Raw genomic sequence first — 142,245 nt, 5'->3', positions numbered from 1 at the left:
TTTGGTGTGGTGAAGAGCTTGTGATCTCAGAGAGAGTGTTTCAGGGTGCCAGGCACTCTTGCGTTCTGCTTCATACAGAAGGAAAAGACTTCAGGGTGTTTGCTTAGTTTTGCACTGAGGTGGAGCAGAGAAAATTCACAGCATAGACGTGACAGACGCTGGTAGGTGAGCTGTTGGGCGGTCCCTTGGGATGAAGATGTTGAGGGTTAAAACCTTTCTTTCGACCAGCCCAGATTGCTGCACAAGCATCTGCTGGGAAAAGAAGGCCCAAAATATTGCTGGTCGGCTCAGTATTTAATTAACTGCCATACCCAGGCCAAGGGAAGTTTAACTTTGAGTGCAGAACGCAGCACAAACCTCACTTTAAAAACCAGTGCTCTCTGCCTGGGATATGTGCAGAAAGGGTTAAGCTGTAAAACAACCTGCCTTTTTCTATATAAATTAAAAAAAACTGTTAACATGGTAATATTTTTATTTCCGTAGAAAAAGTGTTTATTTTGGTAGCGTGTACAAAGTTTCAGCTATTCTAAAACACTGAGATTTCACAGCCGAGCTTTCATGTTCCCAGCAGAGAAGGAGGTGAGATACTCAAAGAATCTCTGTTCTTATTTCAGTGCTGCGCTCACCAGCCAAATTTTCAAAAGAGCCCAGTTTGCTGACATAAATGGGGTTGCTGATGTGCCGAAAGGGAAGTAGTGCTGGAGAACATATTCCTTGCTGGGTCCAAGTCTCTCCCATTTTATCTTTCTCTTCCATATGTTTTCTCTGTAATGAGAGGAATTATTTATCATTAAAGTGATATATAATTTAAAAATTAAAGTTAAAACTAATGAATGCTTAAATTAATTTACTGACAAAAATAAATGTCTGTCCTTCAGATCCTATAATTTTAATCGGAGTGGTCTACAGCTTAATTAACATGTATTGATTGTAGTCCTGTGTGCATCCATAGGTGGGTGGACTGTGTGGCAGCATTGGGAGAAATCTTCCTTGCAGATGAAGGTGTGTTAAGATTTGCTGATAACGTTCTGAATAATTGTCTTGTGAAGAGACAGAAAAGTCTTTGGTCTCAAGCTGTTTTCTCTCCAGAAAGCTTAAACAAAATATGTTGTTTAAAATTAGGGCTAAGAATTGGCACAGCCGCTATATATATGGGAAGAGAATTCTGCTCCAAAAATATTAATGATCTGAATCATTAATTAGATGCATGAAGAATACAGAAAATTGGAAGGAAGTTGGAGCAAATAAAGAAGCTGACGCAACTGGAAATTTTTTGGGAAAAAAGGTAGGCTTCAATTTGGTCTTGGCTCCCTACGCTCTTTGCCCTGGGCAGGTGTCCCCTCTTTCCCGGTGGGTGACGGTGGGGTGAGGAGGAGTGTGACAGCACGGGGTGTTGTTTTAAGGGAGGTGTTGGCAGGTTGGCTTGCGGAGGACTCCCAGCCGTGGGCCAGTGGGAGGAGATGACATCCCGAGGCCCCTCCAGCCCAAGATGTTCTTCGAGCCCGTGAAGCCTCCGGGCAAGTGCCGTGCAAAGCCCCGGCGGGCGAAGAGAGAGAAGACAGTCCTTGCTCCCTTGCACAAAACCCCTGTGCCTGAGGCTGAAGGCTTTTTGCCTGCCCTATTCTGCACGGCAAAGGACCCGCTCCCAACCTTTGCGAATCAATTTCTTTAAAGAGAACTCTGTATTCTCTGGCATTAATATTTTATGTTTTGTCAATACTGTGAATTAACAGAATGAAAGATGCGCTGCATCTCACCTTGCAGCTGCAGCCTGCGAGCTGACTGGCCTCCTCTGAAGGATTCAGGGCGTTCTTCCCCGGGCACCCTCCGTTATGTGCAGCGTGAGGGGTACCCACAGGAGCCTCTTGGCCCTTTGGGGCAGGTTTTGGTGTGCAAGGGCCGTCCTGTTAGGGGAAGGGTTTGGGTAGCATGGGCCCCCTAGCAACTGGGGAAAGGCTCTGGCAGTGCTTCTCACTCCTAACCCTACAGATGCAGGGATACCTGGAAGAAGGGGGCTGCCTCTGGGAGGTCTATGGATCCTGGGATCGTAGGGGACCGTAAACCTGCTGCAACGGGCAAGAGGATGTGCCGGGCAGCGAACGGAGGATCCCTGTGTTGAGCTGGCAGGGCTGTTTGCTGCCTTGGCCTCCCCAGTTGAAGGCAGAGGAGATGGAGCGGGGGGTGTGGGAGGGGTGCAGGACGCTTTTGATCCCCCTCGCTCAGCCCCTGACTCTGCTTGGACCTTTAGGGTTTGCTGAACGCCGGCGATGCCCTGGGACTTCTCACTGTGGCAGGACCCAGTGGCACGCTTGCAGCCCCCCCTTCCCTGCTTCCCAGCCTCGGGTTCTGTGTCTGCACTGGGCACCGAGGGCAGCCCACGGTGGCATGAACTGGAGATTAGCTGAAATCAGCCCTCGGTGGGACCATTCCTAGGGCGGTGAGCCAACATAGCTCAGGGCCGACTGCCGGCGGTTGACTCTTGGATGCGTGTCTTCGGCACTGTGCTGTCTGCAAAGGAGAGAAGCGGGTAAGCATATGTGTTGTCTTCTCTTAGCCTTGGCTTTGAGCAGTTTTTCTTTCCATAGCACAAGCTCCTCTTTCTCCAGACAGTTTTTTTTTTTTTTTTTTTCTTTCTTTTTTAATTGAATCATATAGGTGCAAAGAAAAAAAAAAAAAATCCCTCTAGACTTGACTCACAGCAAAATGTTTATAAACTCAGATTTAAGCTGTAGAGGCAAAGCATAAAATAAAGGAAGAAAGAGGCTTTTTTAAGGGCTCATGAAGCCCCATCTCCCCTGAGCTGGAAGAGCCTTGCAGGCTTCTTCTGTCACTGCTTTCCGTACAGGGGATGGGGAAGAAGCAAGCGGCGATGCTTTGGGGAGCCTCCCACCCCCTCTCCTGCACCTAAATCCAACTTACAGCTCAATGTGCAGTTTCTTACCTTGCAGTGGAGCGAAAGTATTAAAAAAGCAGCCACAAACCTACTAGCTAATTAGGTAGTGACATCTGATATCATGTATGAGCCACCGGTGTCTGGGAAGTCCCTTTGCTGCTGAATTGCCGGGGCACCGGTCCTTTCCGCAGCCGCGTATCCTCTGACCTACACCACCCCATATAGCCTCTGTAGGTGACCCCATAAGCCATTACCCACTGCTCCCAGATGCAGGGCTACGCAGGCTGCTATATTTACCATGCACAACAGGAGATGGGCTAGCCCTCGGGCTTCTTGGGTTCCTGAGCGTTTTCAGGCAGGCATAATATTTTATCCACGTGTCTCATATTTCACGCAGCATGATCTGTTGCTGCATGGCATAAGGATGTCCTTGCTCCTTCTGAATTTTGCTAATTAAAGTTTTCCCTTTGGCCTACATGCCCTTCAAGAGGGGTATTTTGGTAAATGGAGGTTCCTCTTCCAACTTGTCAAGCCCATCCCTTGCATTGTCCCTTTTTATTAATGCAGTGCACGAGCAATGCCTTCCTGGAGACTTTTTTTTTTTTTTCTCCAATATATTGAATAAATGCTACATCAGGAAGGAAAGTAACTTGCAATAATGAACCATCAGTGGGTATTTAAGATTGCTTTAATGGGTCACATTGATGTAATCTACACTTTTTCCTGGGAAGATCATATCGGGCCATAACCTTAATTCATATTTATGTCAGAAAAAAATATACAGTGGAGATGGCTCAGAAAGAGCATTTCCCTGCTAAGCAGCCAGATATAAATGTACAGATCTAGAAATATGCCAGGGTTTGGAGAGGGGGGCGATGAAATATCAGGTACTTAGGACATTTCTCTCTTGCATGGAAAAGTTCCTCAAAAACTGGTTTCTCACCCCTGCCTGTAACCCAAGAAAGTATGTGCTCATGGGCCCAGAAGTGTGCAACGTTGAGCATCTTTAAGATCACCTTTAAGATCATCTTTATCATATTCATCTTTTTTCAGTGCTCTGCTTTGCATGTGTCTTAGAGATGTGTGGGCAGAAGAGATTCCTGTAGGTATATACAAATAAAAAGCAACAGAGGTAAATATAACCCATAAGGTTTGACCTTCCCATCATGTCCTTATACCCGTTATTCCTTGCTAGTCAGACCCCTCTGAAGGCTAAGATCCAGCTTGGAGTGGGGTATTAGCAGCATTTAGGTTGTTTGCAAGAGAAAAGGATTAAAATTGTGTTTAAACCCATTCCTCTTGGCCAGGACAAGCAGTTCTGTCTTGATCCACTGGTGCAGGAAGATGAGATAAAGTTGCAAGTTCACTTGGTCAAGATAGATGAGGGTACAGGGGAAGGCAATGAAAATAATACAAATTACTGGAGCTGTCTCTGTGAGGCTGGGAGGAAGGGACAAACATGACTAATGCCGTGTGAATTATTTGCAGAAAATGATTTCTTCGACAAACCCTGCCTTTATAGAGGTAAACTGTCAAAGGCCACAATGCAAGTTTTCTGATGTGTTCATGAGTCAGAATTATTTAATGAGGAAATGAAGCAGCCGTTCCCCAGGCCTTTGAGCTGGGTTACCCAGGGGACTAATGCTCCTCTCGGCAAGAAACTCAAACACCGGCTCCAAGCGAAGAGTGCGTGTTCTTGAGGTTGCTCCAAGCTCTTCTAGATAAAATTAGGCTCCTTAATTTGAGGCTTTTGGGTTACAGGGAGTATGTATGCAATGCCACGAGATGTGAAACCTAAATGCAGAAAGGGTGTTGGCAGCGCAGGCATTCAGGTGTGGATGCTGGTTTCTATAAGTATTTCTAGTGATTTGTATCTATGGATTTGTATCAATGCACACTTTATATTTTTCCTTTCTGATACACTCTCTTATTTTTTTGTTCTTTCTGTCAGCCCTTTTGATGCACCTGTGAGAAGAATAATTTATTCTGCCATTTGTTCAGTGTGATTATCTCTAGCAAAAAGCCAACAACTAAAAATTAGTGGTTTTGCACAAATACAGGCTAAAGAACGAGACTTTCTTTCTTTTCTTTTTTTTTTTTTTTTTTTTTTTTTTTTTTAGTGTACCTAAATGCATTTGCTGAAAAATCAGGTTTCAGGTCAGCTGAAATTATTTGTGTTGAACTCAACAAAAAGTTACAACAGAAAGTAGCAATTTTGAAAAAATCAAACTGCTTCTTTGTGCGTTTTTGAAATGACATGCTTCGATTTCTACTTTTTGAAACCATGTTTAGAGCCAAAATGAAGCTAATGCTAACTTAAAAAAAAAAGGGAAAAAAAGTTTGGCGCTTCCCCAGTGAATCTTTTCTTCCCATTTTCTCCTTGCTTTAAATTTTGTTTGGGAAGAAATAAGCAAAACTTTGTCTTGAACTGCCTCGGAATGACCCCACCTCCCCGACCAAAAAAAAAAAAAAAAAAAATCTCCATTAATTATATGGTTATTAACTGGGTGAAGCCTCCATGAACAAAAAAAACAAGGGAAAAGGGAAAGCCGCCAAGCGTTTGACATGTTCATTCCAGCAAATATTTGCTTTTTTCATTTGGTTACCCGAGCTCTGATTCCGGAAAACGTTACTTGTGTGCCTAGTGCTGAGTATGTACTTAAATCCCTTTGGCTTCGCTCTGTTCAGGTGGGTCGGGGCATCTCCTCCCCCCGACCTGGGGATGCACGAAGGCTCCTTCATGGAAACTGCTTAAACCTGCGATCTGCCGGCGTACCTGCAGAAACGGGAAAGATAGTGACATCTGAGCAGTCCCTAGGCTGTCCTAGTCCAGAAGAGGACTGCCACAAATAACTCCTGCCGGTGTGACAGAGCCTGGAGGTATCTTGGATCCCTTTTTGCATGGCAAGGGACACCAAAAAACTGGGTGCCGCAGGGGCTGCTGGAGGAAGAGCATCTGGAGGGGAGGTGACACGTGGCCTGAGCTGCAGGATGGGTACCAGAGACCTGGGCTTTGCTGTAGCCCTGCTGCGAGAAGGCTCTGAAGCCTCCTCCCTCCTCACCCCGCAGGCACAGCTCCCGTCAGCATGTCCTGGGAGCAGCAAAACGGCTCGTGCTTGCGTGGAAATTGCTGGTTTGAAGGATTAAGTGGAAGGGGACTGCATTTTTCCTCGCTTTCCCAACCAGGAGATTCATGAGGCGGCTGGGTGAGTTTAAGGGAACCTGCAGTCTTTTCATCATATTGATGGGTGGATGGATTTTGTTTCTTGTACTATGTTTAAGACTTCAATTAAATCAGGAGTACACACTCTGCAACGGTTCCCTGCTGCTTATCAGCCTTTTAAGGCCTTGTGTGGTGGGGTGACCTTGCCTGGACACCAGATTTCACCAAAGATGTTCTGTCACTGCCCTCCTCATCTGAACAGGGGCGAGAAAATATAATGAAAGCCTCGTGGGTTGAGAAAAGGACAGGGAGATCACTCGGCAATTATGGCCATGGGCAAAATGGACTCGAGTCAGGGAAATTAGTTTAATTTATTACCAGTCAAATTCTTAAAAACACCTTCTCCCAACCTCTCCCTTCTTCCCGGGCTCAGCTTTGCTCCCGATTTCTCTCCCTCCTGCCCCCCAGCAGCACAGGGGATGGGGGTTGTGGTCAATTCATCACCTCTTGTTTCTACTGCTCCTTCCTCCTCAGGGGGAGGGCTCCTCACACTCCTCCCCTGCTCCAGCGTGGGGTCCCTCCCACGGGAGACAGTCCTCCACAGACTTCTCCAACCTGAGTCCTTCCCACGGGCTGCAGTTCTTCACGAACCGCTCCAGCGTGGGTCCCCCTGTGGGGTCACAAGTCCTGCCAGCAAACCTGCTCCAGCGTGGGCTTCTCTTTCCACGGGGCCACGGGTCCTGCCAGGAGCCTGCTCCAGCGTGGGCTTCCCACGGGGTCACAGCCTCCTTGGGGCACACCCCTGCTCCAGTGTGGGGTCCTCCACGGGTTGCAGGTGGGCATCTGCTCCACCGTGGACCTCCATGGGTGCAGGGCACAGCCTGCCTCACCATGGTCTTCACCACGGGCTGTGGGGGAATCTCTGCTCCGGCGCCTGGAGCACCTCCTCCTCCTCCTTCTTCACTGACCTTGGGGGCTTCAGAGTTCTGTCTCACATATTCTCACTTCTCCCTCTGGCTGAAGTTTTTTGTTGTGTGTTTTTTTTTTTTTTTTTTCCCGCCCTTTTTAAATGCCTTATCCCAGAGGTGCTGCCACCGTCGCTGCTGGGCTCGGCCCTGGCCAGCGGTGGGTCCGTTTTGGAGCCGGCTGGCGTTGGCTCTGTTGGACATGGGGGAAGCTTCTAACAGCTTCTCACAGAACCCACCCCCCTAGCCCCCTTGCTACCAAAACCTGGTTGCGCAAACCCAGTGCACCTTCATTCATTACTCAGTATTATTTTTTCAGCCTAAAACAGGCTTTAAAGACCTGTTACTGGAGAGATTAAAGTTATAACATAAACTCATATGCATGTTGTTTTTGCACGGAAGATGCTTTTAGTATCATATTTAATGTTCCAAACAAAACCATTTCTTATAGCGAGCTTTGCAGCCTGGATGCCTTTGAAAGAGTAGGTACGGACCCTGTTTGATCTTGCGCTATTTGGGGCTTTTTATTTGCATTTTGTGGTTCTTATCTTGTAAACAAAGACTCCTTTATACATCTGTAGATCAGGATGTCACCCACAGAGCTTTGTGGAAATGGGAGATGGCTCTGGAGGGTGCAAGACACAGGTTCAGGGCAAATAGAAATCAGGGATGCAAGAGCCCTTTCGCTTTGAGGTTTGGCTCATTGCAGCAGAGACTGGAGGTAACTGTTTTGTTTTCCCCACCTGCCATTTGATTTTTTTGAAGAGGTTCCAGACTGCAGCCAGGAGACTGAGAGGGGGTGAAGCCACTGCCGAAAATGGTTGTTGCTGGTGAATTTTCTGGAATTTTACAATGTCTTGCCCAAAATGCAGAATGGTACAATAGCTGCCCCTGGGTGTAGTCCCAGTGTTGGGGGCTGGGGAAATAAATACCATGCACAGAGCTAACTTCAGCTGCGCATCAGAAGGCAGGGAGAAGAGAAAGAGGTCAGTGCAGAAGAGAGCTTGTTCATTTGTTTGCTCCAGGGATGCATCATGCTTGGAGCTGCCAGTCACACAGGGGTGGTTGTTAAGGGAGGACTCTCAGTTTTCTTGCAGGATTGCAGGCTCACTCTTGGCATGGAATGACCTGAGCCATTGGAAAGCCTGTGGCTGAGAGCTGCTTAGGAGGCTTTATGCTGGTGGCCAATGCCTGCTGGAGAGGAGAGCCCAACGGGAGCACTGGGGAGGCTCCGAGGGTCCTGCTGCACAAGCCACTTTGTCTTGTGCCCCTGTGCAATGCCCTGCACTTCCCTGGGGCATGGGGCAACCCTGGGTGTCCTCCAGTCCTTGAGTGCCACAGCCCAGTGGGATGGGAGACAGGTATCCCTGCTCCTCTGAAAGGCAAGCCCACTAAAAAGCCACCCTCCAAGCCCTGCTGCCTCCAAAGCCACCCCTACATGGTGGCAGTGCTGTTTTGCGAGGCTCTCACAGTGGCAACCGGAGCATCAGCTCTTGTGGCACATGTGCACAAATGGGAGGGTGCAGGAATGAATCAGACAGTCGCTTCTGTTGTGTGCGAGCCAGTTTTTCTAATGTAGTTATCTCTCGTTTCTCTAAAGGTTATAAAAGTAAATAATCCTGCTATAACACAGTGTCCTCGCAGTTCCTCCATAGCTCCATGGATAACTCTTCCTGAGGCTGACTTGTGGTGATTAATACGCAACAGAGGGAAATTATTTTTTTAAAGGGAGCAAAGCACTAAAGCTAAGAACGTGCCTTGAAGAAACTTGTTCCCTTCACATCCCCTGTGCTCGAGGCTGATTAGCTTTTGTTTCTTCTTCCAGCGTTAACTGGGGGAATTGCTGTGGTTTTTTCCCTCCTCCCCTGTAACGCTGATCCCCAGCACTGTGAGGATTAGCGAATGGCCAAATGCATCGGGAGGTGACCTTGTTCTGCTGTAAGATCCCTCCTTGCAGGCCTGGTCTGCTGACCTGCCATGGGGAAGCAGGAGGCATCTCCATGGACCAGGTAAGCAACATCAAGCCTCTTTCTGTGCCCCACGTAATGCCTGAGGAGTTTGGAGAGGGACTGGGACCAGAGCGGGGGTGTGAGTGGGGATGAAGCAAAGAGCTGGGCAGGAGAGATGCTGGCCCTGTGCAGGAAGGACTGAAGTGTCTCACTCCCTCCCTTCCTGACAGTTGTGCTGTGCTGAATTAATATTTATGCCGGTCTTGTCTCTGTAATGAGTCTTTTAGCGCTCTTTCAAAGAGCTGTACTGGGCAGCACCTTGGGCTGTAGCCAAGAAACAGATGACCACTGGGAACTAGGTTGGTGCTGGCCAATGTTTTTCTGAACAGCGTGGCAGGGTACCAAGTACAGGTAATACAGCTGCCAGGTATCTTCCGTCCTGGGTGCAGAGCGAAATGCACCTCTGTAATGTTCAAATGCAGCTAGCTGGTTACCTCCACCGTAGTCTGCTGCTGAAAGCACAGAGTGAGGCATACACAAGGTTTTTCAAAAATAGAGTAATGAAAACTGTCCCCTTTTCTTGAAAATTCTCAATATTGCACCCTTCTCCCTCCATCCCATATGCGTAAAATACCTTGCATGGGATTTTAAGTTCTCCAGTTTTGCATTCTCTAATTTACCAGAAATGCTTTGTTTTTGTGGACCACCCTGAGCCATCCAGCTCTGTTTGCTCCCCATAGGTGCGGCTTCTCCGAAGCTCTCCAGTTAGTGGTCAGATCTCTCTTGACCTCTGAAAGCTTTGGCTTGGGAGGGAAAATCTTGCATCCCAGGGTGGACGCTGCTCCCTGCACAGGGATGCTGCAAAATAAATTCCAGTGTGAGGAACAGAGAAGCATCTAATTTTCCTGCTCCCTAGATTTAGCTGCGCCATTAGCTGGACCCTGCACATAAAACTAATTTTATAATTTGTAAACGTAGCTGAGTGGGTTTTATAGAGGAATGTCAGGAAGTGATTAAATACCTTCAATAGACTTATAAAGAAGTTTAATGCATAAAACTCTCTCCTGTCTCCCACCCCCTCCTTCTCTCTTGGAGTTGCATACAACAGAAAACATGTCCACGGTAAGGGCTTTGTGGCCAGTACTCAAGCCTTTAATTTTGCTTTTACAAGACAGTTTTATAACGTCAAGAAGAATGGAAGAGCTGCAAGGCATGCACGCTCAAGACACCGTGCTCCTGGAAAGCTTTGGAGAGGCTCCAGGCAGTTTGGTGGCAAAGAAAGATGAAGGTCTTGGAAAAGAAGAAAAAAAAAAAAAAAATGCAGCCAAACCCTCATCCCGCAATATTCCTGTTCCTGTGAGCTGGGAATGTCACTGGAGCATGGGAAGGACAGAAAAAATGTGTTCCTGCGATGTCATGTGTCTGAGGATGAGTTTTGATTGCATCAAGAATAGCTTCTTCTGTTCCACCCTATTGCCTTTTCCTTATGTAATGAAAATAAGCCATCCCAGGATCTGCAAGACTGAAAAAAAACGTTTTTTTTTGCTTGTGATTGGGCTCATCATGGAGTTCCCATGTGGTTTCTCTGGAGTTTAACAGGGGATAAATTCCCAGTTGCTGGCTATTCTTCTGAATCAGGAAAGTGTCTCCTCTGGCTGTTTTCACCAGAGAGGATGACATTTGTGGTATTCAGTGACTTTTTTTTTTTTTTTTTTTTTTTTGAGGGGATCTCTTCCATTCTTTTTGGATGTAGTTAAAATGGACCGACAGGTTTGGAAATGATTAGCGAAGGGATGGACAGACGGATGTTGTGACCGTGTGTGCCTCATTTCCTTAGGAAATAGGGCTAGCAAGCATGCCTGGATGCATCACAAAACACCCATAACACGAGTGCCTGCCTCAAACAGCCCTGGCCCTGTACAAGAGCTTTATGGGGTCAGGCAAAGGGTGATGGACTTAGATCTGGATTAGCACGCCGGGGCCAGGCTGATAATCAGCATTCATAGAGCAGCCTTATCATAACTGGCAGCAGCCCTCTGCTCCCCCCTCTTTATTGCCCAAGGACTGAGCAAATGCGTTGGCCAACTTTCCTACTTAGCTGGGGATTATCAGAAGATCTTGCCTGGTGTGGAGAAGGCTCCTCCCGGGCCAGCTTGCCCATCTCTGGCTCAGCAGCTTGCCGATTAATCTCTGCGTTAAGACCTTACATACCTGAAAAGCATTGGAGGGTGGCTCAGAGATGTAAGGATTGCCTGAGAGTATTTTTCCACTCCATCTCTCTGTTTTTTATGTTCTTAGTTGTGTTTTCTTTTAACGATTCCCAGCTTGGACTCCTCCCTGTTTTTTCTTCTTATTTTTCCTTTTTTTTTTTTTTGTTACTGTCTTTCTATTGAAGACTGATGGAAGAAGAGAGTGCTTTCCTCCTGCCTACTTAAATCTTTGGCTGACTTGCATGGAAAAACAGTCACACTTACTGTAGCTCCCAAAGCCTTCAAATCATCAGGGGAGAGGGGAGGAGGGAGATGCAGGGGGAAGGAAATCATTTGTATAGGCGTAGTGTGAAGAATCACCTTCCTTTAAACTCGTGATCTGTCTATGTTCATACAGATTGCCATCTCTGATCTTTTTTTTTTTTTTTTTTTTTTTTTTTTCATCTGCCCAATATCTCTTTTCTATTATCTTTCTTCTGTTTTTGCCGTCAGATCTGTGGTGTGTCCCTTTTTGCTGGGACATCTTGCTCTCAGGAGGGTTTGAATAAGGACACTGGGACCTGAAGATCCAGGTTATTGACAAAAAATGATTACTAAAACCTTTTAATGCATCTTCTGTAATTGATACAGCAATGGGGGAAGGGCAGTTTTTCCTGTAGATGCAGGGTTTTCCTTTCCCCCCCGCAATGTCTTTAAAAGCACTGAGCGTGGAGTCCTCCAGCGACTGACTGATGGGTTAAATGTATTGGTGCCAGATGCTTTGGGGTCTGTAAATATGACCCTGCTTGCTAGTCACAGATGAACACACTTGCAGGGAAGCAGGAGGAGCCCAAAATAGCGAGCAGCAGAAAATCCCAAGGGGCAGAGAGCCCACTCCCAGCTAAGCACCATCCTATGCATAATATTGGGGTCCCCCTTTTAGCTACCAAGCTGCTTGGTTGCCCATTCATGGGTACGGCCCGAATTGTGGCCCTGTTGCCCTGAGTTCAACTGGGTGGATCCTACAGGGGAAAGTATGAGAGAGGTGCTCCGAGTGGGGCTGAAAACACCCAAAACCTCTTACCCGGGCCGTTGGAGACAAAAAGTAGCCTGGCTGGGTGAGGGCAGTGGTGTTGGTGCCTGTAAGGGGTCCATCAGGGTGAGGCTTGGCAAAGCCCCCGTTTCCTCAACCAAGACAATCTTCTGACCATCTCACTTGGCTTTTTGCTGGCATCTGTTGCTAGGAGATAAAAAGCACGGTCCCTTCTGAAGCATCTTCAGCTCTCCTTTCCCTTCCTGGAGAGCTTCAGCTTTGCGCAGTCTCCCCGCTCCTTTCCTCTGCTCAGGCTCATCCCTTTCACCTTTCTCCCCTTGCCTCTGCACACCGGTCAGGAAGGACTTGTCGTGTCCTCCCGCTGCAACGTGGCACCATGCTTGCTGTAGGGTGCTTGCTCCAAGCAGTGCTGCGAGCCTGCTCCCCAAATCCCCTTCTTTTATTTATTTTTATTAGCATGGGATTCAGCAGCAGACGCCCATCTGTGAACTTAGCTCCTCTGCCAGATGCTCGTGTTCTTCCCCAAGGATGGAGGAGCCAGGACTAAGAAAAAGCAGCTCCTTGGGCATGTGTGTGAATCCTTCTGCACTCAGATATGGGCTACGCAGGGAACCCCCACCACCTCCTTGGTCAGGACTTTGCCTTCAGGATGTGCAACAGCTTCTCAGCACTTGGCAAGCATTTCTCTGCTCGGTGGGCTTTGCTTGGGCATCAGCCCCACTTCAAATAAAAGCTTTATGGTGCTGCTGTTAGGAAGCTGGGTATCAGACAGGGTTTCCCTTGCGGGGTTAAAATAAAAAGGGAGGTGAAGGATACTGCGGAGGCACAGGTGAGAATAGGAATGAACATGTGGATAGGGATGTTTGCTCCAGTTTTGGGCTCTAAATCACTCTGTGTGCCTTTAAAACTAAAATTAAAAAAAAAAAAAAAAAATCAAGCAAACTGGATTAAAAAAAAAAAAAAAAAAGAAAGAAAGAAACCTGTTCTCAGTCTGACAGACACGTGCTTGCAGCCTGCTCCCACAGCCGCAGAGCTGCGTATGCAGAGCAGGTGGTCACTTAGGGCAGCAAAACGTTTAGTGATTGCCTAGCGAGTAAGTGACATTTTCCATCTTGCCGAAGGATGCAAGAAAAATGCAGACGTGTCTCCCAGACCCACAAGCTGGTGCTGACCTATATACATGCACAAGTATATGCACATGCAAATGCCCCTGTCCCCACCTCAGAGCAAGGGGCCGAGCCCAACGTGGCCGGATGCCAGGACAAAAAGTAGCTGGAGTTTTTCCTGAGAAACCCCCTGGGTCCAGGGATGTCAGCAGAGGGCAAGGGCTCGGCAGGAGCTCAGCGGGGTTGGACTGATGCGTTTAGCTGAGCTCCTGTTTATTTGCCTTTGGAGTGAGGGATGCAGCCGCTTTGGAGGGAGCAATGCAAAATCAAGCCAGTCTCTTCCTCCCGCATCCATTAATGCCCGCTGAGCGAGGGGCTCCCCGCTACAGCCAGCGACCTGCCTCGAAGGCAACGGGGCTGGTACCCCTCGGTGCTCTGTCCTCCCCCTGTCCATGCTGATTTACCATTTCCCATATTTCATTTCCATCATGGCCCGCGGCAGCCGCGCTTAGTGATTGCTTCGCACATTCATCATGCTGCGGGTATCACAGCATGATGGCTGGTGCCTTTGTTTGATTTCCAGAAAACCTCCCCGTAAACCTTCAAACCCCAACACAAACCAGTTTTAACCTACCTTTAAAGCTGAGATTGCAGGAGAATTTTCCATGGGAAGGGGAGAAGTTTTTAATGATTTCTTACTCTTCTCCTTTGCAGCCTCACACTAAGATTTGGGTTCAACGTTATGGGCATTGAGTTCTCAGGGAATGCTTTATTTTGGACTGATAGCAATATGGAAATGAAAAATGAGGATCGGTCTCAAGAGCTAAACTGAGCTGTGTAAGTTAGAAAGAAACTTTTCTGGGAACTTCTTCCTTTGGGCCAGGCTGTGTAAGTATTTACTCGGGGTGGTTGGGGTCAACGCAGAGACATGTCTGTCTTCGTCACCAAAAAGTCCTTTTGCTCTACCACACCTGGCCAGCACCAGCTGTCTGAGCCTTAATTCCATCTGTGCTTCATACATGGAAAAGGGAAAGCTCACTGTAGAAGGAACAACAAAAAAAACCCCCCGATTTATTCTATGAGGAAGGACTCATCCTACCTGGCTCCCCAGCCGTGGTGCAACACCTAACCATTGCCATGAATGTGTTCTTCTCCGTGCTAGAAGCAGCAAGGGCTTTCTGCTTCTCTCCACCCCCTCCTGCCCGCCGTCACGCTTGGGAACATATTGCTCGTGTCGAACTTGAGCGAGACAAACTGCTCTCCCCCCACCCCATCCCTGGGCCGCCGTCAGCTGCGGGGCCACCCTTCTGTCCCACTTAACTGCTCGGGCTAACGAGGGAAATCAATCATGCCGCCCCCGGGGCTGGCCATCCATCCCTGCCAGCGCTGGAGGGGCCGGGGGAAGCCCGGCCACCCCTCTGTGTCACGGTGGACAGCCTGAGCTTGGGTTCCCCGTGAGCACCTTGCAGGAGAAGGGGTGCAGGTTGTAGGGAATTGCAACCCTGCAATTAAAAGCTAATATTTCGGCAGCGCTGGATGCTTTATAGTTGCTCTCTTGGCATTAATAATCTTCCTTTAGCTAGGAAGTGTTTGTGCTAGATCTGGCTTGGTTTTAGCTGAAGTAAAACCCGTTGCGAGGTCATCCCGAGTCCTCTGTAGTGGGCACGTCTCTGTTTTAGCAGAAATTGTTGACTCAGGAAATTCTGAGCAATGCAAAAGTGTAAAATCACACGTGAATTGAGTTGTGTTGGAGGATGCTGTCCATTTGCTTTATTTTTGACACCTAATTTCTGCAAATCTCCTGTGGAGGTGCTTGAAAAGGGTATATTTCCTCTTCTTTTTTTTCCTGCAAGTTTTGTCATTCTGACAAATGGTTGATGTGTTGGTTGTGTTTCTAATGCTGCTGGAAATGGTCATGGCTTTTGTGTCTTTGAGCTGGCCCCAAATGAGATTTTCCACAAAGAAATGAGAGTGAGTGGCTGGAGATAACTGTTACTCTGGCCCTATCTCACCCCACTACGATTTGCTTCCCTGTGAATAACACCTGCCTATTTTACATCTTGACAACAGCTTTCCTTATTTATTGAAAGGCTAGGGATTCTTTGAGGATGTTTCCATTTTTCTCTGCTATTTCTGGCGGTTGCGCTACAGCAAATTGGTCTCCAGCTGCACCTTTTCTCCTCCGTTTTGGCTGGAGGGAGCCTGTCTTGCTTTCTGGGTGATCAAAAATCATCCCACGAAACAGTACCCAATCCTGTGACAAGTCACTGGGGGATACAGTATTAAAACAGTGCCTTACTCAGCAGCAGTGTGGTGCTGGGGGGGGGGCAATATCATGTTCCTCTGCACTTCCTTGTAGAGCACAGGCCTCCCCCCGGGTTTAATGGCCACCGAAATGGAGCCATGTACCCCTTCATCTCTGCTTTTGGTGACACAACAGACGGCTTGCACTGGTTGCTGTTGAGAGAAGACTGAGATGGAGCATAAGTTTGTTATTCTGCATGGAGTGCAATCAAGCTGCTGTTGAGCTGGAGAGCTGGTCTAGGTCACCGATGAGAAGGGGAGAAAAGCATGCTTACACAAGGCAAAAAACAGTTTTTGCTGGACTAACAAACATTTTTGGATAGGTTGACAAGCAGAGTTGTTCTTCGACAGAGTCTTTTTTTTTTTTTATATGTCAGCCTGATGCCAGCTGCAAAGACACTGAGCTTCTATGCCTCTGCTTTTCTTAAGATGTCATCTCCAGGAGCTAACCACCTCCCAGAAATAGGGTGGCGATTGCCTGGCAGCCGGGTTTGAGCAGTACCCTTGGCGAGTCCTCAGGCAGCTGGCTGGTTTTATTGATCTGTCCCTTTTTCACTCGTATTAAAGGAAGAAGGCCTTGCTAAGTACCAGCCTCTAGTTAGAAGATGAGAAATACTAGTGGCATGAAAGATCTAACACTATTAACATTGTTAATCAAATATTTAAACAAAATAGCATAAAGTCGAGTTTCATAAAAGCTCTGTGGATTTGCTCACCATACCCTCTGTATGTATATTGATGTGATGTTAGCTTATCTTGCTCTTGTAGTCCCCACACTTTGCCACTTTTGCATAATCTTCAGTTGTTACGAAGTCCATGGGTTTGACTTCTTCCCGAAATGCTAAGTGATACAGCAATATTTACGTCCCATGCAGTCTAGTTCTCTCTTTTCATGAGAAGAGCAGGAATGAAACCTCTTATTGTCCCCCACTCCGCTGGACATCACTTTCTCCCTTTGCAATATGAGCTTCTGTCTAACACCAGATAGGTTAATATTTAATCTGGCAGACATCATATGGTTTCACAAAGCGGCGTAGCGTAGAGGAAGAACAACGATTCAGGATTACAGTGAGGCAACTTAGCCAAAATGTAAACTGAATACATTACAAAGCACTACAGGATCGGCTTGTGCTCCAGAACACTGTTTGTGATCTTTAACTCATCCAAAATAGCTGACAGGATAAAAGACGAGCCTGTCTCTGTTAGTTTGCAACTAGGCACTTGGCTCACAAGCATCTGTCTTCTAAAAGAGGTCACTGCTGGAGACTGGAGGGCTAGTGTTTTCCTCGAAGGGACACCGGAGCTGGACCGGAGAACGGGGTCTGGGAAAGGGCTGCTGACATGATAAAAGAAACGAAGCTCATGTGGTCGGAGGGAAGGCGAGGAAAGCCTGACTTAATTAAATTAGTGAAATGGAAGCTGAGGAAGATAGCTGCCTATAAATACATTGGCAGAAGATGGGGAGGGGAGAGCACCGGTGAATGAGAACTATTTATGCCTGAGGACAGTGTTGGCACAAGAACAAATGTACGTAAACTGGCCCAGAATAAATTCAGCCTGGAAACTGGAAGATCATTTCTGACAATTAGAGAGCAATCAGACTCTGGACCTGCCTCCCCCTGGGAACAGAGGGGATAAAACCCTTCCTGCTTTTAGCAGGAGCTTGCAGGAGGGGCTGGATCTGATATACCAGGGATGCCATGTAGCCCAATGCTCCTTCTCCTTTCCTTATTTTCCTATGATTTCTGCCTCAGCCTCACGTTTATACCAATTCTCATCACGTCCCACTCTCCTCCCTGTCCCCTGATACGTATCTCGGTTGCTGGCTTCGCTCCCTTCTGATGCAGGTGGCTTTCTTCTAACTATAATAACTTTCCCGCGTGGTCAGGAGCCTGCAGTATTCTTGGTGCTTTTTAATTTTTTATCTCTGTGCCCAATCCCTCTTCGTCCACTTGTCCTTCTTGCATGGAGGAGGCCAGACAGGGGACGGATGGTGTTCTCCAGCCAAGGTGGCTCTGCCAAACCCCACGCAGGTAAGAGACTCCCTGGAGGGGACTGCTGTTTCCTGCTTGGTTTAAATAGGCACAGAATGGTGATTGGAGCCTATTTCCAGCCCTTGTGCAATACGGCCCTGAAAATGACTTGTCCCACTGATGGAGAAGGGCTCTTTGGCAATCTGAAATGCTCCCACTTGCACGCCCGGGAGCCACGGATGCTGAGCAGCCTTGGGAGGCTGATGGCAGTAGTTTGCAACCTGAGCTCTGGGAGATACCTGGTTTGCGCAGCTCTTTCTAGGACTGGGAAGCCAGAGATGCTTTGTAATACCTTAACTGGCTTTTCACGTGCCTTTGCTCGCGTTTCCCTCAAACTCTTGTGAAGGGGATGGTGGGCAGTGAGGTCACTGAGCTCACCTTGTCTACAGGGATATTTCCAGCATGGTGGCAGTGATGCTCTTGGCACGTGAGATTGGGTGGTTTTGTTTGTTTTTAGGTGCAGTAATGAAGCTTATACATTTAAGTTACCTTTTGCTAAAAATATGGATGTCGGGTGGATGTGAGGAAGAAAAGGGATTTCTTTGCCTGCAGGTTGTAACCATTACACTAGGCTGGAGCCTTTCTTCATTTATTACCATAATAACTAGGAAATGCACTCTGAAACTTCCCAAAAGGCTGGAGGCCTTGTGAGGAGAAGCATAAGACCAATTTCTTCCTGCAACTGAATCATAATGTTGAATCCCAAGTGTCCCTTTAAAAAAAAAAAAAAAAAAAAAAAAAAAATCTTTGTAGGGTATTATGTAAGCTTTCTGGATTATCTAAAGAAATCTTTTCAGCAAGGTAGTTGAAATACTGGTTTTTCAGGGGAATTAAATGTCTGCTTGTGTGTGTTTTGGGCACCTAATTCCTCTAAGGCCTTTAAAAATGCCTGCCTTCATTCATATTCCCTGAGTGTCAGCATTTAACTAGCCTTAGCCACACGCGTGCTACATCAGATATTCAAACAATTCCTCTTGATGAGGGAGCAAATCTCTGCGCTAATGCTTCTATTCTGCATGCACACAGCTCTTGTAAAGGACTAGCAAGTGCATCTGTTTGAACTTTACACTGCCTTCATTTCATTTCAATTATATATTTAGTTATCGTTATCAATCTTATCGCATGCGGAAGTTGGGGAGGGGGGGATGTGGAAGTTCTCAGGCAGCCAAAATAAAACCCCTTCGTGGCGATGCTTCACCTCATTTCCTAACCTACTGTCTCACATCTCAAAAGCATGCATTTCTAACCCCGTTAATGCCCATCTTTTGTAAAACATTATTCCCCTTCCCTGTCGTTATTGCAGGTTTTAGATTCGTTCTTATCACTTATTTTTTTCATAAAGCAAAATAGAAAAGATATCTGATCAGAATGCATTAAAAAAATAATCCTAAACAATACAGCCAACCAAACTAATTTAGCAAAGCAACAGTTTGCACACATCAAGGTTTTTTATTCCCTTAATGCTTCAACATATAATTGGGCTGCAGGTATGGTTGAATGAATCATTTATGGAAGGACAAAACCGTGGACTTTCTCAGCAGAGTGGGAAGCTTCTGCGCACCAGGCTTTGCTGGGCTTCCCTCTGTGCTGAGGGGCAACCGAGTGCCCAAACCTGGTGGTTGGGTCACTGAGGAGGGGCCGTGGGGCCACGTGAACCGCTTTGCCCCAGCTGAGAAGAGCCAGCCTTGCAGAAGGCTCGGTTTGGGTCCCGGCTTCCCTGGCAGCATCAAGGCGGGATTGGGGCTGTGAGCTCCTGAACTGTGGGGTGCAACCGGGACAAACCCCAGGAGTGGGGTGAGTGATACCGTGGGGACAGCACTGGGCTGGGAGTGGTCCAACTTCTCTTTGATGGCGGTAAAATATAATTTGCAAAACTTCTGCCTGTTCCTTCAAAATCCTCCCCACCCCGTTATTTTTTGGTACAATGTCGTGGTTTGGGCCTGGTCGGCAACCAACCCCCGCAGCTGGTCACCCTCCCGTCCCCCTCCCCACCTGGGAATGGGGGAGGGAATTGGAGGGGTGAAGGGAGACTCGCAGGCTGAGATAGGAACAGTTTAATAACGGCAATAAAACGAGAACAATGATGATAATAGGGAAAAAAAAAGGAAATATATATAAACAGTCAATGCACAACGTAATTGCTCACCACCTGCTGACCAATGCCCAGCCCGTTCCTGGCTGGCGACCCTGAAATACCAAGATCCCACAATCGCAATCCCAGAAGCGAGAGAGAGAGAGCTCCTTCCCAACCACCCCTCCTCTCTATAGTGAGCATGATGTTCCATGATATGGAATATTTCACTGGCCAGTTTGGGTCAGGTGCTGTGGCCGTGCTCCCTCCCTGCTCCCTGTGCCCTTGCGCACGGGCAGGACGGGGAGTCGGAGAGTCCTTGAAGTCTCGGTAGCAGCTGAAAACATCAGTGTGCTATCAGCATTCTTCTCATACCAAACCCAAAGCTAAATCCAAAACACAGCACTCATCTAGTCCCTGAAAAGGAACATTAACTCTATTTCAGCCCAAACCAGGACATCCAGACACATAGGATATGGCCCCAATGCCGCTTTTTGGTTGTCAGCACTGTATGTATTCTGATCCCAACTGGGTCAAACCATATACAGCAAGTACGAGGCAGTTTGGCCACGTCTTATGCTTCCCCCTGTCTCAGATTAAGCCCCTTGCCTTGTGCATCTGTAGAATGACTTCAGAGTACTTCATATCCTGTTTTTTTCTCAATTCCTGCCTTTGTTGGTTTGGCTCCTAAAGTAGCAAAAAGAATATTGAAATTCTCACGTCTTCTCTTTATTTATTTAGTGTTACCTTGGCTCTGCTCAGTCAGGGTGCCTCAACGTTAAGATTTTACCAGCCAAGACCTGCTGTGCAATGCATGGGAGCGCTTCTGCTTGCAGCCTCCTGAGTGCAGGTGGAGACTAAATTGATAATTCTTCAGTAACTCAAACCCAAAGGCAGTGCTGTGCTCGACTCCAGCTGCTCTCCTATGCGTGGCTGGTCCGATTCCTGTCTCCTTCTTCCACTGCCTTTGCCCTAATGCATTGCTTCTGGGATGCTGATCTAAAGACTGGGTTTTTTTTTTTGGGGGGGGGTGGGGTGGGGAGGGAATATGTTAGATGAGGTAGAAACCCAGTCTGAATTCCTTGCTGGAGCTCTCAGCTGAGGTGCCTTCATGGTCCTCTGGAGCATCTATCTGGTAGCATAAAGGAAAATGTCATTCATTCTCAGCCTAATCCCTACTGAAGGGTTGAGATCCTTCTCCTGATGGCCAGCAGCAGTCTAGGAGATGCCAAGATGACTTAGGTGTCAGCCAGGGCTTTGGGAAGCGGTCATCCAAGCTGGTGGGTGTGATTCACTTGCAGGTTCTGCAATGCAGCTGCCAGTGCCCCTTGGGACCAGACCTACGAGGATTTTTTGTTGTTGCCTTTATCCCCTTTCAGGCTCAATGCCTTGTCCCCCTCTCCAGTAATAATTACTGACCCTCATCCACGGTCTTGAGATGAACTGGTCTCTCTGTGCCGGCGCTGCCAGCCCTGTTCCCCAGGGAGCTCCGGGGCTGGTGGTGGCTGCTGCTCTGCAGGTTAATGGGGGGAAAGAGAAGAGGATGGAGGAAGAGTGGCTGGAGCTCGTGCTCGGTATGCTCCTGTGTTTCTCGGTGACCCCTTCAAACCCAGGCTGGCATCTATTGCTGCCAGTGAGGTCCCGGAAAAGAGGCCACACTCCTGTCCCTTCTGCAGTCATCCCTGTGACCTGCCACTATGGCATGCTTCCAGGAGAGTCATCAGGTACTAAAAATAACTGGGGAATAGCTGATGGTGTATCTTCTTTCCACGCGTTAGTGGAATTAGGCAGGAGGCTGACCTGGCTGGGATCACTGCTGCCTGCTCTCCGGTCCTGCCGGGCAAGGACGGGAGTCTGCTGGTCTCCTGGACGGGTCTTGGAGGTCACAGCACCTCGACGTTGCTCCACGGCCTCACTGCCACGCTTGCTAGGTGGTTGTCCTCTGACGTTATGAAGCCAAGCGTTGACAGGCAAGTCAGCTCTTCCAGCAGTGGTTGTGTTTATTGCCTTTTGCAGGCACGTTGTCAGATCTTTGGAACAGCTTTGTTTGTGTCTCTGGATGAGCAGAGGCTGTGGATGTAACGTCACATCAGAGGGATTGAAATCTTCTGGCTTGGTTGCTCCCCTTGCCCTCGAGTGGGAGCGAGGAGCCGGTGTCCGGAATATCTGTAGTTTAAAGCGCTCCTTACCTGTGAACCGATGATGGGTGCAAACACCCTTAACTTTCTCCTACAAGACAAGAATTTCTGGAGTGCCTCACAGGAGAGGAAAAACCAAGAGCTTGTTGTATGTGCTGCAACGATCTTCTGTTATTTGCGTGCCCAACGAACTGGGCTTGCAAATTGCTCTCCCGCTTCTTCCCCTCTCCACGTCTTTATTTGTTGGTTGTTATCATTCTGGACGTTGTTCTCTTCCCTGGCCTTTCCTGCTGGATGACGCAAAGCCAAGCGGTGCAGGGTTCCAAGGAGGATGGGGGCGATGATGTGGACCTCGCTGATTCAGCTTGGGCCTCTTTGGTGATGAGGTCTGGAGGTGACAGCTGCGGGCTTGCTGTCGTGGGTCATAACCACCTAATAAAAAGCCCTGGGTGCTCAGGGTGCCCTGTGGCAGGCGGGGGAGGCGGTCTGGACACCTTTCTGTGTTAAATAGCTGTTTTAATTCTGGCCTCTGTCTGAAGGGACCTGTGCTCCGTGACCTTGTGTGCTGGATGGCAAACAGCAAGATGCCTTACCTTAGCAAAGCGCGTTCGGTTCTTTAATCAGCGATAGCGGCGCCCGTAACCTTGCTTGTAACAGCTTTCTGAAATGAGTGCGCTTTATCATCCATGCTAAACATACTCAGCCCTGGAAACTAATGATGAGGGGAGGCATCTCCATCTGTGTTCATGGGAAAGGGGCTCTTTCTATGTCTCACTGGCGTGGGGGGCCGCATGCTTGGGGTTACTTTGTCAGCTCAGCCCTTGTCATCTGCTTGGGCACGTGAAGTCCTCTGGCTGGAAACGCCGAGCGCCGTGGCAATGCAAACCAGGTTCAAGGGCTGGTCAAACGCTGCAGCTGGGGATGTGGATTTGATGGTGCTCAAGCTCTGCTTTTCCGCTCTGGACTTATCTGTGCTTTTTAATTCAGCTGTTGTATTTCTGACTCTTGCCCTCTAATTATAGGTGATATGTTTCTCAGCTTTCCTTTCTGGGAAACTTGTCTGTATGTGTGATTAGGGCTGCGCCTCCTCTGTGCCCGCCTTCGTTAGGAAGCGGGATGTGATTCTCTTTGCCTTTTCCCTCCTCTCACAGCTGCAGCTTTCCTGGCTGCAGCCCTGATGAAGTGTGGAGTTCACAGAGGGGACAGCAACCAGGATTTGAGGGGAGATGGGTGTCTACTGTCCTCTCTAACTGCAGTTGCCTCTTTCTTATTTATAAGTGCAAACAAACAGGTGCTAAAATCTTCCCTCCCCCCTGCCCCGTCCTCCTTGCGTTGCACAGTCAGACTCTCTCCTGAGATGTCTCCTTGTAATCTGCTCCCTCCCCCCAAACTGCTTCTGCATTTCTTGGGATTTCTGCAAGGATTTGATTTATGTATTTATTTTCCCATCTCCCCTTCTTGATTATAACAGGGTCTTTGGGCTCAGGAGGAGGATCAGGTGGAGCCATCCCTGAGTTCTCTGCAGGTGACGTGGGGATTGGAGATCCCCTACTCAAGTCAGATATTGCTTTTTTTTCAGCAGGGTGCTATCTGGCATCCCTGTTCAGAATCACGTTTTGGGCTTGTGAAGGATTATGCTTTAACAAATTTAGGATCTGTGAATCTCTGCTTTGGTGGTCTTAGTTTGCTTGTTCAACCAGTTGCGTGAGTGGATCCTATGGGTATGGATTTGCCCTCAGAAGGGCACTGCTTTGGAAATGGGTTGGCATATGTCTTCCACATAGTGTGGTTCCTTAACCTTTCTGCTCCAGGATCACCCAGAAAGCCTCATAAATTCTTTCAGATGCTAATTCTGACTGTTCATGGTGCTTTTTTAAGCAGGTGGCTTCTAGATGCGCTCTCTTGAAATGTCTACTTTGTAGGAAAGCAAAACCCCATCACTGATGCTGTCACTGGAGAAAAATGTTTTCATTATTATTATTATTATTAATTATTATTATTACGATTATTATTATTATTATTATTATTATTATTATTATTATTATTATTATTATTATTATTATTATTATTATTAAAGATGCAATCTCACCTCATGCATAAAATTAGTTTAATGAAACAGCAGGAATGGGAGGGAATATTGCCTTTCCTGTGCTTGTTTGTGGAGTGAACAATTTCTTTGCTCCTTCTCAGGCCTTGGATGAATGATATGTCATTGAAACTGCATTTTTAGCTGAGGTGTGTCCATGAAGACAGCAGGGAACCAAAAATTATGTTTAAAAAAAAAAAAAACAAACCAAAAACAAAAACCAAAAACACAGGAATTTGTGAGCTTCTAAACATAGTCCTCAAGCAGCCAGTAAGGCTGAGACCTGAGAAGAACTTCAGGAGAGAGAAAAGAGTGGGGCAGTGGGGCAGCAAATGGATTTATGTTCTGTCTTGTAAATCCTCAAGTGAAGGGGATGCATTTCATCTAGGGTGGACAAGTGACACCATGTCAGTAGGGTTGGTGGCCCAGACCTTGGTGTGTCCAGTGGTCTTGCCTGAGCTAAGGTTGCACTGTGCTTCTCTTGAGGTTATCACTGCTGCTTTTAGCTGCAACAGTGACTGTGGGCAACAGGCAGTGTGCTGGTAGCACTGTTAAAGTGCAGTTGTGCTTGCCTGCCTCTCTAAAAACTTCTTTTTTCACTTGACTCTCGGGGACTTGGAAAGGAAAGATGAGGATCAAAGTGATAATGTCAGCTCAGGACATCCAAACGGCGGTCATGGCAGCCTGCTGCTTCCAGCAGTCCCACGTGGCTTTGTCCTTTGGCTTATTTCCCATCGGGACTCTGGGTTATCTTGGGGATTTTTTTTTTTTCACTGAAAAATTAACTTTAATTAGTACCTCCCTCTCCTGTGGAAGCAGTGACTTCGTAAAAATTTCAAACCAGAAACTGTTCCTTCTTCAGCGGCTAGAGGATCTTCCCGCTGTGTTTGGAGGGACATCTTGATCAAAAAGCTGAGCTGGGTGCTGGCAACCAGGCTTATCGCAGCTTCTTGCCCTGGGATTTAGGTAGAACCAAGCCAAGATCTTCATTCAAGAAGATGGGAAAAGGAGGGATGACTTTCCTTGAGAGAGGCAGGAGGAAGAAAGCAAGCTGCGCTGTGGGGGCAGCAGGAGTAGCGAGGGGGGAAGAACATAAATAAAAACCCTGATTTTCTCCATACCTTTGCCTTTCTTGTACCACACTCCTCTGGTCTGTCTGACCATGTCCAGCGCCTCTAGATACCCTTTGCACAACACCACAGCTTTGCTGATGTCCTTGTCTGGGTCTGCACTAGTCTGATGTCTTTGTTGGTGTAGACGAAGATTTCCATGAAAGCTGGTAGGAGCTGTGTACCCTGGGGAGCCCCGCTGCCTTCCAAGGCTTTGGTGGAATAGGTCAGCTAGAATTAGGGGCTCTGAGTGAGAGAGACTAAAGGATGGGTTGGATAAAAGTGTGGGAAGGAGGCATTTACAGGCAAGCTCATTTTATTTCCATCAATAGATGTGAGTCAATCCTGGGGTTCTGCGTGTCTCCCGATTCCTTCCTTCCCTTGCAGTTTGTGTGGGGTGTTTACACTTTTCCCCCCTCTTCTTTGGCTGTAGGAGATAGATGCTTTTTAAAATGCAAGGTGAGGTGTGTTGGTTTTTTTTTTTTTTTTTGTTTTTTTTTTTTTTTTTGTTGTTTTTTTTCAGCTCATCAAATCCTCTTTGGTGATGCCAGGGCTCTGAGAAACCCTAAAAGACTTTGAGGCTGGCTGTGCGCAGTCTCATTTCACTCAGATGCCAACCCCTGACACTCCCTCCTCCAACAACCTTACTTTGTTGTGATGGCTTTCCAACACCTCCTCACCCTCAGGCTCCTGCAGCTCCCTCAGCACTGCTTGCTGCTACTTCAATCCCTTTCCTTTCCTCCAAGTTGCGTTTGGCCCATCTCCTGGGTTTTCTCTATGACTGTTCTTCAACTCACGTCTTCACCTTGCTGCTCTTCAAACATCTCCTTTCCATTCCCCACACCAGGTACCTCCACGCTGCTGTTTGGCCCAAGCAGTCAGTTCCCCACTGCCCAGCCCCTTTCCAGAGGAAGCAGTCAGCATTTTCTTATAGCAGTAAATCCCATGCACCACAGAAATGAGCTTGAATGAATGTCACACTGTTGAATACCGTTGGCCTCGCTGACCAACATCTTCCGTTTACATTATGTTGCAGTGGCAGGGGACAAAATCTCCCTGAAGCCTGGAAGCAAGTGAAAACACCATCGTGAATGAGCTTCCTGTGCTCTGGGTCTGGAAGCAGCTCCACTGGTACATGAAAAGGGGTCCAAAACTTTTTTTTTTTTTTTTTTTTTTAATTTTTTATTTAACCTGCTTTTCTTCCTTCTCCCCTTTGCCATTGCTTGGTCTTCACTGCGAGCGCACGTTTGTGGCTGCTGGCGTGCCCCGTGGTGCCAAGATGATGGAAGCATCGATCCAGCTCGCTGCGTGCCCCTGCTCAGCACAGCAGTGATCTCTAGAGCTCCCCTAAGCCAGGAGCACAGGCCACATTGAATTGGAGGAAAACCTTACAGCTTTTTCCAGAGCTCCTGCTCCCCGGGGCGGAGGGGGATAGGGATTCCCAGAGCATACAGGCACTTGTTAGTGACACGCGAACTTGAGTAGGGCAGGCTTTGCTGGGAGATTTTATCTATTTTTATAGCTAGTGCAGGTGGATTTTTCTGCGATAAAAGCTGTAAACATTGAAGAAGCCAGAATGCTCCTTCCTGGCTCGTAATAATCACCTTCTAGCTCTGAATCACCCCAAAGTAACAGGACTTGCTGCAAATATGGCAGATGTTAAGCTCTGTTTGTCGGAGATAAGAAAGTCTAGCCTTGAACCAGTTTTTTTCAGAGGTGAGGAGAGGGAGCTGGGCAAAGAGGAGGTGCTGTTGGTGTCCCCCTTGGGGGAGCAATTTGGAGCGACCCAGCCCCTTTAGTACCCATCAGAGAATCCACCCACGCCAGTCCCTGATTTGTTGGAGACAGTTTTCCTTGCTCTTGTGAAGAAGGTGGACATAATACCTTTTGATGTTAGCTGCCTGGTGCTGTTTTACTTGGCAGTAGCACAAGTCTTCTTTGCTCTCTCTCCTTTAAACTGGCTTTGAGCAGGAAAATGGATCCGCCAAAGGTTACCTAAAAAGTTCTCGTCAAAATAGTGACAACCATGGCACTGTGGGGTTTGTGCATCAATCCCGTAAGGCAAACAAACAGACGCAGCTCTAATCCTGCACCAACTATAAACCTTACGCTTTTTAATCGGGAAATTGATTTTAAATCCAAACTTCTTTAAAAATCTAATTAATTTCCTTTAAAAAAAAAAAAATAGGAAGAGTCTTTCTGTCATGCTCCACCAGGCGAAAGAAAGGGAAGAGGAAATAATTCTTGGCTGCATCTCTGCAGGGCTCCCTGTTGATAACCTGGATAATAAAATCTGATTTTGGCCTTGAGTCTGTTCCCTTGGATTATCGCATTTCTTCAAGGACCAAAAGCTGCGCTGGTGATTCAGACCTGGAGGAGAATGTCTTTTTTAGTGGTAAGCTTTCAGTTTGTGGTTTGGTTTTTTTTTTTTTTTTTTTTATTTCCCTCCAGGTATCAAAGGCCGTAGAGGAGACTTTTATCACGTTACCAGTGGCTGCTTTACAGAAAACAAGCTGTGGGCATGCCAACATGAGCTCAGGTCTCCTTCCTTCCTAGTGAAGACCCTGCTTGTTGGGTTAAAAGAGAGAGAGAGGCGGAGGGGTGGAAAGGTGAAAGAAAAGGCTATCCTTTGAGAGGTGTTTTGGAGAGAGCGTGCACACGTGTGTGCCGCCTGCCCTGAAAAGAAAGTTAGATGAATTTGGAGAGGAGAGTGCATGTATGTGTAAAATCTAAGGCATGCTGCACTTCAGTGTTTTGGCAGCCATTTTCCACACATATTTAAGTAGGGAGCTGTTTGCTTTTAGCTGGCGGGTGGGATCTGCTTTGTCCATCAGATGCTTATAGGTCAAGGGCTGAAATCCTAGCGCTCACGTGCTAATGTCTTTTTTTTTTTTTTTTTTTTTTTTTTTTAATATCTTTATGATCTATATTTTCTAGCACTCCCTGCAAGACCGGCTTCATGAGTCTTCACTCGAGAGGCGAAGCACCCTGAGTTTTTCCCCATGCTTTGGCATAGCTGCAGCTGGTGTTGCTCCTGGGAAGGACAGGAGGTTAGGTTGCCTTGCCTCTGCAGCTGCCTAAGGACGCAAGCGTGTACATCCTGCATCCCTTTCTTTGCAGAGGGGTTTGTTGCCCTCCCTGGTCCAGGCGAGGTGTTTCTCCTGGAAGCCTGGGTGCTGCGGGATGCCGAAGCAGAGGGATGCCAGCTGGCCCGCTTCCAGCCGTCTCCCTCCCTCCCTTGCTGCCTGACATGCACCCGCAGCCACCTTGGAGCCAGGTTTGTTTATAGAAACACTGTCAAGCAAAAAGTCTTTCCACCGGCTCAGAGGAGAGGGATGTTTTCAGCTACTCAGTCACCCTCAAACTGTGAAGATGCGACGTATCAGCTGCATAAAATTAATTTATTTAGTTAAGGGAGGTGTTAATTAAGAGATCTCATTTATTGTGTCTCTGCAGACAGCTCTCGAGGGCCTTTTGAATTGTCAGCTCTGGTGACAGCAAAAGCTAATGGTGTCACGAATTAATAGCGGTATGATTCATGCCGAGGGATGAAGTGGGAGATAGTGGAAGGGATTGAGAAAGGAGCGGAGGGGACGTGGCGGCGGAGGCTCGGGCGCACCTCGCTGGAAGCTGGCAAGTCAGGACAAGGTGCTTTGCCCTTCCAAAATCCCGGCAGGAGGAAAGGCTGTGCCTAAAAGCGGCTGCCCGGGCTGCAGGAAAGCGCCCGGGGTTTGCAGGGAGCCGCTGGCGGAGCGGCTTTTGCAAGCTCGTGGATGCCAGGGCACGTGCAGCCAAAAACGTACTTCTGTGGGTTGACCGTCTATGATCTGAACTGGGAAAGAATCTTTGATTTATATTAAATAATCAAATTTTTCTGCACTCTGAGAGGTTAATATTCTGGTTAATAACCTGATAACCGAGTGTAGGCCTAACACCAAATTTACGGGTTTAAATTTAAAGTCTTTGAGAAAATAACATATACCCGTCATCTGAAAGAATTACATGCTCCAGTACAGCTGTTTATGGCATCTCCTTCAGCAAAAGCTGTGCCAACACTTTTTCCCCCACTTTTTTTTCTTCTCATGATCTGTATCAAGTTGCTTTTGGAGGGAAATCGAAATTCTCTTGATGCAGAAAATAGGCCAAAAGGAAAAAAAAAAAAAAAAAATAGTCAGGAGAAATGCTAGACTCCCTGAGTAGGTGGTGCTGCCTTCTCCTCAAAGATGTTTTGTGTTGTCAGCTACCCAGTTTGTTAAACAAAGGCTGTATTGCTTGTGCTTAGTAAATCAGCCCCATCTCTTCTGGGCTTTCCTTCTTGTGTGTCCTCAGAGCTTACAAACTAAGCTCTGTTGCAAAGCCAAACTTCCAATTTCTTTCTCAAAACAAGTGTGAGAGGCGGAGGTCGACAGGATGCCACAGCCATTTGCCAGCTGCTTTCTCAGCCACGAAGGAACCACCTCCTGGACTGCAGCGAGACGATTAAACAAGTTAGTATTCAGGGAGAATATGGGGCACCTATAGAAAAGTATATGGCTGCCAGAAGATTATTTTAAACAGCTCTTGTTGCACGTACTGAACTGGTGATTTTCTCCAGGTCGCTGATTTTATTTTCTTTAACCCTCTACTATCAAACGTGTATTACTTCTTCCTTTTTTTAATTGACTTTCACTGATTTAAACCAGGGTAAGCATCATACAGGCTACCGTTGCTTTAATCTTGATTCATATTTTTTTAAAATTAGTTTTAAGCGTCTGTCGGATGGCAGCTGCCATGCAGCTCGGATGAGCCCCTGGTCGTGCCCCTCACTGGGTGAGCTCTGCGCCCCTGCCAAGAGGGATTGAGCTTTCAGGGTAGTTTTCTGCTGTTGTGAGCTCAGGGTTGGTTTTTATTGCACTCAACCGCTTGGGAGTGATTTGAAAAAGAGGAAAGGCATTTTCCCAAGCAGGACCTGTGGGGATTTCTGTCCAAAAGTATAGCTGGGAGCCACCCTGGTGCCAAGCCTCTGCCTCCCTGGAGGCGTGCTGCATTTTTCTGTCCAGCTCTTGGAGGGGAAGGAAACCTCAGCTTGCCCTTGGCTCCCATCACAGCTGTGGGGTCCATTCCCCTCTGAGTTCCTCTTCCCTCGTGATCCTCCAACGGAGACGGGCAGGGAGGGAAAATGTGGTGTGAGACAGAGTTTTAAATTTTTGATTTAACCCCAAAAGATGGCAGGGCTTTCCTGTGACGGGAGCTGTAGGGTGAGGAGTTTTTCCCTTTGTGAGCTGCATGCCCAAGAGATTTTAGTCTTGGGACCACCCCCTCTGAAGCCATGCAGGACCCGACCAAGGCTTTCCCCGCAGCCGCATGGTGTGGATTCTCCACTGCCTACTACTGTGGTTGCATCCCCAGGGCTGCCTTGGCCTGCCCAGCTCAAAACCAGACGGCTGCTGGACAGCACGACCCCCCCCCCCCCCCCCCCCATTTATGCGAGAGGAGCAGCAAAGCAGTGGCCCTGCTAGCATAAATGATGGCAGATTGTCAGGCTGGGAGGCAGAGGGGAGCGTGGATACGTCTCCCGACCTGCCTGGGAAGGATTGCTGCTCCGCACGGAATGGGTGCGCTGGAACCCAGACGAAGGGGTGCTGCGGGAGGGGGAATGAGCAGAAGGCAAGATCGTCGGGGATTCATTTAAACCGCAGTGTCAGATCCTATAAATCTGAGGGCTTTTGCATATTTCCATATTTATATATGAAAATTCCACGAAGTGGCTTAAAGGCAATTGAAATAAAAACAGGGCTGTCAGAGCTTGGAAAGTCCTGGCAAATCTCTAACAGACCATTTAATACAAACTTATGGGCTTGAAAAAAGCTCCAAGCGGACAGAGGATTTCTGCGTGCCAATGCCTGGCCGGCCCCGTGTCGGTCCCCGTGTGCTGCGTGTGTGCGTCGGGTCACTGCGGCTCCGCTGGCCCGGGAGGGTGCAGGACGAAGGGGCCTTTCAGCCCGGCTTACATCCCGCCAGGAGGACGCTGGAAGGGACTTGGGGCTGCTGTTGTTTTCCTTGGGTGCTTGCTGACCGCCTCGTCTGTGCCGCGATGGTTTGAGGGGGGCGGGGGGGATGTTGATCTTCGTGGCTCCTCGCTTGCAGGGCCCCAAAGCTACAAGCTGGGGTGGGCTGCAGGACTGAGCATCACTGCGAGGGGTGCCGATGGCAGCGCTGGGGCGGTGGTTGGTGAAAGCATTTTACATCCCACAGAGGCTGTGGTTGCTTGCAGACTGTTTCCCTTGCTGGTGGAGACCATCTCCTCCCTCTCCTGTGAGTGTGTGCCCTTTTCCTTTCCGATCTTCAGTTATCGGTCAAAGCGAGAATTCTCCAAACCACTGGTCTGGATCACCCTCGCTGACCTTCTGCTGTTTAGCAAGTCTCTTCCCATGGATTAATTTGAAGAAGAGATTTAGGCTTCATACTCTGCATGGGGCCCAAGGGGGTAGACTGGCCTTCCAGGTTTGAAAATATACTCCTTAGATTACCCCTCATTGTGCTGTTTTTTTTGGGTGCCTCCAGATGTTATCCTCCTTGGCCCAGCCTGGGTACCTGTTCAGTGCTCCTTGCTGTAGAACCTCAACCCTTTCTGGTCTCCCTCACTCAGCCCCAAATCTCAATGCAACATACTGTAGCTCTCAGGTCTGGTCTCTAGTTTTCATATGCACCAAATGCCTCTAAAGAGAAGCTTCTGCTTTCTTGATGCAAGAATCAATAGCAAGCCTCCCCCTTCTCTGAGTCCTCTGTCATTCAGGGCTTTTTTCACCCCCCCCCCCCCCCCCCCCCCTGCTCCTTCAGCCCCCAGGCGGGTAGCCGGAGGCCACTGCCGCATCTTTTCTTCTGAAGTCTCCAAATCAAAAGGAAATAATTAGCAGAGGACGAGAAAGCTTGGATGAAAACAAGCTGTCAACAAGAAGAAGGTGCTAATGTGTCTGTCATCCCTCCTCCCTCCTGGTCGGTCCCCAGAGGTGGAAGGCTGGGCACTCCGTCTCTGATGGAGGAGAGGATGACCCTGCTCATCGTCGCTCGCCCATCAGCCGCGGCTGTCTCCACACATCAGTTCTCATCTCGTGAAGACGCGTCTTGCTCTCGGGCCGGTTCTTTCTGCTGTCCCCTGCCTTGTGGTTGGGAGGGATCTGCCCCCTGGACAGCTTGGACGTCGATGGCTGCAACTTCTCCGGCACAAGTGCTTTCAGCTCAGGTTTTATCCGCTAACGCAGATGCCTAAAATCGATTTGTATCCTAAAAGTGCCTATTTCTCTTCATTACAGAGAGACAGGCGTGCAGAATGAGTAGCTCAGATGTAGGTGTCTGCAGTTATTAACTTAAGCAAGACGAATCCCGGTGTCAGCATCTCCCTTGGCTTTGCTTGGGGGTTTGCTCCTTCTCCTGTAGGATTCCTCGTGGTGACTTTGGCGCAGGGTGATGTTCTTGTGAGTCCTGAGAGTTGCTGGATATTTTCTGCCTGAGATGCGACATCGCTTCCCTGGGGGAGGCAGACCCTTAGACTGTATTTCTGAAGCAGACCCACACTGTGGCTTCTTTCTGTATAGCTCTTTGCCACGGGATATATTTTTTAAACATTGATTCAAAAAGCATGTAGGGTATTGGCATTTCGGGGTGTTGCCTGTCCTGAGTCTCTGAGAGTGTGACGAACAAAACCTTGACTGGATGACCATTTTCAGTGGCAAAACACACCTCAGTTATTTAATTTCTTACTGATTTTGGTGCTGAGGAGCAAACTCTCACTGCTTGCAGGTGTTTCTTGCTGTGTCCTTCCTTTGCCTTGATGAGCAAACAGCATCACACGTAATTGCATCTCTAAGGGATCTTCAACTAGATGTTTCTACCTGATTTATCTTTAATATTGCTGTCAGCTGAGGCGCTTTGGGGTGATTCTGCTTTGTCAGGCTGGAAGATTAGACTTTGTGGAGGTCTTCTCTCTCTTTCCCCTCCCATCCCTCATCCCTGCTATGGTGATGTTGCTACAATGGTGCACGTGGGGCCACTTAACCCCATAGAAGGAGGGCAGCCCCCCTTCCTTTGTCACCCATGTCCTCTGTGGTTCCAGCCTCTGGCTACCAGCAAAGGTGAGGAGATGGTTTCCATCAGTGCAGAAGATGAGGGCGTGGTTTGGGGGAAGGACCCGGGTGCCGGGGTGCAAGGGGCAGTGCCCCTGCAGAGGATGGCCAGCTCAGTTCATTGCTACCACCTATTGCTGGGCAAGGGGAAGAAGTGGGGGTTGGCTGCAAAAATCCAGAGGTGCAAACACCTGGGGAGCTTTGGTCAAAGTTCACACAAACGTTGGGTATTTATCTCGCCAAAGCTGTGACCTCAAGGCTGGGGCTGTCGATCTCCTTTGCCCTGCTCCATCGGGGACTTTCTCCTGCCTGGTCCCAAAAGTGATGGGCGTTACAGGAGGCAGGTTTTAAGGCTGGTGGTGAATTTTTAGGGGGTTTATGGATGACAGGGCTTGACAACTCTTAAACAAACTCTTACGTACTTCAGCCTCGGTGGTCTTGCTGGTGGTAAACCTTGGCTACGCAGAGGAGAGCTTGCCCGGCCGAGGCAAGCGCAAGCACAGGTGAAGCTTCCAACAGCTGGGGTGGAACCTTCAGCAAGACTTTTGTCCACCGCTTTTCTGCAGGGCTGATGGTTTCTAAGGGAAAAAAAGGAGGATCCCTGCCAGTGAACGGTGGCCTGAAATACCCCACAAGGGTGTGCTGGTTTCTGCAGAGAGGCAATTCATTCCTTGGGCTTTTCTTGGGCTCCGGCGGGTTTACAGCAGCCTCTCTCACCTCCCTGTGGGGATTGCTCCCAATTCCCCTTGCCTTACTCCCCGCCGTGTTCTCCAGCACGCACCCCTTTTCCCTCTACCTGGCATTAGAGGGCAGTCAAAGGAAACCCTTCCCTCTCCTCGGGCTCCCCAGGCTCTGCCGGCTGCCAGCCAGCTCCTGCACCCACCCCGGGAGCAGAGGGCTGACCCCCAAGCAGCACCCAGCCTTTCCCTCGCCCTCGCTGCCTTGCTTTGGTTTTCTTCGCCGGTCAAAGCCGGCAGCGGTTCTGTGCCTGACATTTGGGATGCAGCCTCTGCAGCGCGGATAAATCCGGTGCGCTGTCTCTCCCTTGCCTCACCCTCCGTCTCCTCCTAATTGACATCTTTGAATCTTGTCCCCGTTTGACAAATCAGGCTACTTATAATACGTGATGACGTGTATAAATATCGCAGGCATTCGCTTGACGTCTGGATACCCTGATAATAAAAGCTATCAGAATCTCTTCCCCCACCCTTGCATAGCAATTACTACCGAAGGGTTTTCTCCTCCATCACCGGAGCGGGATGTGGAGAGCGAATTGTGTCTGTGACAGCAAGATTTCCTTCTTGCATCAGGGGAACGTGGTTTTGGGCAGTAAACCGGCTTTTTTTTTTTTTTTTAGACTAATGCAGCGGCAGCACGGTGAAACCGTGCAAGGTGTGTGTGCAGAGCCGGGGGATCTTGCAGGAGCCCTTTTGCTTGCAAAATTCTGGGTTGGGTGGGCCTTGGTGGCCACGGTGGGTGGTGTCACTGGTGGCGGGTGCGGTTTTGAGTCGTGGGTGCTGCCCCTGTGCCTTACTCGAGCCCTCTCGGTGCTGCGGGAGCCCGGAGCCAGCACCCGGCCGGGCTCTGCTCCTGCATCCTCACAAACATGCTGGTGGCTCTCCTGGGCTGAGGCTGTCAAATTGCAGGGTATTATTTTTAGCCTGGTTTCCCGAGGAAAAGAAGCTTATGCGATTGTACTGTCTGTCAGTGCTTTTCCTCCCACCAGCCTCCTCTTAACAAGTTTTGAACCCCTTGTCAAATTTACCAGGGGGGATAGAGAGCTCTGAGACGTGAAGTTTCTGCACGTTTCCCCTGAAAATTAGCAGCCAGGGCCACCTTCCCAAAGGAGGGGATGGGGCTGGGTCGCAGCACCCCTGCCAGGGGCAGGAGGAGATGCTGGGGAAGGTGTGAGACGAGAGTCTGGGAACGGCTTCTTCCATTGAAGGCTTAATATCTCGAATACAGATATTAAGCTCTCATGCCTTAATTAAAGGTTAATTTCTGGGAGAGGCATTTTATTACAAAAGATTTCTCCAGCTCAGGCGTGTCCACACCATCTGCTTGGAGCTGGTGGTGGCAAAGCCCTCGACCCTGCTGGCAGTGGGGACGGGCTGTGAGAATCGGCTGCTCTCGGGAGAAGGACAAGCTCAACAGAAAAGCCTCTTTCCTGTTCCCCTGCCTCTTAGTCCAGGTTATTATTGGCAGTAATTTATTAATTTTTTTACAACCCAAGTGCTGCTGCTGACAGGGTAAGGCGCAGAGCTTAATCTCCTATGACTTTCCTCGGCGTGGGTTCTCTGATGGCTAATAGTGAGGTTGAGCAGGCTGTCCTTCATGGGGCTATCGCTGTCTCCTTTGTCCAGCTGTTTATTTTCATTAAGGTTTCAGGAACATAATAGTATGTGATTTCTGCCCTATGTCAAAACTGGATGAAAGTTATTAAACGGTGACTTGACTGAGATGGATGTGTGTGCACACCCATGTAGGAGCTCCCATTTCTTCGGAAACTAGTCTTAATGAGAGACAGCTCTTATTAATGCTTTCTTACTTTTTTGGTTGAGGTGTTTGCCAGGAATGGAATTTTTATGGGAAATCTTAAGCCAACAATGATGCTAATAAGCTGTAATCAAAAACAGGGAGGGAAGGGACCTGCTTCTTTCTCATCCCACAACCCTTCCTGAGATTTCAAAAGAATTGCTTTTTCTATATCGAGATAAAACCAAGATACTTTTTAAAATTATTTTTTTTTTTCTAACCAGAAGATGAGAGTGAAACTCCCAGGATTGATTTATGGCTGGGGCCTCGCTGGGAATGTTGGAGACAGAGAGGTACAAATCCCTGCTTTGAAGGGCTTGAATCTGAGCCATCTGCATCCCTGGCCAGTACCCAACATACCAGGGTATTCGTGCTTTGTGAAGCTCTTTTTGTCTTATTTTCTTCTTTCTTCCTTTGTTTCTTTTTTTTTTTTGTTTGTTTGTTTTTTGATTTTTAGTTTTTTTAACTGCTGACAACCCCACGGTGACACTGAAAAATCTCTGGCCCGGGTAAATAAATTTGTCATTTGGAATGGCCTTTCTTCCCCATCTGTGTGAGATCTTGGTTTTGGCAAGTTGACATTCTCTGACTAAAAACCATTTTGTCTCGGTTTCTGACCATCTTACTCAGAGTGAGTGGGTTTTGCCCATAAACACAGAAGTTGCTGGGTAAACCTGAGTAATTATCCTTTTAGAGGCCTTTGCTCCTGCCTTCCCCCTCGAGTAGCCACCTGAATTTTGAGGCTTATTGTCACGTATTTTGATGTAAAACCTGAACCTGGCTCCCTATTTACTCGGAAGAGATCCAAATGTACTCAGAATGAGTCCAGGATTCCTTGTGAAATGTTCACTTGCTTAAAGAAGGCTTTAAAAAAGCCTCCTTTATTAACAATAAAAAAAAAAAAAAAGAAGGAAAAGCCCTTTCTAGCACTTAATGCAGCAATGGATTTTTTTTGTGTGCAAACTTTAGATAAAAGGGGCAGAACTTCTAATTACATTACCTAGGGAGGCTTAATAATGTTTGCCCAAAGTATCTTGTCGTGAAAATTCACCAGAGTAAATTCAGTTTAATTTCTGCCAAAATGACTTTGCTTCATCCCTTACTGCTTTCCAAAGACCTTGTAGGACTGCCTGATGAAAGGGAAACGGTGGTTTTGGGCTCCTCCAAAGATGATCGTTGTGTTTGGAGAGGGCTGGCGAAGACGTGGGCTTGGAGATGCTGTGTTGTGTGACCTCCCGTGCTGGCAGGACATGAAACCAGCTCATATTGCATCTGTTTCTCAGCATTTTGGTCTTTGAGATAGCTATTGATATCTGTATTCTTGTAAAGTCTTCCTAGAGTGAGTGAGAGGTACTTAACTCCAGATTAAATTTGTCTGGCTCAGCTGCAGTAAGGACCAGCATTCCTCGAACGAGAAAGCTTTAAATTAATCTGTTTTGGACCTGGGAAAAACCCAAGGTGGGGTTATTTCTGAGCATCTGTAAAAAGCAAAGCCCAGAAGCCCTTAAGTGACGTTTGTGGAAAGCACGTCGAGCTCTCAGAGAAGCCCTGCCGTGGGATGAGAAGTGCCTCTTCAAGCTGTGAGGGGACTCACCCACTTCTGGTGAAGTGGGCGATGAGGTGCCCACGAACCAGGCATGCCAGAAACTAATTAGAAGCTTGATCGTGCCAGTGCCTCTCCGTGTCCCCTTGTCACGGCGCAGGGATCTGGTGAGTGTGCAGGCAGTCATGGGCATGGGGCCAGCTCAGGAGTATCGTTGCTCCCCTGATAATTACTGGTGTAAGAGGGACGTGGGGCTGGAGGGATCTCACGGCTCACTGTCTCCAGTCACTCGCTATTACAAGCAAACACTCATCATACCCCTTTTTATAAACTTTACCAAGAGCTGTCTCAATGGCAGGCGGGTTTTTACTCTTGCTGTTCCCATGGAGGCTGTCTTGGGTCCTGGCTCGCATGATAATGAACAGTAATTAGCCAACCTAAATGTGCTGATGAGTGGTTTATATCTATTCTCTCCAACCTCACTACACTACTCAGGATATGATCTCTTGGAGATGTTCTTCATTAGCAGTTAATTGGTTTTTCTCTCTCTCTCCTGGAAATACTTGGAGTTATAGATGCCTTATTATAATCACATTGTGTCAGGGGCCCCCAATCTGTTGTAGGACAGCTAAACCACACTGGTGGGTCTCCTTGTTTGTCCTCTCCACCAAGTTTCCATCCTTGACACTGATCTTTTAAACCTGGCCTTGGATCTTGTACCATTGAATGTCATTCCACATCCATCAGTCTGGTTCCTAAAGTCATTGTTTCCTTCCAAATGATGCCAAAACTCATTGTGTTGGGTTGTTTCGCCTCCTAAGCAGTGAGTATGATGAGTGTTGGTCTCCTGTTGTTACGGAAGTGTTGAATGTGAGTGGTGACTGAACAGTCTGCTCAGCAAAATCCCTCCAGACTGCCTCCTTTTTTGGATTATCTATTATAATCTTATTTTTTGTAGGCAAAGCTTTTCTTCGATTCATAATTCTTAATGTAATGTTCCCCTCCTACAGTTTAACTAATCATTTGCCCATGTGGCACAATATCAAATGTTTTTCTGAAGTCCAGATGGTCAAGCTCTCTCACAAAAGACAAAGATTGGCTTTTGTCTAAAAAAAGCCGTTATCTCCCAGAAAAATATATTTACCAGGCTTGCCTGGCAGAATCCATCTGTGTGAAATCCAGTTTGCATTTTACCCATTTTCTTAATGTTTTGCCTTTGAGTTGTTTCTGGAGCAGAGACGCTGCTCAGACCAGCCTGAGCAACCTGTAGCTGCCTGAATCGCGTCCTCCCACCCCACTCTTAAATATTCTCTCTTTAATCTTGTATCCTCCTTCCCTCCTGCTCCCCCTTGTTAGATTAGTTTAAAATAATCTGCGGAGAAAGAAGTCTCTGGGAAGCAAGGCAACGCCACTGAAGTGATTATTTCCACTACAGTAAAGGTTGAAAACTGGTTACAATTATCACTCCTAGTTTTACATGCTAACAGGATTTGCCTTTGGGGGATTAAGCTAACTATTCTGTCATGCAGGTGAGTGTTTTGTTTTGCTCCTTTGAACCATCTTTTCTCAGGCTGTCAGGGAGTTTTCAGAAGATGATAAAAGATGCCATCCGTATCCCGCTTTCCAAAGCCCTGACCACGGCTTGGTGTGCGCGCCCGCACAAGAAATGCTTCCCCTCCGCAGCGGCTCGGGTTGGAGAGATTAATTTCAGATCATTTCAAGGTCATCTCAGGTGCATCTTTTTGTTGAGTGCGGTTGCACCGCTGGAGAAGTGCAGATCCTTTTAAAATTCTTCCAGGTGATATAGCTGTGAATCAAGGGGCAGCAGGGGAAAATAAACTCGGACGTTTCAAGAAAATAGAAATAAGGGGACTCGATCCACACTCTCTGTGCGGTATGAGGAGGGTGAAGCTTTTGGGCTGGTACCATGCGGATTTGCAGGCTGAGGGCAAAGAGTTGCTCTAGCCAGGAATTTTCCACTTAAATTTTCATTTTGACAGAAAATATCACTGTAATTGACTTTTTTTTGGGCAGGACTGCGCTCAAACCATTTCAGCGAGGTCTTGTGACTCCTTGCGAACGGAGCCACTGGCAGTTCAAGTCAAAATCGAGGGCTTCACTAAACGGACTGCATAGCCTTGTGCCAAAAATTTAGGGGATGGAGTTGCTGCCTCCAATTGGTGCTTCTTTATACAAAGTGGAGTGCTCCATCAGTGCTACAGGAGGATTGGTCCTTGATAACGGGGAAAAGGCAGCTAATTAGGCCGGCAGACCACTGTGGACAAGCAGCCTTCATACCTCTGCCTGCTTTGCCAGTGCAGAAGACATCAAGACCTGGATGGATGTGTTTAATGTACAAGGTGGGAGCTGTGTTCCACTGGAACAGCCCAAAATGGGATCAAACCAAGGCCAGACCAGGGCCTTGAGGGGAAAGAGGAAACCCTAGGACTGGTTGTGATTTTGGGGAGAAATAACCATTTTTGCTACAGGAAAGTGATCTAAGGCTTTCAACGGTTTTGGGAGATCAGGTTGAGATAGCCAGTGAGCAGCACAACGAGCATCAGCAAGAGGTTTTGGTACAGAAGATGGTCCTGCACTGCAAAACTCAGGTCCATTTCCATGTCAACCGTGTAAAGTTAGGGGATTTAACTTGTGCATCGCTCTAGAATTCTTTGAGAAGATAAAGACCTTGCAGTCCCTAAAGGGTTGTGTCCTGCAAATGTCCACCCTCTTAAGTACAAAATGTCCTTGGTATCATTCCCACCTGAGTCAGGATTACTCGAAGCACCCCTGAGTAACCAGCCTTGTTGCCCCTTTACAGCTGGTGTAGGAGAAAGGCAGGACCAGAAATTGGCTTTCTGATGACTTTAGGGGGAGCCTGTAGCTTTAGGAGATGATTGGAATGAAACAAATCCCCGGTGAATTAATTGAAAGGGTCAATGTCTGTAGTTAATCAGTTAAAATTGCCCGTAGTTATCCAACTGTGTCTTTCATGTCAGCTAGAAGATGTCTGTGAGGCAAGAGCCATCTAATATGTAGGCTGGACTTGTTTGATGGGGTTTTTCTCCTCCCCGCTGGCAAGTAGTTTTTCAGTGGGCACATGGACAATATGTTTTTGACATTTATCTAGGTTTATCTAAGATATAGCTTTGCCTCTATTCCTCCCTGCTGGTGTTGGGTGGTTTTTTTTGTTTGTTTGTTTGTTTGTTTTTTTCAGCTAGGTGGTGGTTGGAATTACTTGACTTCATGACACATTTTCAGCACTGATTTCAGTGGTGACAGTTATTAACGGTTTCACGATAAGAAACAGGTGTTTCAGCATGGTCCATCAGGCAGAAGAAGAACAATGCCTCCCCAATGTCATTGTTCATGATGTATTCAATGACTGCTAGCTCTTTTTTATGAAGATTTTATTCAACCTCATAGGTAGCATTTACTATTTAGTATGCAGGCTTTCGGCAAGCTAGTGGAGTGGAAAACCTTTTAATTTCTTTTTAATGCAAACATGGATCTTGCAAGACCTTGTCAAGTGATTGCAATGGGCGCAGGCTCTTGCTTACGTCTCTCAGCATCACTTGGTGGTCCCCTGCAAGAAAATCCTGGTTACTTCTCATGCAAGTTGTGGTTCAAGGGACAGGTCCAAGCCTGAAGGGATCAGAGTGATTCTCCTGGCTACTCTTGTTTTGCACTGGGGAGCCACACCTGGGATGGTTTGGGCAGAAAACATCATTGGAGTATTAGGGGCATTGCAACGACTCCTGGGCTCTGCTGCCACTTCCCATGCTTTCCCATGGATGGGCAGCTAAGGAGAGATGTTTTGGAGCATGAGGCTATCAAACACTCTGGGTATTTTTTTCAGACAAGGTGTGAACGTGGATCACTTGCCCTCAGTATGCGAGTGGGTTTGCTGGTGGTTTTGCTTGTCCAAGACCTGTACCGTGCATTTCTGCTACCTCTTTTCCCTCCCTTTGCTGCTGTTTACACTTCTGCCACACACGCTCCATCTCTGTTCTCCGTCTGATCTCACAGCGAATAGTGTGAAAAGCCTTGGGCTTGGTGTAGGTGCTGCACAGAGCTCGGCTGCACCCAGAGAAGGAGAGGGGACAAAACTTCATCTTCTATCTTTGCATTGCCTGTGCTGTGAGATTGACTGGAGGGGAGCTGCCGCAGCCGCTAACAGTTGGATCCCACTGGTGTGGTGCACAGGTCTCGTGTTCTCTGGCCGTGCTCCGGGTGCTCAGAGAGAAAGAGGTGAATATGAGGTAGAGTTATCACACTGACCCTTTTCCGTGGCCTATGCAGGAGATATTCCCAAAGAAAGCTGCTCTCTCTGCAATTCAGTGGGGCTGGCTATCTGGGCTATCTGGTAGATGCTGGAGTGGATGTTGTTGGGTACCCCTTGAGGGACAACTTTCTGCGTCCTTTGTCGTCCCAGGAGGAAACTCCACAGGAGGTGGGAAGAGACAGAGCCCTCAGTGCTTGGGCTGCTGCCTGAAGGACGTGGCAGTGGGCATCTTCTCCCTCTTCCTCTGAGGATGCTGTGGTCCAGCTTTGCGATCTAGGGCCATGCCTGCCTGGCCTTGCTAGAGTGGCTCTATGAACCTTGAAAACACTTGGAGCCTCTCGTGCCTTTATTTTGTACCACAACTGACAGGTTTGTTCTCCAACCTATTTATTTCCCATTGATGTTTGATATCACAAAGGGGTGGATCAGCACAAGGTTCACCAAAGGTGCCTGATAGGTCCCTTGGGTCTTTGACAAGGCAGTGGTGCCTCCCAACCCAGTCCTACTGCTTGGGCTCTCTAGCAGACAAGAAGAAAAAAAGATTGATTGGTGATAAATAATGCATTCTGTTCCCACCTAAATGTTGTTTGATCTCCATAATCTTCATTCCTCCAGTGACAGGGAGCTCAGTGTTAATAGCTATTTGTCACCCATCGCAGTGCTTAAACAGCCTGAGCAGAGCTGTACTCAGCTAATACATCTGTGCCACGGGCAGGGCTTCCCATTATTACTTCCTTTACAAAAACTTTAAAAAAATATTTCTCCTCTCCTGTGGTGACTTTTCACAGCAATTTTTCGAAGTGAAACAATTAATGAACATTAAACACACTTTTTCTGGGAAAGCAGCAATCAGGAGAGAAGATATAGTATCCCTCTAAAATCTCCCTGTACATATATACATGCACACAAAGCCACTTCAAGGCTGAGCAGAATTGGAAGTGATAGTTACCAGTATAATATTTAAATGAGCGTTAATTACCATAAACCGTTTGGATTTTAATGTCTCCTTCTGTACAGTATGTAAATCAAGGCTGGAATGGGCTTGTGAGTATGCATTGGGCCTCTGGTGTTGTGGATAAAAGGGCTGATTTTTAGTACTCGGATTTAGCCGCCTGGTTTCCACTAATTTTAACGGCAGCAATGGGGCCAAACCCTGGCCAGCACGGGGAAGGTTTCCCCTCTCATCTTCAGAGACAGCCCTGCCCCAAGGACAGCTTGTGCTTGCTTTCTCATTCCAGCTCCCTACCTGGAGAGGCTTCTCGAGGAGGGTGCTGATTAGATGCTGAAATGACTTGGGTTTGGGTTTGGGTCTGGATGGAGGGATGTCTCGCTGTCAGCGTGATGTAGCAGCTCTTACACATTTTATTGAGTACTAAAGGGTTTTTATGGGGGGTTTAGTGTCCAAGCCGTGAGTGATGTAATTCCATGGCATGTGGTTTGCTGGGCAGTGCTGCACCCACATTTGCATGCTTCATCTCCCATCCTCTTTCCAGCCAGCCTGGCCTACAAACCCGAACAGAGGGGAAGGGACTTCGCACAAAGCTGCTGGAGATGGGCAGATCTTCAGGCACCTTGTGGTGCCTCCCCAGCCTCCTTCTTGTCCTTCCTCTTTGCCCCCCTCTCCCTCCGTGGGGACCTAGTTTGCCTTGCAAAGTGGCCTCATTATAAATGCATCAGCCTCTGCCGGTCTCGCACACACAGCCTTCATTTAGCCCTCCAAGCTCGATTACATCTGAGGATGTCTTGGGGTAATTAAGTAATATTAGAACATTTTCTCTTCTATTTTTTTTTTTTTTCCCTTCACTAATGCAGCTTTCAAAGCACAAGCCTCAGTTCTCACCCACTGGAGCCCACTTCTCCAAGCCTCTGAATTCTCCCTAATGTACCTCACCATGAATGAAGGCTAATTACATTTCTGAAAGATGTCATTAGTGTCATATTCATGCTGGGTTTTAGAGAGCCGGCATGCAGCAGGGAATGCTCCCTTAGGTGTCTTTCAGCTTCGCCAGGAGCTGTGCCACTGGTGAGGAGTGGGGATCAAACTGGCCGGGCTTTCTGGACAGCAAAGGGGAGCTCAGCCGGCAAAGCAGAGATGCTCTGGGCTTTGTTGTGAGCGATCTCCTTCCTTGGATGTTTTGCATCCTTCATCTCCAGAGCTCATCATGGTTTACAAACATTAACTAATTAAGCCTCTCATTGCTCCTCTGAGATAAATAATTGCTACTCTAATGATTGGCATTACATCCACTCTCTAAGCATTGGACAGTGCTTTTTGCTACAGAGAAATAAGGAGGCAAATCCTAAGCATGCAAAAAGATAAGCAATACTTTTGAATTATCTTGCCATCTAACCTGCTGGCTGGTGGCCAGAAATCGGGAGCTACTGTAACAGGTACCTGTGGCATTTCTTTTGAAGTCAACGGTCCATGTTCTTCCCTCTTACATCTGTATAAACCCCAATGAGCTCTACTGACTTCAGCGGAGGCTCCTCAGAGGCTTCCTCTGAGGGAAGAGAAACTAGAATTTGTCTATTTAGGTTGATCATTGTTTGCATCACGGATGGGATGTTGCTTCCCAAGAAAACAAAAAGAAAATGGTGGTCACACTTTTTTTTTTTTTTTTTTTTTTTTTTTTTTTCCTCTCAGTAGGTGGTTACAAGGACAACGTTCTGGTTTTATACTACCACTGTTCTCCTGTTCATCCAAGTGTGAGGTGGCCTCCAAGGTCCCACAGGTGAGTACTGCTTTCAGGGGGTATTAGATACTCTTAAAAGAAGTCACGTATAACTTAGGGTAAAATTGGCATGAAAACGCTCGTTCATGTTGTATTATGTTGCATTTTCTTGTCCTGGAGAGATGCATCAGCTCTGTTAGCACGGCTGGAGTTTGCTGCCTCTGGAAGAGGTCGACTATCCCAGATGGTCTCTACCCCTGTGGGAGCCTGATGTCCCCCCTCTACCTGCCTGTTTTTTTGGGGCACTGCCATAAGCAGGGAAGGGACGGGGACATTGCTGCTGTGGCCCAGACTTGTTGCAGATCAAAGCGGGGTAGTAAGGGCTGCTGCAGCCCGGCACTGTGTGCAGACAGCAAGTGATGTACTTGACACTATATCTTCCCATCTTCCACTTCAGTGACCACTTGATTTCACTGTGCTGCCTGACCCTAATACTGGATACCTCCTTGACCCTGTATGAAAGGGTACGTTGCAGTCCAGGATATCCCGCAAGCTTTTGTGGGTTTGTTTGACTTATTTTTTTAGCCCTTGCAAGTAGATTTTTGGCCAAAACAATAATCAGGAACCAGAAGGAAGTAAAAGCTGGCTTTGTATCATGTAAGGATGGATTGCAAAGCTTTTGTAAAGATGTGTGTTGGAGAAAAAGGAAAACCACTCAAAGATGTGTAGCACTGTCTGATTTGTGGTCAGTGGTGGGTGGCTGGCCGTGGAGGCATTACACCAGAGGCAAATGATGCAGAGCCACCTTTGTCCTTGAACATCTCTGCTACAGACTCCTGGCTTTTAGAAAAGCCTGGATCTGAGAGGTCTCCGGGTGTTGAGGTAGGAGTGAGCTGCCTCACCTCCTCTCCTCATCCGTCCTTTTGGAGGGATCCCTCACCTCTCTGCATCTGCTGTGGGTGGTTTCCAGCCTTGGGTAAAGGGTCCCCCTTGTCCCTCCTCTCTGAGCAGGAGCACGGTGCCACCAGGGCTCCTGAGGATCCCCGACGGGGCTGGATGTGGCTGTGCTTTGCTGGGGTGGACGGCCAGACCAGCTTTTCTGTTTCATGCACTGGTGTGAAATTAAAGGGATTTTGGAAAAAAAAGGCTGCGCTAGCGAAGCTAAGCTGCCCTGGGAGATGTTGTACGGAGAAGCTAATTGTCCGAGGTGTGGGAATCCCAGGCTTTTCCACAGGCTCCACCTTGCCAGTCCTGGCCAAGCTGCCAGCTCTATCCCATCTAGAAAGGGAGACGGACGTTAATTGAGAGGCTGTGTTTAATTTGGGGGACAAAGGTAGGATCTGGGCTGCGAGACCGCTGCAGGGGGGAACTGCTGTACGCGGGGATGGACCGGAGCAGCTGCCTGGAGGTGCGGGTCCAGCCTGCACCCCGAAAAGCAGGGGAGGCTGACAGGAAACCCAGCAGGGAGATTACTCCGGGGGAAAGGAATTGTGAGTCACAGACACAGAATTTGGGGCGGGGAAAAACCTGGGCTGTACCAGTCTGGTAAGTAGGAGAGTCCTAAACCAGTTTATTTCTGTACACTGAGATAAGCCCAGGAATCTGCCTTTGCTCTGGCCCCAGCCAATTCCATCTGTGATGAGCTGGCAGGGTTTTTACGTAGACCCAAACCAACTTTAAAATCTCTATTTTCTGCTTATTGGTAGCTGTATAATTCAAAAGCCATCCTACTAAAGGCAGAGTCCTGGCAGTGCCCAGTAGCAAAGGGGCAGGAGGCAGGAGCTGAAACACTGTAGCTGATCCAGCCTCTCCTGGTGTCTATCCAAAGAAATGCTTTGACTTTACTATGAACACTACATGTTATTTGGCTGTAGGAATGAGAGCCAAATTTCTGAAAGACTCCTGTAGCCTGTAGTCAGCTCCAGGCCAGGGCTGCATGTGTTCCCACGAGTGTCCCATCTGTTCCAGGCCAGGAAACTGCAGCCTGGTAGGGTCCTGGGGGGGCTGGCGAGGACTCCCAGCGTGAGAACGAGCACCTCATCTCTTGGCGGTCATCTAAGGTTGAGGCAGGAAAAGCTGAAGATAAACAAGAAACTTCTCTGAGCGTGTTTAGACCACTTGAGGTTGCCCATGCTCTAATGACACATTCTGCAGATTACAGAACCTAGTAATTACAGCTAATAAGTCCAAAATGTGTAATTACCCTGTAAGCACTTTGAGCTAGAAGGCAGAAATAAGCATGGTCGTTACACACTCATTCGATGATCTATCGCTTTCCCGGTTCGACATGCAAAATCTGGGAGTGGCAGAAAGTATAGCTCCTCGTTTCCCCAGCCACCATCCTCATCAGCCACTGGGTGAAGGGAGGAAGCCAGCTCATTTTCCTGCATCCTTTGCTCAGCCAAAACAGCTCCAAGATCCGGTGTCCTTTCCTTGAGAGAGATGATTCCTGATCAGATTTTCAGATCTGGAGTGGGAGGCTCTTGAGGAGAGGTTGTGTTTGTTTTTAGTTCCCACTGCTTTGCTTTCCTTCCTAATTAAAGTAGCTCTTTTGTCAGTCCCTGAATTTCTTTCCACCCTCCAGTTTTCCCAAACAGGCTTCTTAATGTTTTCTGCCTCTAATCAATACACAATTTATATGCAATAACTTTGTCCAGAGAATAGGGAAGCAGCTATCAGGGTTTCTCCTGTAATTTTAGTGTGCTGTAGCCATTGACTGAAGGTCAATGCAAGCTTGACTATGACTGATTTTTACTGTCTTTGGGCAACCCATCAGCAAAACGCAAGCTTTGTAAAACCTTGACTCAATGCGGGCCATAACGGATCGCGCTACGCAGCCTGCCAAGCACACCGTGAAGCTGACTTCCGCGGCAATGCTGCGCCCGGCAAAGCTTCCTCTTATTCTCGTGCAGCCCTTTCTGGTGGGAGGAGGGCACCCCACCCCTCCACAGGGCATGATAGATGTCCTGACAGACGCTATTTTACCTGATTATACGGGTAGTGGGTGCTTTGATAGGAAGTGAAGCCGGTGCCTGCTCGGTGAGCGAGAAGAGCAGCTCCATTAGGCACCCCTGGGGATGGCAAGACAATTCTGCAGAGAGGACCTTGCGCTGGGGAAGCGGGCACCTCGTTTAACCTCCCTCCCAGCCAGCCTCGTGCTCATCTGTCTCCTGTCACTTGAGATCCCCCCTGTCACCTCTTCAGCAGGAGATGATATTAGCAAGGACCAGAAGAAGTCTCCATCCTCAGAAATGAAACTTCAGGAGATGGATGTCATTTCTGTGCTCGTGTGTACCCTAACCCTACCATGGACATTGCCTAGGAGGAGTGGGTATGTCCAACGGGAACGTCCAACCATTTTCGGGTGTCCCACGACGTCTCAGAGCAGCGGGATCAGCTGGGGACGCTCCAGCTGACATGCTTAACAAGCAGGGAGGTGCAGACTCGTGGCCATTTGGCATCTTATTAATCACATTTAATGTGTAGGTTGCTTTAGCGTCGATCATTTTAAAATTCCCTGTCGGAAAGGTTACCTGTATAATTATAGGTATAAATCTCAGGGACGTTCTTGCCAAAACAAATGGAGCGTCTCACGCTCAGGCCAGGGATGAACCCAAAGAAGCCATAAAAAGGGATTGTAATGATGGACCAGGAAATCTACACCCAGCCCAGGGCTGAGAAGAATTCTGTAACTCCAGAGATAAATAAGACATTTGGGTAGTTGGAAAGAGTTCCTGCAGTCGTCCTGACTTGTAGAAAAGTAGGAGCTATTGATCTCCAGGCTTTGAGCATTAAGCGATGCCCAGGTGGGCAGAGGCGAGGAAGATGTTTGTTCCCAGCCCCGTGGGTGCTGCAGGGAGGGCCTTGCTCTGGCACTGACCAGCCCTTCCACCTGCTGCTACTGGTTTCTGGTCGTTGATGGCAAAATTGGGAAAGGCTCCAACTCTGCCTCGCCTGCTGCTGAGTCCAGCAATATCCAGGCTTCTGTTGCAGTGGGAGCTGGTGTTGGCAGTGTTTCTCCACGGCGTCTTGAGCATCGTTGGATGCAGACTTGGGAAGGCATCAGACAATGCATGAGCTTGGATTGAAGGGTCCCAGCTAATGGGGCTGGATCAGGCTCAGGTGGTGAGGAGTCATGCGGTGCCTCCTCTTGACGGATCTCAGGTGTGGGTGAGGAACCTGAGGATGACCTGTTTATGAAGCAGCTCTGGGAAGTGCTGATAAATATCCTTGGTCAGCAGCAGAAAGCTTCAGTCTTCTTAGTCACTGGCTGAAAATGCATGTTATTTGGTTCCTCAGTGAAGAAAATGGAGTTGGGCCTGTCTTCTTGGGGGTTTTCTGACATTTGAGATGCACAGGCTAGGTCAAAAGTCTATCAGAGCATCATGAAGTTCGCATATGCCCTTAGAAACCTGGCTGTTGGGAACCGCTTCTTCCTCACTGCAACACCTTGCAAAACCAACCTCAGGCCCTTTTTCCTCTTTAAATTGCAGGTGCTTCCTAATCAGAGCAGGTCTTGGATGGAGATATTCACCCTGCTTCACACTCCTTGTCTCCTGAAGGCCACATTTGCCCACCTCCCGCCTTTCTGGAGAGGATGCTGGGAGAACAGTTGGAAGGAGAGATGCTGATTTGGGTTTTTGGTCTGTGCCTGTGCTTGGCACTCAGATGGATTAGTAATGATTCACACTGTCATAATAGATTAAGATGCAAGGACAACAGTATATTACAAATAAAATATTCTGTAGTAGCAGTAAGAAGAAATATTAAAGACTTTGGTGCTTTAGATTGCTAATTGCAGGATGTGTTAATTGCAAAGCAAGCAATACAGGCTCTTACGTAAAGTCTAGTGCCCATGGCTTACGTTATGAAGAGCAAGAAGAGTACATGGGACATCACCGTGTTGAAGCCAAGACAAACATCTAAAACCACTTAAAATACTAATCTGAAACCATCCTCATGCCTCTGTGGTATCCCATTTAATCACAGCCCTCTCCAAAAGCACTGCCTGGGTTTTGTCTTTTACAGTCACGTTAGTTGCTTCCAACTTTCTCATCAGCCTCCTCTATAAATTCAGACTGTTCTTAAATAAGACTGGTGCCACACAAAACCACTTCTCCCATCCCTGTGCACTGTCTAACGATTATTCCCTTATCCCTTTATATAACTGAATCAAGCCTGACACTTAAAGCACTCCCTTAGGGAAGTTATTGAATTTAACAGGGCTGAAACCAACAGGGTTCTAAAGAAATGCTCTACAAACCTGTGCAAGATAATGGAAAACAATATCCTTTCTATAAGTTTCTGAACCATCCTATAAAATTCTATGTCAAGAATGAAACTCCGTAGGACTTTTTTTGCCCATAAAGGCTAATTATGAGTAAATTGGCCCCAGTGCTTTTATTGATGAGCCCCAAAAAACTCACTGGATACTGCTGTCCTGCTTTCTCTTTCCCAGGCAGATGGATGTTTTGGCTCCACTCCTTAGCAATTCGTTCTCATTTCGATCCCAGATGGGATCATGTCTAATCCATACCTGTGGTACAAAGTTCTGCTGTGACTTGCTCCTCAACCAGCTTTTCCCTGTGAGTCTCCCACCTTCCCATGGCTCCAACAATGTTTGTTACATGGCCATCTCTTTCCCCCCCAACCCCTCCTTTTTTTTTTTTTTTTTTTATTTTTTTTTTAACTTCTGAAAGGATCTTGGGTTGTTCTCTCCATTTTGGCTCAAGGGAGAAATAGTGGATGGGAGAGGAGAGAGAGAGGAAATACGAGGCACTATGAAACAGAAACGGGGATAAAGAAAACAATTCTCCAAGCTTTTCTAATTCTTCTCTAGACTTCCCTAGCTAGGAAAAAAAAAAAAAAAAAAAACAACAAAAAAACCAGTTTAGGACTTCAACTCTCAGGAAAAGATATATTTCATTGGACAAGGAGGATTACGGAGTGTCCAAAGCTTTGACGCTATAAGGGATTTTGTATTACCTTGCCTGATAATTCTCCCAGGAGCCTGTGCAAATATTCTTGTGAATGAAAACTACTGAGCTACTTTGCTGGTATTTGCAATTCCTTTTATTCGTGCCGACTTTTTCTTGCTGAGATTGCTCACAAAAAGGGCGAATAAATATTCAAAGTGCTCATGCCTGAAATGCTCCTGCCAATGTTATGAAATGTTCTTTTTATTATTTTTCTCAGTGCATTCAAACAATTTCAATTGATGAACCTTAGAAGAAACTCCTGCGTGTAAGGGGAAGGTGACTCAATAAGGGAAGAGAAAGAAGATCACATGGTGGTATTAATGTCATTACCTACTCACCGAAGTGGAAAAAAAACCTGACAGTGACTAGGGGACATCCGGATATTAATCGAGAAGCTGAAATGAGTTCACTTTGTATATGTGTTTTGTTTTGTGCTTTTTAACAAGAGGAGGGGGGGAAAAAAAAAAAAAAAAAAAAGATGCAGCTAAAATACTCGCTGTGAACAATTTGACTTGTTCTGTTCTCTTATTTAGAGCAGTGGATACAGCATGTACGTTTGGAGACGTGGTTCAAGCTGTGCCCCCTTCTCTCCAAGGTGTACCTTAAAGTTCCCTTTCAGCTCAGCGTGACGTGAATAGAGATGACATTGCATTGTTCTTGGGACATGATGGGTAAAAAAAGAGCTGAAAAGGAACCATGAAATTCATGGCTTGGCACAGCTGAAGGACCCCGGTGGGAGGGATGGGGCATTCTTGGCAGAGGGAGGCAGATGTGTCTCTTTGCATCAGCAGTACTGATGCAGCTCCAGTTTAGCCCTAAGCTTTCTCCCCCAATAATTCAAACTGGGAAGAGCAGAACTGGCTAAAGAGAACCAGGGAGTTGTCTCAAAAGCATAGAGCATCGGTCTGCATCCTTTTCTATTGGTAGACCAAAGTCCCGGGCTGCTCAAAGCCTACTGCTGAACCGGTGTTAGCCCTTTCTCATTGCCTGCTTTGCACAAATGACACCCGTGGGGACAGCTGCCTAAAGCCATCTCAGCAGAATGGCCATAGAAATATTCACTGCGTGGAAAAAATTAAGGATTTTTTTTTTTTTCTCTAAGTAGTATATAGGAAGCCAGTGCCGTTTCTGGAATTGTTTTTAAAATAACTCTTAGTCAAAGTAGCCTCACTTGAAGGCTCCAGGACCATAAGAGGGGACAGACATGTCTTGTTTTGTCCAGCCAGAATGAGGTTGCTGCTCTTTGCAAGGAAACCCCTTGCTCCCTTCTTTTAGGCTGCACCTTCCCCTCCAGAGCAGGTGACAGGCTACTGGAATGCTTGACCTCCTGCACCAAGGCTGAAAGCGTCCTGAGCCATTTACTGAGTCCCTTGGTTTGGAAAGGAGGATCTAACACCTTGGCTACAACCAACCAGATCCTGGCTCTGGTCAGCAGAGACACCCTGAGTGCCCGGTAAATCTCCATCCTGGGGTGCACCAAGAGGGTGGCAGGGTATGTCTTTTTGGGTTGAAATGCAGGAGCGAGGCGGCTGGTGGTAAGCAGCACTCAAGGTTTGGCTGCTGTGTCCTTCCTGCTGAGATGAGCAGGTCCAACCCCCACGCCTTGTCATTTCTGCTTGCCTTTGAACCGAGCGAGTCCTCTGCTCCTGGCTCAGTAAAAGTTATAGGTTATGGCAGGTGGTGGGAGGAATAGGAAAAATGGTAGCCTGGTAAGTGCTAAAGAAACCATCTGAGTAACTTGGGGTGATCTTCCCAGTGTGACCATTCAGGCCAGGTCTGGCAGGGCTACACTATTTCCTCATTACTGTGTCTACAGAGGACTCAGATGTCCAACCTCAACTATCAGTATTTTGCGTTTCCAAGGCAACGCCAGCTTTAACAGCCTTCATAATTACATCATTTGGTTGAAATGAGCATGCATGATCTTTTGATTACCACTGGAAGTATAAATTAGGTTACTCTCCCCACACCCAGCCACTTGAAAAATAAATGTATTGGAGGGAGGGGGAGGAAAAAAAAAAACCTCAGAAGAGGGTAAATGGAAAAATCAATTTTTACATTAATGGAGTCCTCGTTCAGCATTTCTTCTCTTTATAGATTTAGATAACAGTGATATCTTAGTTTCACAGAGCAAAGAAATTAATTACTTACTAATGGTGCAATTCAGAAATTAATTTATGTTATCCATTTAAATGTGTCATTATTAATCAATTTAAAGGAAGGGACCTGTAAGCCAGAACCATCTGAACTGAATTATGTTTCCAGAGGTCTCCCCCTGCCCCCTGATTGCTAGAAAACACATCATTCCTGATACCTGCAAGTTATTGCACCTTGAAGTGCTCTGGCATCACTGATGCAAGAAAAAAAGGGGATTCCTCAGTCCTGATGGATGGGCCCACCCTCAGTGTGTTTCCCTGAGTATGGACCAGTGTCAGGGTGCTGCAAAGATTTTAAGGCTCTTTATTTAAGTTACTCGGATTCCTGATTGAGGTTCAATCACTTCTTTCCCTTTTAAAAAGGTGACGAACAGAAAGAGGATGAGGTCGCCCGAGGCAGCTGCCTTGTGGAGATGTTTTGCTGCTGGCTTCCCAGCAAGTCTTGGCCAAGTTGTGGGGTTTTAGCACACCCTGGGCTTCCTAACAGGGTCAGGATGGGGCAGCCACCATAGGTGGGTGATAATTAAATAGTCACAGGTCTGATTATCTTGTTTTTACAAGAGATAATATTTTGCACAGGACTTTTCTTTTTCTGAGTCAGGCTTGTCCCAGGCTGAAAAGCGGAACCCCATTCCATGCAGTAAATCACGAATAAACTAAAAAGTGCTGCTCAGATTCTCCTTGAAACACCCAGGATTTCGATATGTTGCTGCTTTATGTACCTGGCTGCTTGGGCTTTTCCCTGGCAGGCAAGAACCTGATCTAATGGTTTATGCTGTTGGTGTTATAATGCCTCCAAAAATGTTGGATTTCTCTGTGTGCTCCTTGGAGCAAATGGCAACGCTGCTGACTTGGGAAGACAATCTGCTGAAGGATCTTGTCTTCAAATCCTGTTTGGGCTGCTAGTATAAGGGTGTGATAGCCATTTCTTTCCTGTAGTGATATATTGTCATGTTAATTTTGATGATATCCTACTGTAAAATAGATAGAAAGCCTGCAATTTGAGAGCCTACTGTGGTACCTATCTATCTATATCTATATTTATATACAGGTTAGTTCTTTCTTCTCTCCTCCCGCCGCCACCTTTTAAAGTAATGCTTGCATTTAACATCTGCTGTAGTGATATGCTTCTTTATTAGGTCTGGAGAAGTTCAGACATGTTCCAATGTTAAACCAAAGCCCTTATCTAGCTAAAAGGGTTTCAGATTACTTTCATGTTCTTGCTCAATGTTTTGTTTTTGTTTTTCTGCCCTGCTGCCCACATCAGGCAAATTTCAGCCTGAAAGTTCTCTTTGTTGAGTTAAATACTTTCTCTGTGAAACACTGAGCAGCGAGGGCTAGAGGCAAGTAAGCAGCAGGTTGCAGAATTAATCAAGAAATCATTTGACACCTGCAAATAAATACTTGTATCTAAAGTCTTTTTTTTTTTTTTTTTTTTGTCTTTCTCCATTCCCCCTTTGTTCTGGATATGTCTCTGACTTCAGAGCAGAAAGACCGGGGAGAAGCAGCTGAGATTTAACAATTTGGTTTGACTTTGCACTGAAGCAGGTTATGGAGCATCCTCACCCTCCCTTTTGCCAGCTCTGGTTGGGGGTCACCAGCTTCTGATGGCGGGGAGGTAACCCAGAGCTGGGAGATGGTGACAGTATCCCTCTTACTACCCTTTCCAAAGTACTAGTGTGTAACTAGCAATTCAGCTAAGAATTGCTAGTTACACACTAGCAATTGTAAGAATTCAGCTCATCCTGGCTTGTGCCTTTTTGGAGCCAGAGAGCTCCAAAAGATACCACAGCCTCTAGCCCATCACTTGAACCTCCCGAATCCAAGTAACAAGTATTTTTTCTGTGATTTCTACCATTCAACAATCCATTTCTCCCATAGTCCAGAAGTCACGAGATAACCTTGGCGGTGGGTTTACTGACTGGGCTCTGAAGGGTTTGATGTAGGAGTCAAGCCAAGCCAAAGAGAAAAAAAAAAATGTAAAAAATGTTAGTATATATAGCATTCAAAAGCTTTTTGGTTCCTCTGATGTAGAAATTGAGAAGGAAAGATAAACCCAAGTTAAAAACCTTGACTTTCAGATGTATACTGCTGATTATCTCCACACAATTTTCAGAATCCTCTTCCCTTTTTAGGATGAGAGAAGAGTAGTCTGGGGCATTGGCAGCCTCATTTTTATTCATTTTCCTCCTCTTTCCTTCCCTCCTTATCCAATAGCTGCAGAATACCTTGGATATGTTTTTTTCTAGTGCCCTAGACTGGCATGGAGGTGTGCTCTGATCTTTTTTTTTGTGTGTGTGTGTGCGCTAATAGCAGCTCCATAAAGTTAGGTTCTAGGTACTTGATCACCCTTACTACTGCAACCTGTTGAATTAATTCTGAATTGCCCTCACTCCTGAGCTATGAGTGAATGCCTCATAACAGCCCTTGTGGGATGATGTGTGCTGGGCCAAGTCTATCTTGTCCCCAAACTGCTATGGCACTGGTAAGTAACTCCAAAATACAGCACTCATGAGTTCCATTACCTTGCTGCTGTGCAATTTCTGGAGAGCTGGATTTGATGCCACCTCTGGCATGGGAACCACGGGCCCTTTATGTAACCCCAAAAGCTCAGATTCTTGGGATTCTGCAGATTCCCTTATAAAACCACCCTGAAAGATTCCTGGATAGGTGAGGTGGGGACAGAACAGGGTGTTTGCTTGACTTTTATCCCCCTCTAGACCTTTGCTTGGTCTAGAGGATCTAGCCCTGATTTTTTTTTTACATTTGAGGTGCATGCCGCCAGCAGTCCCTGCTGCAGGGAAGGGAACAGGGTGGTTTGGAAGTTGAATCCCTCCCTCCTCTGGTAAAGATCCAGAGACTCCTTGTCCAGAAGGGATTCCCTCTTCTGAAATACAACCTGTGCTCCTACCTGTGACAGGGTCTTAAGGTCCTCATATACCCTGAGCCTTGGCAGCTGCTCCTTGTGTTGGCTGCAGGACTCGTTGCTGATGTCAATGACATGTAAGAAAGTCAATCAGAATGTTATGCTTGCCCCCTGCTCCCCCACCGAAATATATATTCCCAAAATCATGGTAGCATGGGGAAAATGCACTGCAGTAATCTACCCTGCCACTGTTTATAGGCTGCAGGCAGAGGTTTGCAGACAGATCTGCTCTTCCCATGTGCACATCCCTGCCGCAGCATCACAGAGCCAACGAGGGAAGGGGTAAGGTCACAGCCAGCCACCCTCTCCCACCTTCAGCCAGGTTGCTGCCCTCGGGGCGCTTGTTATTGTCAAGGCTTGATGTTTCAAAGCGTGAGGAGATTTGGTGTTTGAGCCCTGCTGAATGATGAGCTGTCTCCGGGCTGGGCAGTGTGCCCTTAACCCTGGGGCTGCAGGGTCAGAGGTGGTGGTTCGGTTATTGCCATGGCCTCGGTGGGCACGGTCACCCCATCGTTGCTGCGTGCACCCGTGGAGGGGGGGAACGACACGAGCATTTCTTGACCGTCATCCATCCCTCGGAGAGAGAGGGGGTATGGGGAAGGGCTGCCCAGCAAGCACAATGCTGGTGCTATTTCAGCCTTCTAGCTGAAAGCTCTTGAGAGGAAGGGAAGATGTATGGAGGGGTGAGAGGGGAGGCAGAAAATAAACCTGCAGCAAGCCCTGCCTGGGAAGTGCCACGCCAGCAAACAGAGCCTGGGTCAGCAAGAGCGTTCAGCTGCACCTCTTGACTTGACAACTTTTCTGCTGGCGACGGGGAGAGCGTAAGTAGATTTTATGGCCCTTGTTGCCCATCTCTCTCTTTGCCGTTCTGTTAAATCAAGTCCTGCTGCAGGGATATAATCTTGCCTGGCCAGGAAGGCTTTAGGAATGCTGCTCGTCTCTTCCTGCAATGGGTGTCATCATTGCTGCAAGGAACAGATCTCGACAGAGCTTCGTGTCTCTAATCCTGTCGCGCGTCCCCGGTGACGGCTGCAGTGGTGCAGAGCAGAGCCCCATGGCAGGAGGGCTTAGGGCAATTTGCTCCCTCGCTGAAGCTAATCCCTAAAGATGGTAACTGGCTTAAGACCTGAAAATAGGGTCTTTTTATCACTTCATGGACATTTCTTTCTCTCCTTCTAGTCTTAACAGTGCAATCCGTGGTGTCTTCATACCTATGGCCACAAGCCAGTTTCCCCCGCTCCCTAGGTGCAATATTTAACCTAGCAGGCACTATCCAATATGACTACCTTAAAAATAAGAGGAGACCCATAATTCAGGCTATTGAAATGTGGGAACCAGATCTGCAGTAAGACAATAAAAAAATCTCAGTCTGAAAATGGGTTGACACAAGGAAAAAGAGGAATTCATCGTGAATACCCCTCAGGACAGGACTGTCCCCTCACCCTGTTGTGATGAAGTCCTCTCACTCATCTTCAGGATGGGGAAGCGTAAGACACAACAAAGCCTCACAGCAGTAAATGATGCACTACAGTAAGAAATGTTATGGGGAGCAGGATGTGGGAGATAATGTTCTGGAAGCACATCACTTCTTCCCCTTCTGTAACTAACTTTGGCAACTCAGGTCCTTGCAGGCTCTTCTGTTCCAGTGCTGCTGTGAGGTTCCCGTGATCTGCTCCTGCTCCCAAGCTGCTCTTTCAGCAGAGCTCAGGCTCCTGAGAGATCAGCAATTAGCCTGGCCAATCAAGCCATCTTCACTCGCTGCTGATAATTGCTCTGAGAAGAGGGTTTTTGCTAAGCCAGTCACTTTATCTTTTCCCTGCTGCTTCTAAGGGCAAGGTCCCACTGCAGTGGGACAGCAGCATATGAACTTCATCTGCTAAGAAGCAGCACACAACTCTAACACCATTCTGGCCCACACCGCTAATTATCTTGTATGAAATGAGAATCCATTTGGTGTAACTAGCCGATGCACAGAGGGCAGCTCAGCACCAAATAAATGATGAGTTGGTGTGGCAGCAGCCAAGAGCATCAGCCTGATTTAGAGGTTCACAGGTCTGTGAATGCAGCTCATCTTCATGCCAGTGGACAGGGAGGGGAAAGGGGAGAGGATGGCTGAAGGAGGAAGAAACTTGGAAGATGGTTCAGCTGGAACCTGGCCCCTTCAAGTGACAGTGATTAATGTTGCATACTCTGCCACTAAGCAGGCTGAACATGTGGTAGGTGTCTACCAACGCTTCCTCTGAAGGCACTTATCTCATAAAAATGAGCTCTCCAGTGTATTTGACAAATCTTGATTGATTTTCATCCTGCCTACCTTTCTGGTCCCTGCCTGTCACGAAATGACAGGGTACGTGAGAGCTTCCTCCAAGACAAAATCAACTCCGGAGCAGCGTTAACACCAGCGAGAGGAAGAGCTGGGGCCAGCTCCTTTTGACACGGATTTTTTGCCTGGCATGCACCCCACTCTACCTCCAATGCTAATGTCCTCCCCATGTCTTCAGCACTCTCTAGCTCTACCTGTCAGCCAGTTAAGCAACATCCTTGCAAAAGTTTTAGCATAAGCTCACTGCAGTTCAGCTATTCACCCCTCCAGGACACCAGAGAGGAGACTTAGAAAGGGATGGAGTTACAGAGGGACACACCTGTACCTGCAGGGACCCTAATGACCACAGATGATGAAAAATACCTTTTTATTAAGTACCCCTAAGTTCAGCAGCTGAACAAACCAGGCTGGGAAGCAAAAAGTCAGAGAGATAGGATCATCTTCCACAGGCAAGGTGTGACTGTGCAGCTAGGGAGCTTTGTTCCCATCTCAGAAGAGATCAGGGCACGGAGCACCCCTCAGCAGCCCATAGATAGGAAAAAATGCTTATGGTGATAGCAGGTGCTATATTTTCATATATAAACCTTCCAATTTACCCATGAGAGAGAGTCCTGTAATGAAATAATAACCCAGATTATCAACATATAGAGGTAATACGAGGAAAAGCTTCTCTCCAGCATGTCTATCTCCTTTCATCTCACCCAAAGCTCATCTACCTCTGGGGTATTAAGTAGTACCAATGAACAGAGAGCTCCTTTTTAAACACTGGCACTTTCAAATCAGTTGTATATCCTCAAAGTAACAAGATAGGCACAGGAAAATACAGCATTTGCAAAGCATTCTTCAATTGAAAAGCAATTTAGCAGTAGAGTACCCTCTCTGGGAAGATGCAGCAAAGGAAGCACCTTAAGAAATTGAAAGGTACACCTGGATCCACTTAAATGAAAGGATCTTGTTAGGGAGGCCTAATTGGGCTGCCTTAGTTAGCCCACCTGTGAACAGTTCAGTAGCTGCAAGAACTTATAAAAGCAGGAGTGGAGCACTCACAAAGTTTTCTGCTTTGTTCTGGAACCTGAAGTTAGAAGAAACTTGAAAGACATAAGAAACTTTTGGAGACTGTGTATGTGGGAGCAGATTTGAGCTAATTAGTTTCTTGGAGGGCTGCTACTCTGTTAAGAAGTTCTGTTTTAGCTTGAGATGCACATGCAAGTAAAGAGATTGAACTAGATGCAATGTTTTTGGAGTCCTCTAGGGCTAGGAACAAGCTGTCTTTTCTCTTGCAAATAAATGCTTTTGGGAATGAGCTTGTATCTAGGGTGTTCTGTTGCAGGGTGCAGATGAAACAGTGTTTATTGCTGTATTTCTAGAAGAGTTTAAATGAAACATAGAGGAAGAGATGCTTACCTGAAGAGCTAAGACTCTGAAAGTGGTACGAATCTTGTAAAACTCCTTTAAAAATGGCTTTGTAGCACGAGCAGGGCTTCTTGGCTACAGGGATGAGTTCGGGGTGCTGCAGCTCTGCTGCTGTGTCTGCAGCAGGGATAGCTCGGAGGGCAAACTCTGCATACACTGCAGAGACTAAAGAAGAACAATTAATTCTTCAGAAATCACTAAACTTTGGTGTTTGGTCAGCAACTGAAGCATGTGAATAAAACCTGCAATTTTTTTTTTTATTTTTTTTTTTTTTTTTAAGGCTGCTGTAAACTACCAGGGAAGGAGTAATCTGGGGCTGGATCCTCTGTCTGAAAGATCCAGAAATACATGTTTTGCTGATAGGGGCTGCCTCCTTAGGGAGCGGAGTGTGGTTGCATGGGTGGAGAACAGCCTTGGTTGCTTCCACATTCTCCTAGATCAAGTGATGCCCCTGGTTCAGTTTTACCTCCAATATCTGAGGTTAGACCAAAACTTTGGCTGTAGCTGGTTTCTAGCTAACATTAGCATGTTGCTGGTGTTGGCTTGGTCTTCTGGTCTATCGTTTTCCCTTATATCTACCTCTCATTATAGAACCACAGGTAAAAATGCCACAGGTGCTGCAAAAAGGCTACTCGGATCAGTTTTCTAGGCAAATGGCTGCAAGGAGTATAAGAGTGAACTACCTGTTTGCTTTTTTTTTTTTTTTTTTTTTAAATTCTGCCTCTTCTGATTCATAGCCCAAAATGCATTAGTTTAATTAAATTTCTTCAGTGTAATGGCACGCTAGCTGGTTGGCTAGCCTGTTTTGCTGTGTATTGTGATATTCTGCTTTCCTCTCGAATTGAGTCTGTCTGATAGTGACAGTGACTTCTGCTGGTCCAGGTCCCTGTGGGCATGCTGCTCTTGTCTCCAGATCAAAGACCTTCCTCTCTACATGAGTTCCTTCTTGTAGCTGAGTTGTGTGTAGACAGGAATGCTCTGTCTGGATGGGCAATCTGCTCAAAACCATGTCTTGGTGTGGGAACCAGCAAATAGAGGCTATATGGCCACAAATGGAAGAAGGATTTGGGGGAAATGCATGTGAATGCTGAACGCGTAGTTGGAATTTACTTGTTTAGATCTGGTAGCTATTATAATGTTTGAGAGACTTGGGTGTTTTTACTTCTCTGGGATTTGAAGCTGATAATGGGGTTGCCTGTATTTCTGAGGCTATTTCAGCCCTGCAGGCAAGTCTGTTTTCAGCTGCATGTTGTTTTTTTGTTTTTTTTTTTTTTTTTAAAAAATCATCTCTTTTTCTTGTGCAGTATTGTGCTACCAATGCAAAGCCCATCTTGATTTCCCAGTGATAGACTAATAAATAGAGTTTTCCTGCAGGAGCAGGGATACCCTCTCAGCCATGAATATCCATGTGATCCCAGCCATGAAAAGTGGTGTTCAAAATCAAAGATGATGAAATCTTTTCATTAAAAAAAAAAATATAAAATTGGACTGACTATTGCTATCTCTTCTCTGTTTCCCCCCTGAGAACACTCTGTGAAATCCCCTCTGAGCAGATCTGTCAGTTTGCGGTACTTGGGGCAGCACTCGTGATAATTTATCTTCAGTTATTTTATTTCTGCTGGTTTCTAAGCTAATAACAAGTGATGAGGGCTCATCTCCTGCTCTGGGCACCTTCCCATTACTTAACCAACAATTAATAAACCCGATAATGGAGTGTTTCTCCCACACAGGAATAAATACTCACTCTATTAAACTGCAGCAATGCAACATCTCCAATCTGTTCAGAAACTGCCGCCAGTGCACGATTCAGTGGCCTGCTTATAAGGAGGTATTTGTCCCAGTTTGCAGTATGAAAGCCGTGCTCGAATTATTTGTTTCCAGGCTGGATTGGGTAAAGTTCCTCACCCACCGAGCTCACTTGGGCTAAGGGGCCCTGCTCCAGCGGCATGGCCACCCACGGCATTGCCCCGGCAAACCTGTGGCCGTCCCATCTCTCGCGAGGATCCTCTGCAAGTCACCTCTGGGCCGTGGGGAAGGGGAGAGGGGCAGGTTTGCAGGCTGGCTCCTTGCAGTGGCTGTGTGGGAGGTGGTGGGCCTGTTTGTTTGCAATACGCTTCTTTAATTGCCGGAGCATAGGAAGGGTGCTAGTTTATTACAGTGTGTATACACCAAAGTAAATACATTAACTCCTTGTAAACGTTTAGTTGCTGAAACGCCTCTAATTAAGAGGTCTCACCATCAGGCATGCAATTACTTATCTTGGCAGCCTCTCCTGTCCCCTCCTCTTCACCCACTCCCTGAGTGTCCTGGGGGAGGGATGGTACTTGCAACATGCTCTGGAGGATGAGGAGGATGGCTTCCCCGCACTGCTGGGGTGACACAGAGAAGACCTGTGCTCTCCCTCACCCTGCAAACAGGCTCCACGCACCTCTTGCGTGAGCCACGGGCTGTTGTACAAGCCTGGGAGGAGTCCTTGGATGTTCATACACCACGCTGGCATGATCATCACACCTGGGAACCTCTGACATCCCACTGGGCCCTCAGCCCTGCACTCTGGCATCGTATAAGCTGGACTGCAAAGTCCCTCAGCATGCAATTTTCCTTTTAAATATCCTCTTTCCCCCCCCTCCTCCACCTGCTGCTGAACCTTTTGATTGTTTCACCTCAATCTGTCCTTTCAAAGAGTAACCCCTGCAGACTATTGCTGGTGGCAGTGCATACTTTTTTGACATCCAGAAGTGTGCTAGACCACTGAGCTGCCATTTGGAGAGATCAAATGATTCCCGTGGCTTTAAAATTATGACACTAGCCTTGAGGGCTGGAGGAAGTGGATAGTCATGAGCTGAAAGCTGCCCCTTTGAAGTTTGGGATTTCTGGAGATGTCATCTTTTATATATATCACCAGTCAGGTTGCTTTTCATTTTGTTCGAGTGTTATTCTTGTCTAGATTCTTAGAGAGCAAGACCTTACTTCAAGGCAGAAAGGATGATGAGAAAGATATATGAGCCCAGACGCTTATGCATTACATATCCCTTTGAAATATAATAGTTCAAATTTTTCAGAAATAACAATATGCTATCTCCTTGTGCATTTGTACACAGCGCTTGTCTCCTGGACAAATGTAAATCAGAAGATCCCTCATCTGTGGGGGAAAAAAAATCTGTGCTTAGTCTGGTTTGACTTGTGCCAAAGCCAAGCCTGGCTTCAAGCTGGAGGTACTTTCCCAAAGTCTTGGAGTGGACTGGCATCAAAATCTCTGCTCTTTGTCAGGGGATTGCTTTGCTGTCCCTATTTAACGAGGACAATCACTGAATGTAGATGCTGATGGAACAAGGAACCCTCTCTCTGCCCTTTCTGGTGCACACCCAGGCCCTCTGAGCACCACTTCTTCACAGGGTTGTTTGAAGGACTACCAAAAGCAAAATCACTTAAGCAAGCGGAATGGCAGTGTTTCAAATGATGGTGTTTTTTCTCAGCTGGAGGTTGTCTCACCCCTTGGGCAGCCCTCACATTAAAAGTTGGAGGACAGACTGAGGGGTGTGTTGTGACATGCCATCAGCTTGGTACTATGACATGACAGGTACAGATTAGGCAGGAAGAGCTTTTCGCCTTCTCAGAAGGAAAAAAAAAAAACAAAACCACCAAAACATCTGCCTTTCACTTCTGTGCTTTTATCACTTTGTTTACTGCTTAATTCTCAAAAAATCCAAACGCAGTGTAAAATTGTCCAATGCATTTTGTGAAAATTCACCACTGTTTTGCTGCCTCTTGGCCATGGTGTTAACATTCCTATCTTGTTCTGACATCAAGCTGTCGAGGGGCCTGTTCCCTGCATTGCTATTTTTTTTTTCCTCATTTTTCACCTTTTCTCATGCTAGGGGACTTTTAAAATAGTAATTATTTGTGTTCTTGTGGTTAATGTCTGATCCATGGAAAGAGGAGCTGCTCTGTGTCCTGCAGCATCCATCCTTCCCATCTACTGGGTAATCAGCCTTGGGTTTGCAGGATGTCACTGTGGGAAAGGAGCCTCATGTCAATCTAGTGCAAGTGCTTCTTGGCCAAAAAACTCATTTGAAGGTGGTGTGGCTTGACATGAGACACCTCCTGCTTCTCAAAATCTTTGCCTAAACAAGAAGTGGGTCTGACCAGACACTGCAACAAAGCAATAAGCTCTGCCTGCATGGATACAGGCTTAAAAATGTGCTTTAGCTCAACAGGACTAGCTAAACTAAATTTTTCCTCATTGACTGTGACCTAGATACTGTGCCTGAAGAGACCTCTGTGGCCGTGGTCCTTGCTAGTGGAAGCAGCAGCTCTGGCAGGTGAGCAGGCAGAATGAGCTGAGGTGGCCAAAGCTGCATGGAGACTCTCTCATCAGGCTCCCACATCCATCAATGTCTTGTGCCTGTGAGGAACTCTTGGACAAAAAAAAAAAAAAAAAAAGAAATCCCCTCGCACATAGAGCAGTGACAGATCTGGATTGTCTGGAGAAGATGAAATAATTTATAAGCTTCGGTTTAATGGTCCTGTTTCTTTTTTTCTACAGCTGCCACCTCCCCACCTTCTGTCACTGTCGTCTAAATGAATTTACAAGGAAAAGAAAATAGTTCTCGCTAATGTTCTCACACAAATGAAACATTAGCTAGAGAGACAAAAAGAAAATAATTGATTGTGAAAGCAAACCCCCTCTGAGACAGTCTGAGCATTATCAGGAGCAGCCTGGGAGAGGAACTGGGGGGGAAAGGGAGAGGGGAGGAGGAGAACAGAGCAGGCTGGAACAACAAATGTAGCATTTATGATAATTATCCTCATTTTAATCCCCGTTTCCAACCAAGCATTCACTTCCTTTAATTAGTTCTCGATTAGAAGGAGATTATCGAATAAATTGTACAAATAAAGAGCGAGTTATCTTTGTGGTGTTCCTGCACACGAACTTCTGAATGGATGGGGATGCAGGGACAGCGTTTGAGAGGGGCAAGAGCATGGAGAACCTTGCTTTCCTTTTCCCTCGTTCCCTTGGCTGCCAATATTGGCCACTGCTGGCATTAGTGATGTGGCCAGTGAAGTAAATCCGTAATTAAACTGAATTAGCATGTACTTGGAAGTTTTACATGCACAGACACAAAGAAGGTTCCTGCTTGGAGCATTTCCATTATGATTTTCGGGGAGGGGGGAAAGAACAAAAAACCCCACTTATACTTTATTTCAAAAGTACTTGGCTGAAGTTGGTTCTGAATTTTTATAATGCTGTGTGCTTAGAGAATATAATTTGGGGTTTCTGGATGTCTGGTTGAACAGGACCTCCTTAGTTTACGGGGTTATCTTTGGAAATGGCATGTTGAAAATCACCTCCTGTTTGTGGGGGGTGTGTGTGTGTGTGTCATCACCGTGTTGCCGTGATGAGTTCTCCGGGTGATGTGCACAGAAATTAGATAGCCGAAGTCGACGTAGGCAGTTTAACCCATGCTCAAGCGTTAGCAGCATCCCCTGCCCTGCCTAGAGAGCCCCTAGAGAGGGCTTTCATCTTGTGTATCTTCACAGGTCCTGGCTGCTGACCTGAGCCAGCCAGCTGAGATCCCTTTGTAAGCAGAGACCAGAAGTGGGTGCATCTGAGGTGAGACTTTTCTTATCTCTTTTTAATCTTAAGAGAAAGTCAGCTAAGCCCCAGAAGTGCGTGCTTCTTCTCCATTATTTATGGGGGGAATGTACAGCAGCTTTCATGAATGCTGTGACATCCCAAACATCCACAGCGGGACAAATGCATCTCTGCCATGGTGTCTATAGTAGGTAATTTCCACCCCTCATCTCTCTAGTTTGCTTGAAACTTGGATTCTAGAGTTTTTGTTGGCCTCTGTAAAACTCTGAGCCAGCTCTCAAACCTAGCATCCCAGCTTTTGTAAGTTGTGCTAGGTGAATGTGAAAAGGTGGTCAGGACTTCTGCTCTTAGGAGGGAAATCTCTTAATTGTGCATCCTGCCCATGTGCAAAACCAAAGTTGTGCCAACAGGTTAATCTACAGACCCTGGTTAGCTTCTCTTGTTAACTCTGATAACGGGTTCCCTGCGCTGTCTCATGAGGTTTTCAGAGCTGGTGGGAGACATTTTATGAATTGTGCCGTGCTAGCCCTGTGCTTGGTTTTTAGTTCTGAGGTGTGTAGGTGTGCTCTGGCTGTTCAGACAGGACTTCTGGCAGATTGGGTCAGGTCCAACATCTTCTTCCATCTCAGTCTAGCTGATTTGAGTTGCCTTCCAAAGGCTCTACGTGACCCCTTCTTGCTGAGGTAGCAGCAAGCGGGATTTTGACTCTACCCCTACCTACAAAGTCAATCCAGATACTGAAATCTTAAGCTTCTTGGACAATTTCTTCATTTCTTTGAGCAGCAAGCGCTTTCCAGAATCGTGTCTGAGTTACGAGCGGTGTCAGTATTTGTGGAAGGCAAAGTGTCTTGATGTGCTTATTATTAAATACAACTGGGTGTGTTTAAAGGTGAAATCCAGCACATTTTCAATGAGGAGGCTCTGGGATGCCTTTGACAAGGGAGCTAGGTTGTGCAGTCCCACTGTGGTCTGGCTCCACCCTTTCTAATGATTTTCTAGACCTGTGGTTGAGCAGTCAATAGTTTCGTCGTCTGGTTTCAATCCAACTTGACAGGGGAGTAGAGATCTTGAAGATACGGAGTTTGTGTGTGCTCCTTCCAGTAGACATAAATCAGTCTGTAGCACCCTCTGACATTCATTGCTGTTGCTGCTATTGCCTCTTGAACACAGACTGATGGTTGGGTGGTGTCCTCCAGCATGGTGTCAGCATCTTGCGGTGTCTCACACATATACTGTACGACCGAGTTTGTCGAAACTGTGGTGTAATAAGAAATAAAAGGGCCACTTGGCAAGAGCAGGAGTGAGAGGTTGGCCAGTGTCTCGCAGGGTTTGTCAGAGTGTGTATTTCAGTCAAGGATGTGTCCTGCTTGCGTATCTGCCCAAAGTGACCTCCCTATCGATCAAGGGAGTCAATAGGCAGCTACTTAAGAATAAAGTTCCGTTTTCTTTTCTTATTTCTTCTTCTTATTCTTTACTTTAATTATCTAAGATAGATAAGCAGCTGCAGGCCAATTAGAAAACAATTACCCACTGTAATCAATGCTGGCATAGAAAAAGGGGGAGGGAGAGCATAAAAGCTGAAGAAATGTCTTAAAACACAGCACTGAGGTAACTCTATACATGACTCCATCCTTGAAAGCCCTTTGTCTTAACTTTCCCAAGGTAAAGAGACAGAAATGCCTGTGCAATGAGGAATTTGACAGAAATGAGCCAAACCAGGTGAAAAGAGTATGGAAAGCCATTGCACCCCCCCAAAAGGGCAGAGTTAAGGACTTCAGGATAAAGAGGGGCACAACAGCCCTCTGATTTTTGAGCAAGTCCCTCCGTTTTCCTGCACTGCAGGAAATTTTATACAGACAGTAATGGTCTCTGCACTGGCTATTACTGCTCACCAATGAGATCTTCTGGTTATAATAGATAGCCAGATGAAAATATCAACTTGCTTCTCAGTGGCAATCAAAAGAAGCAAATAAAATGATTGAAATTACTAGAAAAGCAGAAAACAAAACAGCAAACAGTAATATGCTGTGAATGAGGGTGCATCCACGTCATGAGTGCTGTGAGCAGCTCTGGCCTGCCACCAACTCCGGCAGGAGAGGGGAGGATGGGGAAAGGTTCAGGGAGAGGCAAGAAGGATGATCGAGGAATGGAAATGCTTCTTGCACAGACCAGCTAAATAGGATAGGATTCAGAGGTAATGAATAGAAATGATTGCTGACTGCTTTTTCCAGTAGCAGAGCTTGTGGGTATCAAGTAAAACTGAGAGAGCACTTCTGAGGTGCACTGAAGAAGAACTTTTTTTTTTTTTTATCATGATAAGTAGCTAAGCTGTAAAACTCCACATCTGCTCAACGTGCAGTTGAAGGGCCCTATGGAGTGATGCAGCACAGCTGCATCCTGGTGTCCCCATCCTCTGCCTTGCCTGCCGATGTCACAAGGACACGGCCATCCCCAGCTCTGGCGTACTGCCACCAGGGTGGGAGCCCTCATTTTGGGGTGAGTTGTCGCTGAAGCGAGTTGGACTTCGGTGCACAAGAAAGGGCTTTTCTTCCTTCACAGCCCAATTCCAGCAAGGCTGTGCTGGTGTTTTGCTGACGTCACTGTCTGTTGCCATGGTGATGACTGAACTGTCACTATCTCGGCGTTATGACCTCACTGTCAGTGCCCAAAGAGGAAAATCGCGTCAAGTGTGAGAGAGGGCAAACCTTGGTTTAGAGAGCGATTAACAGCCTTGTATTCCATTAGCCTTCAATTATTGGTCTCCTCGTGGCAGGAAATCTGTACACCAGAACCCTTCGGAAGTGTGGAATGATTAACCCTCTAAAACTGAAATTAGGAAGGAGAAAACTAAATTTTTGCCAGCCCAGCTTCCAGGCTGCCTGTGCCTAGATGTTTTCTGCCCTCAACCCTGCCCGCTTCTCATGACAGATGGATGGCTGGAAGGTTTTGGCATTATATCTATTGCCGATGTCCATGAAATGCAGTGACTGAAACAGAGGATGAGGTGACCAGTTATTAGCAATAAAACAACTCATACAGTCCTGCAGCCCCTACCCTGTGTGATAAAATCCCACAGAGACATGGAAATGACCCCAGCACCTCCCTGTTCATACCAGTTCCCCTCTGTCCTGCCAACTTGCCTTATAGAAAGACATCACACGGACCCTTCTGCTCTCTTTTTCCCTTTCGCCACAGTTGGGAATGCCTGAAAGGTGTTATTTTCATAGGAATGTCACCAGAAAATGCACCCTAAGAACCGGTTGTACCTCCTTGGACTTGGCAAGGACCGGGGTAACCTGTGTAGATCTCCTCTGACGTCAAACAAGCCCTGCCCAGAAAAGGTGGTGATTACTTAGCTGTGTTTATGTGATAGGAAACAGCACAGCTGGAAAAGAAGGGATGTTTCTGAGATAGGATCCTGGTGCAAAACAGCTGCCCTGGTCCTTCTGCCTGCCAGCAAACGCTTGTGCCATCTCCTGGGACCCACAAAATGCAGAGTTTATATTCAGTGTTGTGGTTTTATTGGGGCGTTTAGAGCCTCTTGGAGGAGTCTGAGACCTCTGAGCCATGGGTGGATGCCCCAGAAGTTGGTGTGGGTCTGGGGTGTGTTCCTGGAGCTGTGGCTGAGGACCCCGTCCTGGTCAGCAGCGTGCTCCACGGGACTGGGCTGGCGAGAAGCCACCCTGGCTATTTCTGCATCCCAGCGCCGCTGGCGAGCCCCCAAACTTCCTGCAGGCTGGTGGAAAATAACGATGGCATCCTTCCCTACACTGCTCAGCATCTGCTGGGGGAAAAAGAAAGGGAAGTAACGGGGTGAGTTGAGGGCACAAAATGCCCTGGGATGTAGCCTTTTTAGGGCCATGCTGTTTTTTTCTGCAGAAGGGCAGTGTCAGTTCATCTACGTTGAAGTGGCTCCTTGCTACGAACCCTTGCAGATGTGGGGGGAGATGAGCTCTCCTCCCACTTCCCTGGCGGGTGAGGAGCTGTCAGGGTGGCTTTCTCCTCTTTGCCTGTTTTTTTGTGCCACCCCTGCCAGTGCCATCGCAGGTAAATAGCCACTTGGTTGCCAAATATCTCCGTGGCACCAGGAGGCAGACAAGCAAGCCTGAACTGTTTTCAGTCCTTGAGAGCCTGAAATCAAAAGCTGTGCTGGGGCTTCCCAGCACTCATCAGCAAACGAAGAGCAAAAGATGAATCTTCTCCACAGTTGCCGGCTTGGTTCCTCCTCTCCTTGGTGCCTGTGTCGCATTTCTCCAAGGGGACGCATCCCAGCTGGCTCTAAAACTGGAGAAAGTGATGCTAGAACCAACCTTGGAAAGGCTGTTTGAGAATAAGTGAGAAATAGCAGCGTTTTGCCTTCGCACTTAATGTTGCTCTGATTGCCTCCGATGGCCACCAATATTTCTGCTTCATTATATATGATGTGCAATAACAAAAGTGTTTTTTTGGGTGAAATATTAACTGTGCTTAAGTGGTTTGCTCGTAATGAACCGTCTACACGGAGACTGCTAACTTCAACGTAATTATGAGACCTCAGTGAATAATTCATAGCGAATAATTTAATCATTTTAGTCCTTTCTGCCTAAATCAGACAGTGACTCATGATTTCTGAGAATTATTCTTAGAACACTTTAATGGTACCTATTTTACTCGGTGAGGTCAATCAGAAGTATTTGAAGTTTGGCTGTGGCAGGCAGATCTGTTCCTTGACCAGATAGGAACAGCCTTTTGTTATAGAAACTTGAAAGAGGAAAGAAAAAAATGATTATCTTTTGTTCAAACTTGCTGTTCTGTGCGTCGCTAGTCTTGAATGGCTTTGCTGGTGAAATTGGAGCACTGAAATGTTTGCGTTGAAACCAATGTATGAGAGCTGATAATGTTGCTGCCATAATGTGTTGTTTTCATCATTTATCCAATTCTAATAATCACAAGCCCAGAAAACAACAGTCTTTAAGTTTATCCTCGTAGGTTTGTGCGCGGAGTCCATGGGCTCAAAGCACTGTAGGAATAGAGGGACGAGAAGAGGTTTCCTTCTCCTGCAGAGCAGAATGACACTGGCTCCAAGGCGAGAAGAAAAAGCATAATGTAAATGTGTCTCCCAGGCCTTTTGCTTGGAGAACTTTCTGATCTATTCCCTAATTCACTTTTTTCTGAGAGCGTGCGCACTGCCTTCGCTTCCCAAAAATGTATATGATCTGTCACAATTTATAACCTCTGGTTTAGCGAGGAAGGTGCAGATAAATTCATCTCTATAAAAGCTGCTTTTTTTATTACAGTTAATACGTACCTTTTGCCTTGTGTAATGGAGCTTATGTTTTGAAAAAAAAAAAAAAAAGTTTGACATCTTCCTATTTTATATCTTATTTCTCTTTTGCTGCACGCAGCATCCCGCTCCATTTGCATGAGCCGGGCAGAGTAATGGGGCAGCGTGTGCAACTTTTCTTTCTCTATATCTCCCTTTCAGCAAGAGGCGGCATTGACGTTGCTGTTTTGCACAAACCTCTTTCTCAGCACTGGTATGTGACATGTTTAGGTATTACCCAGCTGTACAGATTTCCTCATTTCCTTCCCTTCTTTCTTATCTGAGATGTCAGTGTTTTGCAAATTGCTGTAGAGTCACCATGACTTCAATGCTTTGGGTGTCTTTTGCTGTTGAGAAGCATCCTGTAGATGATAAGAGGTCTCTTTTTTGGGGGGGGGGGGGGGGGGGGGGGGAGCTGTGCAACTCTTGATATCACCTCCTATGCTGATCTGCTCCCAAACTGGGTCCCACTGGCCGCTCATGGTGGATGTAGCCTGGTGCTCTGTGGGAAGGGATATTGGGGTGTGATACTGCTGAGAGGCACCCATGAAAATGGGCCTGCACCTTGGGCCGGGGACAGGACCAGTGCATCCCCTCAGCGAGGTGCCTTGCTCTTCAGCATCGCCCCATCCTTCCTCCGTGCCATCTCCCCTCCTTTCCCCATGCTTTCCTCCATCCACCTCCGACCCTTTTATTTCTGAAGGGGCTGCAGACCCTCCCTCAGGCTAGCCTCCCGTGGAGAAGTGACCAGTCTCCTTTGACTTGGGCGTGTTAGACTGTAAAAGAGCTGACCTCACCGGGGATCAGGCTTGACCCCAAACTGTTAAGGAAAAATGCAAACAATCCCGTAGCCCCATCCTCCCTCCCTCTTTGCCCTCTCTCCTCCTTTGCAGGACCCAGGAATGCCACTGCTAACTCTCTCGTGGCCCTCGGCCCCGCTTGCCCGCTGGGGCTCTGAAGATTTATTGTACAAAAAATGGGGATGAATAGCTCGAGACACAGAGAGAATAACTTTAAGAAGAGTTTCCAGGAAAGTAGCATTGGTGTCCCTATAACAGCAAGCTTCACTTTCAAAGCATTTTTGTTATTTTGCTCCTAAAAAAAAAAAAAAAAAAAAGGGTGTGTGTGTGAAATTAGAGGCTCTGTCTGCTTTGGTTCTCCCCTCCCCTCATGCTGTTTCTCACAGCTGCAGGGAAAGCACAAACACATCACACCTACCTGACTTCTTCGGTGGGTGCTCATGTCTCTGTGTGATGCTGAGGGGAATGGGCTGCCAGTACTGGGATTTTAAAAGGGGCCAGGAGAGCTTTGCCCAGCTTCTGCATTGCATGTCAGTGGTGTTTCGTTGGGGAGATACGGCAAGTCATGGCTTCGTGCTGTGAATAAGGTGGCCTTCAGGGGAGAGGGAGGAGGGCTGAAACCGGAGGGAATCAGGTTTCTGTTTTCCAGGTAGCTTTGGGAATCTGTAGCTTAAAAAAAGCAGCAAATGAGCTGCTACACTGATTTGCTGCAACACTTTTAAGCTGAGAATGTGGCTTGCACAGTGCCTGTTCAAGGGCTCAGCTGGAGCTTCAATAATCCAAGTTTATAGAAGTAGAGGGGGAAAAAAAACACTAAAACATGAGTTTTATCTTTTTCTATTACTTGATGTGGAAAAAACCTGTTATATCAGCATCTCCTGAGGTCCCCACAGTGATGCTGAAGCATGAGATCTTCTTTGAAACCAACTGGATGGGAGCTAGAACGAAGGCTACAAGCCACACACACCTTGGAGCATCAGGAAACGTCCACTGCATCTGACAGCTTCTTGCCCTACAGCCACAAAGGGGCTAAAGTAATGTTTTTTCTATTGGCTGTGTTAAAAAAAAAAAAAAAAGTCACCTAAATTATGTTCCTTTTTGGAAATGGGCATCTTTTTCCCCTTCTTCTGGTCCCTGCCAGTGCAGAAATCTCTGGGGGAGGAAAGAGGGTGAGGTATCAAGTACCCTGAAAAATAGTGGGATGCAATGCCTGTGTGAGCAAGAAATATGCAGCTGTCTTCCCTGGAAGCTCTCCTCCAGGGAAGTCTCATCTCAGGGAAAAAGCAGAGTTTCTAATGGAAAAATGAAGGCAGGAGTTACTGGATGTGCCTATGCACAAGGAAGACCAAACTCATGCAACCTGGGCATTTTTATTCAGTCTGAAACAAACAGGCTGAAAGCCACTGCCAAGTTACTGAGCAAAATGCATGAGTATGACTTTTTCTTTTTTTCTTTTCTGTTTTTTGAGTAGCAGATGGGAAATCTCATCAAAAAGTGAGAAACTTGATGTCAGCTCCATATGATCATGGGGCCCTGGGTAAGATCAACTTAAATCCATGTAGAGAGGCTAGTTTGCTCTGTCATTAACTGAGTGTCTTTTCTCTTTCCTTGTCATGTTTTCCTGCTAGATGATCCCCTCAAAAGTCCAAACTCTTCTTTCTAGTTTTGATCAAATGTATCCCGATAGTTGTGCTTGCAAGAAACAAGCTATATCTCCTGGATGTCTCCAGAATGTTAGAGGGATTTTTTTCTCCAAATCAAGTCTAATAGGCTCCCCATCTCACTTCAAGAGGTGTGTATTCTCTGGGTGCTGCATTAGATACTAAAATTACCAACTGAGTATTATATGGAGCATGTTGACATGAAGAAAACAGTCTATTTTCTTTTCTGAGTAAAAAGAAATTGGATGTGCGTGTTCATACGCACTCCAGATTTGGATGCTGCATCATTGTGAAAAGGATACGAGGTGGAGAGTATCTGAGGTATTGGAATGTAAATGAACACTTTAATTATTGCAGTCTGATTGCTGATTTGCCATGTGTGGTGTTGCTGGAGTACCTGAATCCTATATAGATGTGGAGTTTACTTGGGTTAGGTGAGCAGCTGGAGTCTCGTAGCTGCTGCTACCATGTCTGGTCAATATGTGGAAAATACCTAATGTGGGTGGGAGATGGAGGGGAAAAAAAGAAGAAGAAGAAAAAAAAGGTGACAATGATTTTGGTGCTGTAACATGAGATTTTGAAGGCTGCTCTTAAACTGGGACCGAGGCAGAGCAGGGATGCCAAGTGTTCCTGGGAGCTCCTGGCTGACCCCCTCCAGGCATTTCCTCCTTTTCTTGTGCCGCAGACAGAGTGTTTCCATGCCAAATATTGACTCGAGCCTCGTGCAGATGTCCCGTGCATCTTCTTTGTCCCCTGCACGCCTTGGTCCCCGCTGCCTTGCCGGGAGGTGGGAAGCCCCCGGCCATGCGAGGGGCTTTGCCTCCTCATTATCTCATGGATCCGCCCCCCCCGGCTGCACCCTGGGCTTTTCACAGACCCCCATTATTTCCAATCCCCTTCACTTGTCAAAAGTAATTTGGCGACTTATTATCGGTCAGACAAAACAGCTCTGGGCTCCGCCAGCCCTGATGAGGGGCCCGGGTCCTTTCAAACTTTTAGCCTCGCTCCTCTGTGTGGCCTCCCCTCTCTCGGGGTAAAGTCGCTGAGCGAGCATGCAGCAGGCAGATCCCAGCCCCAATTAGCAGCCTTTGCAAAAGGGCAGGAATTTTAATTAGTCGAGCAGTCAATTATATCAATGGACACCCTTTGCCCTCTCCTGTTGCTCCCCTTTTCCGCCCCGCAGCTATTTCCCCCATCACCGCTGTTGCCTCACTGTCTGTGGGCAAAGCTGCCCGCCCCTGCCCCGAGTCCTTCGCAGGGACTGGCAACTGCTGGTGGGACCCGGTTGTCCCAGAGTCTGGTGGGTGCCTGGTGGGTTTGTCCCCTCTGAAGCACAGCTGCATCCCTGACCTCCACTTGAACCGGGGCTTCATGTCCTCCCAGACCTGCCCTGCCAGTGGTGGTCTTGAAAAAGAGGGAAATCGAGTAGAAAAGTGCTTTGGATTAGTGCAGCAACAGGCATGGGCTCAGTTTTCTCTGTTGGATGTCAGGGAGAGGAATGGGACATGGAGGTTTTGAGATGAGCCCCTCTTCCTTTGCATATATAGTTCTTGATACTGATCTGGCTGTCAGCTCTCCTCTGAGGTGGGCTTAGAAGCTGGGGCACCAGGGAAACTTCCAGCTTGTTAATACTGTCATTCACCCATCAGGAATAATCCCTTCAGATCAGATCTGCTATTTCTATTTTATTTGCTTCCTCAAATTGCCTTCATTCCCACTCCTGCACCACACAGCTGGCAGCACTTGGGGCTTTGCTGCATCTCCAACGGGGCACTTCTACCCACCACTGCCTCTCAACTTAGCTGGGACATCAAATAGCTGTCCTAAACACCCTGGCCCTTGCTGTTTATTAAACTCTTCCTACCTTTGGTGTTTCTTATGGTTTTGCTCTAAGTATTACTCTTTTGCCATAAGATCAGGCTACAATGAGTCCTCAAATCTAGCCACATCCTAAAGTTGCTAGAGGTGCTTTACAAGGTAATGCAGTGAATAGCAGGAGTCAATAAATAGATGAGCTCCTGCGCAGTCATTTCCAAATTTCCATTGCAGAGGCTCTCCCAGTTCTCTTCTGCACAGCAAATGCCTCTTCCCAGGCATAAAGCAGCTCGGTTGTCTGTCCCTCCATCCTACCTTTGCCCTGCGGCGGGACCTAAACCGCATCTTAAGCAGCACATTAAAGACTGAGCCCACGTAAAGCTGAGCCCCTGGCCTTTTGGTGCGGAGGTGCGCGTGGTGGTAATTGAGTCATAGTGACACATGCTGGTTATCTACTGTAGTAATTACCAAGCGTTCATCAATGTCTTGGCCGTCGAAGGGGAAAGTTCTCTCTCACAAGTTGCAAGCTCTGGGTTTTGCGAGAAGAACCGTGTAGCAGTGCCGCACTGGGACGTGTGTGCAGATGTTAGGGTACACACAAGCAATTACCGTAGGCACCTCGTTCCCCTCTGCAGGGGCTATTATATATCAGAGACGGCAGCAAGATGATCAGGAGCTGATGATACATGGTGGGGAAGAGATTCTGAAGCCATCTGTCTGTACCGAGTATGATACGGGTAACATCTGGTGGGCACGTGTAAAAATAGTATTATGAACAAAAAAGTGACTGTGGGAACAATATCTTGCCATTCTGCCTTAATCCTCTTCCTCCCCTTATCCACTGTGATATTAGATGTTCTCAGGTTGAGAGTCAAAGCGTTTTTCTCTGTGCATCAAATGTATACCATTTAATACCTGGGCATTTTAATATGTTCTAAGCACAGGAACAATAACTGCGTCTCTTTCCACTTAAAATGGGGAAGAAGGGAGGAAAAAAGGTTGGAGGAGAAGCCAAAGACCATGGAGGAGACAGTGATTTGTTGTTGGTCATTCAGCAACTTAGTGGGAAAGGGACAATTGCCATGCCATGTCTCTACACTTGCTCTCCTGGAAGGTATGATGTGCATTTGGCAAGGGACTGATAGAACCTCCCGGTTTCAAACCAGCATGATGTTAAGTTGATAACTTAACAGAAACTTAAGTGATACTTCCTACCAGGAAAAAAAAAAAAAAAAAAAGAAAGATTAAGTGAACAAAGTGGAGAGGAGAAGACCATAGTTAGACTTAGAGAAAACAGCTGATCCCACGCTTCCCTGTCAAGTGTGTCTCTTGCTTTGATTGATCTCTGTGAGGAACAAATCTTGCCAGGCTGCCAAGTGTCTTGTATACCCTGTCGGTCTGGTTTGTGTTCCTACATCTACTGTGAATGCAAGATCTGAGATGAACATGTCTTGCTCAAGATTTAGCTGTGTTCCTTCTGTTTCCATCATCTTGAGCTGTAAATATTCCAGGATTAGACCAAACTTTGTAATTCTGTTACTTGTAGATGACATAGAGCAGGACAGGCTTTGACTCTGAGGGGCTGGTAACAGTGAATTGTCAGTTTTTCTCATTAAATTAAATAGACGGGATTCACAGGGATGAGATACGGACAGCACATTAACCACCTCCTTAGAAGGATGGATACCATTCAAACCACAAGAAAACCACCCTCCTTCACCCGGTGCCCTGCCTTTTATCCCGTGCTGTCGGGAAAGACCTTCAGATGTCATTAAATACTTTGATTTGCCCTTTGAAAAACTGAAGTGAGGGAGGACAGACATGCTCAGCTGCCAGGACTGCAGCATGAGCTGTTGTGCCTGGTGTTTGCTGCCTGCTGAAGCACATGGCAAAGACAGACAGGGATCCTGCTCCTCGTGGGGGGAAAATAAAAGCCCAGGAGCTAAGAAGTGTATGCAAAGTGGCTAATTCTGTGCCTGCAGAAGGCGAGCGAAGGTCATGCATCTTCTCTACCCTCCCATCCTTCCTTCTTCAGAGCAGAGATTCCTATAAACGTCCATGACGCGAGATTAGGATTGGCTCTTTTCACAACAGTTCAGCCTTCACTTAGGACCCTAAGTAACAGCCAAATTCTTTTGTTAAGGACACTGCATCCAGCAGCTCTTAATATTGCTGGGCTCACTTGAAAATACTGGCTGTAATGGCTGCAATTATGGATTGATGGCCTTAAATTCGCCATCAGACCTAATGCCTAATTTTTCTGTCTGGTTCTTGTTTCCATTCTGCCTTTTCATTGGTGTTCCACAGCCACAATTATTTGTCATTAGTCATTAATCTTGAAAGCATCAGCTTTTTTTTTTTTTTTTTCTTTTTCCCCAGGAACTGTTGCTTGCTCCCCGGTTTTATTGTTCACCGTTTTCCATCACTCTTTCTCTTACCTCAGCCTAATCAGTTTTGTACTGCTTTAAAAAGTTGTTGGTTATATTTTTTTGCTTTATTTTTTTTTTTTTTTCCCCCCGACAGGGGAATAAAGCAAAGCAATGAGCATGCCCGAGAGATGTGCACACAGCTGATGCTGCCTACACCTACGGGATGTTTATGCCCTGCTTACAGCCCAGCCCGCTGGGGAGGGGGCAGCATCAAAGATCTAAGTCATTAGAGATGTAATGATCCTGTTTTTTTTCTGGCTTGTACAGCGCCTGAGTCCAAGCATGGATAATTCCTGCAAGCAACAGGTTTTGGCAGGGGATGGGCGTGACCCATGCTCACCCTGCAGACCTCCCACCGCAGCAGGAGAACCTCCACGGGATCTTTCACCAGGGCCCCCGACTGCTGCTGGTGTAGAGCTGGTGTTCTCCCTGCAGAGCCCAAATCTCATTAAAAGGCTGTCTCAGGTGGTTCTTGGCTGGGATCCTGCTGGAAAATGATGAAATAATACAAGAGGGGCAAATCTGTCAGACCTTTGATTGGCATCAGAGGCGAGAGCGAAGGTATAAAAGAAGGCTGTGTCTGAAAGAGTGTAAAAGACCTCAAAAACACAGAAGGGTGTTTATTTCAACATCACTCTCTTTCCCTGGGATAACTGAAAGAGCTGTCTTGCCAGAGACAGATTAGGATGGGTCCTCACTGGCAATGCAAGCCTGTATCGAGGCAACATAGGCATATTCAGATACCACAGATGTGCACTTCTTACCCCATGAATTAATGCAGTTCTGATTGTTGAATCCCTTGGCTAGAGAAAGTCATCCTGGTGGAGGTTTGTTTTTTGTTTGTTTGTTTCTGTTTTGACCCTCCTCTGGCCCTGGATATGAGGAGGTGCAAGGAAAGCTGCTGTATTTAACCTGCAAAGGGTTGTAGCTTGTTGGGTGTGCCCGTTTGTAAACTGCTGATAGATGCTGAGTGAGAGCCGGCAATTGGCATGCGGGGAGTTGCACCTTGGAGCTGAATGAACCCTCTTTGGCCAGAGCAGCCAAGCACCTCCCAGCTCTTATTCTCTTCACCCCCGAGGACAGTCCTGTGCAGGAGAGGGGCGGGATGGGGGACACAGGACATGCAACCACCATTGTGGGGCACATCTCGTTTGCCTTCAGTCATCCAGGCAGTGTCTTGGTCCCTCAGAAGAGAGAGATGCTCCTAAAGATTGTTTCCTACTCTGAGATCTCCATCTTCTTCCTTCACCCTCTCTGAGACTGACTCCGACAGTGTTTTTCACCACTTCTGAAGTTCTTGTCTTCCTTACTGTTGCCAGGTTTCAGTTGTTCTTTTTCTTTTTTTTTTTTTTTTTTTTCCCTCCATGTTTTTTTTTTTTTTTTCCCCTAGATCCTGAGTCTTTCCAAAGAAATGGCAGGGGCATTTATATTTCAGCTGCTGCCGGCCCCTCTGGTGCCTTCCAGATGGAGAGACTCAGCTCTGGTCCCAGTTTTCCTTCCTCTGTGCACACAGACTAGTAAGATAAGATAGGGAGGGAGGAGGGAGGAAGCCTACAAAGGATGCTCAGGGCAAGTAAAAGATTGTGCATCCATCCCATCACTGTGAAGAAAGCGGAAACAAAACAGGGGCAAAAATGAAGCCGGTTAAATCAGGCACATCTCAGACTCATGCGTGAGACATTTTGGCAAATGTGGTCAACAGTGACAAAGCATATAATCTCCGATAGCTGAGTAATTTGTGGCTTTAATTATAAAATCCACCAGGGCTCTGGCAGTAGGTCTCTCATCAAGAGGGGATGGCAAGGGAGGCAGAAGAAGAGACACCCTGGGCAGCAGCAAAGTTGATTTTTTTTTTTTTTTTCTTCCCCCCAGGGTGTTTGTTCCACTGCCTGTCCCCCTCTCCAGGTGAGACCAAAGGCCCTTGTCATATGCAAACAGCCGGAGATGTCTGGTACAGGGTGGCCTTGATGGGACCAGACAGCATGAGATCATTGCTAGATGGAGGGAGATGCTTCTCATCAGGTGCAGCATTATCTCAGTGGCGTTTTGTGTTTGGCCATGTCACATTGCATCCGTCTGGGCGTGCAGCGTGTTGTCAGATGGTCGCCTCTGAAGGCAGCAAGGCAGAACAGACCTGCTGGTGGAAAGGAGAATGTGCCACCCCCAGGGGATCCAGGAGGGAGGAGACCTCATGGGGAACGAGCGGCACCAAAGTGGGAGCAAATCGGACATTTTTGGGAGAAGTGGGACAAAAAAATATCTCTTGGGAAGACAAAACCAGAAAGTGGCAGGAAGGAGAGAACTTGTGAGGTTTAAGGAATAGTTTAAGATTTGGACAGACACGTGACCAACAGGGAAGACAATAGTGTTGTGACATTTGGAGGGCCAACTCAATTAAAAATAGTGTTGCTGAAACATGCCAGACCCACATGTATGGCCTCCTTCTCCTCTCTGCTATTAAACTTAGGAAAATGGTGGTTGGGAGGAAGAGGGAGGAAAAGGGTTATTTTTGTTTAAATGCTGCAGGACTGGAAGGGATCAAAAGCTGTGCCGATTCTTCCCTGAAGCACTAAACATTTCTTATGCCAGCCAAGTGCCCAGAACTTGGCAAGCCTTCGTCAACTTGATCGCTATCCAGTAGTCAAATGCTGCTGTGGAAATCTTCCAAATAGCTGATGACTGATCATTAGTATTGTTTAAAAGCATGTTCAGCTTTTAGCACTGGGTTAAAACACGTAAGGAACGCGGAGGTGCCTTACCTTTCAAAGCAGGGTTTAACGCTTCCCAAGGCATTGTAGCTCCCTCAACCCTGCATCTGCCTCTGTTTATAAACAGGGAAGGTGAGATTTGGGCTACGCTATCAGAGCTGATGAGGTTTGTTTTTTTGTTTAGTAACAAGTCCCCTTGGTAGCAGCCCTTGGCTGCCATGAAGTGGTTTGCTCTGTGTCCTGACCCGGGGTCACTGGGGATGCAAGTCCTTCAGCGGTTGTGCTCACCCCCCCGCCCTGCAGTGCTGCAGCAATGCCGTGCAGCAATTTGGCTTTGCCTCTTGTGGGGGAATAAGTGGCCCAAGAGAGAGAATGGAGAGCGATGGTCATCTGAAGGGGATGTGTCCAGCTAGCTGGTCTAGCAGATGCCCACTGTGTGTGCTTCTGCCTGTGGACGTGCCCGTGTCTGCAAATAACATATGCCTTTGGCTCAGCTGCTTTCCACCCAGTTATTGCTGAATGGAGAAGGGAGGGTGCAACACCTTTTTTACTCTGTTTCCCATCAGGAGAGGCCCACTGAGTTTTTTCCTGCCTCCTCGGTGAGGAGTGGTGGAGTTGTCAGTCTGCTTCCTTCTTGATCACCTCCTCTAGCTACTGGCAGAAGAGAGTCATGGGCTGACTGTAGCAGAAACAGATGGAGAACTCCCAGTCCAAAAAACTTCCCTTGTTTTCCCTCTACTTGGTGTGGATGTGTTGTCTACTCTTGGCAGCAAAGGCTTGGAGTCCTCTCAGCCCCCAGACCAGGCACCACCTCCTTCTGCCGCAGCTGCTCCCAACCGCCGGGACCCCGGTGTCCTTCCCAGGCGGTCGGATGGCAGGAGCGGGGTGACTTTGGGGAAGGGGAGCTCCCCTGATCCTCGGAGAGGTGGGGAAGTGCATGTTGTCCCTCTGTGCTGAGGAGGGGAGGAGAAGACCTGTAAAACCCTCCTTCCTTTTCTTACCCTAGCTGTAACAGCTCATCCTGCTAGGAGAGTTGGTTTTAAAGCTCGTGGAAGGGGAGAGCCGTGTTTGACATATGGCTTAAAAATTGCTCATGTGCTCGTAGCCCTAGAATTAGCCAAATGCTGTAGCAGGGCTAAGGGGAAAGAAATCAGCCAAACACTCTGTTTTTCCATCTAAAACTAGCTAGAATGGATTTGGGAGCGACTGAGAGCGAACAACACAGGCAAAGTGGACCTATTAAGACAAGGTAGCAAAGGCAAGTCCTGAATTTCAGAACACGGTGTCTGCCCTTTCTTGCTGCCTAGCAGAAATCAAAACAAAAATAAGCTGAAAAACCTTTTCCAGCCTCATTTTCAAAGCCATCTCTGGCCTGGAAATAGCCCTGAAATGAGTCTGAGAAGTTAAGAGCTGCACAGGGAGGCTTAGGGAGGGCCCTGCTGGTGTGCTAGGAAGGTTTGTTTGCGTGCAAAATGTATTATTACATATCTCGGAAAACAGATGACATTATATTGCTTTACATTTGTGCTATTTTTGCTTCAAGGCTCCAGCGTGATTTGTGGTGGTGGGGCCAAGGGAAGATAACGAATGGGTGTCGGGAGTCTATGAAGAATGGAATTTTCCCCCCTTCTGTTATAGTATTAAATAGCTATTTGTATTACAGCATTTTTTTTTTTTTTGTGGTGTGCTGAGATAAAAAAAAAAAAACTTTATTTGCTAATGCCACATTATTTAATTTAATCAGGCTGAAGTACACCTTTAATAAATTTGCCTCCAAAGTGAAAAATTACAAAGATGTGTCAGAAGAATATTTTAATGAAAACTGATGAGGTAGCAAGTTAGAGCAGAATTATGTCCTATTCCTGCCCTTTCCTACCACCCAACATCACAAGAGAGCAGCCAGTATCTCTTGGAAAATCACAGACCGTGGCATACAAGTCTTTTTAGTGTTCCTATCCTGAGAGCTATTCTCTCGTGGAGTTGTTTTCTGATTTCTAGATGACCTGCCAAGAAACCAGGACCTTGAGTAACAGCACTGAAATAAGGCAGGCAGCAGTAGCTATCAGTCTGCAGGATATGTAATGCAAGGCTGGATTGTCCAGGTGTTGAGGTGTGCATGGGGGGGGATCGTTCAAGGGCGGGGGATGCATGACATGACAAGGAGGACTATTCTTAGATGGAGCCTCACCTAGTCCCGAATCCACCCTGCTGTCCTTCCAGATGATGGCACTCAATGGTGCCAGCAAATATTTACCCAGCCCCAAAGCAACCTTGATGCTTCTTTTGCCAGGAAAGCGGTGATTGATGGATGCAAAAAATCAACATTTGCAAGTGCACACAGAGAGGAGGATCTACATGCGCTCGGGGATGCTCCTGGGAGAACTGAATTCAGTGAAGCTGGAACTGGCTTCTTCAAATAACAGGGTCATTGCCTTCTGCCCCCCACCAATGCTGGAATTTGGGTTTTGAACATTTCCCTTTTATTTCTGTGCAGATATATTAAGGAAGAGTAACCAGTTTAATCAACAGGCTAAGTTGCAGTATCACAGCAACATCAGATGAGGTCTGACCTAGTCACAGCCCTGTTTTCCTCCAAAATCTCTCTTTGCTCAACTGCTAAGCCGTCATGTGGAGGAATGGAAGTTCTTGGAAACAGAACGAAATAAAGCCAGAAAGCAGAACGAACCTCCACAATTAGGAGATGCACACCTGCTCTTGGAAGCAATGTGTCCAAACCCACCACGTTGACCAGGTCTCCCTTTGGCAATAAATACAAAAGATAAATCTGGTCTGAAAAACATGAATCCTTCCCTGCTTCTGAGAGCTTCCTGGGGCCGTTTGGGTGTGAAGTGTCCTGTTGGCCAAATCACTGCCACTCATTAGAGGGAAGGTCTTTTGCTTAGTCCCTGAGCCCTTTCTCCTTCTGCTTGGTCTGTCAGTGATGTCACCATACTCACGAATTTATGACATCAGAACATGAGTCCATGGGAGCCATCATGACAGATGAAGTATTATGGGTCCCCTGTAAGCAAAGAGAAAACTCAGCAGAAGAAGACTCGAATGAAATTTATGAGTCTTCTCTAGGGACCAATGCCACTCCTGGCCTGGGGCCACCATATCTAGCAGGATTTATGCTGCCTGTGCCTCAGGCCTTGCTCTCGTGGGATCAGGCAAAAATTAATCCAGCCAAAACTGATGCCATGCCACAGAGCACAGAGGCAGTTGTTGGGGAGACATGGTGAGAAAGATCAGCCAGAAGTCGAAGTGCCTCGGGGCGGGGGGAGTCCAGTGCATGAGAAGCTCTACCTGCTTGTCCATTTTTACCTGCTACTTGGCAAAGAACATAAAGAATGAAGCCAGTTATATGGCTGTAAGACATAAAGCTGATGTGTAATTTTTTCCTTGTTGTCATGCTCTCTGGATGGACCTCTGTTTCTCTTCAGGCTTATCCACCGGGCATGATGAGCATGCCCATGATTTCATTCTCTGCAGAACTAAGGTTCAGTAATGAACTGTCTCTGCTAGCAAGCAGGCATGTCATGTGAGGTATCTCTCTTCCACTTCTTGCTACTCTAGGCTGAATTTCAGCTGATGGCCTCTGGATCCCTCAGTTGCTTTCTTGTGTTGGGCAGACCTTTAAGGTGGTCTCGTGTACCATCTCCCAAGCATGTTCCATCAACTACAGATCAGCAGTGGCAACAAAAGCTGTCTGTAAAATATACTCTTCCCCAAAGGGTGAGCTGTGTTTTTCCAGGTTTGCTCACTATCCTTTTACTAGTTTCCATGAAAACAAATTGCAGTTTTCATAAACATAAACTACCATCTGGCCCTGAAATGTTGGTGGGTGTTTTTATCTCCCATCAACAGGATTTGCAAACTGTTGGGAAAATCCTAGCAAGGTGAAACTTGGTAGTTTTGGCACAGCTCCACTGAGCTTCTGCTCCAACCCTGATAGCTCTCTCTAAGGCCAGGTTTGCTGTTGTGGGTTCAGCTGCCTTGATTTGGTCGAGTGCTACATAGCATCATCCCAAGAAGGTTGTTTGTTTGTTTGTTTGTTTGTTTGTTTTTTCGGGAAGTCTTGTTAGGGCCTCCCAATCCCTTCGCCTGAAAAGAAGCATACTAGGGGAAAAAAAAAAAATAAAAATCATCCTTTAAGGCTGTTCTAGTGCAAGTTTTTGATCAGTGGTGACTCAGTGCTGGGCATGAGCCTGGAACCATCTGCCCATAGGCCTGGTATCCCACTCTCCAGGAGCACAGCTTGAGGACAAAGCCAGCACAGGGCAGGGATTTGCAGGTTGCCCATTAGCACAAACCCAGTTCCGTCATCCTAAACCAAGAAAATGGTCCCCCCGCCCCCCACTTCACTTAACAAAGCCATTAGCACTCCTATTAAATATTTAGCTTGGCACGTTGTCCTGTTATCCTACCTGTGAGTGGGGAAGGGCAAAGACCGGAGCAGATGGGACGGGGATGATTCAGAGCATGGTGTTATGTCCCAGAGTGCTAGCCAGGGAGCTGCTTAAATCAAATCAGGCTTAGTAATGGGAAAGTACATAATTAGATGCTTTAATGATCACGGCTGCCCTGTGTGAGGTTTTGCATGATCTCTACAGGCCGCTTTTTTAGAGTGAGGCAAGACTTGGATGAATTCTCTGGAAGGGTTTCTGTGATCGATCTGGGTTGGGGGAGTGGAAGGGACATCTCCAGGATAGTGGGGACTAAAAGAATTGGTTTGTGCATGTGGCAGAGAAGAAATAGAAAGGGGAGACCTTACTGAAGATGAGAATTTAGGCAAAGGCATGCCAGCTTTTTGGGTGCTGGAGAATAGAGGCAGTAAGAGATCAGCAGGGGTCTGGTGGCCTTCAGTTTTCTGTGTCTGTTCACCGAAGATAATCAAAGGGTGGGAGTATGATAATGGAACATAGCTGGCAAGGAAAAAATGTTTGTCCCTAAAGCTGAAATCTCAATGCACTGAAGAGTCTTTATATTCTCACTTCTGTTTGCAAATAATATCACAGCATTGCTGCGGATTTGGTGGATGTTGAGTAGAGAGTTGGCAAAGACATGGGGGCTTGATTGCTTGAGGGCTTGCCCACTTCTAGCACTCACAGTGAAGAAGGAATGTGAGATTTTTCTTTGGTTGGGGTTTGTTGGGAGATGGAATTTAAGAGGATGGGTTTGATGCACAGGCTCTTGGCAGGCCTCTTGACAAAGGTCATGTTACAAATACATCTCCAAACCAATGTAATTTCTAAACCATATTCTCCCTACATTTATACTGGTAAACAGATTCAACCTCTTGATGAGACATTTTCCAAGGTAAAGTCTTCAGAAATATAATATAACAAGGCCTGACATTGCTCAGAGGGCTTAGAAATGGCTTGGGAAAGCTTTGGAATGCCTAAAGGACTCCAGTAAGAGGACCTCAATAGGTCTTTCTTTCGTGCAGAGGCTTCAGTCCAGCACTGGTGTTAAAAGATGACCTATAGCTAAGAAAGGAAGGAAGCTGGCCGGACACGTTTTATGGAGCTTTTTCAGGTGGAAAATGCTTACTCATAGGGCATCCATCCAGGATATGGGAGATCACGTTCAAAAGCTCTGCCTGATAGAGAGCTGGGATTAATTAGGTATGCACAGGGCCAGAGAGAGAATCAGGCAGAGCAAACATGCAAAATCCTTCATCTTCTAGGGGAATGCTCACAACCTGCTTATTGTGTTTCTTAGGCTGGTGTACGTTTCCTCTCCCTCTTGAAAGAATCAAACATTAAATTAAAAGGTCTTGGATGAGAAATAGGTAGACTTCACAGTTCACACAATTCTTGTTTTCTGGCTAGTTCTCATTCCCGGCACAGGATATTGAGCTATTCGGACAAGGGTAATTCTGGACATCTTCAGGTCTTTCTTGGGTGCTGGACTTGAAAACTATGTTTAGACATGGCTCAGAGTCTACCCGCATTTCAAAACTGGTCAGAGATGAGAAGTGATGCTTTCCTTTGTGCTGATATTTTTGCCATCACTCCCATATTCCTTAATGTGCACTCTCTCCATCAGCAACTGCCTTCCTGCCTCCAGTACAGAAAACCTGAATGTGCCTCTTGTCCACCACCCCCAGCATTGGCTGATCTCTGTGCCCCCCGCCCGTGCAGGGATAAGGAGCTGGCACAACTCATCTCCTGCATGCTTGGCATCCCATAGGCAGCATCTTCAGTGTGCAATCAGCTCAAGGCAGAGACCCTTATATCAGTCACTGGGGTCCCCTCTGTTTTAAAGAGCATGCAGCGTATTGCACAAATGGTGGGCAAGGGCAAACAACTTAAATGTGGCCTGATTTGGTGCTTCCCAAAAGGACTTTCATGCGAACGCCATCTCAAATTGTTGCAGGTGAGAGACAAGAAGAGAAAACGTATTGGTACGAGTCGCTTCGTGGATGCTTCCACTCTGGGCTGCTGTTTCCTTTGCAGCTCTTTCCTGCATCTCTGAGACAAACCAGGAGTGCTCTTCTATCTAATAATAGGGGAAATTCAAGTGATTTCAATCAATCAGTCTTACTCAGCTTCTCTGGAGGACCACAGCTCCAGCTCTCCTTCCCTTCCCCATTGCACTCAAAAAATATCCAAGAATATCACATTTGTAGGTCGGCGATTAATAAAGAAATTCCATCATTCAGAAAAATACGTAAATTGTGTTAGAGTCAGAGTATGGGCTCAGCTGCTTAACAATGAAGAGAGCAGTCCGAGGATGTATTTTACCTTGCTTGGCATTTTTTAAACAAAACATTGTCCATCATTTTCAACTCCTCTTGTCTAGAAAGAGAGAAATAAATGTTTTCCAGGGGCCAGCCTAGGAAAGTTATTCATCTCAGCTCTGAAAGGGAATAGGCTGCAGTTACCCGTGGGAGGATCTGATTGTACCTGAACGGATCGAATTTTTATTACTCCCCCCCCACCCCCCCTTTAAAAGTCCATCAAACTCACATCTATTGAAATCTATTTAAGTAGCCATCCTCACCTCCGGCGGACAGTTCTTGGAGGTATCCACAGCTATCGGCGGAAGAACAAATAAGTTGCTGACATCTACCTGCAACGGGGAGCCTGGTGCAGGAGGCTGAAGAAGGGAGAAAATGAGAAAGCATAATCTCTTCCTCGGTCTCCTAAACATGCATGGAAAAAATTCCTCTTCCCTTTAGTGAAAGCTATTAAAGAGAAAGAGGAAAGGGGGAAAGAAAGGAAGAGGAAAGTCATTACAAGGCTTTGAATGTGGAGGTCTTTCAAGTCTCTTAAACTGAATGTAGGTTGTCAGCAAAGAAGAAAAGCAGACGCTTTGCTGATAGTGCAGGTACCAGTAAAACCTGCTGTGCTTCTAATGAATACTGACAAAGCACTTTCAGAGGGGAGGGAAAGAAAAACCCACCGGCCTTTGGAGTTTGTGCTGCGTTGTGGCCTTCATCTGAACCAAGATGCGTCGTAAGGAGGACTCGGTGGTTTCTCATCGGCTTGCAGGACTGTCCCTGGGCCGTGAGGAGGGAGGAGCAGTAAAAGTGCTGACGGGGGTCTGGGAGCACTTTGGCAGAGAACAACTGCAGGAGACGGCTCCCCTTCTTCTTGCATCTGATTGAATACCAACAAAGGGGGGGTTGGGAGGAGGAAGAGGAGGCCCTGCTCACGTGTGGATTTAGGAGGAACCTCCTGAACTTCCAGAGCAAGTCTTTCGAGATTTCAGTGTTCCCCAGGGCTTCCTGTAGAACCTTTCTGAACTCAGCCTCAACAGGGCCGTGGGTTGCTGGTTTAGCAGCCAGTGTCAGGTGGAGATGCTCTCATGGGATTGTGCCTATAGCTACAGGCTCGTGATCTCAGTCCGTGAAACCCATTCTTGTGGCATGCCTTTTGCACCTCTTCTTGGTGCCCAAGTAGTGAGCTGTTGCTTCATTGTGAGAAAGACTTTTGAGCTCAGGGGTGAGCTCATTTGCCACCAAATCAGGGCATGGAGTGAGATGAGAGTGTGCAACCTCACCCGCTGCTGTGAGCAGATGTGTTTCCTTTATCGATGGTCCCACGGGGCCATCTCACTGCTGCTGGCTGGGAAAGCAAATAATCTCGCTCGCGTTGCAACTGTTGCTTCCAGTGTTACCTTCGGCAACTGCAGAGGTAACTTTTCCTTTAATGATAATGGGAAGAAAGAGTAAAGATGGACAAGAAAGGATGACAACAGTGTGAATTAGCAGTCCACACAGCCAAAAGATGTATGTAGTAACCTCTTTTATGTCTTATTCTCGCCCAGGGATACCTTTGTCTTCTGCAGCATGGAAGGATTTTTAATCTTCTTCACAAAGACAATCTTTGCAGGAGGGGGAAACAATCAGTTTTTATGGGGCTGTTCACTCCTTCATTTATTTGCAAATTCTCAGCAACAGTCAAACCTGAGGAAGGGATGAAAAAAAGAGGGAGGAAAAAAAAGAGAAACAATCCAGAAAAGGTGAACAGGAAGATGGGTATTTTTCTTCTTACTGTATCCCACAAAATAAGAAATTGATGTCTTACACATATATAAATAATAGCCATCTATAACCTACCAGTATTGAGATGTAAATGAGGTAACAGTGGGAATTTTATCTCATTCAGCATGAAAAATGAGTCTCCTGTTACAGGGAGTTTAAAGACATGTCTTTGAAGCTGAAGGCACAAACCCTTTGCTGAAGCATGGAGCAGTAAGGGGAGGAGGCAGGTGATACCCAGCCAAGACCCCTCCGTGTGCCACGTGAGTGTCCCCCCATGTAGGGTCTCCAGAACGTGGTGGCAGAGTGGCCAAAAAACTGGAGGGGGAAGAGGAACGGTCTGTGTGCTGCTGAAGAAGAAGGGATATGTATTATTCTGCTTTGAAGCATGGGAAGAGGTCAACCTTCATCTCCTTCCTTCTAAATTGTCCCTGTGAAGCTGCTTGTATGGCAGACCTTAATACCTGCCCCTGCCTGATGCTGGAGAGAGGCAAGGGGACCGTGGGCTCTTCTGCAGCACCCGCACTCTCCAAGCACCAAGATGTTTCTCCTCTTGACACGGGGAATATCAGCACTTTGTATTCATCATTTTCTCCAATTTTCCATCAAAAAGTTTGTATACAAAGGGCTCTTGAAGCGAACAAGAGTCTTCCCTCTCCATGAGTGTTTTCAGTCCTGGCATACCAATCACCCAAGTGAGCTCCAGACATTAACGATTCCAAATGAGATCCTATTAAAATGATGCTGTCACATTGTTTAGGACCAGCCTCTCTTCATCTGTTTTGATTCTATCTGCTTGATTTTTATTTTTTTTTTAAAGACAAACACCACCTCAAATTCACAGCATCTACAGGTAAAACATGGATTTGGGTTCTTATTTAATTTTACAGAAGTTGCTGTTCATGCAAGGTTAAGCCCACGTAGTTAAGAATTAGGAAATCAGGGTCACAAAGATGAAGATCAATTGTAGTTTGTCTCCCTCTGAGAGCGTTTGTCAGACAGGAGATGGAGGAAAAAAAAAACTACAACAAAAAAAGATTCCCCTAATGCTGTCACATCCTTGTTTTTTGCAAGAAGTTTTTGTTCACAGTGGTATGACTGGAAAGTCTTTTTGTAAAAATTCATGTCACACTATTGGAAAGATGCTGTTCTTGAAGATCTCTGTGGTCTCCACTCCTGAATATACATGTGGTCTTTCACTCAGTCAAACACAGAAAAGCAATTAGATCTTGCAGCTCAGACTGTGATCGATTATCCTACAAAGAGCATATGGGCACGGAGAAAAGGAATAGTTCCTGAAACACATGGTTTTTGTATTGAAGTGTTCCTCAACCAGTGAACGAACTGGGAAAATCTGTGAAAACGTCTGTCTGTTTCTGCATGCTCTGCAGAAAGTCAGGGCTGAACTCTACCCTTGCGTTCTTAGCCTTAAAACCTGGCCTTGCCTGTAAAACACAGGTTTGGGACTGGGGAGATAAATGCTCTAATCTCGGTGCATCATAAACTTGGAGTGTGCAAATTCATCATTCTGCTCCTCAGCTGTAGAAAAAAGGAATAACAGCATTTCTTTCTCCTTGCTGCCTCTTTCTGCTTTGCCTACTCAAACTGCTGGCCTTTCTTCGGAGAAGTCTTACTCTAGTGCCTGTGTTTGCTCACCATCTAGGCTACTGACGTTTTCTTTTTTTTTCTTTTTAATATCTAAGTGCTACCATAGTAAATGGTCATTATAAAGCTATAAATAGTTCACAGCACTCCAGTTAGGAGTCTGTACTTAATTGCATGAAGAAAAACCAGAGGAAAAAGTTGGCTGCTGCTGCAGTCCTTGATGAAGAGACCCTTGAACTTAACAGAGGGCATTCTCAGGTCACTCAAGTGTCTGGATAGCAGTCGGATTAGCTGTTTTTTTTTTCCCCCTGGGTCAAGGGTATGAGTGGAGAGGCTGGGCCCTCTTCTCTTAGCAGTCAGATAAATAGGTGGTGATGCTAAGAGAGTGGGAGACTGAGAGCTGAGAGGTTTCCGAGGTCTGACAGAGAAGCCTGATGTCGGACATGCCATGTGGGCTGCGGACAAGCAATACACCCTCAGCTTCACCCGGCTTTTTCTTACTGCCCCATGGTTTTACTGGTGTCACTTCTAATGAAGCAAGGCTCTGCTATCCATGGCTTACCTTTCACGCCATGGTCATCCCCTTGAGTGCTCCCCAGTATCATGGGGCCCCAGAGGGAAACCAGTGGGGGAACTCGGAGAAGTAAGCGGTGGCAGAGCAGCCCCCACTTGCTCCCAGGCCATCCCCAGAACTTTGCTGAAGTCACCCAGGATGCTGGTACCTACCAAAGGATGCAAGAACTCATATGGGGCTACAGCCCAGAGTGGGTCGGGAGACTAAGGAGCTTTATCTGCTAACTTCTACTATAGTATCGCAAAAAGCAGCGTACAAAACTTACATTGAAAAGAGTACTTGACAGTGTCCTTTTCACATTGCTCAGACAACGGCCTTACTTTCCAATGCCTTTGTAGCAATTTGCATGCTATTACCCACAATGCCTTAAGCTTTAATGCTATTACATCTTGGCAGTCTCTCTAACCTAATGATGACAAACACTGCAGTATTCCTTATCTGCTCTTTGCCAAAAACCCCCAACGATTATTTTTGGGGAAAAAAAAAAAAGTGATTTGTCTGCTAATTTTGCCTTTCCCCCCCCTCTTTTTTTTTTTTTTTTTGTTGTTGTTACTGTTGTTTGTTTGTTTGGGTTTTTTTCTCCTTACCTTAAAAAGGCTCTGGAGGAAGGAAATTGAAGAGTGGTAACGTTAGGACAGGACTCGCCACAATGCCAACTACCAGGTGGAGACCACTCCGCTCTTACTGCTCACTCGCAGCCCGTTCCCCGTCCCCTTTGCAGCGCTTCTCCTACCGCCTACTTCTGCCATTTTCCCTGATCCATTTATTGCAAAGTAGTACTTCCTTTCATCCTCTTTCATCTTAGCTTTGGGGCAGGGACTTGTGTTTGGGAGTAATGCTTCCAGGTGACGGTTTAAGTGACGTCCTCTTCTAGGTCTACGTTGCTCTTCAGGCTTCCTTGCTCTCCTTTCAATAGGAAATACGTATCTGAGTGAGGCAATGAGATATTCTGAGCTTTGAATGTAATTTCTGCTTGGGCTGGAGATGCTAAGTTGGTGTTTGAACCTGAGACCGTGCCAGCCAGCTGCCTGTTGCCTGTCAAGATGCCAGTAACACGGTTGTCGCAGACCTGGGCTTTGTAATACTGTGTTTGGTGCGTGCCAATCTCCACCAGGACCACAGGATTCAGTCCCGGGGAGGGCACTGCCACGCTGAAAGAACACCCTCTCGAAAGTCAGAGATGAGCTCTTTGGCAGAGCGGCAGCGTGGCATTTTTCTCTGTTCCCTGGCGCAAGCCCAGCTTTTCATTATCTTATTAAAGCAAACAGAATTGGGATGATAAGCTCTGTTTGCCCGTTGAGCAGAATTAACTCCCTGCACGCAGCTGCTGTGGATCCAGCCCGGGGGATGGGTGACCCCAGGTGATGGGGATGTCCCAGGGATGGGCTCAGGCATCCCGAGGGGTGACGGCGCTGAGCGAAGGGCTTCGTATTGAGGCTGGCGTGTGGCTTTCTCCAGCCGGGCCGGCGGGGAAGGGAGAAGGTTTCTCCCAGAAAGGCAGGGGGGTGGCGCAGGGCAGCATGCCAGGCTGGCCTGGCAGCAGCGTTTCTCCAGACAGAAAAAAAATGGTAAGAATAAGGCTCGTAAAACATCCATAATAGCTCTGGTTTTGGCTCCTGCGGAAAGCCCTGCTGCTTTCCACTCTTTAGCTTGCTTCCCATTCAAAGGACCCATGGACTCCCAAGGGACAGCAGGGAACACGCGCCTGGGATCGGGTTTTTGGCGGCCGTGTGTCCACACCCCCATCCTTTCTTCTGGGCTCTGCGAGGAAATGGGCTGAGAGCCAGGGGCAGAGCAAGATTTGTTCCAAAACCGGCCTGAAAATAGAGTCACAACAGCACACAGGGTGCTCACTGAAGTGTAGGAGAGGTAACAAGGTTTTCTTGCAAAGCTGCCCCTCCCTCCTTCTCCTCCTCCCACTCCCTGGCTTATTAATTAACCTCTGTTAATTAAGCCGCAGCTCTCATTGCTAGAAGGTATCGGTGTGTTCAGGAGCTTAGCAGGATTAAATATTATTAGATGTTCTTGGATAATAGGAATGCGCCTGTGCTCGGAGTTTTGGTGGTTGGCCTGTAAACTGGAGCTAGAAAAGTGGTGGGGGAGAAAAATCTTTATTCACGTGGTCATACCTGAATGGGATAGTCTGGCCCTGTGGAAGGAAAAACAAAACAAAGCAAAACAGGCTGTTTCCAGTAGCAGAGGTCTCCTTAACCTCAGCTGGAGAGCCAAAGGCTCTCAATAGCCTCTACAAAATATGATGCAACAGGAGCTGGTGAAACAGGAGATGCTATAAACCAAATGCAAGTGCTTTATTTGGCTGAGAGTAGCTGAAACTGGTATATTTTGTGCGACGTTTTTCCCACCTCTTGCTCAGCACTAAGCCTTGCAATGCCACCCTGGGGAGGTCCTGCCTCCAGGAAAGCATCCCACCAGGGCAGGAGGTGGACGTTTTCATCTCTCTCCCACTTTGTATGATGATCCTATAGCAATCCTATAGAGAGGCAACGGCAGCCGCAGAGCGTGCCGGCTTCTAAAGTGAGCAAACATAATATTTACATCAATAAGACTCCCCGTGTTTGACTAGAAGCTAAACAATTTAAGGGAAGATTGATTTGTTACATTAAAGGGTAAACCGGGTCAGGGTTATGAAAAGAAGCTTTAAATACCATTCACAAAAGCAACATACCAAATCCCCCCGCTGCTCTTTAAGCGCTGGAAATGTCACAAAGAGATAATTCAAGCCGTGGAGGAGCTGCCACATGAAAGCAGCTGGGAAGATACCCACTTTTGAGGGTTTCATCCAGTTCGATGCACGCAGCCGAATCGGGAGCTGAAAGTTGTGTTGCATTGAATATTCAGACCGTTTCCAGGTTGTAAGTTGATTTATTTTTTTCTTTCTTTTTACTTAAGAGCAGAAAGCTGAAAATTTTCCCATAAAATAAGAAGTCAGATTCAGAGAGGCAGCTTGTTTAGATAACAATGCAGCAACCTAAAAATGTTGAAAAGAGCTTATAAAAGTAAACAAAGCGAGCGTGAGAGAAATTCAGATGCTTCCCTTCCCCCCTCCAGTCAAACTTTTAATTGCCGGGAATTCAAAGCAGCTGCATTTTCTGCTGGAAAAATGCTCCATTGCATTTTTATAGCAATTTCCTTTACCGTAGGAGCCTCGGGAACAGGACGCAGCCTTGCTCCATGGGTCAGATGGGCTGTGCATAAAGCAGGGGATTTCAGGCAGAGGGGGGGAAGCCAAAAAAAGGCTCTGGATGCTTATTAGGCATCTAATAATCTTTCACTGCAGAAAAAAAAAAAAAAAAAAAAAAAAAAAAGAGGGCTATTTGGCCCTGAGTCATGAAACAAATGGCCTTTAGCATGTTTCACCCTTTTTCCCATGAGCAGGCTGTGACTTTTTCCTCCCCAAATGAACCATGACGAGCCCCTATCCAAACAGTAATAATAGTAGTAATAACAGTAATTATCCCAGCAGCAATATTAATCATACAAACCTCAATTTTTTTTTTAATTTGCCACTCTCAAGAGCACCAAACCACTGATGTCAGCTGCCTGCCTGGGCTGCCTGTGCAAGGGTCCTGCCTGTCCCAGGGCCTTCCTGGCTGGAAGCACGCTGACCCATACCTCATCTGGGTGCTTGATGCTCGTAAGCAGGATGCACCGAGCCCTCTGGGGCAGAATTTGGTCTGTTTTGGACTGATGGAGATCCAAATGCTTGGTCCTTTTTGCTTTCAGGGACGGCTGGTGGGTCCGGCTCTGCCGCGTGGGTGCCCGCTCCCGCGCGCCAAAACCCAGCAGCCTTATCAAGAGCGAATTAAATCCTCCTCTGACACGGCTCGGGCTCCAGCTCCGTGCTAAAGTCATCCGTAGCCCCAGGTGCTCATCTGCGGCGGCTGCCCTTTTCATTCCCAAAGCTCGCTGGGTGCAGGGGAGACAAGGCAAGGCCCACGTGTACCGGGTGATGAGGCTCATCCAACGTGAAAGGGCAACTCGGCGAGCAGCCTCCTGGCTTGATATTCTGCTGCTCGGGAGCCATTTCCCTCCATTCCCTTTTCACAGGGCAGGGGAAAGTGGACAAGCAGAGCAGCTTCTCTGACAGAAATGTCTTTAGTGGCCTGCTGGTACTTCTCCATGCAAGCAGATTTGGGTAGCTCTGTCACGGGCATCAGCAAGACGTGATGTTCCCCCATGGTCAGCACGCAAAGGGGTCCTTAGCAAAGACCGAGGAAATGCAATCAGGAAACAAGGAGTTTGGGGCAAAAAAAAAAATGCTTTACAAGGTCACGACAGATACGCACAGCTGGGGAGAAATCCTGGCCCCTGCTGAAGCCAGCGGGGTTTTTTGCTGTTGTCTTCCCAGGGGCTGGGACGTGTCCTGTGTCCCGACGCTGGGGTGAGAGGAGTGGGCAGAGCTGCCCGTGGGGCTGGGAGGGAGCTGGTCCCCAGTGCTCCTCTGGCTGGGTGCTGGGAGAGACACGGGCTCGGGGCTCTCCTCCCCCAGAGAGATGGGCAGCCCCCATCCCCATCTTTATGCCGCGCCGACTGCTTAGCACTGCAGCAATTAATCACTTTATAAATATCTTCTGTTTTATTACATAAGCAATAAGCACTTTGTCGGAAATTGCATAACTTATAATCCAATTAAACAATAATTACATTGTAATGGGTTTGTAACTACGGCATTAATTAACTTTTATTGCCCTGTAAATTAAGCATGGTATTGATACAGAGTTGAGAGCAGGCAGCTGGCTCCAGCGGCAGCAGGAGAGGGATGGGGAGCCCCAAAAGCTGTGGGGGGGGGACACCATCAAGGCCTGTGGCCACGTGGTCCGGCTTGGGAAGAGTTTTGTCCGAGCTGTGAGGGTGTCCATGTGTATCCCCTTTCTCCCGGGGGGGGTCTCCTTCCCCAGGGAAGGAAAGGCTCCTCGGGACCAAGGGCTCCTGGGGACCGGCTTCGCAGCATTGACGTGGAGCCAGCGGCAGCACCGGTGGTTAGCGGAGGAGTGGGAAGCCGGTTGCGTGTCGGGGAGAGCTTCTGCACACCTATGTGTTGCCGCTCGTCCCTACCGAGCACCAGATTCACCCACAGCTTGCAGGTGCTAAAGAGACACGGGAGCTCTGGCCAAGGGCCCCTGAGGTACTCCAATACCTATCGTCACTTCTGGTGGGAGGATCTGCGGCTCGCTGTTGGGAAATTGCCTCCCCGGAGGGGTTTTCTCAGCTGATGATGGCACTTCAAAGTGTCTGGTGTTGACGGCAAGGCAACACGCTTTTGCCAGCTTGCTCGCTGCCAGCAAACAGTGCTGGAGTAGCTCTCCCTTCCCAGTTAGCAGGGAGAGAGGAGCCCTGGGAAAGGTTGGACCTGCAGCTGCTTGGGTGCTTGCCCTTGCAAAGCTCTCCCGCTGGCAAGCCTGAAAGAGGTGCCTTCATCCCCGCCACCCAGACAGCTCTTAAGCTGTCGCCACACTGGAGCAAGTCATGGGGTTGCTTCAGCAGGATCTGCCTCCCCGCGGCTCTGCGGGCAAGGAAACTCTTTCTGGGGACACAGGGAGTGAGGAGATGTTTTGCTCAAGGCTCGGGACGCTGCTGCTTTGGCAGACAGCTTCCCCCCCCTCCCTCTTTCAGGAGGGACGTGCTCATGCATAAACACTTCCAGCTGCTTTGGGCTCCCTGGGGCGCAGCCGGCTCCGCACGAGAGCTGCAGGTCAAGGAGTTGGGACCGGAGCTGGCAGCACCAGGGGTCCCCCTCTGCCTCTCACCCCCATCCATCCCAATCCTTACACGTCCCCCCCTTTAGCTCTGCTTTAGGTAGAGACCGCGACTCCCGGGCGAGCTGCTGCTTGCCCAGCACAAAAGGACTATGAGGGGCAGGATTTTGTAGCAGTTGCTCTGGGAGCAGCCTCCCGGGAGGGAAGGGCAACCAGAAACCTATCTGGGCCATCTACTGCAGGCTTTCAGGTGGAGCAGGGAGGCAAATCCTGCCTCCGCTCCTCACCCCTGTTTACGGCAGGGGTTTGGTGACCGCACGTGAGTAAGGGCTCCAAATCTGCTGGCCGGAGATGTTTTATGTGAGGCGAGTGGCTTTTCCTAAGACAGTTCAAGCGGGGAGCTAACAAGTTGAGTCCCGGTGGGATCGGTAGCAAGGGTGCCAAATTGAGATGCCAGGCTCTGACCAGAGAGCTGCTTCATTTTAGGGGAGGGGGATTCTGCCCTGCGCCGATGCACTTTGACACCTCAGGAGACAACTAGCCTGCTGGCAGTGGAGGGAAACATTTGCAGACTAAATCTCCAGGTCTTGCAAACTAAATCTCCTGGTCTCACCGTGTTTCCCCCTCCTGCTTCTGAATACACAGCGAGCAGGTCTGATGAAAGATTGGCGTTTATTGCTGAGGCTTTAAAAACACGTTCTTCACACCAGGCATGCTCAGAAACTAAAAATCAGTGCAGCCGCTCAGCTTCTCGCATAACCGGTAGAGCGATGCAGATAGGGAAATGTAACAAAAATAATTATCCTTTTGATCTGGCATAATCTCTAAATCTCCTCCCCACCTTCTGAACCTTGTTGAACTACCCCTCTGCTCCCTCCTGTGTTTCTACCTCTCCAGCATTCTCCTGCTTCGCCACTCTGCCATCACCCAGGACATACAAGGAGCCATGATTTCGCTGTGCCTTGTCCCATTTTTTTTTTTCTGCTGCTCTTTTTCCTTTGTACAGTCATACTCGTTTTGCAAAAATAATAGTTTACATGTGCGAAAGACCCATCTCATTTTTGGACAAGGGCTTGCTGGGGCTCAGCTCCCCTCTTGGCAGAGCTGGCAGGCCACGGCTGCCGCTGGTGGGCTTGTGCGATTGGGATCACAGTCTATAAAACAATTATGGAGACCTGCCACCTTGTGGGAGCTGGGAGATGTGGCAGGAACCCCCCCCCCACACACAGAGCCCCTCACTCTCTATGCAGGCTGGGTTTAGGGGCATCTCCGAGCCGGGTTTTGGGAGATGCACCTCCATGAAGGCAGAGCACGAGCCTGGGGATAGAGATGGGCAGTGCTTCACCTTGGTTTAGACTGGGTCCCTCTGGCCACCTTCTGGAGCAGGGTGAAAAGGAGGAGGATAGTTAAAAGACACCCTCCCTTAAAAAAAAAAAAAAAAAAAACATTCAAAAGAAAACAAAACAAGAAAAAAAAACCAAAAAAAAACCAAAAAAAACCAAACCCCAAACAAACCAAAACCAAATGAACTAAGGAAGGGGAGAGAGAAATAAGTGAAGAGAGACGGTTGGAGGTGAACTGTGGGGATGGGTGATGGGAGTGCCATCCATCATGTTTGCTTTCACCTAATGGGAATTTCCACTCTCTCTCTCCAGCCTGCGCTCGGGCACTGTGTCTGCCCCGACGTGCGTTTCCCCAGCGCCCTGTCTCCTCTTCCTGGGTCAATAATCCGTCTTCTCTTGCTTTGCCGAGGACCCATCGCTGCTCCATACGGCTGTCATTAGGAAGGTGAAGAGCATCTGAGAAAGGAAATACCAGTGTTGGTGGCACCTTGATTTTTCTCTTAAAAAGCTGCTGATCCTGCAAGAGTGGTGGATGTAGTGATGCATGGAAATCACTCCCCAGTATTCCTTTGGGGCTTCCCTACTTTTGCTCGGGCCCTTATTTAATATCTATTTTCTTTTTAATTGAGGAAATTAGTTTTCCTCTCACCTGGACTCCTGTCCTTCCATCCCCAGCCAGCCCCTGCTCTCATGACATCCCACCTTCCCGCAGTGATAGTTTGTGATGTTGCTACAGAGACCTCTGACTTCAGGAGGGCACCTGTCAGCAGGAGCCAACGCGCTCCTTGGGTAGAGCAATGCAGTGTGTGAGCGGCTCTGGTGGCTGAGGTGGGGAAAAGTGGGGAAAAAAAGAGATACAGGAAAAAAATAGAGTGAGTTAACGGATGCTATAAATAGCTCTGAGCTGTTAAATGAAATACTTTTCATGGCTGGTTGTGAAACATCCGCAGGGTTTATTTAATGCCCAAGTTTTTTCCATTCGTCCAGCTCTGTTAGCAGACATAACGAATATTCCTGTTGTCGTGGTCCCCCCGCCCCACCCCAGAGGCTGAAGGCTTTGCCCACGGCAGCTCTTTGTGTTCTGGCAGGCACTGGGGAGAGGGGAAGGTGTTTATCATCCAGTGGGACCGTGCCTGCGGATAGGCATCACTGCAGATAGGTGCCCCCCAAAGAAACACCCCCCCATGGTGCTGGCAGCATTTGGGGAGCCTGAGAGTGCCCGGCTGCTGATTGAAGCTGAGAGGGCCAAGGAAAGGGAGAAGGGCGAGGGAAACACGGTGAAAACAAAGTGATGGTTCTCCCTGGCACGAGTCCTTGGGTACCGGACGGGCTAGGCACCACGGGGGGATGGAGGGCAGCCCCTCGCCTCGCTTTCCCCTTGCAAAAAGGCACCTGGGGTCAGTGCCAGCCTGGGGCTGTGTCTCGGGTGGCGTGGGCAAGCCGGGGCTGGCTGATAGGGAGAAAATGAAGCAGGAGGTGGGGGCAAGAAAGCAAAAACCCTCAAGGAAATTTCCTTAAAGGAAATATGCCATTGCCCAAATCGCTGCAAGATGGCAGGAGTTAAAAAACTCAGATGGGGCCAGGCAGGACCCAGCCGTGGGCACTGGGTACACCCCGGGCTTGGGTGTGCTGTGGGCAGGGTGAGTAAGAGGTCCCGTGTGAGTCTTGTCCTTCCAGAAGGACCCAAGCAGCGTGGTTGTTACATATTATTCGAGCTTTCTAAGCTAGCAAGTCAGAACCTGAACCTCGTCCCATGGAAAACTTCAGTCCCATAAAGCTGCTGGTTAAATGGGAATTCATCGAGCATTAAATCCACAGTAGCATTTACCTTTTTTTTTGACTCTGCGTGAGCAGGATTTGGTCACTGACACCTCCTAGCTTCCCCGGGGCTGAGCAGACGCTTGCAGCAAACCTGAGCATCCTGGTCCCCCCTGAGCAGGATAAAACATTTTGGGATGCCCTCAGTTGCAGGAGGAGACTGAAACATTTTCCTGGGTTGTGGCACAAGTGCTTGCACTTTTAAAAGGGAGGAGAGGGAAGAGGAAGGAAGGGTAATTAATCACCAAAGATACTTTGCTCGTTTATTTTAACAACTGGAGTTTAGCTTAAATTATTTATGCCGAAGCTTCATAATGCACTAGGAAATGCACTGCAACATATGCCATCAAAAGAATGAAGCCTGGGTAATGCGAAACCACACTCTAGCCCTGTTAAACTTGCATTTAAGTGGGAAGAGGATGACATTTTTTTTTTTTCCAGCAAATTAATAATGTGTGCTGATTAGCACAAAACAGATTAGCAAGGTTCCTCTCCATGCACTTTGTTTCGTCAATAGAAAGTTAATTAACAGTCCTCTGCCTTCTGATACCCAGTTATAAGAGAACACTCCAGCATCACACAGATCTTAATCTTAGATTATGAGTTTGTTCATTTTCTTTAATTTTTAGCTACTGTTAGGTACGCGCTGCCTGGGAGGTGTGTTTTCATAGCCCAGTTTGGTAATACTCTTAACTTGCCTTATTTCAAAACAATACTGTATGGGGTAGAGCATTGGGGCTCTTTTCCAGCATGAAATTATGACCTAGTTTACCAAAAAAAAAGCACCAAAAAGTTATTAAAATGGTATGCAGAATATCTGGGACACGCTACAGACAAGTGGGTATGATAAGGGCAAAAAATGCAGTATGGCATGTGAGACAGAGAGGCTCTAAAGCATTTTTAAGAAGAGGGTAAACCTTGATAAAACAAGAGCATCACCCTGTTACAGTCCCGTGGACCCAAACTCTGATTACAGAGAGTCCAGCCCTAAGGTGCAAATACCTAGTGTGACGTGCAGTGCCTTATGTTGCGCTGAGCTCAGGGTGAGGAAATGTCCCATCCTGTAGTATTGTTATGTTAGATCAAAATTGAAAATTAAATTAAGGCCAAATTTGTCTGAAGCTTTGGCATCCCAGAATATGTTCCCCCCCTGCCCCGCCTCCCCCAAGAAAGACACAGTGTTCGTTAGAGGATCCCACACGTGCTTGAAAAGCATGCGCATAAAAAATGACATTATAGCATGGTCCTTCGCTCATACCTTTAGTTATGGCTGCTCTTTCTTAAATCCCGGAGTGGTTTATTTTCCCACATTTGCCTCTATTTTCCCATAATTAGCGCACTCACTGCATTAAAGCTCTGGCAGAGCTGCATGCCCCATCTTCATAAAAAGCTGGTCATGTCCCCCTCCCTGAGGCAAGTGTCTGGACCATCAGGTTTTGTGCGTGGGCATTGGCAAACCTGCCCGAGATGCCCACACGCGGAGTCCAGGCGCCACCCAAATTCCTCGTCAAGTTATGTCTTGAAAGGAGAGGAGACAAAGTCCTGCTCCCAACTCGCCCTCCTGGGCTCCAGCCTTCCCCTCCCAGCCCAGCGTACACCTTGGCATCCCAACCACCATCCATGGAAAAACCACAAAGAAAAGAGTCTTTTGCCCAAAGACGCTGCCCAAATTAAGGACGAGATGAGAGCTCCCCGCCTTTGATCTTGTGTGCAGCTATAATAACTCATCTGGCTGACAGCAGCCTCCCCCTCCCCTCTCCTGCCCCCACCCCGCTTAATTAAAGGGAACAAAGAAAAAGTTGCTAATTAAAAGGAACAAGGGAAGGAGAGGGAGAGCACGTGGGAGGGAGGGATGCGGCGGCAGAGCAGTGCAGGGCGGTACCCGCAGCAGTGCTGGGGACACCAGAAGATGCACGTGGGGTTTGGAAGGAGCTGAAAGCAAATCTTTGTTGCCCATGTATTGGGTACAGGCTGACTTGTGCTCTTGGGTCGGGCAGGGGGTGCTGCTAAAGCCCCCCAAACCGCCTGCAAGAGGGATGAGAGCCGGTGAGACCATCTGTGTGCAGTGCTGTCCTTCCCCGTCTCGGGGCTCGCCTCGCAGCTTCTGCTGTGATTTAATCACAAAGCCGCCTTCTCCCCACCCTCCAGCTGCTCTTTTCAGGATGCTGGGAAGGGCGGATCATCTTTTTGGCTGGGTCCCTGCTGGCCTTGGCTCCAGGTCCTGCCTCCCCGCTTTGTGGCGTATGGCGGTCCCGGTGTGCTATAAAGGAGGGGTGGCTGTGGAAGGGGAACTAAGTGCAGTTACGGAGGAAACTTGCAGGAAAATAGCTGGTGGTGCTGATGTGTGAAACATTTCGGTCTGGAAAGGTCTTCTGATGGCTTCAAGGGAGAAAAAAAAAAAAAAAGTAGCCTGTGGGTCCAAAGACCCCTACTAGCCATTAGTAATCTCTCCTGGCTTTACCAGCCATACATCTGCTTGTTCCTAGTGAATTCGCAGGGTCTTTTCCATCTGAGGGAAGAATGACATGAACTAGCAAGGATTCTCAGCCACGTTCACATGCAGGACAGGCCAACTCAGTGTGATTCAGCCCCACGGCACTCCATTCCTGCGAAGCTTTGGGTTATGGGCACTGTGCATGGAGAGGAGGGATGCTTTTCAGAGGGACATGGCACAGACCTGCCCGGCTGTTCCCCACGTGCCATGACCCCTGCCTCTGCCGACGGCTCAGGCCGGAGCTCACCCTCGCTCCTAAACGATCCATAAGGACTTTTAAAGGTTCAATAGAAATAGATTTTAATTCACAGCTTCACTGTGTAGCTTCCAGTTAATAGCTAGCCTGCTGCTTCACAGTATAGCGCTTTCCAATCCTCTGATGTGCGGCTGGGCAGCAAGAGGCCCCACTTCACGTGCTCTCCCTCTTCAGCCGGTTCCCACCGAGCAGATCTCCTTCCCCAGTACTGCCTGGGGGCCTGTCTCCCCAAACTTTGGGTTTGCAGGCAGTACATGCTTTCTCTGGGGAAGGCAGCAATGCCAGCAGTGCTCCGCCAGACCCCGCGTCTCTCCCTGGTGCTGAGGGAGGCTGCCCCGTGTCAGATTTGGGACTGAGGCAGGCCAAAAGGGTACCTCATCCAGGAATATGTCTCCAGCCAAAGGCAAGTGGCGGTGTTCGTGGAAGGGGGGGAGGGAAAAAGGATGGGATTTGAGTTGCCCGTGCATAAACTGCCTGTATCTTGCAGTCCCGAGCACAAATCCACGTGTGTCCTCCCATCCCACCCCTGCTCCATGTAGTGTCTGTGAAGAGCATATTCCCCTTCCAGCTGATGCTCGAGGGCCCTTTCAAACGCACAGATCAAAGCTGTTTCCATCTTAACCTCTGAGCTGTGCCTGGTTCTGTGCATAATTTGTGTGTTCAGGCAAATATACCCTGCCCTTCTGTAGATAATGCCCTCCTCCCACTGAAGTTGCTCCTATCTCTGTTGCCACGTGTCTGAATGCTACTATTTTCCAGGCCGGTGGCATTTTTGGAGGAAGACCCTTGAGCAATTCTGCGTCCTCTCTGGGAAACAGTCTCAACTCTTCGGGGGGGATTTAAAAATTTTTATCATCATTATTTTCTCCTTGTTGCCTTCCCTGCAAGTTGTCCTTCATCTGCTGGCAACCTGATGTTGTGCTGACAGACAATCTGACCTGACATCAGTGGGGTCAAAAAAATTAAAAAACCCCAAAGCTTAACAATAAAAATAAGCAGCCGGGGCTGAGAGAAGGAGAAGAGGAGAAGGTCAGAGGGGTGGCTCGGGGAGCTGAGCAGCTGCCAGCAAGCAGAGGAGGAGCAGAGGACCTGGAGGGGGGAAAGCAATGCAGGATGGAGACAGGGTAAAAAAAATCTTGTGAAAGCCAAGGAGAAAGGAGTATACAGAGAATTGTAGGGGAGTGAGAAGAGTTTCTGAGGGACTCGGGGAAGATTTCATCTGCGTAGCTCCATCTACAGGATGCCAGCAGTGAGGTGGTCCTGCTGCAGCTGAGCACTACCCAAATTACCCTGGGCTCTGGGGGAGGCACTGCTCACACCTTTTGTTTTGAAAAATGGGTCCTGTTCTACCTGTCTTGCCGTTACAAATAGAGGAGCAATAGGAGTCAAGGGGAACGTCAACTTCCATCCAGGAGCGGTGGGTGAAGCAGGGAGGAGAATGGCAGCAAGGATGGGGGGACAGCCCATCTCCCTGCCTCCTTAGCTGTAATTAACCCTAGTGCTAATGAAGTGCAACCAGACAGCTACCTTCACATGATGGAAAGCTCACAAGGAGCAGCACTGGCTAATGAGGACATTAGAGGCTGATCTCTCCCTTGTCATCCTCCTATTGTTTTAATATTAGGCTAATTTCACTTTAATGTAGATTAATTGGCACCTTTTTGCCTACAAATTCCATGGACAGTCAAAAATTACATTTTTTTTTTCTATAAATTTATTTCCCACCCAAACAAAATAATTTCCTTGGATTTGGAGGGGAGGTGGAGAAAAGGAGAATATTTCTTCCGAAAACCAGTAACAAGACCCAGATGGAGGCTGAGCTGGAGGAAAAAAACACTTTTTGTTATTCAGTGAGCAAATTGGTCTTGTCCATTCCCTTGCTGGGCAAGTGCCATCCCCTCTTTACTCAGTGTGATGGCAAGGCAGAGTGAAGGGAGGCTAAATACGGCAAATAATGTGAGTAAAAAGTGGGAGCAAGCGTCATCGAGTGTCTAGCCTTGCAGAATAAAGGAGCCAAACCCCTTATTAGTTGTATAAATGTCTTTGCTCATTTTCCTCCTGGGGTGAATTTGGCAATTCCTCTGTTTCCATGTGGTGAGCAGCCATAATACAAGCCTGCCTGTGCTGTCCCACTGCTGTGCTTCAAGGCTGGAAAAGGAAGGGTGATTGCATGGATCCAGATGTTGGATGCGTCCAACTAGGGCAAAAGCTGGGAGACTTGTGACGGCGTGGAAAGCGGCGCCGTCTCAGCAGGAGCTGCCAGGGAAACCTCCAGCTCCTTTTAGAAGATTGTCAGAGCAAGGCTGGGTGGAAAAACCAACATGGGAAACCACCACGGTCTTCTGAAAGCTGTCTAGCAATGGGACAGCAAGCCTTGCACGATGGCAGCCCATCCACCACTGCTGCGAGACAAGAAGGGTGATTCAGAAAGGGAGACAAGATAAGAGTGTTTTGAAAAATCTGCTTCAGGCTTTGTGGACCAGGCTGCTGGTGGTACCAGCTAGGATCATGTGGAGCATGGGCTAATTAGACCAAGGTAAAGCTAGTCTGTTTTGCTGGTGCATCTAAGTTTTGGTAGATCTGTAGGTAGGGGAAGGAAAAGGTAGTGAGCTGGCTGTGAGTTTGGCATGGGGCGAGCTAAGGTGAAAAAGATACAGAGTGGTAAGGGGCACATTCAGGTGGAATAGCTTTTTTTTTTTTTTTTTATCCCAAACTGCCTTGTTAATTCATCCTTGGATCGATTTCCCTCACTGGGAGCACGCGTTGCTGTGGGTGGGCAGATGTGTCTCTATCCAGCCTGGTACTGTGTTTCAGAAGGTACAATTCCATGAGCTGCAGCTAGATGTTGCATTCAACCCCTGAACTCCCCAAATGTCCACACTGCCCACGTGCTGCCTCCTCATCTGGCTGGAGTGACCCAAGTGGCTGTCCATGCAAGGAAGACCAACCGTGAGGAGCAGGGACTGGCCTGGTCATGAACCTCATTGCCATAGGCTGTATGGACGTGCCTGACATCTGCCAACGGGCCAGACTCAAGTTCAACTGGCAAAGTCCATAATGGCTCAGCTGGGACTTATGGATCAATGATTTTCTGCTGCAAGAAATATTTTCCACCCCCAAGCATGCAATTTCAAGGTAATGTTTCCCTTTAATAAGAGGAAAAACAGGTATCTGCAACCTTGGAAGTTCTTCATATTTCTCATTACTGGTACCCTAATCATCTCCCCAGAAAAAAAAAGCGAGATCCTTTTACACCTGACTAATTCTGCTGCTGTTATTCAGTGCTGCTTTCACACCACTTCCCAAGCCTGCCAAGACACCCTTGAACCTGTTTAGAAAAGGTTAGGATGCTAATTAAGAAAAGCTATTTTCCACACCCCCCCCCCCTTCCCAACCTGAGGGAGAAGTGTAAAAAGGTGCATGAGCTGGGGTTGGATCTATTATTACTATTTTTTTTTTTTTTTCCCTGTGTTATGAAACGTATGTCCCACTTTTCCCCAGGGGAATGCAGCACTCCTGCAGGTCCTGTGTGCCAGTGTGAATATGGGACAAGAGGTTAATTTGTAGCCCTGTGATGCACGAGCTTTCCCTTTGCACAAATATTGATCTAAGGCTGTTCAAATATCCATCCTGACTGTAATAGCAGCAGTGTGATATTGCTGCTGGAGATATGCAAGGACATTGGAGGGGAAGGGAACAGAGAAAGGAAGGAGAGATGGGTAGGAGCTGTGGGTTGGGCATACATGTTCTCTCCTTCTTCCCTCCCTTCTCAACTTAAATATCTCTTCATTGACATTTCTCTCACTGGGCTGAGCGATCTTTCAAAGAAGAGGAAAGCAGCAGCTTTGTTCCACCCTGGGCATTCATTATATGATATTGCTTCACCGCTTGAGTTGTCTGAGCTGCCTAGGTAGTGTTTAGGAGAAGGTTAAATATAGCTGTTGAGTCCTAAGCAAGTAAATCTTCCTTTGCCAGTTCAAGCTGTAACGGAGGAGACCCTCCACCCTCCTGCCACTTCCCTGGAAGCAGAGCAGTCGGCAGGCAGCAGGGGTAGTTCCCTCGCTGAAGGAGCATGAGTGGGGCTGGTCCTGCCCTTCAGCAGTGCAAAACCAGACAGCCCGAAAGGACACAGAGGTTTTAACCCACTCTCAAGAGTTCTGAACACGCTTGACTTTAGGCAGGACTCCCATTCCCTCTGCCTGGTGGGCTACACCTCGCTCCACGCCAAAGCTCTCCAGAATTCTTTCTCTGTGAATAATAATGAAAAACCTTTCTAAATTAGCTGATTAGTCAGCTCCCCTAATTAGCTAATTACTTCACTCTGCTTTCACTTGTGCTTTCCTGTCGTTTTCCCAACCTCAGGTTGAAGGAATGAGCACACACGTGGCTGTGCTGAGATCTTATCCTGCTTTGAAGGTTTTAAACTTGCATGATTCAGCCGTGTAAGGCTGACATGTGGCCGACCTTACACGGCTTCTCTCTTTAAACTCTTTTGTGTTGAGTGATGTACCTGCCTCCGGTGCCAGGGACCGGCGAGTCTCCAGCACTGGCTTATGCAACCATTCCCTCCTCCGTCCCCGCTGCCAGCATCTATACCCGTTAAACTCCAATCCATCTTCGTGCTTCTTGTCACATCGCGCCGTCGCCTGCAAATCCTGCGGGTTTTCCCCAGTGCTAGAGAAAAAGGGATGTGCTGTCTCTCAAGCTGTGCCCTGGAACCTGGTGAGGCATGAAGGCAGCCGGCTACAGATACCAGGACATGGTAAGAGTCATTCAAGGTCATAACAGGCATCCCCCAGCCCAAGATCCTGCCTGTGACGCAGGCAATAGTGTGTGCCTGGAAACCCGTGTAAGTACAGGGTGAACAGTAGTGGTAATGCTCCAGAATACCTTCCCAGCTGCCCGTGGTCTGCAGGTCAGGGACCTCCTCACCCATAAGAGGTGTGTTTGTACATAATAGCCTCTGCAGACAAGCTCTCAGCAGAAAAATCCATGTTTTTTATGAACTTTTATGAGCTTTTAGCAGCCACAGATCCTCTGTTGAAGAGTCCGATGCCATAGAGGCACACTGGGTATAAAAATAGCTTTTGTTTGTTTTGAACTTGTGAGTTTGTTCTGATGCCCCTAATCCTTGCTCCAGGAGATGTCGAAACAGCTTTTCTCATGGTTCTCAGATCTCTGTTGTAACCCTTTCCAAGGCTGAGGAGCCCTTACGTAGCTAATGTTCCTTATTCCTTTGATCATCTTGTTGCCAGCCTCTGAAATTGTTATTCTCTGGACACGCGCTACTTACCCTCTAACCTTCAGATGAGAAGAGGGGGAGCATGGCTTCACGGAGAACTCAAGGCTGGGCCAATGCTTTCTGCTTTCTTCTTTGCTTTTCCCCCTTTGCAAGGTCCTTTCCTTTATCTTCCATAGAAATTCATGCGCGTGATAGAAACCTGAGAGAGTCAAGGAGAGGAGGCTGTCTTGGCGGGGGGGCCCAAGGAGGGAGACTGCAGGGGGATAGTGGATGGACTGTGGTAGAGAGAGAGAAGGATCAATGGGAGAGGAAGCCAAAACCAAGGGAAATACCAGAAAAAAACTCACAATGAATCTTCAGGTGGACATTTTATATATGGTTTCGGATGTCTCATGTGTTGTAGAGCTACTTTCCCTTCTGCAAGGAGGGTGAGGCAGATGAGCAGCCGGTGTGGGTCATGGCATAATAGGGACCTTTCCCTCACCAAAAGCTGTACAGAGTTAGAATGAGTCACACATTTATTTTCCTGCCATGCAGAAATTTTAAGGTGCGAAAACAAAACTTCAGGTGCTGTTTCTATTCTAGTAGCATATTGGACCCTCTTCTGAGGTATTTTGGGGTCACAATGAGTGTTAATTGGCTGTAGATGATGTACAGAAGTTGGTAAAGCAGGGAACTTCCTCACCCCATACCTAACGCTGGCTTTGAGAGCTGTTAAGTTGACTTTACTCTTTTGCTGCTGTTACATCGTCCTCACAAAGGGCTCAGCAAGTAACTGAGAGACAATTCCATCTGTAGTCAGAAGCAGGAATCCCCCCCTTCCTCCTGCCTTTCCCATTTACGGATAGAAATGAAGTCTGTGGTATGGACCCTTAAGCTGGTTAGACACTTGAGACTTGGAAGTCCTTAAGCACATTAGCAGCTGGAGGTCCATTATTATTCATTGAATCTCTCCGGGGCCGATTGGAATCCTCCTTTTAATTGTCTGCATTCCCCTCTGTCCTTTTATCACGGAAGAAAGAAAGAAAGAGGGCAAGAGACATGGCAATCGAGTTATCTTGTTACCCATCCTGGCCCTGGGATGGGACGCAGTCTTGAATCTGCTCTTCCCCTCCAGCGAAAGGAGGGAGCGCTGCCCGCTTTACATATTAATGGCAAAATGACAACTCCCCCCCTCCATATCTCCTTTAGCACGCTGCAGTTAATAATTCACATTTCATTAGCACGTCTGTGTGGCCTTACGGTGTTTCCCTTCTGTCGATGAAGAGATATTAGAGAGGCTTAGAGGAGTGGGAATTGGGGCAGGGCAAGCCAAAACAGCTGCTAAGATCAGCTGGGCTGAACTTGAAGTGAATGAGCTTTCAGAGTAGGGGACTTCTTGGCACTCCTCTCCATATTTACCGCACCAGAAAGTGTAGAACGAAGGTACTGGGGCCAAATCTCCTCAACAGCTTGTAAAGAAGCAGAGAAGATCCCCCAGATTGACCAGCAGCAGAAGAAAGCGTGGTAATACCATCCCGTTGGCCAAGCAGGTGGACTAGGGTAGGAGGACGACTGCAGGCTGTCGGACCACGGGCAGTTGTCTGCCTGGCTGGCTCAATGTGCTGCAGAGGTGAAGGATATGGGTAGATGGGGACACCGAAACCCATCTGAGCAGCCATCGTGGGCAAGTTCTGTTACTCCACTGCACATCCCTGCTGGAGAACATGAGTGCCCCACGCTTGCGGGTCAAGCATTGAACTAGCGCACTCAGGAAGCACCAAGCCTCCGGCAGGAGCAATTTTGAAGGGGGGTTAAATGAAATACACCCTCAGAGGAGTCAGCTGTGTGAGTCCTGCTGCCAGCTCAAAGAATTTTACATCAGGAAACTTGTCTCTTGAGCTTGGTTTTCCACACACTGAAACATTAATCAACTTTTGAACCATGTACTGTATGAAATATTCATCTTTTCTTCTTGTGAAAAACAAACCAGAAACCCCAGCTATCTTCAAAGCTGTCTTGTGGCATTCCATGCTCTGATCCTTTAGGAATTGCTGTGTCATTTCCACCTAAGTTTATTCTATGATTGCTGGAGAGTGGGTGAGCTAAAAACCACTTCTAGAGTGACTTTACTAGTGTGTCTAGGTTTGAGAAACAAATGTTTTTTGGCTTGGAATTTGCTGGCCAGACCCAGGCTGGTTATATTTCCATTAAGGAGAGAAAAAGGGTTTAACGCCATTTTCAAACCTAATTTCATGGGTAGCCAATTCATGCTGTGCTCCAGTGGCAGGTGATTTCTTTATTAAAATGTTTGAAGAGAAAGCAGCTTAGATCAGCCATCCTTGAAAGGGGAAAGTCTGTCCTGCCGGTCCTTTAAACACTGGTGGAAAGCCCTTCCCCAGTGGGCATTGCAGCCTTTCAGCAAGGGCAAGAGCCGGGAGACTTGCAGGGATAGTCTTTCCTTTCATGGAGATGGGTGAATATATCCTCAGCACAGATCCTGCTCTGAAACTTATTAAACTATGTGCACTTGAAAAAAGGCCCTAATAAATAACTGTAAAAAAAAAAAAAAAAAAAAAGAGTAAGCAAAAAAAAAAAAAAAGAAAAGAAAAAATCGGATATAAAATGTACCTTCCATTAGCAGACCTTAAGGCACTTTTAGAAACATTGAATGAATGAAGTTTCTTCCTTGCCCTATCTGGGGTAAACAAATCCATCCTGTCCTTCAGTTTGATCTTGCAGTAATGTCATAATCCCACCTTTATTACATCACTGTTGTCATGGAAATAACTGTGATTTCATAAAGTCTCCGTAATGACTTTACCACAAGATCCATTAGGATGGGAAGATGGATTGTGAAGGCTAGAAAAACGCTTTCTTTAAGCAAATGCATATTGGATAATTAGCAAATGTGGCAAAAGGAAAGAATGGAAATTTGATGGAAAAAATAAATGGATGCGTCTTTAACATGGGCTATTTATGAATGTTTTCTTTGATTCAGTTTCAAATGGCACAAAGACGCTATTATAATACTCCCAATCAAGTCTAAAAGTCCCATACTTCAGGGCATAGTCATCACATGTTGAACAAAAAGCCGATCCCTGCCCTAGCTTCATCCCTCTTAAATCTCTCAGAATTTGAAATAAAGGTTCTGGGCTTTCACTGGTGGCCCAGGAGCCGACCACTTTACCATGGGACCATTTACCTAACCAAATGGAGGGGCAGACTGGGCCCACGCTAAGGATGAGGATCCTGGGGGTCATCCTGGCCAGTAAACCTTTTATATCTCAGCTCAAACCCAGCTGAACTAGGGAGCCTTCAATAGGGAACCCCTCCAAGGCCAAAGAGGCATTTGATGCTGAGGTGTTGGGCATCCAGAGGAGGCAGATGATGGAAGTAAACCTTGGGTAAGCAGGAGCTGTCGGGAATCAGACTGTAAAGCGGCAAAGAAATTGCTTTGGCTTGCATCTCATGACAAGGTCTTGAAGAAAGAAGAGGGCTGCGTTAACTCCCTCAAAGTAATTGGAGATACGATGCTGAACACCACAATTCCTAGTTGGAAGCCAGGGCTGTGGGTTCCCCTTGCACTGCATGCCCAAAATGCAAGCTAGTGGCTACTCCCCATTTCCCTGCAAGGAGACATGGGCAAGTGATTAAAGGCTTGACAGAATATGAGAGCTACCTGAACGAGAGTCTTGCATCTCTCAGCACTCTGGGCACCAAAACATCCTTGTGCTTACAGTTAACACGTGAAGTAATTCTGACTCTGGTTTCTTCTCTCCAAGAGCAGTCTGATGCTGATGGCTTATCACTGTGCCTTTCTGCTTCCCAGAGGAGCAGATGTCCTATTGACATGTATTTATTTTTAATTTCTGGAGAGAAAATATGGTGTTTGTGATGGTGAGCCACACAGTGCTCGATGAATATCCTGGCCCGGGCTGAGAGAGGATGCTGAAAAGACTACAAAGAGTGCTGGCAGTGGATTTCAGCTCTGAGCTGCGCAATCTCTTCTCTCCTGTCCCAGTGCCCTTGTGCCCATGGCTGGCAGCACCATGTGCAGCCAGCTCCCTGGAGATGCTCGCAGCTTAGGCAGCGAGGAGGAGCAGGGCACTGGAGTTCAGTGAGGAGGTGTGGGAACATGATGTATGGGAAACGTGCAGGCACCAGGCAGAAATGCTCAGTTGAGGTCTGCTGGCTCCATGCTAAAACACCTTTCTGCGAGCCGCTTGTGCAGCCATTCCCTTCAGAGCTTCAGCATCTCTCCAGCTTCCCATTGCCAGCTACTCCTGGCCCAGGAGTAGAAATGCAGAAAAGCACTCCTGAGCTAATTGAAGTAGTCACATCCTAGCCAACAGCATTTCCCACATTAGCCAAATTTGATCTAAAACTAATCTCCTAGTCAAGACAAATCTCTCCTCTACAATCCTCTTACTATATTTACATATTGAAATCCACGGACCGTTATACTGAATTGGGCCGTGGTGAGACTTGTGGGCATGGCTCGTGAAGCCCCTGGTGCTGCTGGCTGGAGAGGGTATGAGGCACTAGTGACACCTGCATTCTCCAAATCCCTGTCCCCTCTGAAGGGCTCCAAGAGGCTGGATAGCCAGAGCCTAGTTCAGATACTTAAAGTAGTCTTGAGCTGTTGATCTGACTGTTCCTCCTGGTATGTGAAAAATATCAGCTAAGAAAAAAAACTCTGGTAAGACTCAATACAGATACATGATGATCAGCAAATGTTATCTTGTTAATTGGAGGGTCTTACCTAACTTTAATTACCAGCATTGTTACTGACTGCTGTCAAATCCATGATGGAGGCTTAACATGAATTGGCTTTGAGAAATAACAACTTTTCATGATTAATTATTGCTGCTGGTCACGTGCAGTCTCTAATGATCTCCTGGGATGTTTGGCTGGAGCAGGAGGAGAAGGTATTAACCACTTGTCCTGGCTGGGCTCCAGCTTTGACTGTGCTGATTGGTCAGACAAAATTCATACCGTGCCATCAGCCACCCATCATGATGTTCCTCTCTTCATTCTGGCAGTGACAGAGCAGGGTAATGTGTGGTCTGAAACATCTGTTGCAGCTCATAAACCCAGTGTGTTACGGGCGGGGGGGGGGGGGGATTATTCCTATTCTGCCAGACATGTAGTAGAGTGGGTGACCATCGTTGCTAACAGGGAATGGAAGAGCTTGGCACAGCCGAAACAGGAACCACCTTGCCCTTTCCTGTGTAAATACCCGAGCCACCTATAAACCAGCTCTTGGACACATCCCAAGTTGCCTTAAAATATTTAGCTGTAAAGCAGCAATATCGTGGTGCTGATTCACCGTCAGCTCCACCATCTGCGGACCAAGGATGGTGGCCACATCCTGGCATGCAAACCCCAGCCCTGCTTCCACTTTTGTTCCTTCTGCAGGCTGCTGAGGTTGTTTTGGGGCTCACCACCGTGGGGCCGTGGAGTTTTAGCACAGAGCGTCTTGGCTTCTAAGCTCTTTTGCCAACTACAGCGGTCAAGTGAGCAGGCTGACTGGGTTTTTTCCCAGGCCACGGGTCTGAGTTCGGAAATAGGGTGCCAGTGAAGAAAGTGACTTGTGTTTTCATTTCTTCGGTTAAAAAAAATTGTTCGGTGTTTGAAAAAAACAACCAAACAAACTCAACCGAAACCAGAAACTGAACTATGCATTTTGAGTAAAACGAAGCATTTTCATTCAACTTGAAATGAATTTGTCGACCTCCAAACCACTGTTTTTGGGGCGGTGATTTTTCAGTTGTAGTGGTAAACCAGGAGACTTATTATTCACACTGCTCTGCTAATGAGGTCCTGTGGTCTGAAGAATAGGTGCTATATTGACACCTCACTCTCTTTTTGTGTCTGATTCGAGCTCTGTGAAAGTCAGTGGAAGAAAAAAATGCTTTTAACAGGAGTCGGACCAAGCCACTAATGCCATGTTTTGTTTGGGCCTGGTTGAAGGACATGGGGATCCTTTAGCATGCATTATGAATAGAGTCCTATTTTGATAAACAGTGCCATCTTTTTACTTCCCTGAAGTATATTCTTAGACAGCTCTCAAATGCACCAATTTATTCAGAGAGGCTGCTCAGGGCTGCAAGTTCTGCCTATTTATTACCAGGATGTTTTCAGTTTTAAACATAACGCCGCTTTTGATGAGGTCTGTAAGGAATGCTGCTTTTACAAATGTGGTGATGTCTCTTATAATAACCAGATAGCAGCAGGGCATGACATTGCCGATCTTCTTGGCTGCCCATGCTGTTGAGAAGAAGAAATCCTTACACCATGAGAGGTGTCCCTGCACCATCAAGTGCTCGTGTTGTTTGCTTACATACTTGCTCGTCTTATTAGCAGTAAGCAGCAAGCCTTTTGCTAAATCACCAGAGATTTCAGAGTTGCTCCCTGCCAGGGGTGGGGTTGAAAAGTGTTTTAAACCAGCTTCTGAGCTTGAACTTACCCTGCTGTTCTCACTTCGGAGTGGCTAATTACTTGTGTACTGTAACTACCAGCCGCAGAGGAGTTGTAAATGTACCCCTATAAACGGGATATCTCCAAAGGGGGATCGGAACATGCCTGTACTGCTGTCCTAGTGCCATATATCTGTGAGAGCTTCACAACACTGGTGGTGTCCAACAACACTCTCTCTGCTGAGAACAGACAGGTATTGCTTCTTCATGGCTTCCGTGGATGCATCTGAGCTATTGTCTGCTTTCTCCCCCTGCTTAAACGGACATGAACCAAGCAATTTGCAAAACACCCCATAGAAAGAAGTAAAATATTCCTGGCATAGGGAGCAATAAGCTGTCCAAGAGATGCCATCCATTTTCCTTAGGTACATAGTCATCCTCGCACTCTTCAGTGCCTCCATAAAGGACACCCTAGGTCACTCAGAGAGTTCAGAAAGTAGTGAAGGTTGAAGAGGGAGACTGGACAATTTTTTTTTTTTTTTCCATAGGAGGAAATTAGGAAAGGTTCAATTTTTCTTTTTTCCAACTAAAAGCATCCAGCTACTGCCATGATTTTTGCTATTAAAGCCTCTGTTCTAGGTAAGGGAAACAACCGATGGAGGAGATACCTGGCTCAGTGTTAACCCTCGCTTGCCAAAGATGTTGCACGTCTGCAAATGCACTTGTGCATCAGCCTTTCAGGATGACGGGGCTAATTTGCTGTGATGTTGTACTTCTATTTGCCCTATTCTTTGGTTTTCCAAGGAGCGTTTCTGCAATATTGGAGCCCTACATCCACTCTGAGCAGATGTAATCAACCCCCTGTCTTGCCCCGTACGGTGGCTGCAAATGGAAGGAGGAGATCACGGACATTTCAAGTGCAGATCCCAGCTTGCGCAGCAAATACGCCAGGCAGGGGGTCAGCCTCACGGATCTGAACAGCCACTTTTGACCTAAACCTCAGGCCAAGCTGCAAAACCAGCTGAGCCTTGTTCCTACAGCACCGCAGGCTTGAAAATCAAAGCTGATCTCCGGGGGGAATATAGGCTGTGTTCGGAGAGTCAAGAGGAGCCTGACTAGCTGGTATATCTGATTAGCCCGGCATGCTGCCGAGCCTCCCACCCTGCCATCGTCGGCAGGGAAGAGCGTGGGATCCCTCCAGCCCTTAACATGCCACCCTCCTGCCACTCCAGCGTGGGTCTAATCACCGCCTCGGCACAGACGCAGCCGCTCGAGAAGCACCCGCCTTGATTTATGCCGGCAGAAGGGCGAGGGGGGGAAGCAACAGGCTTGATTTTTCATCCGCCACTTCTCTGCAGAGGGATGGCTCCAGGTCTGAAAAGCTCAAAAGCTCTTTCCGTGGCCAGGCTGGGCTGCTCTGGCTGGGTTCTGGAGGCATCGCAGCCATTCAGAGTGCAATCCTTTCCTTCTTCAATTTTCTATTTTTGTTTCATCACCATGTTCAGGACTGAGCAGTAACAGGCAGGTCCCCAAATAACCTGGTCTTCAGCAACAGTATTGTTTTTCCACTGCAATGGAGAATAGAAGGCAGTATTTCTAGCATAGGCTTTGCCCACGTGTGGCTTGCGTGCCCCCGTGGGAGCTGTGGGCTGTTTCTAGGGGTCTGGGAAGGGGAACTGAGCAAAAGAAGCTCGTTGCCAACAGGTCTGAACTCACCCCATGGGCTTCACAGCCCCACTGGAAAATCCATAAAGCTCCACAAATCAAAAGGCTGAAAAATCCCTGGCCTGGAGTCCTGCGTGCTGTAAAAAGGCCTGGGGATACAGAGGCAGTGATTTGTGTGAAGGAGGATTTCTCTGAGAAATAAGGCTTCAGACAAACTTGCGGAAGTGGAAGTGCAGCTTAACGGCAGAGCTGGGTTCATTTGTCAAGCCTCTTTCTGCTTCTGTACTTAGGAGAGTGATATAATAATTGGAGGCAAAGCTGAGGTTAATCAACGCTGAGAACATGATATGCAGTAGCTTTATTAAAAGAAGGGGTGTGGGGGAAGCACAGGGCTTCTTCAGCTCATTTTATTTTTCAGCTTCATCTTTGATGCTCACTGGCATTGGAAAATCACCCTCTTCACTGACCGAAGTGCTGTGTGAGGAAGAAATCTCAGCTGGTGAAGATGGAGAAGTCGCTCCCTTTCAGACTGGCCTCCTAATTGTGCAAGTGCCGTTAGACAGCTTTTGAAATAAGCCTCCTAGGTGTGAAAGCTGCTTTTCTTTTGCAGGCTGAAAAGGCCAGCATGGCATTTGCAAATCCCTCGTGAGCATCGTCGGTGTGAAATTTCCCTCTGTCCCTTTTCTAAATCTAGCTCCCTGCCAAGCTGTCCCTGAGCATCTTGGGTTTCCTTCCCACTGAAAGCCATGAGAAACCAGGCTTCTCGCTCTTGTTCACTCTCACAGATGGTGGCTTATTCCAGCATGGATCTCCACTGAACCGGACAGTGGCTTTTCCACTGGTTTGCACTGGTTTGGTCCGTATGACCAACCTTGCGTGATCCTGGATGCTTTGCCAGGTCACTGTTTACCGAAGTGGAGAAATAAATGCCATTGTCTTCCAAGTCAGGTTATTTTATTGAAATAGAATTTGAAGGGAATATATCAGAAGAGTAAGGAAGGCTGGGGGGAGGGAGGAAATCCCATTTCCCCCCCTTTCCTTCCCCCAAGTCTGGCAGCTAGATCCTGTCCCTTGCAAGCCCAGCTTGCTGGGAGGTCGGGCTGCTCTTGTACCAAGCTGATGGAGGGCTTCTCAGGTGTTAGGTAATGGCTCAGGATGTCCCTGTGACCCCTGGAAGGAATTACAGGGCCATAACTCACAGCTGCTGTTATCTGAATCTCCATACATACAAGTGCCTGTCATTATTTTATTACTAATGTATTTTTATACCAGGCTTTAGAATAAGTAAAGAAAGACTCCAGCTACCTCTAGTGACCTTTTAATCACCTAGGGATGCATTCAGCTCAAAGTCCTACGCCTGAGGTGACAAACACCCAGCCCACTGGTTGGAGCCACTTTGCTTGATGTATTTATGTGAGCGACACGGTGTGACAATTCTATAGCAGCTCACCTCTTGTAGAAAGCAAAAACATCCCAGCTCTCCATCTTTTATGACTGTAAAGTAAAGCCTTTCTGGAGTGTAACTGGCGCAGCAATGTCTTTCCTGGGTCAGCTCAGAAAGCAGGCCGTCATGGTTCATTTAGAGTATCTCGGGTAGGTACTTGGGTACTGTGTTTGCCAGTTGGTGTGAGGGCAGAGCATGAAGGAAGGCAGGCTGCCTGAAATAATGGTGTTGGGGGATGAGTTTTCTCTTCTGCCCAGAGAATCCTTTTGGTTGTACCCGGTAATTACGCTAAAGAAGGATCAGAGAGGCGTCAGTCCATTCAGGATGAATGCTTCTGTTTTAGCAGTGCTGTTTTCCAATGTGGCTAATGGCCGTGGTTAAATTTCTTTGCAGGCTTTTGTAGAAGACCCTGCAGGCCTCCAAAGTTGAGGCAGACCGAGTTATGATACTCTAGCAGACACCCAGACTGCAAGGACTCAGATCTGCCTCCCTGAAAAATTCCCAGGATCAGTCAAAACAACAGAGTTGTAGCAGTTTGCTCCAGATAAGTGGCTTAAGAGCCTCAAACTTTTGTTCTCATTGTTACAGCAGGGGAATGCAGCTCTCCTTACCAGGTTGCCTGGAAGCATAAAGAACAGAAGTAGAAAGGAGATAAGCAAGAGCATGGTGCTCTAGAAGCCAAATAAGTATCTCTGCTTCTTCCAGTTGTTGAGACTCTGTGTGAGCATGCAGAGAGATAAAGGCATAGAATGACTGGAGATGGTCTCATGGGTTTTGAGAGAAAAAAATAAAATAATTGTTTTCTGGAGTCCCACATTCACTGGAAGAATAAAGTTTCAATTTTTTTGGTGCTCTCTTCCCAAATTCCCACTTGCTGAAGAGAGACAAAGGCTTTGCGTTACTGAAAGAGTTGGGCTTCTCTTCTAGAAAAGATGGGAGGGTAGAGGAGGATAAATGGGATGGAAATGGGACAAAAAGAGCAAGCTTCTGGGCAGTGGTGACACCTAAACTCTCTTAATGTTATTACACATCTAGTCCATCCATATTTTTAAACTTGCCATTGCCCACCCAAGGTGCAAAGCAGCGTGTAACAACACTGCTTGGTATGTCCAGGTGGGAACCAGTAAGCCCACTTCATGGGACTGAATGAAATTGGTTTAGCAAAGGCTTCTGTCTTACCCAGGAAGGCCTTTCCATTTGCATTTACCAGCATTTCTGCTCCTCACCTGGGCTTACCACTCATGTATTTTAGAAACTAAAGCAAGTACTGTTATGCAGATAGCAGGGTTGAATTGGAAAACAACTTTGGGTGGGATCTTCTGGAAATCCAAATTGTTAGTGGTCTCTCATAGTGATGAGACAAATTCAAAGAAAGGGACCGTCATAGGATATAAATCACAGACATTGACACGTAGCCTCTGGTTCAGAGTAGGGAAACTGCAGACTGCTGGGAGGGTAGGTTTAGGGGAATTATGCTCTTTTTCTTGCTGTATTATTGTTCTCTTTCCCAAGATCTCTGCTGATGAGCACACCTCGGGGAGGAGATGGGTTGGATAGGCCTTGGGTATGACACCGAGTAGCCATACTGATGTTCCTATGGTGTGCACACATGGTGACGGTATCGCCACCAAGATCTGTAAATCCTTGTGACACTGGCTCACAAAGTCGATCTTGCTTGACCCTACCCTGTTTTTTTCACTGCAAAGCCAATGGTTTTAGGGGGCCACACAGAGCGCTATGTCTCCAAGCTGACAGCAGAGAAGAGTCCTCCACTGACCCTTTTTCCTAGCATCTCTAGGAAGTCCAGGCAGATTTCTCATTCAAAGCCTCCCCCCAGGTTTTGTTCCTCCATCAGACGTAGAAACAACTCCTGGGAGCTTCCTGCTCAGCTGAGAGCCAGGTTAAATTCAACTTTCCCAGGAAACGTCTCTTCATATATTTTACGGTTTAATATTTATCCTCTGTGAAGCAACTTCCTTTCGTGCTAAATGCGCACCTATTATATGCATGGTTTATTTTCAAATTCCTAGAGGAGGCTGAAGGCTCAGTCTGCCTATAGCATAAAGGAACGCATCCCTCCAGCACATCTCAAGCAAGGAAGCTCCCAGCTTTAAGTGACTTTCAACCTAGGACCTTGGGACCTGGGTTTTCCCCATGCCTTCTGGAGGACTTGGCTAGAGGCTATGTGTGCAGGTTTCTCCCAGGTACAGGCTACAAGCATTAGCAAGTTCAAGGCCAGAAAAACATTTTGGAAGGACGTTGTGTTGTTTTTTTTCACTTGCTGGGGAAAGCATTTATCTCTGGATTTGTGGAAGTGACCTCCTGCAGTCATGCTGCAGATTTAGGAACCTTATCCCACTGTCAGTAATTTTTATCAAGTTATAAGAGCTTGATTTTTCCACTCTAAAGCTTGGCTCATTATATGCATTTGTCATCAGCTCTGGGGTCCTGCTAAAAGAAGACCAAAAAACCCCCAAACCTACCCAGTAGGTTCCAGATTTTTACTGTGCCAAAAATAGCTTAAAACGGATTTAGGAGTTTATTAAAAAGCTTCTCCAGTCCTCCTGAATTTCAGTGCAAGCCGTATTCCTAGCCTCCCTCACCTCCTGCCGATACCGCAACGCTCAGCCAGGGGTTTAATTTGGTTTATTCTGAAGGTGAGGCATTTTGCAGGTAACTCTCCGAGATGTATAAGTGGATGTGGACAGTGCTGATGGTCCTGCCTGCGTCTCTTGTGGTATCTGCAGAGGGGTCTGCAGGATTGAGGCGTGCTCGTGCCGCCGCGGCTCTCCATGCGCAGCAGGCGAGGAAAACAGCACGTAGTCGTTCATCATTTTGATCAAGCCTCCTGCCGGGAGCAGTGCGAGTTTCAAACGCTAAATCAAATGAACCAGGAACATCGTTGTTTCAGAAACAACTGGCCACAGTGACCGGTGTTGACACACATCCTAACGGCTGATGGGTCCCCAAGGGGTAAAGAAGAGGGAAGGGGGAGATGGAGGAAATATGAAAATACATCACTGGAAAGCAAATCTGATCTTGGGAAAGTATGAACAAGAAGGACCTTTACTCCTTTAATAAAACTTCGGTGTGAGGAGCCACCTACTGAGAGAGGATCCGTTTCAAAACAGCATCTCTCACAGAACGAGCTCTTCAGCTCGCTTCGCTGGAGAAATGCCTTTTCCTGTGGTGATGTTTGCATTGCCCAGTTTGCTTCTTTGGGCACTGACAGCGTCTGAAACCAGGAGGGGGAAAACAGGAATTAATTTGAAAATATCAGTCCCTGTTTCCATGCTCCCAGTTTTCTCTTGACAAGAATCTGACCATGCAGCATTGATAATCTCCTCTTCTCCCGTGAAAACTGGAAAGCCCAGAGAAAGTTTCCAGGAGGAAGAAAAACAGGCACAAGATCATGGTGGGGAGATGATCTTGCCTTGAGCTGCTCTGCAGCGGAGATCCAGGGCATCGGTTTGGCATCCAGGTGGTCTGGCCAACACCACTCCCGGTACAAACCAGCCCTGACCACGATGGACTGGTGGGGAAGTGCAGGGCAGATTGTGATCCCTTGCCACTCCTTTGGGGCTGGCAAGATACGTTGGATTTGTATGACTAGACTGTGGGCAGCCAGTGCAGAAGATCAATTAAAATACCAAGCAGCTTAGAAACAAGAGCTATAATTGTTACACTGACAGGTCTTTGAAGGGGAAAGAAGCCATCACCCTGTGTAAGACCGCCTTTACCTTCATGATTTTTATCCCAGGGGTCTCGGGGCATGTTTTCTGGGTGTCAAGAATAGGTGGCTGGATTTCCTTTGTGCTGAGCAAATTACAGGCAAAGGTTTGCACCTCGTTTGGTGGTGTGTGAGCTTAGTCACCTCGGGAGAGCGGCCGTGCGGGCTCCTTGCAGGGCAGGTCGTAGGGGTGTGGTGGTGGCCAGGCTTTAGGAGCTGGGTTTGCAGCAAGGGATAAAGCTGCCTGGCAGGCAGCGTGGCAGGGTGGCCGATCTCTGTGACTGCGGCTTAGGCTTTTCATCTGGAGTAAAGGCAGCTCTCTGCGGGACCTGCAGCTCGGCAAGCACTTTGTTTATCAGTGGATTGAGCCTGCAAGCCTGGGAGAGAAAAGATGCCCTTGTGCACACAGACTTGCTGACAAAGTGATGGGCATTAGAGGGGGGGGAAAAAAAAAAAAAATTAAAAAAAAAAAAATCATACTTTTCTCAGGAAACACCAGGCTGCAACGCCTGTTTATTCTGTCTGCCTGTTTATTTGCTTTCTGCTGATTTACTGTAATATATCCAGCATGGGCCTTCAGTGATCGCAGGAACCACAGGGATTTCAGCGGGTCTTTAGTGGCAGCGACTGGCCCGCGGTGGCCCATCTCCTCCCTCTTCAAAGCAGCCCAACGCCATTTACTGTGCTGTTGCACAACCAAACCAGCATGTTAATAATACCCCGAGCATGGAAAGTATAGAACAAAACAAAGCATTGATGAAACTCTTGCAGCCTTTCCAGATGCCTGTCCACATCAGTGTCCTGCTGGGAAGTACACAGAGTGAAATAAGGCTCAGTGGGAGCCAGCCAGGGATCGGTCTGCTCTTCTCCTGTCTTTTCCCAGCCCGGTGGAAGAGTCTTGGGACACGAGGTTGCTCTGCAAGACGTGCTGCTGGCTGCCAAGGGAATGAAGAAGCCTGGTTTTATTTTTATGTAACTTTGGGGCCAGGGGGTGGGGAGGTGGGGGGAGGAAAGGGAAAGGAGAGACAAGTCTCGCTTTATGCTCTGCCTTAAAATTTTGGACGCACAAACTTTCATCTCTCCTTTCTGACTGCCTGCAACAAGCAATTCCAAGTCTTCCTGGGGGTTGCTGCTCAACTGTCATCTCCCCACCCCAAAAGAAGGCAGGAGGATTTGGGGTTTAAACTCCTCATCTAGAGAAAAATAACAATAATAATAAAGAAGGACTCTGCCTGGAAAGAGCAGAGGAGACTTCTGCCTGCCTGCAGGGAGGAAGAGATTTAAAAATATTCCCTGTTGACAGAGAGATGAGTTATTGCAATCCCTGAGCAGCCTGGATGGGTCAAAGCTAAAAGTCTGCGCTGTGCATCAGGGGGGTTACTGGGGGTCTGTCAAAAGGGGGCTCACGTCACTGACTGCTGCATTTTGGTGGGACTGTGCTCCTGGCCTGGTCTGCAGCAGTACCGCTCGCAGGTCTGGGACAGCTCAGTGTGTTTACACCACAGTCTGTCCTGTCTTGGTAGGTGGTTTCTAGCGGATGATGGAGCCCGAATAGGGGAGCTGGAAGGGACCCACACTCTCATCTACTGAGCACTGTGCTGCCAGCTCTTGCTGTTCTTGAGAGAGTCTTGCAGCATCTGGTGTTGTTTCCTGCTATTAGCTGCATGGTTATGTGATGTCCTCTGCTTTCGTTTTTCCTTTTTAAAGAAAGTTTCCAGGCTCGAGGCTGCCAAAAACATCTTGAAGGCAAAGATCCGAGCTCAGCCAGGGGCTTAGGAACAGGAAGGAAGAGCAGTGAGAATCCATCACTTCAAATCTCCTCTTCCTGGGGAGGCGGGGAAGGACCAAATGCTCCTTTTAGATTGCTGGGGTAGAGCCGGTGTTGCTTTGGGATAAGGGGGACAGGACAGGGTCCCCTCCTGAGTATCTTCCATACCTGCAGCAGGGACTTGGGGTGTGCAATACCCTGAGCAACCCATGCTCCTGACTGATGTGTCTTTCTCTCTGGCAGGGGGAGACCTTTGGAAGGTATTGCTTGGGCACCGAGCAGCCGTGTGCCGTAGCCTTGCCCCTGATCTGGAGTGAAGCCACTTCAGGCTGCTCCCAGTGCCACAGGGACGGGCTGTTCATCGCTGCTCCTGCGCAGCACCTGGGACGTGCAGCCCCAACTGAGCACGGCTGTGTTGCGTAAATGCCGGCTAACGAAGCTTCCCCCGTGCTGAAGCCAAGAGATGACATTGCAGAAACAGTCTAGGTCAAAATAAATTGCTTTCTGGCATTCTGAGATTATCTAAACCCTTCCTTTTCCCAGGATGAAAAGGAACAAAGGCTCTTGCCTGCTCAGGAAAGAACCTGGAATACCATTTCTGTGAGCCACGAGAGCTTATTAGGGGCAAGGGTAAACAAAGATATTTGGGGTTAATTTACTCAGGAGGGGGAGGAGGGAAGAACAAAATGCTGTTTTTTAAAGCCTGCCACTTCTTCTGTCAATAACAGCAGGTTGCTGGTCTGGGTTGTCGCAGGCAGCAGTGTCTTTTCAGCGTATTGACTGGCAGTCCTCGGTGGTTTCTCTAACGGCACATTGATTTTACATGGACTCTCTTCCAGCTCAGCAGCTGCCCAGTTGATTAAAGCGGTGACAGTGCTACCGTGTCACTTCTGACGGGGCGAAGGGGGCTGTGAGTCAGCCCCGGCTGGTTGGGGGGAGCTTTTTTTCCCCTGCCCAGGGAGCCCTGTGGCCTTTTTCCACTCAGAGGCTGTTCCTGGTGCTGTATTCCCCCGCTCACCCTCCCTCCCATCACATCTTCCTCCGCTCTTGCCGTCTGTTCGGCAGCAGATGCCTGTGCACTTTCGGAGCCGGAGAACGCTGGATGTTTTAGAGCTGTGCAGAGCTGGCAGGCTCCAAGTCCACCGGCACATCCCCATCCTGGGTGAATACAGCTGTTGGCAGCAGGCGGGAGCTGCTGGAAGTTGTTGGTACCTCTGATGGTGGGACCGGGTCTCGGCTCCGGGTACTGACCTCGTCCTCAGCACTCAGTGCTCTTCTCCTGAGGCAGCAGCAGCTGCCTGCTGAGGAACAAAACCATACAGGAGAAGCATCTAATAAACCTAGATGTGGATTTAAAAAATTTTAAAAGCTATTTCTTTGCTTAGGAAGTGGGTGTAGCGACCCCGTGTTGAAGTCCTTTCGCTATGGGAATGTCTCCTCTGGGTTAGGTGTGCATGGAAAAGGGAAGTCTTTTCCAGAGCTGCATGCTGGGCCTCCAAAGCTGGGGATTTTTTCTAAAGTTTCATAAGATCCTCATTTTTTCATGCCTCTGGAGCCAGGTGATTGAGAAGCTTTCTAGTGTGTGGTCTAGCACAGAAAATTTTCTTTAAGGGGTTTGGAAATGGGAGGAACATAGAGAGAGAAAACCAAATTTTTATTGATTTATTTTTAAATCTTATGGGTTTGAAATGCTTGAAAATTGGCCATAATGGAAGCCTTTCTTTTCAAAAGGCATGTAGTTCCACGTTAATGTTGTCGATGAAGGGCCACGGCATGAAGGGAGAATTCCTTGCTCTGGGCTTCAAAGCTGCAGACTGAATAAAATCCCTTCCCCCTGCTGCTGAACTCACTTTAGTGAGTGTTTTTCTCCTGTTTGGGAAATAAAGGAGATAGGACTGTAGCTTAAAGATAAATCTGTAGTTCTCTTAGCAAAATCAGTTCCTGCTGGGGTCCTGGCAGGAGCAGCTTGGAGGGCGTTTGTATCTGCTGGAGCGGGGCAGACCTGGCTTTCCCCCTGGAAGGAAACCTCTGACATTCAGAGGAAATTGTTCTCATCTGATGCAAAACTGAGAGAACTTTGGTTTACCCATGGAAATATCTTGTTTTAGTAAAGAAAAATCTAAAAGCTTTCATTTCCTCCTTCCCCCCCACCACAATTTGTAACAGCACAGCAGATTTGCCTGTTGCTCCAGTGTCTTCCAGCTGCCCGTGGGACTCCTCAGAAGGCAAGGCCATGCTTCTGACGTTATGGTGTAGACCTGTGAATGCCCGTGTACCCCGGTTTAAGAGCAATGGCCTGCAGCTTCCCCCTCTTCTATGGCAGAGCTGTATCCTGCACGGCAAGAGCATCACGGACCAGGCGTCTGGGCTGCCTGGGCCCCTGCCAGGTGAGCTGGCAGGAAACTGCACATCACTCCTTTAAATCCTCCACGGGGTTTGGTGGACATTTGCTGCTCAAAACATTTCTGTTCTGTTTAATTGTCGGGTTTTGATGAACGGCCGCTTGGGCAAGAGGTTTCCACCTCCCCTTAGGGAATTCCCAAGGCTGTCAGAGGCTGTAGGGGATATTTGGGAACAATCTTTTGAGTTTTTCTGTTTCCTCAGTTTTATATTTGGAGCAAAGACTTCTGTGTGGGCCGAGTCTTAAAAGGATCGTCACTTGCTTATCATCACCTAATGGTAAAACCTGGCTCTCCCCATCCTCCCCCTTGGGCAGATGAAGCTATGCTAAAAGCAGTCCCTTCTTTTTGTCCATCAGTGCATGAAAACAAAAACCTGCTGGGGGACTGAAGCTGAAAGTCACCTCTCTGGGCAGATTCGGAGCTTCCAGAGAGAATCCCAGTTCTCATCCAAAACTAATAGAGAGAAAATTTCCCTAGGAAATATCGGCATGGGCCAGAGAGCATTAAACTGGAACTTTATGTCAATTAATAGCCATATAATTACAACCTGTCCCCTCCTTGCTGCTGACTTCCCCATGTAATTTTCTTTTAATTTTTGCTTAATAGGCATGCATGAAAGATTAGCTACTCGGCGCACTGCTTGCATTTGATATGTAGTAGGCTCAATGGTAAGGAAGACTTAAACGTGCTCCATCTGTCCTGGGCCAGCCCAAGCTACAGCAAAGTGACACAGCCCGCCAGAGCAAGGATTGTGCTGGAGGGACTGCTGCTGCTTCTCAGTTCTTCAGGGGATGAGGAAACTTAAAGAAAGTGGAGGGGAAGAAAAAAAAAAAAAAAAAGGTGAGTAGAGCTGGTTGCTGGCTTGCAACAGGAACATAGCTTTTCCTCACTCTTCCCCCAGCCCCTTTCTTTGCTCTGAGTCCATTGCAGCCCCCAGCACTCTCCATTCTCACTCCTTTTCCCATGTGAAAATGCAAAAATGGCATCTGCTTCGTCACCCAGAAGAGTCTTCTCTCTTGCAGAGGGAAGAGTCCTTCCATGCCAGGCCTGATGTAAAAGGCAGAGAAACTTCCCCCAGCCACGCTCTACTATACCAATTCCAAGGAGGGGAAAGAATTAAAAAAAAAAATGAAAAAAGGTCAGAATTGGAGACTTTAACGAGCATTAAATTAAAACAGTGTGCAAGGTCTGTTTTGGTTCCCGGGCATGAACATCGTATCAACTCTCCACTCTGCCTGCTGTCTGATAACAGCGGTACCCACCGGCTAGGCTCAGCCTGTGGTATGATATGCAAAAAAGAGGGAAAGAAATAAAAAGCAGCAGCCTCATGTAGCCTGGTAAACGTAATTTCAGGTGTCTCAGTCTCTCTTGTTGCTCCCGTTCCCTGGCTCCTAGGTAATTAATTCTGCAGAAGGAAAAACCCAAATGTCTGATTGAGTTGCGTTACCCTGGAAGTGGCAGGCGGTGGGGGCTGGAGCGGCTGGAGCAGCGTGCTTAGCAAGCTCACCTGTATTTCCAGATGGGCCCTGCACAGGGAACAGCGTGATTTGACCCACAGGAGGTGACAACGCTCAACTGGAGACCCAGAGCAAGGCTGCAGAGAAGACTCAGGGGGGAAGGCGAGACCCCCTTTTGGGGACATCCCAGGAGAATGGGTGGAAACGGGGCTGGGCGGCTGGTGTCCGCCCGTTAACTCTCCCTGCACAGGACAGGGAGGTTTGTTGTATGCTCAGCCCCCTGAAAGTGCAGGTCCCAAGCCCAGCGTGAGCCCACAACATGAAGTTTTGGGGCAGCCCCTTTCCCTGCCTCCTGTTGCAGCCTGCTGCTTGGCAGGGTTTAATGCCTCGCAGGGCTTGCACACAAGCCACCTGAAGAAGCTTCTCAGGCTCAGCACCCTTTTGAGGGCCCCTCCCTGATGCACTCCTGAGGTAATTAGATAACTGCCGCCAACAAATATGTGCATTTAATAAGTATGCTAATTGGTATTGACCAACATGTGGCAGGCGCTTTGTCACATGCCAATTAGGAGTGCCTAAGAACTGCTGGAGATATGAGAGGCTGGTGATTAGACCTCAGGGTGGGGATCTGAGGAGAGAGCAGCTGCTAACTCGGCTGTGCTGGCACGTCCTGCCTGGGCAGGACCCTGCAGCCCTGGCAGAGAGGGAGAGCAAGGGATGGGATGAGCACAGGGGTGTGCAAGGTCCTGCTTATCAATCCTATAAGCATGCAGGGGCATGCCTGCGATGGATTGATTTGACTGGTAACGACCATGCACAGTGGTTTTCTTTATGCCCCCGGGGGTGTAGGGGGTGGGATAAAACACTTGGATTGAAGGGACCTGCTTTTGCCTGGGTACGTTAAGGCAGGGCTGGGGCAGGCCACATGGGACTGGGAGGAGAGTCCTTCGAGTTCAGCCTGCATGTGGTGGCAGACCTTGTGCTGAGCGCAGAAGAAGAGGGTAAATGGTCAGCCACTGCCTCTGTCCTTTCCCTGGGATTCTCTGGGCTTGCCCATGCTCCTCCTGCAGCCCGGCATCACCCAGTGTATTCAAAACATGAGCATTAGCTCTCCCGTCCCTTTAAGGGGTTTATTCCTTCATCAGACATGCATGAGACATCCAGCAGTCTCCCTCCGACCCGTGGGCACTGCCAGCTAAAATTTCAGCCCAAACCAATAGCATGGTAGAGAGGTTCATCCACAGCAAATTATAGGTGTGTATCTCAGCTAGATGCCTTCTTCATGAGCAGCAGGGGGAAGAGGTCCCGAGATGCTCACGGGTGGTACCACCTTGGTGCTGGCGTTGCCCAACTCTACCTGTGTGGCCAGAGCTGCTTCCCAGGGTGTCTTGCTGCTCTGCTGCCACCCACATTTGCAGGTGTTTAGCTATGGGGTGTCCATCACCCCAACACAAGCCCCGCTCCCACACGAGCTGCTTCCCACTGCGTGCCTGCAGCAGCCTCCCCACAGCGGCTCAGTCGCTCTCATTCACCTGGATTGGTTTATTTAGTGCAACCATTAATTAATTTTGTTTGGGTAGGAAGGACAAGTCCCCTGAGACTGTCTGTGCGCTGGAGACGGTTACTGCATTGGTGTCTGAAAGCTTCAGCATACAGAAACCTCTTGTTGCTGTCAGCCAGGCACAATTAATTAACCAGTACCATTCAGAAACTGCAGTCCAGTGTGTCTCTATTGTGTAATGAGGCTGGCCCTGGGACATCTTTACTGAAAGCCCCACTTGGGGGGTAAAAGGGGCTCAGCTACTGCTAAGACCCCAAAGCTACATCAAATCCACCATCTTTTCCTAAGAGGGGTCCCAGGCACTGCATGGAAGGGCCACCCAACTCTCCTGGTGGTACTTACGGGCTCCGACCTCCCTCCTGATGGAGGGCCCCAAGGTGGGAGCTAATGCTCCCGTCTTCTGCTGCGTGATGGCTCCTGGGGCTGTAAGCTCAGCTGAAAGGCCAAAGCAGAAGCTTTTGATGGTCCCTCTTGGCTTGGCCCAAATTGAGCCTCTGCATCCTTTTTAGAAGAGCAGGAGAGGTTGACCCTTGCTTTCTCCAGGCTGTGCCACCATCTTGGCACACGTAGCTGGTCCCGGAGCTCAACAGCAAGTGAAAAGGAGCAAGAGCTGGTTGGTTTTATATGCTATCAGGAGCACATTTCTCAGTAATACAGTGACCTAATCTCACTCTTATTGATTTTTTGAGCTATATATACACACACACACACACATACACAGGGGGAGAGGCACGCACTGCTGAAAATACAAAATCCTGAACTCGGGGAAGGGCAAAAATAGTTTCCTTCAGGCTTGTTTTCAAGCCCAAGGAAATGAAGGAGCACGCAGGTGGCCTGACCCAGCTCTGGGTGGGTGTATGAAATAGGCCTCTGTCCCCAGCCCCGTTAGCACTGCAGGAACATGGTCTGTGCTGTATTTAAGTAGGTGCTCCTTCCCAGTCCCAGGGCCGGAGGTATCTAGCTTCCCAAGAACATCACTTTCTGTTATTTCTGCTCCCCTCTCTGGAATATGCAAAGTGGAAGGAGAAAAGCCCCAGCAAATTATGCAGAGCAGTTTATCTGACAAGCCAGCGCTCTCCCAGATAACGGAACAAACAGAGTTTGTCTCCTGGTCAGGGTGACACTTTGCCACAAAAGAAGAGCAGGAAGAAGTTAATTAAACTCTAAAGAAGCCATTTATTAGAAAAGGAAAGTAAGACATGGCTTTTCTTCAATACTGGAGAAAGGTTCATTATAGAAGGAAACCATTCTTTAGCAGTTAATAAACTATTTCCTACCACCTGGCTTTGAGGAATGGATAATGGAGTGTCCGTGGCTCATTTTAATGTGCAGTTTTGCAAGGTGTCCATGGCCCATTGGCTAAAATGGTTTAGAAAACAGCTGTCTCTGAAAACTAGGGAGCTGGAGAGCTTGGCAGGTTGGTAACTGAAGGTAGAGCCTTTGGCGCGTCATCTTCCATTTGCCCCGCACACACAACTGCCACGCTGTTCCTGCTGGGACGTGCTGGTGGCGTGCTGTGTCACTGGGCAGAAAGGACATTTCTCTGTCCATGCCTACAGCAAAAACCAGGAGTCGCCTGCAGACCGGGAGCCCTCGTCGAGCTGGCTGGGTACCGGCTGGAGCACATCTGGAATGCTTATTCCAGATGTGCTGGCAGGGACAGCCTTTTTCCTGCTGAGGGCTGACGCTTTAAAGAATTCATTGCCACTGGATATATTCTAAAAACAAAAAACCCAACCAAACATGACTTTGGATGACAGGGAGCCAGACACTCAAACAGCAGCTATAAAGTCCCAGCTCCTCCATGCTGAGAAACCATTTAAACCCTGAGCCTGTTTGCTCCCAGCTGCATTCGATTTACCCTGATAACTCTCTCCCTTTGGGGTAGGAAACTGAAACCCTCTTTTTTTCCTCCAGGTCTGAAAGCACCCGCTTTCACAGAGGAGCTGGTAAATACCACAGCTACAACTCCAGAGAAGAATTTACAAGCAATGGAAAAGACTACTTATTTTAGAGAGGTTTTTTCTCATTTCAGCTTATGTTAGCTACGTTAAAATTCAACAACCTTATTATCTATAAAGCCAGTATGCGTGGTGGTAAATGTGACTTTCCTACCTGCACCCTCCTCCCCTGTGGAGGATGGTGCCTTGAGGAGATGCTTATGCACTTGCTGATGATATAGCATTGACATGCATTTCATCGTGCATCAATCTGGCTGTGTCTCCCTGAATTTGGGGAGTCCAAGCGGGTCCAGGGGAAAAAAAAAATGAAATAACAACATTTGCTGGCAATGCTGAGTTAATACCAAAAAGATTAAAATACAGCCAACCTCCAAGAATGGGAAAAGGACCTTATGATACTTAGTGAGCGGGTAATAAAACGGCAGATGAAATTCAAGGCTGCTAAATGAAAAACAATGCACAGGGGAAAAATCATTCTAACTTTACACATACTGTGATGGGCTCTGAACTGGCTATTACTGCTCAGGAAGGAGATCTGAGAGTTATGCTAGAAATATCTATCAAAATGACACTTCATGCTCCGTAGTAGCCCAAAAAACAAATATAATGATAGGAATTACAGGGAGGTAAGAGAGAGTGAAATGGGGAATGTTACTATGCTGCTTAATGAATGTCTGGTATATCCCACCTTGAATAATTTGTGAGTAGCTCTAGTTTTCCCACCACAAAAAATGGATGGGAAGAAGCCTAGAAAATTATCCACTGAAGGCAAGGATTGATAAAGGCAGTGGCCAGATATCAAATAATTTGTATTGTAGAGCTGAAGAATTAATCAACAATGATCGCTCAGTTCAAGAAACACTTGGTATCAGGAGCAGGGAACATCTAGAGAAGTTCCAAGAGGCAAACCCTTCACCCAGCACCCAGTTAAAAAGTAGAACTCTCCGCCATGGGAAATTATAGGTGCTGAAAGCTTACATAGTCTCAAAAAGTGGTTAGGTATTTTCACATAAAAGATGACGCAGTGTGTGATGAAATGGTTGTTTCTCCCCATCCCGTTGCAGAGCGGCCGCATGGTTTGGCAAACAGAAGGAGCTTCGCCGGCGGCTCGCTCGGACCTGCCCTGTGCCACCGGCAGGAGCCGATGGGACAATCCAGCCGGTGCCTTTGCCTTTCTGCCTTTTCCATCTCCGTCCAGACCTGCTGAGCTCATTTCGGAGGCTTCTGAGCAGCTGGGCGCGCTCCCAAACGCCATCTCTGAAATGGCTTCATTTGGCCCGGAGTGGAATTCCGTCCAATTCATAATTTTACTGTGAGTATTTTAAAAGCGTGCTGAAGGCGTTCGTGGTGTTTTCCCTCTGTCGCAAATCTATCGGGAGCAACCCCGCAGCCTGCCTGGGGGCTGCCTGCCCTCTCCCCACGGGGTACGTGGGATCTGGGTCTCCTTCCCTGACGCAGAGCGGGGGCAAGCAGAGCCCGGGGAGGCTTTGGCAGACGCAATAGTCCTCCAACTTGGGAGGTGATGCTTCATTCCTTGGCGGAGTCTGGCTGCCGGAAATAATCTGCTCGACGGTCCACTTTATGGCCGGGCAGACAGGCTGAAATTCACGGCCACCACTTACCAAAGAATAATGAAACATTTCCTAAGACGGCAATAAATACCTCCTGTCATGACAACACTTACCAGTGCCTCTTCGATCCAGGAAAATGTTTTAAAACTCAGCAAAGTGGGATTTTTTTTAAATGCCTCTCTGCTTGCTGGTTGCAGGCTGCTCCCAGTTGGGGGGTGGGGAGCGACATGATGTGGTTCGTGGCTCCCTGGGGACCTCCAGGTCTGACCCAGAAGTGGGTGCTGGGGGGTAAGCTCCTTTCTGGGCTGGCCCTATGGGCCAGGTCGCTGTGCACCATCCTCCTCCTCCCATCCGGGGCCTTCATCAAATGCCCCATATACTGATTAAAGCAACATGAGCGAGTAGCTTATCGGTTACAAGGGATCAATAACCCTTGGCTTGTATTCTTCAGCCTAAGTCTGAATACCATGGGGTGGGGGGGCGGATCCGAATAGTCATCACTGATCAATAGCCCTCCCTGTGTCAGCGTGCAATGGGTCAGTGGGTGAAGGTCATTCATCAATGCCACCCTCTCCCTCCCTCCCTCCCTCCCTCCCTCCCTCCCTCCCTCCCTCCCTCCCCGGCATCGCCCTGCGTCGTCCTCAGAGGCCACAATTAACCCGTCGCTGTAACGCAGAGCACAGCAGTGCCTGCTCGCTCACCTCCACTCCTGCCCGCGCTGCCTCCGAGCGGTATCGCAGCCAATTAGCGGCGCTTGATGAAAACCAAGAGAGCCGGGCAGACACGCACATGCGCTTGTGTGGCCGCCCGGGGAAGCAGAGCTGCACTTGAAAGATGTCCTGAGTCAGGAGGGTGACCGAGAGGAAAACTCCTTCTCCCTAGGCTGGTGGAATGGAAGAGGTTTGGAGCCTCTGTCTACCAAAGGGCTTCATTCTGGTCCAGAGCAGCTAATTCCCACGGCGAGGAGAGGCTGACGGCACAGCTCATGCCAGGGTCTGCTGGAAATACGCTGCACGCTCAACACAGCCGGCTTCTTCCCTCCGGGACAGTTTTACAGTTTTCCAGCAGCATGGGGGAGGGGGTGCACAGCATGGATTCTTGTTGTCAGGCTGATGCGGATTGCAAATAAAAGCCACCAACTAGCAAAAGTTATTTCCAAGGGCCTCCGGATCATAACATGAGGCTCAGGGGAGCCCAGCCAAATGTGGTCGAGTCCTCTTTAGGCAGCAGCAGGGCTGACTACAGTGGATACAAGCCAGTCTGCACTGGTTTCCCCAAAGGGCTGGGCGCCCTCCAGTCCACAAAGACAGAATTGGCAAGGCCAGGAGAAAGCTCCATCAGCACCCACCATGCTGGGGGCCTCATCCTGCCTCTCTCCACGCTGAGGTTAACCAGCCCGGAGCCACGGGGGCTACACCTGACGTCCCCCTGCCCAGGGCAAGGGCGAAACCAGGGGGAGATGGGGATGCAGCAGGCTGGGCCAGGGTCAGCACAGGGCTGGAGGGGTTTTGCTACCTCTGAGCTGGACAAGAGCCTAAGGACAGCCATCCTGGGAAGAAATGCTCTTAGCAGCCCTGGCCACAAAGGGAAAAGTTGATGTTTGGTAGCAGAAGAAAAGCTGATGGCGGAAAAAAGTGTGGGGAAGTGATAGATTTTTAAAAGCCAGCCAGTGAATCAGTCTCGTTGCTGTGGTCACTTGAAAATGGATCAGTAGAAATAAAGTGGATTTAAATCTGCAGTGGCTTGGGGGAGGCTGAGCAGTAAAATGAAGTGCGATGACTTGCCTGGGACCCTGCCGGGGTGCAGCCTGCGAGCGTGCTTTGGCTGGGAAACACGTCAGAGCTCTGCTCCATGGCGCGTCTAGCGCGCAACAGAACGGCGCCATGCACCGTGCGTCGGTGCCCAGCAGAGCAGGAAACCTCCCAGCGCAGCCTGGAGCGCAGAGTTTCAGTCCCCCACATCTTTTTGCCTTCCTCAGAGGCTGTAACAGCAATGGGCAGCACGAGAAGAGGGGTGGGACCAGGCAGCGAGGAGCAGTGGGGAAGAGGGAGGCATTAGATGGCAGCAACCCACAGAGAAGATTGACTTAATGGGATCAGCCCTTGTTTTGTTCTTATTATCAGCACCTTGGGATGGCAGCTTCTCTAATTAATTCCTTTGGTCTCTAAAGCATGCAGCTGAGGCCTGTGTCCCATCAGTGACTGCTTGCACTGGTGCTTCAAGTTACAGGGAGGGTGGGAATGACTATTTCCAGAAGAGCTCTTCTTAATCCTGCTTGAGGAGTGACCCCTTCCACGAGGCACTAGCATCTTCCAAAATCAGAAAGTGTTTTGAATGTGTTCAACTGTAATGTGGAATTTTCTTGCTGGCTGCATAAGTGCCCGGTGTGCTGAAATCCAGCCACATCTGGGTCCCCTACCATCACATGGCCACCGATTCACTGGCTTGGGGGGGAATGCATTTCCCTTGGTGTTCATAGATGGTTCACTGGGTTTTTAACGTGAAGGGGGAAGAAAGGAAGAGCTCAATTTATGCTCGTGGTATCACTCAGCATTTTATATGCCTTTGGTAAAGTTGTGATTGTTATCAGGGCTATCGAAATCTCCAGAGTCTGAAAATCAAGGTGAAAGCTTGCTTTTATGGATTATTTCCAGTCACTTTTCTTCTGGCTCTGCTAAAAATAACACAGGAATAGCTTTCTTCGAACTTTCCTATTCCCTCCTGGCTGGAACAGAGAAGGTCAGGAGGATGAAAGTGAAAAAAGAGTGGGGGGAAGGAGTCACGGCGAACTCTTCACATGTATGTCTTTGGATGAGATTGCTTGCTGGTTTGTTTGGGGGTTTTTCTTTGATCTAATCCTGATTAACTTTCTTTCTGCGTTTCTTTCCTTTAGCCGAGGTAATGGTGAAGGCTGAGTGTTTCAGTCCTTCTGGAGCAGAAAACTTGCCATTTTTAACCATTTCCTTTTGAAAGTTCATTAGAAGCATTCCCAGCTCTGTAAGTCGGTCTGACAATATTGCCCCACTATGTCGCAGGACCTTTATCCATGCCCTTGGAATGAAGTTGTGTTGTATATCTTGTGTTAGGATAGCTGACCTGCGTGCCCTTGCAATGGCTATGGGTTTGTTAAGTGCTGGTTTGGTGCCTAAATTTGCTACATCTTTTTAGTCTGAAGTGTTTCTATATGATCTAACAGGAGATAATGGTGCCACAGGAGATAGCCAAGGTGCTATCTCAAGGTGCCTGTCCAGGAGAGGAGAACTCCTTTAGGCCGCTCAGAAATGGCAGAATAATAGTTTCTCCCCAGAAAAGGGGAAAAATAAGAAGCTTGGTGCTAACCACAAGTGGGAAGGCACTGCAGCTGAAAAATCCTCCTGTGGCAGAGATTTCAGCTCATTACAGAACTACTTCAGTCAGCTGCAAGTTTCTGAATTGTGATGATGTTTTTCAAGCAAGGGGATAATGTGATGTTGTTTTCTTCAGCTGGTCATTAGTGGTGTAAAAAACAATGGATCATCAGGTATCCTCTCCCATCCATAAGCTCATATTGCTCTTAATATCCTTTCTTAAAAAAGGAAGATGGACAGTCCAGTGTCACTCATGAGAGAAGGCACCTTTGCAAGACAGAGGTTTGTTCTTGACCCCGGCCACCGTAAAAGCTCCAGTCAAAGTCTGTTTATTCCTTCCTGCCCACCTCAGGGACATGTTGCCCCTGTGCAAGGAGGTAAGTTGAAGGGTCCATCCCAGCTGCCACCTCCTGGGAGGGGACTTTGCTCACTGCCGTGGGTCAGCCTCTGATGGACGTCCTCCTGTCTGCAGGAGCAAAGGGAGAAGTGTTGTTTCCTCAGCCGTGACTTTTCCAATTGTTCCCTTTTCACCATTTCCTGGCTCACAGTGGTCTCTTCCCCTTATAAACTAATACTCTAATCCAAGCCTAAAAAACTGCCTTTCCCCCCCAGGCCTGCTGTCCTTCACGCTGGGTGCCAGCTGCAGTGGGAGATCACACTGCGACACAGCCGGTGCAGGAATTTCTGCAGTGGCTTGGCTAATGAAAGCCTAACTCTGTCGTTTGAATGTACCTCAGGTTAATTAGAGGTGGAAGCGGCCTTTTATTTTCAGTTGAAACATGTTCCCTGTGGTTTTGCCGCTTGCCTTGAGCGGGCACAGCAGTGCTGTGCGCAGGAGCGAGCGGTCTGCAGGAGCTTGCATGCGGTCCCAGCCTTACTTCCCCCAAAATTTCTGCTTCTGGGCTGCCCCGGGGATGCCCAAAGAGCTGAGCTGGCTCCCCACATAGAGGTGATGGCCCCCGCAATAATCTTGCAGCAGGTTGGACCCTGTGAAGCCAAGAGAGTCCAGCTGGTCCCATGGGGAGGAGGTCATGGGGGCTTTCTCGGTTTGGTGGCACTGCCAAACTCCACTAGCTTCTGTGGTCGTAGGTTATTGATCTTATTGTGCACCCATCCCAATACCGATGTGAGCACCGTGTTGCTGACGTATGTCGTCCCAACCTTTTCAAGAAGGATTTTTCAGAAACATCTCCGAGGATGGGAGCGATGAGAAGATAACCTTGAAAAATCAGTAGGTGAGGTGTGTATTTCTCCAAGGCTTGCGGTGCAAGACCTGACTCAGTGCAAGGCTTGCTGGACGAGGTGTTAGAGGCTACTTCCAGCTTTTGAAGTGGAGTAAAGCCAGAGTTTCCATGCTCTTCCTGCGCTGGTGTAAATGGTGCAAGGATCAGGCCCTGCTTAGATTTTTTTGAAGCAGCACCCGAAGAGGTCAGGTGTGTAAGACAAGAAGGTCACTGAGGATGACAAAGATGGTCTGAGGGGGGACTAAAAGAGAGCTGCAGCTAAACCTTCGGGGTCTTGAGACAGCAATAAACCCTTCAGCCACGGCACCCTGGGAGTCACCAGGACATAGCCCAGCACTGTGGCAGAGCATCCCAAGGCAGCCTGAGCCATCGAGCGGGGTGCCCCGGGTCTAGCAGCCACCTGAGGGACCCGCTGGGGCAATGCCAGGTGCCAGGCACAGTTGCAGGGACAACGGCCAGACAGGGAAGCTCTGGGGCTCTTTCAACAGTCTTCCCCTATGCCACTAAAGGAATTAAATAAGAATGTATTTATTAAAATGCATTGTGTCCTGCCGTGCACTGGAAGCAGCAGATACACAGCAGCTCAGGTAGACTTTATAAAAAGCAACATGTGGAAATGTTCGGCAAAATTTCTGCTGAAAAGAGGAAATATATATTTATGTGTGTATATATATAGTCCATCAGCTCTGCCAAAACTGTGGTCCCCCGTGCTTCTCCAAAGAGAAGGGCAAGATGACGCACAGCACACCTGGCAGGTAACATAAAGGTAATGCAGCACTGTATTTTGGGGGGGGGGGGGGGGAAAGCATTGTCATCATGAAGAGTTAAGCTGAAGCTGCAGCCGTGCTATGTATTCCCAAAGACGAGAGCCAGACAGGCCCTTCCAGGAGACACAGACACCAGTGGAGCAGGGGGACAGACCGCTTGGCCCGCTGTTCCTCGGTAACTACGTACCACTTATTTACAGAAGCATATTATGGGTAGAAGCTGATGTCGGTGCCTCTCCCCCGTGGGGGGACAAGTGACTGTGGAGATCCATGCAAGCCTTCGAGCACAGGTTAGAGCAGCATTGATGACATTTTTGTCTGGCCGCTCCCCTCACCGCTTCTGCCGACACGGCTTTGCTTTTGTTTCCCAGGCCTGCGATGGGGCTCTTTTTGCTTCTTGATTTATTTGGGTAGGTTTGCAATGGCGTGAGAGAAGCTTGGGTTGTATAAGGAGGCCGGAAGCAAGGCAGTAGAATTACATAGCATCATCTTGCAATATAGTGATCTACCTCGCTCTTAGACCAGGAAACATCTTCAAAATATTTTTTTTATATCGTTCAGGGGGTACAGAAGGGTTCTTTTATATTTACTCATTTTCTTCTTGTCTCCAGAATGACATGTTGGTAGGCATGCGGTGAACCTTGGCCCCAGTTCAGAGGCATGTGCTTACATCTCGAGTACATAAAGCAATCCACAGGCGCTGATGGGATCGCTAAAGGCTTGGCGTTAACGATGGCCTTAAGTGGGTGTTGAGCCTGAGATCCTATTCATCGGGCAGAAGTGGTCACTGAGCAGCTTGTGCGAGCCAACGTTAGCCCATGGATCATCTCAAGTGGTCACTCCAGCTGTTTATTATTCCTTATTGGTAGCGTGTGACTGATCACCGAAATTACCCTCTGTTGCTTCTGCGCTCTGATTAGATTCCTGCAATTTTGGAAGAAGTGGGATAATAAATAACAAATCATGAGGAGCGAATAACAAGTGCCTCTGTTTGTGCCGCGTGGTCCTCCTTTGCATGCCGAAACAGGGATTTATCTGCTGTTGCTCTCATCTGCCTGCTATTTATTATTAGTGCAATGAGTTTAGGTGTGTTTTTACCAGCAGCAACTCAGGTTGTGCTGAAGCAAAGAGCTGTTTGCAACCTGAACGTGCACTAGCCAGGGGAGCTGGCAGCATTTGGCCAATACTGAATCCGCTGAAAAGCCTTTAAGAGAAGGAAAAAAAAATACAAATAAAGCTGTGGGGGAAGAACTCAACCCTAATGCTTTTTGTTCCAGCAATTTTCTGCCACCAGTTAGAGAATCAAATATGATCAGCCAGTTAGAAAAGTGAAATAAAGACTGGGTTTGTTTGACGATGCTGCTCTTTGTCTGTGTTTTGCTCCTGGTCCACACAGGCTGCCGCTGCTGACATAGTGTTGGCCGTGTCAGCAAAGGCTAGGAATATTTTTATTTTTTTTTCTTTCATCTGGTGCTCTCTGCCTGCTGCTGTCAGCTGCTCGGACAGAGTCACCTGCCTGCGTTGTCTCTGTTTCAGTGTCCTTTGAAAGCTGGCAGCGTCACCTTTTCAAAAGTGAGCATAAAGCTAAAACTCTTCTACACCTTTACTGGAACGCTGTGGAAAAGTGGCAGTAAAGGTAAAGTTGACTGGGCAGGGAGATAAATTACCTTTGCCTGCCTATTAAGTAATAAAATAAAATCCCTTCTCTTCATGGATGGGAAAGGTATTTTTCCCCCAGTTTTGTCTCCTCCGTGCTGGCTGCCGTGTTCAAAGGGAGGGTACGAGAGGTCCTTACACCTGGTGGAGGGCACACAGGAGCTTTGCCATCAGCACCCGCCAGGGCCGGGATGCCACGCTGGGGATTTCGGTGTGGCTGCAGCCAGGCGTGCCTTCCTAATTCCCCTCTGCAGCGCTGAGCGCGGCACAAGTGTTTGCAAGGGCAAGGCTGGAGGTACCGGTGATGCTTGTGCAGGCAGCTCTGTGAAAGCCAGAACCATCCCCGAGCCCCTTTCTTTCCTACCAGCAGCGAGGTAAAGTCTCTTGCTCTCAGCTCTGTGCACTATAACAGTGTTGCAGTCTCCTCCTCGCTCCTATTTTATTTTTTTTTCTTCTTCTTTTCTCTAAGGACTTTTGCTTTTGAAATACTCAGTTGATTTTTTTCATCTTCTTTACTTTTGAAAAGGCCACCAGGAAGGTCTTGTCAGTAATTTAATGGAGAGATAAAAGAAGGAGGAAAAGGGGATTGTTAACAGAGGGATAGTGCCTGACATCTGGACAGGGCTAATACGTGATAAGACAGAAGGGTTGTAGGCAAATCTGCTGTGCTTGATCTCGCCAAGGCAGGGCTCAGAATCAATGGCTTTAAAGCACGTCCGTGTGGATGGAGCCCGAGTTGCCCAAATCCCTGGCAATGCCTGCAGATCAGGTACCTGGAGGCCTGAGGTCCCTGCTTGGGTGCTCGCTGAAGTTAAGAGTCTTTTGGTTGGCTTCAAAGGGATGTAAACCCAGATTATCTACCCTGTCTGTTTTGACCGGGGGATATAAAAAAAGTAAATAAATAAAAAGGAAGCTGCTGCTTCAAACCCGAGTCCCCAGGAGATGGAGGATGCTTGTAGGATGTGAAGTTAGCAGCCAGGGGTTTGGGGGTGCTGATGTCCTTCCAGAAAGCTTTGTGCCACCCAGAGATCCTGGGCAATCCACCTGAGCCTGCACATGGAAGTGGTTGGAGCAGGCACTAGGAAGACCAGTCACTGGCTTGATACTTACTGAGCCTGTTAATTATTTGGTTTATCTTGGTGTTTCTCCATTCTTCCAATGATTTTGAGCTGGAGTAGATGGTTTTCAGTAAAAAACGGGCAAACGAATAGGAGGATATGTTTAGATGTTGGCTTGAGACTCCTCTGGGGCTTCAGACACCCTTGAGCTCCGGTAGAATTGAGAGATAGTTCTTTAATAGATTGGTTTTGTAATAAATCACGTCTACTGCCTTGTTCCCATACATACATGGACATGGGGGGCAGCTCCAAATCTGGGCTTCGTTTTGCTGCTTGGGCCCAATTTCTGGTTTCTGCTGGCCTCCTTTTGCAAAGTTTTGTGCTGTGCCAGAGAAAAACATGACGACAAAAGCTCAGCGTTTGAGGAAGGACTTTTCCCGGGAGTGCAGAAGTCTGTGTGCAAGCAGAGGTTCCAGCAAAGAAATCAACATTGAATACACACTACTTTCCTTTTTTTGTGGTTCATAGCTAGGGAACAGGAGTCAGGTGGGGTTTTTTAAGGGCAAAGAAGGCAGCGCTTAGCCATGGAAATAATTTTGGCTACTGCCTGCATTAGAGAGAACTCTCTGTAAGAGATGCTGGCTCAGACGCTTCTTTCTCTCCATCCACAGGTGAGAACAACTTCAGAACTTAAATCCAATATATAAAGTCAGAGAGGGAAATGTTTAATTGTGCTAACTCTGCTGCAGGCTGATAAGCTCACATCGATTTTCTGTAGCAAAGTCTCCAGAGTGTACGTGTTGGTGTGTGTGCATGTACCTGCGTGAATGTTTCTCTCTCCTTGGGTATTTCTAATCTCCCATTTTGTGGTGAAAGCTTGATGCTTCCTCCAGAAAATGGTCATTTACAGCACAAGTTGTTTTGGTTTTTTTTTTTTTTTTTTCCTTTTTCCCCCCTCCTTTTCCTCCTTTCTATTGGCTTCCTACAAACTGTCCACCAGAGTGGGGAGAGAGGTCTCGGGAAAGATGCCCCTTCACCAGTGCATGTCCCTCAACCTGAAGCTCAAAGACAGGTTTATATTCATCACATCATTTAAAACCATCCTGCCCAGGGATGCCTATTTCTGTTTGTAAATACAGAGGGAAGAACACAAATAAAGGCAGTACCCAACTGGGGCTTTATCAATAGTTTGAATTATTTTGTACTGGAGAAGCATACCTATTTATTTTGAGGGACTGTTAAAAAAAAAAAAAAAATAATAAAAAAAAGAAAAAAATGAACACAGCAAGAAGAGTTGGTCCAGCAAGTTTTAGAGCTCATTTCTGAAGCCTACAAGTTCCAGAAATTTCGGATGTCTAGCTGGAACCTGGCTGTTTATCTCACCTGAGCCTCCAAACCCACATAGATTTTTTTCCAGTGCTAATTATTGAAAATTGGTTTGTCTGTAGTGATGGAGAAATGTCCAGAAGAGCCAAAAAGGAGACAAGCAGTGTTCAGATGGGGGGATAGGAAAAAGAGAAAACGCCAACCTCCCTGGAGATGTAATAGGCTTAGTAGACCTGCTTGACACATGTCGGATAAAATAAAAAAAAAAAAAAACCAAGCACAACAATGTTTATAAGAAGATTAGCTTGAACATGGTGAAATTTCTCTAGGGACTGTCCATGGCTGAAGCTCAAACCAGCAACTCCCAGGGCCTTATCAGAGTAATGATTTTCCACCACTTTGGGCCATTAAAACCCCTCCTGTCGGCTCCTTTCCCCACCCGAAGCATCTTTGATTTGGGGCGCATCTGCTGGGGACGGTTCAATTTGTGCCGTCCCCCTCCTCGGCGGGACGGAGGTGCAGCATTGGGAGTTAACTCGCTGGAAATAACGTGATGTGACTATCTAATTTGTGGCTGCCACCCCTCTGGGAAAAGGACCTGTCTCTGGGCAGCAGATTATCCCTGGGCTCATTATGTCATTGTTCCAAAACAAATCCCCCAGGCTTCTGCCTGTAATCACTTTTACATACGTGTAGGCAAATGGCTCTCCATCCGTGCTCACCATGTTGCAGGTGGATATGGAATCAGAGCCGTGTTACACCGGGGAGAAGAGATGTGGCCATAACCACTTGCGTGGGCAGGGGCTGGTAACTGCCAGTACTAAACACTGGTTAAGCTGTTTCAGTCAAAATTAGGGTTAGGTTTCATTTTCCTGAAAGCCAGCACACATGGGGTTGGGGTTGGGTTTTTTTGGTTGGTTGGGTTTGTTTTTTTTTTTTTTTCTGTTTGTCTGTTTCTTGTTTTTAGAAAAGCAACTAAACAGCAAATGTAGAGATGAACCTTTAAAAATTTCAGCTTAAATTCTCAGCGGGTATAAACATGTGGAAGAGCAGAGTGGTTAAGCCATACTGTCCGTGGCTATTTTTGCACCATCCAGCAGTGCCATGGAGCTGCTCCAGTGTTTTCAGGGTTGGTCCCTGCAAGCCTTTCGTTGCTGATATCCTGGGACTGTGTGCCACAGTGCTCCTTCTGCCACTGCCACTAGTTTTTCCATGAGTGCTCTTCTATTAAAAGCTGTAATGATCATGTTTTCAACCCATATACTTTGGTGGATTGGAACAAACACGCTACCAAACGCAACAGCAAAGCGGCTCTTTTGTATCCCCTTAACAGTGGAAAGTGCTCAAAACCATGCCAACATTGAAAGCAAGATTTTCACTAGTGGTAGCCAGTCTTTAGAGACTATTTGGGGACCAGTTTGGGGATATTTTGGTGATAGCTCTGGGGGCTGGCAGGGTTGGAGGGGGATGTGCGGCACATAGCTGTGAGTTATTTCAAAGATGCATGGCAGTGATGTTTGTGGGGTATCGGGTGAGCAGCTTGTGATATTTGGGATGTTTGTGGTATATGGAGGGCATGCTTGTGGTACCAGGGGAATTTGGGTGAGATTTGTAATATCTGAGCATTCAAATTTGGAATGTCTGAAAGAGCTTGTGGTTGTGGGGGCTGTTGTTCGGTGTGGTTTTTGGACTCCTTGAGGTGGCTTCAAGTAGTCCAGCATTGCTGACTATTTTCAAAACTTATCAAGGGCCATCTCCAGCCAGGTTTATTTATTCTGGTGCACCAAAACATGCCTGCCTGTTGTTCTACTGTTAGCTTGATTACCGGTTGCTTTACAGCGACCTGAGAGGGGCTTGGTGCTCGCTAAGACAAGACAATGAGCTGCTTCGAGATCCTGGGCTTTGAACTGCCTGCGTGGCTACCACGGCCAGAAGCTGTCTAGAGACAGAAGCCAAGGTTTGAAGCCACCAGTGGTTTTGTTTTTTTTTTTTTCAACGTCTGAAATGCCCAGATCAGGTCTGGAGCAGTTGGCGGGGGAAGGA

At 47.6% G+C, this 142,245-nt stretch overlaps 1 protein-coding gene across 1 annotated transcript; it reads left to right on the top strand.

Annotated features, from left to right (window-relative positions):
* Positions 1–44,177: 44,177 nt before the first annotated feature.
* LOC122154883 lies at positions 44,178–131,933 on the top strand. The gene is made up of 6 exons (XM_042807931.1): positions 44,178–44,257; positions 124,045–124,239; positions 124,861–125,094; positions 129,190–129,290; positions 130,298–130,545; positions 131,687–131,933. The coding sequence occupies exons 3-6, from the start codon at positions 125,046–125,048 to the stop codon at positions 131,931–131,933; spliced, it is 645 nt and encodes a 214-aa protein (XP_042663865.1). The 5' UTR covers positions 44,178–44,257; positions 124,045–124,239; positions 124,861–125,045.
* Positions 131,934–142,245: the final 10,312 nt, after the last annotated feature.

The sequence above is a fragment of the Tyto alba genome, unplaced genomic scaffold (assembly GCF_018691265.1).
Source record: "Tyto alba isolate M040663 unplaced genomic scaffold, T.alba_DEE_v4.0 Super-Scaffold_1, whole genome shotgun sequence".
NCBI lineage: Eukaryota > Metazoa > Chordata > Aves > Strigiformes > Tytonidae > Tyto > Tyto alba.
The sequence above is the reverse complement of the archived record's forward strand: the minus strand, read 5'-3'. Positions and strand labels throughout refer to the sequence as shown.

What these genes read in the sequence shown, in the direction of transcription:
- LOC122154883 (XM_042807931.1), top strand. Translation starts at nt 125,046, where the DNA reads ATGAGGAAACTTAAAGAAAGTGGAGGGGAAGAAAAAAAAAAAAAAAAA. An exon ending in AGAAAAAAAAAAAAAAAAAG is followed by an intron (nt 125,095 to 129,189) that starts GTGAGTAGAGCT and finishes TTTTTCCTCCAG; the next exon opens with GTCTGAAAGCACCCGCTTTC. An exon ending in GTCCAATTCATAATTTTACT is followed by an intron (nt 130,546 to 131,686) that starts GTGAGTATTTTA and finishes CCTTCTCCCTAG; the next exon opens with GCTGGTGGAATGGAAGAGGT.